General features: G+C 39.8%; 4 protein-coding genes across 20 annotated transcripts; 2 read left to right on the top strand and 2 right to left on the bottom strand.

The window, feature by feature from the left end:
- Positions 1–21,172: 21,172 nt before the first annotated feature.
- LOC111165705 (protein FAM163A) lies at positions 21,173–30,102 on the top strand. 2 transcript variants are annotated; one of them, XM_022556591.3, is made up of 4 exons: positions 21,173–21,351; positions 25,040–25,060; positions 26,089–26,203; positions 26,810–30,102. In XM_022556591.3, the coding sequence occupies exons 3-4, from the start codon at positions 26,111–26,113 to the stop codon at positions 27,218–27,220; spliced, it is 504 nt and encodes a 167-aa protein (XP_022412299.1). In that variant the 5' UTR covers positions 21,173–21,351; positions 25,040–25,060; positions 26,089–26,110; the 3' UTR covers positions 27,221–30,102. The 2 variants fall into 2 exon arrangements, with proteins under 2 accessions (XP_022412299.1, XP_089766729.1); XM_089910603.1 differs by having other exon boundaries at positions 25,040–26,203.
- Positions 30,103–45,423: 15,321 nt separating this feature from the next.
- LOC111165729 (torsin-1A-interacting protein 2-like) lies at positions 45,424–88,330 on the bottom strand. 5 transcript variants are annotated; one of them, XM_022556633.2, is made up of 5 exons: positions 87,851–88,330; positions 56,467–56,645; positions 53,891–54,406; positions 51,596–51,697; positions 45,424–50,775 (listed from the first exon to the last, which is right to left on the bottom strand). In XM_022556633.2, the coding sequence occupies exons 2-5, from the start codon at positions 56,498–56,500 to the stop codon at positions 50,015–50,017; spliced, it is 1,413 nt and encodes a 470-aa protein (XP_022412341.1). In that variant the 5' UTR covers positions 56,501–56,645; positions 87,851–88,330; the 3' UTR covers positions 45,424–50,014. The 5 variants fall into 5 exon arrangements, with proteins under 5 accessions (XP_022412341.1, XP_022412343.1, XP_089766710.1 ...); XM_022556635.2 differs by lacking the exon at positions 87,851–88,330 and adding an exon at positions 83,239–83,330; XM_089910584.1 differs by lacking the exon at positions 87,851–88,330 and adding an exon at positions 76,080–76,159.
- LOC111165730 (torsin-1A-interacting protein 2) lies at positions 69,114–71,542 on the bottom strand. The gene has a single exon (XM_022556636.3). The coding sequence runs from the start codon at positions 71,041–71,043 to the stop codon at positions 70,648–70,650; it is 396 nt and encodes a 131-aa protein (XP_022412344.1). The 5' UTR covers positions 71,044–71,542; the 3' UTR covers positions 69,114–70,647.
- Positions 87,162–138,940, top strand: TOR1AIP1 (torsin 1A interacting protein 1). 12 transcript variants are annotated; one of them, XM_089910543.1, is made up of 14 exons: positions 87,162–88,010; positions 89,718–89,792; positions 95,670–95,729; positions 96,636–96,680; positions 97,003–97,026; positions 121,029–121,070; positions 122,135–122,221; positions 124,730–124,786; positions 126,905–126,946; positions 127,478–127,546; positions 128,387–128,404; positions 133,580–133,624; positions 133,982–134,038; positions 136,414–138,940. In XM_089910543.1, exons 1-14 carry the CDS (start codon positions 87,533–87,535, stop codon positions 137,199–137,201), a joined length of 1,887 nt encoding a protein of 628 aa, XP_089766669.1. In that variant the 5' UTR covers positions 87,162–87,532; the 3' UTR covers positions 137,202–138,940. The 12 variants fall into 12 exon arrangements, with proteins under 12 accessions (XP_089766669.1, XP_022412336.1, XP_022412338.1 ...); XM_022556624.3 differs by having other exon boundaries at positions 87,163–88,010; positions 128,384–128,404; XM_022556628.3 differs by lacking the exon at positions 122,135–122,221 and having other exon boundaries at positions 128,384–128,404.
- Positions 138,941–144,179: the final 5,239 nt, after the last annotated feature.

Raw genomic sequence — 144,179 nt, 5'->3', positions numbered from 1 at the left:
TGAGAACACAGACTTGAAAACAATTAAGAGCCCTGTCCAGGGTCACACAACGAATAAATGGCACATACTGGATTTCACCCCAAGATATCTGACTGGCAGGATTCACAAATAGACCAATCTGGTTTGGAATGAAGACTCATTTCAAATGGTGGTGAAAAGGAGGACGAGGATTACATTTTGCAGGGCTGAAGAGCCAAGTTTGTGTTTATGCAGTGGACAATGGTGAGTCCCAGAATGTGTTAGAGGAGGGAAGGAACATGACCAAAAAATGATTTAGGAAGGTGAATGTAGGCAGCACACAAAAAAGTTGGAAAGAAGAGATTAGTAGGAAAGGGACAAACTATTTGATTTCTTTATTTTTTAAAAAATTTATTGAAGTATAGTTGATTTACAATGTGTTAATTTCTGCTGTTCAGCAAAGTGACTCAGTTACACACATATATATTCTTTTTCACATTCTTTTCCATTATGGTTTATCACAGGATATTGAATATAGTTCCCTGTGCTATACAGTAAGACCTTGTTGTTTATCCATCCTATATATAATACTTTGCATCTGCTAATCCCAAACTCCCAATCCTTCCCTCCCCCGTTCCCTCCCCCTTGGCAACCACAAGTCTGTTCTGTATGTCTGTGAGTCTGTTTATGTTTCGTAGATATGTTCCTTTGTGGAGTATTTTAGATTCCACATATAAGTGATATCATACGGTATTTGTCTTTCTCTTTCTGACTTACTTTGCTTAGTATGATAATCTGTAGGTCCATCCATGTTGCTGCAAATGGGGACAAACTATTTGAAATGTGACCCTCAACGCAGATGGTGGCAGTAGGCATAGAAAGGAAGAGACAGATTAAATGCAGGAGACAAGTAAAGGATGTCAGAGATAGTACCAAGGCTCCAAGCCTTGGGATGGAAGGAATAACAACAACAGAGGTAGGAAGTATTATTAATAACAGCTGACTTTTTTTTGGAGAAGCTGTAATGTCCTAGCCACTGCAAAATTAAGAGCTTTTTGTGAATCTTTTCATTAAGTCCTCCTATTGGCCCTGTAACATAGCTAAAATTATCATCCCCATTTTAGAGATTTTAGAGGTAGAAAATTGAGACCCAAAGTGATTACATGATTTGCTTAAGATTACAAAGCTCGTAAGCTATGGACCAGTATTTCAACCCAAGTCTGGCTCACAGTCTCTAGAATCCACATTCTTAACCCAGCACTCAACAGCACTTTCAACCCACCTGCAGATATAAGCTGGGATAAAGGGAGAGTTGGTTTGGTGAGCTAGGCAAACCTGGCCTCTGTAGCTGCTGTCACCCCTAAGAGACCAAGCTCACCCTTCCACTGACCTGGGTAGATGGCAGTCAGTTCTCATGGAAATTGGGATTTCTGTTTAAGATATTTGCTAAAGAAAAGGTGTACTGTAGACTGGGGGTGGGGGGTGTGAGGGGAGAAGGCAACTTCAGTTCAGGTTCTGGACAGACTTGGGAAGATAATGGCCTTTGGAACATCAGAGAATAAGGAGAGGATGGAGCTAGAGATTATCGTACTAAGTGAAGTAAGTCAGAAAGAGAAAGACAAATACCGTATGATATCACTTACATGTGGAATCTAAAATATTGCACAAATGAACCTTTCTACAAAACAGAAACAGACTCGTGGACATGGAGAACAGACTTGTGGTTGCCAAAGGGGAGAGGACGAGGGGGAGGGATGTACTGGGAGTTTGGGGTTGGTAGATGCAAACTATTATATATAGGATGGATAAACAACAAGGTCCTAATGTATATCACAGGGAACTATATTCAATATCCTGTGATAAACCATAATGGAAAAGAATATAAAGAAGAATCTATATATGTGTATAACTGAGTCACTTTGCTGTGCAGCAGAGATTGGCACAGCATTGTAAATCAACTATACTTCAATAATAAAAAAAAGAAAAAAAGAATAAGGAGAGAGAAGAGATCAGTGGAAGAAAGTTGTGGGATAGAGGAGGAAAATTCCCCAAAGCCCAAAACATTCTTTTAAGTAAAGGACTTTGTATGGGCAGCCAGGCAGGGAGAAAAGAGCAAAAACAAAAGGAAATGAATTCATTTCCACCAGTTATTTTATCTGGGTTTCTCCAGCAATATTCCCTTTTAGGCCACTGCACCCAAAGTCTGACAGCCTAGCAAAGCTTCCCTAATGCCCAGCTCAGAATTATCCACCGTAGATGTCTTTGTCCCAGACAGAGGATTTTGCTCTTAAACTCAGATCATATAAACATCCAAAAGAAAGGAAAGACCCAAGGAAGTTAACATCATAGGACTCTCATATTGGAAGTAGCCCTTAGACCCAGGCAAGAGAGGCCTCTGCCCTGGGTCTCCTTGGCCACGCCCCTGCTCTGTGAGGACAAGTCTGTGGGGTCAAAAGCACGTGTCTGTGCCTTCTCTTTTAAACCATTCCTTTCCCCTGTCCAAACAGCCCTGAGCTGCTTCCAGGACCTGTTCAGACCTCTGTCTGTCCTTCCACGGGTACGCATACATCTGTGCAGGGTGGCCAAGAGGCAATTCTTTGGGGACAGTGAATGGAGTCTGGACTTTTAGGCTGGAGTGTCCACAGTCTGTGCACATGAGGTCCCTCATGGGTACAGGAGCAAGTCTGCAGTGGAAAGAGGAGGGGGGTGAGCTGCAGGCTAACAACTGGGCCAGCTATCCCCATGCTGCCTCATTTCAGCATGGAGCTCCAAGTAGTCTTGGCATTCTAAAATTGAAACTGGATGTCCAGGTGTCCAAGTATATTTATCAAGGCAGGAGGGTAGAACACTTTTTATCTTACAGGTGCTAGCTTGATTTTTAACTTTGAGATATTTAGACATACGGTCTGTGGCCTCCATTTGTCACCTTGCCCTGGGCCCCACAGATGTTAGGAGGAAGAACTTGGATAAAAGCAACCGTAAAAGTCATCTGCTTCAATCACCCAGCCAAGCTTGGGATCCCATTAAATGCTTAAACACCTCCAGTTATGATTGGCGTTGGTCTCACTGCCCCGAGTCACTAGACTACTCTGTCTCAGCAGCTTCTCACTTCTAAAAAGTGCTCCTTTCTTTTGAGTGAAAGTCCATCTTCCTGTTCCGGAAATAACATTTAGTAGTACTAACTGAAGGCTTACTCTGCCAAGTAATAGGGTGCTGAGGTCAATGAGCTTTGGTGTCACATAGACCAGGATCCAAGTCCTGACTCTGCCGCTTACTAGATGTGTGCTTCGGGCAAGTTTCTTAATCTCTCTCACGTTCAGTTCCTTCATTTGTGAAATGGAAATAATAATTCCCACTTCAAAGGATCGTCATGGTTAATAAATATCTATGATCGACACTATTCATTCCTTTTTTTAAGGTAAAATTGACGTATAACATTATATTAGTTTCAGGTGTACAACATAATGATTCCATGTCTGTATACATTGTGAAATGATCACCACAATAAGTCTGGTTAACATCCGTTACCACACATAGCTAGTGGGAACCTGCTGTACAGCTCAGGGGGCTCAGCTCGGTGCTCTCTGGTGGCCTAGATGGGTGGGATGGGGGAAGGTGGGAGGGAAGTCCAAGAGGGAGGGGATATATGTATACATATAGCTGATTCACTTCGTTGTACAGCAGAAACTAACACAACATTGTAAAGCAACTATACCCCAATTAAAAAATCCACTCTCTCTTAGCAACTTTTGAATATGCAATACAGTATTATTAACTGGTAGTCACCATGCTGTATGTTACATCCCCACAACTTATTTATTTTGTAACTGGAAGTATGTACCTTTTAACCACCTTTCCTCATTTCTCCCACCCCCCAACCCCCTGCCACTGGCAACCACCAGTCTGTTCAGTATCCAGCCTTGGTATCTTAATAGAAGGTCCAGTCCCAGTGAGGAGGGACATAGTTAGTGCCAATAAATAGTGGCTTGCTTGTTATTGTTGCCTAGGTGCTCTTACACTTTTCCTCATGGGTAAGAAATTGGCATTCGACCTAGAAGGCCAGAGAAGCAGTCTGCAACACCACTTACTAGTTGTGTGACCTTAGATGAGTCACCTGTTCTCTCTGAGCCTCATTTACCTCATCAACGAAATGGAGTTGATGATGACTCCATCACCTCACAGAGCTCTTATATTAAAAAGCTCCTACCCAGTCATTTTTCAGTTTTTCATTCTGTAAACATGCATGAAAGGTCTACTCTGTATTAGGTGCTGAAATAGGAAAGTGTGCCCCAGCTGCTGCCCTCAAGGGCCCTACACTCTAGTGAATGAGACAAAGAGATAATAATAATTTTTTAAAAAAGAATACAGTGTGATAAATGCTGGCAGCCTGATGGAGGGGACAGTTGGGTCTGTCTCGGCAAGGTTTCATGGAGGAAGTTGCGCTTGAAAGAGGTGGAGGCAGTGGGGAGGGGAATATTATGAAAAAGAAAGCATGGAGTCACATCATTTAATGGAGCAGAAATACAGCACAAAAATAAGTCTTTCTTTTATGAGACAGGTCTTCAGATATTTGACAAAAGTTATCATAGCCTCTCCTCCCATCCTTTCTCCAACATCTTCTCTTACACAAGCTCAACAAGCCCAGTTTCTTCAACCATTGTTCACTTGATTGGCTGTGAACGTGGTCCATTCCCTATATGCTCCAATGGCAGGGAATACTTAAAGGTCTACATATATCACATAATCACCATAACCAGTTTATTAGCTATAGAACAATTAAAACCTTATTTTAAAGCCATTTATACTTTCCAAAATTCCAGGAGTCTGTAAGCTACACTACAAATCAGGAGGTTCATCATCTATTCACATAGTGGTATATGGATGGACATAGAAAAAGCATGTGTGTGAAGAGAGTATAAGGCATATAGAAAAGAGGAAAAGAATGTGTACACGCTCATGCAGAGATTATGTGGACTGCTGGCTTAATGCTATTAGGAGACAATGAAAACCTCAGTTCTAGATGGTGTCTTATTAAATCTCAAGGGATCTTGGTGGAATAGGTCAGAGACTAGGTCAGGTGTCATTTTTAAACTCTCTTAGGCTCAAAGGTCTCAGAATTGGCTTTGATGGAACTGGGTGCTTTTCCATGATTGTAACTTAAAAGGAAAAGCAAAATGAACAGAAGGAAAGTTCCCCTGGAAGGAAACAACAGCCCAGCCACAGGAGCTGGAGGCCCTGCTGCTGTCTTAAATATCACACTGGGCATCGGGCAGATGACAGAGCCCCACCACAAGCTAGGTGGCTCTTGTTGGCCCCAGGCTGTCTGACTTAACATGGGTGTTCATTCTCACTGTTGAATATGGGGCATTATTTGTGTAAATGAAGTCCCCTTTAAAGCCCCATCTCTGGGTGAAAAGAGCCTGGTCCTTGAAGGATAGCTGGAGGGGTACACTGGCACCAGTCCTGTCCGTTTCATTCACGGTGGCCACAGCCAGCATCTCTCAAGGTAGCAGGAGGCCATTGCGGGACAAGATCTACCTAGGAAACTAGCTGTCCTTGCTCACACTCTCAGCCATCTTCTGCTTCTGCCTACCCCATTGGTAGTACTGTAACTGCCTGCTCAGCCTGTCAGTTCGGGGCCTTGTCCTTGCTGTGGCCTACTAGGGAATTAAAGGAGGGAAGACACCTGGTTTCCATCATGAAAGAATTAGAGCCTTGGGCAGTGGTTCTCACACTTCACTGTAAAAGGAAATACTTGAAATGAGGGTGACTATCCTGGTTTATGCCAGTTGTCCCAGCATAGTTATTAATAGTGCCCCCTTTTACTCAGAAGCGTTCCAGTTTGGGCCATAAATTGAACAATCACCCTACTTAAATTCAGATAACCAGACCTCACCCGCAGAGAGTCTGGTTTACTAGGTCTAGGGGTTACCAGGAATCTGGATTTTAAACTAGCATACTCAGTGTTTCTGTCGCATGCTTTAAGAAATTCTCATAGTGAGGTAAAAGTGAGTAGAAACAGAAAGAAACTATAAAAACAGCCAGAAGACAATTAACAAAATGGCAACAAGTACATATTTATCAATAATTACTTTAAATGTAAATGGACTAAATTCTCCACTCAAAAGACATGGAATGGCTGAATAATTTTTTAAAAACAAGACTCATCTATATGCTACCTCACTTTAGATGTGAGGACACACACAGACTTAAAGTGAAGGAATGGAAAAAGATATTCCATGCAACTGGGAAACCAAAGAAAGCTGCAGTAGCTATACTTATATCAGACAAAATAGACTTTAAAACAAGACTATAATAAGAGACAAGGGCATTTATGACAGACATAATGATGTAGGGTCAATCCAACAGGTTGGTATAACATTTGTAAATATTTATACACCCAACATAGGAATAACTGTTATATAAAGCAGGTATTAACTGACCTAAAGGGAGAAATAGACAGCAATACAATAGGAGCCGGGGACTTTAATACCCCGACTTACATCAATGGATAGATCATCCAGACAGAAAATCAATACGAAAACATCAGCTTTAAACAACATGTTAGAACAGTTGGGACTTAACAGATGAACTTTCCACCCAAAAGCAATAGAATACACATTCTTCTCAAGTGCACATGGAACATTTTCCAAGATAGGTCATGTTAGACTACAAAACAAGTCTTAATAAATTTAAGATGATTGAAATCATATCAAGCATATTTTCCTACCACAATGGTATGAAATGAGAGATTAATTACAGAAGTAAAACTGGAAAACTCATAAACATATGGCATTTAGACAGCATGCTACTGAACAACCAATGGGTCAAAGAAGAAACCAAAAGATAAATTAAAAAATTACCTTGACACAAATGAAAATGTAAATGTAACATACCCAAATTTGTGGGATGCAGCAAAAGCAGTTCTAAGAGGGAAGTTTATAGCAATAAATGCCTACCTCAAGAAACAAGAAAAGTCTCAAACAGTGAAGGCTTACACCTCAAGGACCTAAAAAAAGGAACAAATAAAGCCTAAAGTTAGTAGAAGGGGGGAAATAACAAAGATTAGAGCAGAAATAAATGAAACAGTGACTAAAGAGGTAATAGAAAAGATCAATGAAACTGAGAGTTGGTTCTTTGAAAGAAATCAAGAAAATTGACAAACCTTTAGCTAGATTCACAAAGAAAAAAAGAGAGAGGACTCAAATAAAATCAGAAATGAAAGAGGAGATGTTACAACTGATACCACAGAAATACAAAGGATTGTAAGAGACCACTGTGAAATTATATGCCAACAAATTGGATGACCTAGAAGAAATGGATAAATTCCTAGAAACATACAACCTACCAAGACTGAATCATGATGAAATAGAAAATCTGAACAGACTAATTGCTAGTAAGAAGATTGAACCAGTAATCAAAAACCTCCAAACAAACAAAAGCCCAGACCAGACAGCTTCATTGGTGAATTCTTCCAGTCAAAGAAGAATTGGTACCAATCCTCTTCAAACTCTTCCAAAAAAAAAAAAAGAGGAAGGAACTCTCCCATACTCATTTTATGAGGCCATCATTACCCGTATACCCAAACCAGACAAGAATGCCACGAGAAAAAAAATTACAGGCCCTATCCCTAATGAATATAGATGTCCTCAACAAAATATTGACAGACTGAATTCAACATTTAAAGGATTTAATTAAAGTACATTAAAAGGATTATACACCATGATCAAGTGGGATTTCAGAGATGCAAGGATAGTTCCAACATCTGCAAATCAGTCAATTAAGGATTAACAAAATTAAGGATAAAAATCATATGATCACGATCTCAATAGGTGCAGAACATCTGACAGTCTTCACCATCCATTTATGATTTAAAACTCTCAACAAAGCAAGTACAGAGGGCACATACCTGAACATAATAAAAGGCCATATATGGCAAGCCCACAGCTAACATCATACTCAACGGTGTAAAGTTGAGATCCTTTCCTCTAAGATCAGGAACAAGATAAGAATGCCCATTCTTGCCACTTTTATTCAACATAGTATTGGAAGTCCTAGCCAGAGCAATTTGGTAAGAAAAAGAAATATAAGGCATCCAAATTGGAAGGGAAGAAGTAAAGCTCTCACTGTCTGCAGATGACATGATATTATATATAGAAAACCCTAAAGATTCCATCAATAAAAAAAAAACTGTTAGAACTAATACATGAATTCAGTAAAGTTGTAGGAGGCAAAATCAATACACAAAAATCTGTTGTGCTTCTGTACACTAATAACAAACTATCCGAAAGAGATATGAAGAAAACAATCTCATTTATAATTGCTTCAAAAAGAATAAAATACTTAGAAATAAATTTAACCAAGGAGGTGAAAGACCTGTATATTAAAAACTACAAGACATTAATGAAAAAATTGAAGACACAAATAAATGGAAAGATATTTCATGCTCATAGAATGGAAGAATTAATATTGTTAATATGTCCATACTACCCAAAGTAATCTACAGATTCAGTGCAATCCCTATCAAAATTCCAGCAGCATTTTTCACAGAAATAGAACAATCTTAAAATTTATATGGGGGCTTCCCTGGTGGTGCAGTGGTTGAGAGTCCGCCTGCCGATGCAGAGGACACGGGTTCGTGCCCTGGTCCGGGAAGATCCCACGTGCCGCGGAGTGGCTGGGCCCGTGAGCCATGGCCACTGAGCCTGCACGTCCGGAGCCTGTGCTCTGCAACGGGAGAGGCCACAACAGTGAGAGGCCCGTGTACCGCAAAAAAAAAAAAAAAAAAAATCCTCCTGATCCCCCTGGGTCAGAGACCCAGGTGCAGGCTGTGCCTTGGCCTAGGCTGGGGCTTATGTTGGCTGGTCCCAGAGGGGCTACTTACTAGGAACATTTTGAGAAACTGTTTATCATTTATGTTTCCTACCAAATCCCTATCTTCTTTGTGTCTTTCTGTTTAGGAAGTTCATAAATGCTAATCTCTCTCTTTTCAACTTTACCTAAATTGGCATCCTCCCATCTCTGAGAATTACTGGCAATTCCTACCGATCATTTTTCTTTGGACAAGTCATCCTCCTTTATGATGATAACCCTTGAAAGAACAGGAAAAGTTGCCTGTGGGCTCAGTCTCTTCAAGGTGTCTTATTTAAAGAAACTCAAATCCAATATGCAAAACATATGTGGAAAGCAATTTAAACCTTTATTGAAGATTTTGGGGAAGTCCCAATGGGATAAATTTCATTCATAATATACAAAAAAACTTAAAAAGTCTCTTTCCCATTTCCATCTCTCCCAATATCTCACGCACACAACAGCCACCTCGAGTCTACTCCTCCCTGCAGTCTCTCCAGAATGTTTTTCAAGTACCTTTCATGCCAGCTCTTGAACTTCTCCTTTTCTCCTTTCATTGTCTAAGTGTATTCAGGTCAGGTCATATCAGTTCAAACAGCATGGTATCTCCCAACTTATCTTTTATTCTCCCCAGTCCAGGACATGAGCTGGTAGGCAGAGTTTAGCAGAAAGCAGAGGATATAAACATTATATGTTTCCCTATTACACAATATGTTTTCCTATTGCACCAAAAAGTGTAAAGTTGCTTTTTTAACCTGTTTTTTGAGAAAGCATGGCTTATCTGGATCAGCCTAATAGTGGAGGCTTCCCTGATGGGTAATCTGGCCACATGCAGTTTTCACCCAGTTCAGCCCTCAGGGGCCAGTGGATGAAATGGGACTCCTGTCTCCATCTTCGCTTCTGGGGGGCAGTTGGAAGCTCAATTTAGAATCAGCACAAGCCTCCCCACCGCATCTACAGGGTGCAAAGTGAGAGATTCAGCTGGAAGAGCCATCACAGGCCCCTCCCATGGCCAGAGAAATTAGAGCATGTAATTCAGAGAGAATTACGATTCATGGAGATACAACTACTGTTGGCTTAGTTTTGCTCCCTCTGGACGACAATATGTTGATAAGTCAAGTAGGTCAGTTTTTAGAAAAGTTTAACTTGGAACTTCATGAAGACACCCAAGGGATTAGTTGAGAATTAGCAAACCCAGGATGTGGAATAGGAACCATATATATTGTGGGATGCAGTTGACTTGAGTGTGTGTGTGTGCGTCAACTATTAAGAATAGGAGGCATATTTGGATGTGAATTTCCCATTCTGCTCACTAAGCCCATGGGGTTCTGCCAGGAGCTCTCCCGTGGTTTTCGTGGAGTCCCGCGCCCACCTGCACAAGTAGCAAAAGGTCTGCTGCCTGCATCACTTCATCACCTGCAAATGGACTTTTGAGAGTCCTCCTCAGGGCCCTCTTGCCCATTTTAGAATGTTTTCATTGAAGTGACTAAGGATCTTGAATAAATCCTGCTGCAATTGTTAAGGCCCCCAAACCCTGTAGCTGCCTCGTCACACCCTCATCCTGCCCTCAGCCTGGTTCCATCAGACCCGACTGGCAGGATGAATGGACCAGGTCTCTGGGCTGGAGGACAGGAGAGGAGGCAGCTCAGTAGTGCTTCCCACACCTCCCTGTACCACATGGGTTGACAGTTTTCCAATCTTCCTGCTACATTTGTTTGTGTCCTGTGAGATTTGCCTTAGATTTGGTCTAAATTTTCCTTGGTCTACTTTTATCCCATTACTTCAAATCCTGTCCCCTTGGAGCACATTGAGCAAGCCTCTCCCTTCCTGCTACTCTGAGTTAGATGACTCTAGGGTCCTGTGACCAGTCCCTCACAGGCTAGCTCCCTCTGGCCCACTCATTAGCCTAATGCCTTGCCCTTCCTTATCTCCATCTGGCCTCAGAAATCAAACTCTCTGTCCCTTCAGTGGCCTGGGTTCTCTTATTCGTATCTCTTCCAGTCTCCTGACATCTTGCCAGCAAGGAGAAACAAACCCCATAGATGCTTCTGCCTTTCCTAACAAGCCCGTTCAGTAGTCATCAGGCTGGAGGCCTGCTGCCTGGGGATCTTGGAACACCTTCCAAACAATAGTAGAGATCAAATGGAGAGAAATCCAAGCGTGTGGTGCAGAGCAATGCACCTTGTGGAAAGGAAAAGTGAACCCCTTCCCAACACACAGGCCATGGTGCCCCTGAGCCTCCTGCAAATGGTCAGGTCAGGAAATAGAACGTGGAGTCAGAACTGGGGTGGAACAGAGATGGGACCCATGGCACAGGGCACATATTCCCTGCAGAGCTAGAACTATGCTAGTCATGGAAGAATGGTGTGCGCAGGGTGGCCCAGCTCTTCCCAAAATAGCTGTGTGACCTTGGCCAAGCCACTTGGCCTTTCTGAACTTTTTGCTTTCTGTGAAATAAGAGAAATCAAAAAACTGCCATGCCTGAACATCAAACAAGATGAACATAAGAAAACTATCAGCAGTAATGAACGTTGTTTTGAAAGGCCAAAACGGAAAGAGAGCCAAGTCCAAGGTGAACAAAGCCCTTGATACTTTTACTGGCTTCTGCACCTGTCTTTCTGAAGCAGAGAGAACAGATCCATGATCAGGAACCCTGACCCCAAGAGCTGCAGGGACAAGTATCATCTGCAGAAAATAGCCCACACCCATCTAAAATGACACATAATTAAGTCCCTCCGGGCCCTCTAGACTATAAGCACAGTGGGAGTTGGCAGGCAGAGAGCTCAGGGAAGGCTGAGAGGTGGGGCAGGTGGGGCTGGAGGTGCCGTGAGATGCTCTGTGGCAGGGGCGGTGGGCAGTGGGCAGTGGGGATGAGCCGGGGGAGTGGCGAGGAAGACCTCCCACAAACCTGGCATGTGTCTATTCACTAGTCTCTTTGTTTGACAAGCATGTATTGAGCATCTACTACATTCTAGGGCTGGGGATTCGCTGGCAGACACAAAGCAGCGTGCTTACTGGGTTTTAGATCAAAGTCACACCCCCTCCCCAGCCTGAGGGGCCCATAGCCAGGTTCTTAGGCTCTGAAGGTTTGAGGGCTCCTACACACATGCACCCACTGTTCTTCCATGATCGGCATGGTTTTTATTGGGGGACCACACAGGGCAGCCCATCTTTGGGACACCCTTGTCAGGGAGGAGGTGAGCTCAGCCTCACCTCTGACAGAGGCATCAAGGACACAGGCAGCACCTCTGGGGTGACGCTGGGCTTTGAGGAGCAGGGCTGTCTCCTCTTTGCTGTTTCTCTGCAGCAGATACTCGCTGATAACTCCGAGCACTGGATGAGCAGCTCTTCCTGCCCCAGGGAGTTTGCAGGCTCACGCACTGTGTTAGCCTGATGGGGACTGCAGAGTCACCCCCAGGCCTTCCATCTGGGGGTCCTGGGACCGGAGGACGGACTGTGCCCACTACTGTTTACTAGTCTCCCAACCTGTGAGCTCCTTGAGAGCGCTCTGCCTGTTCATCTTTGTGTCCCTGGAGCAGAGCTCAACGCCAGGCACTTACTTAGTGCTCAGTAAATAGCAGATAAAGAGTAAGTGAGGGGAATAGCACAGTTTCCACGAGTATCATGCTGAGACAACAAGGTCCCAGCCAGAACGCTAGTCACGGTCATGATCAGGGGCCTTAGGGACACATTTAATCTGAGAGCTAGGTCTAGGCTAGAACAAAAGAGGCATGACCATCTATTTTCACATGCAATACCTCAGGCATAACTCATATATCAGCTGGGATCATGTGTTCTAAGGATCTAGATCGGACTTGCTCTAACCTCTGTTCCAGGGCTCATAGGAAGCCAGAATCTGTCCCAAGGGCCATCGTTCTCACGGTGACCTCTGGCTCTAAACTGCACACACCGAATTAGTTCCTGTGTCATCTGCGTTCCACGGATATGCACCCAGGTCTGAGCTCAGTGCCTTCACTGGATTGCCACAAACAAGAAAAATATCCCTCACATTTGTGAGTTACCAACAGTTTGCGAAGACAATACAAAAAACTTAGAGACCTCCCAAATCTTAAAAGGCTTTCTCTCAAACTAACTGCTGGGGTTTTATCTGGCCAAGAGGCTCAGCAGGGTCCCCCAGTCTGGGCCATTCTTTCTGGCTCCTCTCTCTTCCTCACGCTGCCCTCCCTGCTCTTCCTGCCACCCTACACCCCAATAAATTCTTCTCACTCTCTTACACCGAGTGGTCCAGCTCTTACCAGGGTCTACTCCCCAAACTTGGCATAGCCAATTCATCAAGGGATGAATGAGCACAAAGGGCCATCTCTCCTGTTAGCAGCACAGAGGACTTCAGGGACCCTGAGTCCTTGGAACAACACCCACCCTCCTTATAAGGCTGCAGCATTTTAAATAACCACACCCTTTCCCATAATCCTCACCCCGTAAGGGAAGATATATCATTTACCTTCATTTTGTAGATGAACCTCAAGGAGATCATTCATTGTCCAAAATCGCCCAAGCAATGAGCGTAGAAAACAGAATTTAAACCAAAATCTTGGGACTCTTAGCCTTGTGCTCTTTCCACTACATGCAGCAGGTGAGACCAGAATGGAAGGCTGTGTGTTGGGACAGCACTCTGCATGCAAAGCAGCTTCCCCACTTGACCTGCCATCCCACTGTCTAGAATGTGCAGAACACCAGGCATTGGGAATGGGGCTTTATGAAGACACAAGATTCCAAGTCTGTGCCCTCAAATGGTCAGGAATTTAAGAAGAAAGCAAAATACAGCCACTTGACACCAGTGTGTCAACAATACAGTTACCTGAGAACAAATAGGAAGGTCAAATAGAAATGCGCAGCATTAAGTCAATCATGGAAGGCCTCCTGGGGGTGGTGAGAGACCCCTTCTTTCTTTTTTGAGTTGGACCTCAGACATAGAAGGTTAAGTTAATTATACTCCTCAGTGTTACTTCTCAGATAGTCCACATTATTTATCATCATTGGTCTTGGCAAGGCCCCTCTCCTCTATTATTTATTTTTTTCTCTTTTATTCTTATTCCTGTTCTCATTTTCCTCCTCCCACAGTCAGCCATTCTAGCATATTTAATGTGTATACATTTTGGGGTATGTGTTTTCGGCTTTGTTTTGTTTATCGAGGTATAATTGACATATAACAGTGTATTAATTTCAGGTGTACCACATAGTGGTTCCGTATTTGTATACATTGCAAAATGATCGTCACAGTAAGTCTAGTTATCATCCGTCACCACACGTAGTTGCCAAAAAATGTTTCTCTTGTGATGATAACTTTTCAGATCTACTCTCGCAGCAACTTTCAAATATACAACAGAGTATTGTTAACTATAGTCGCCATGCTGTACATTACTTCTCCATGACTTACTTATTTTATAACTGGAAGTTTGCATCTTTTGACCCCCTTCGCCCATTTCTCCCACCTCCACTCCCACCCCCACCCCTACCTCTGGCAACCACCAACCTGTTCTCTGTATCTATGCACTTGGGGGGTTTTTGTCTTTGTTGTTTTTGTTTTGGTATGTGTTCTTGAAAATGTAAATTGTTGGTCTGCGTGCCTGTATTTTAAATTTATATAAGCAGTATTATACATCTTTATACATCTAATTCTGGGGTTTTTTTTTTTCACTTAGCCTTCTGCTAAGATTTATACTTGTTGCTCTGTGTTACTGTGGTCCACTTGGTCCATGGCTTTCAGCAGTTGCATTATCCTCTGAGGTGTGCCTCTACCTGACTTTACCCCTCCACTCTCTAGTGATGATCACTGAGCCTGCTTCTAATTCCCTGCCACCATAAAACACAGTGATGAACGTCTCCACACATGGCCCCTTATGAATATATTGAGAAATTTGGGGGATACAGACCCAGGAGCAGAGTTGCTGCTTCATGGGGTCTGAACTTAATGTGACCAAGTAGTGCCAGGTCTCTCCCTCAACAGTTGTCGTAACTACACTCCACCAGCAGTGCCCTTAAATTCCCACATCTGCTCCAACACGTGACATTATCCAGCATCCTAATTTTTGCCAGTCTACCAGTGTAGAGTCATAGCTCACTGTGGTTTCAATTTGCGTTTCCCAGATTACTAATGAGTTTGGGCATCTCTTCATTTTCTTGTTAGCTTTTTGGATTACCTTTTTTATAAACCACCTGTCTATTACCCATTATTATATTGAGGGTCTCTTTTTTTCCCTTGATGATTTGCAGAGGTTCCTTGTATCTCTTAGGCCTCTTCTCAAACAGCACGGGCCTCTCTTTGCTGCTGTAGTACCTCATCTGGAGCAAAGGAACCGATCTGACCACCAACTCTTCCCACCCTCATCCCCGGGGTCAGGGCTTGGTGATGGCCATAGGTACAGTCAGAGTGAAAAGAGCCCCTTCCTCTGATTCCCTCTGCCAGCCATGCCTGAGCATTGATGTCCGACGAGACAGGGAACAAGGAAAAAAACTGTTCCTCTTCTCCGGGGCTGCTAACCTGCTGTGTCAATTTCATGAGTTAATAAATGACTGGAGAAGGCTTAATTGCATCGGAAGAAATTGAGATCAGCCGGTGCTTAGGCCCCACTCAATTAACTTGTGCTCCTAAGGGGGCCAAGCAGGGTGCAGGGGGTAGCCAATCGTTAATTACATGTGCTAGGGCCAGCTACAGCAGGCGTTCTGCCACTGTTGGTCCAGGCAGTGAGGGAGGTGACCCTGCCTCTGGGTGCTGAAGTCACTGAGGGCAGGGGCCCTTCAGAGAGAACATAGACCCCTGGTCTTATGGGGAATGGGAAACCCATTTCCAACACATTCTATCAGGGTGGATTTTAATGCTCCCCCAGCCCCATTCTTCCCCTAGAAGAATGGCCTTAAGGTTCCGCATCCTGACCTCTTTATTGGCTCCAACCCACCCAGACACACCATGTACTTTTGGTTCTCCTTGCACTCCCTTCCTCCTCCTTCTGGCCTGCTTGGCCCGAGGACACAGAATCCAGAGCCAGCCTTGTTATGGGCAGCAGAGGATGCCACAAACTCTGCAGGGTCACCCGCCTCCCCTGCTGCCTCCAGCCTGAAATCCTCCCAAAGACCTTCATTCCTGCATCATTTCCCGAAAGGGCCAGATAGTAAGACTCAAACCTGTTAAAGACACAGATTCTGGGCCCCTCCCCTGGAGATGCTGCTTCAGTAGGTCTGGAGTCTCTGCTTTAACATGTGGCTCAGGTGATTGTTACCATCAAGCCAATTTGAGAAACCCTATTTCAGGGGACACCTTAGCTCCTGGGGAGACAAGTGCAGATGTTCTAGGAGGAGAGACAGCATCCTAATGGCAAGGCCCTGGACTGGGGCCAGGAGGCTTTGCTCCCAGCACCTCTCCAGCTCCATCTCTATCTTGCTGTGTGTGGTTAAGCAAGTCACTTGTCCTCTCTGAACTTGGTTTCTTCATCTAGAAAAGTAAAGATATTGGGCCAGATCTCTTAGAGTCCTTCTATTTCCACAGACCATTTTTGTGTAAGTAACTGGTTTGTTAAACAAGCATATTGCCTGGTTTATGCTCAAAAAGCAACTTTGATTTTTTTTTCTTCTAGTATCCCTTTATTTTTTAATTTTAATTTTTTTTAGTATACCCCTCCATTTATTTAGTAACCTTTAAAAGTCTTTATAGGCTCGGTGCTTTGTGACCGCCTGGAGGGGTGGGATAGGGAGCGTGGGAGGGAGGGAGACGCAAGAAGGAAGAGATATGGGAACATATGTGTATGTATAACTGATTCACTTTGTTATAAAGCAGAAACTAGCACACCATTGTAAAGCAATTATACCCCAATAAAGGTGTTAAAAAAAAAAGTCTTTATAAAAATAAAATTTTATAGATTTCTACATAAAGTCTCTGTATAGCTTGTGTTATGTATATACCTAGGACCTAATAATTTTATCATCATTTTATATGTCTTTAAAATTACATTTTCTTACTGTTTTTTGCTAGTGAAAAATGATAATAAGATGACTTAGAATATTTCTTCTTTTTCTGTTATTGGAATGCTTTGTGTAAGATAGAATGATTTCTTTATTAAATGTTTGGTAGGTGTTTCTGGTGAAGCCCTCTGGGCCTAGGTGTTTTCTTTTCTCTTTTTCTTCTTTTTTGAAAGTCAATTTTTGATGATTTGATTCTTCACATTATGTTTCAAGTAATTTACTTCTTGAGGAGGTGTTAGTAGGTTACATTATTCCATAAATGCATTCATTTCATCTGTATTTTTAGATTATTGGCATAAGGTTGTTTTTAATACCCTTTAGTTTCCTTATGTTTGCAGCATATGTGGTAATATCCATTTTCATTTCTCCTAGTCTGTAGTTGTGTTTTCCCTCACTTTTATTGATCAGAATTTCACTGAAGGTCTATCACTTTATTTTTTAAAATTTTTTATTGACATATAGTTGATTTACAATGTTGTGTTAGCTTCTGCTGTACACCAAAGTTATACATACACACATATCCACTCTTTTTTTTAAAAAATAAATTTATTTATTTTGGCTGCGTTGGGTTTTGTTGCTGGGTGCGGGCTTTCTCTAGTTGCGGCGAGCGGGGGCTACTCTACATTGCGGTGCGCGGGCTTCTCATTGCGGTGGCTTCTCTTGTTGTAGAGCATGGGCTCTAGGCATGTGGGCTTCAGTAGTTGTGGCACACGGGCGCAGTTGCTCCACGGCATGTGGGATCTTCCCGGACCGGGGCTCAAACCTGTGTCCCCTGCATTGGCAGGCGGATTCTTAACCACTGTGCCACCAGGGAAGTCCTGTCCACTCTTTTTTAGATTCTTTTCCCATATAGGTCATTACAGAGTATGGAGGAAAGTTCCCTGTGCTATACAGTAGGTCCTTATTAGTTACCTATTTTATATATAGTAATGTGTATATGTCAATCCCAAATCTCCCAATTTATCCTCTCCCCCATCCCCTGGTGACCATAAGTTTGTTTTCTACATTTGTGACTCTACTTCTGTTTTATAAATAAGTTCATTTGTACCATTTTTTTTAAGATTCCACATATAAGTGATATCATATGATATTTGTCTTTCTATGTCTGACTGACTTCACTCAATATGACAATCTCTATGTTCATCCATGTTGCTGCAAATGGCATTATTTTGTTCTTTTTTATGGCTGAGTAATATTCCATTGTATGTATGTACCACATCTTCTTTATCCATTCCTGTGTTGATGGACATTTAGGTTGCTTCCATGACCTGGCTATTGTAAATAGTGCTGCAGTGAATATTGGGGTGCATGTATCTTTTTGAATTATGGTTTTCTCCAGGTATATGCCCAGGAGTGGGATTGCTGGGTCATATGGTAGTTCTGTTTTTAATGTTTTAAGGAACCTCCATACTGTTCTCCATAGTGGCTGTACCAATTTACATTCTACCAACAGTGTAGGAGGGTTTCCTTTTCTCAGCACCATCTCCAGCATTTATTGTTTGTAAATTTTTTGATGATGGCTATTCTGACCGGTGTGAGGTGATATCTCATTGTAGTTTTGATTTGCATTTCTCTAATAATTAGTGATGTTGAGCATCTTATCATGTGCTTTTTGGCCATCTGTATGTCTTCTTTGGAGAAATGTCTATTTAGATCTTCCACCCATTTTTTTATTGGGTTTTTTTTAATATATATTGAGCTGCATGAGCTGTTTGTATATTTTGGAGATTAATCCCTTGTTGGTCAATTCATTTGCAAATATTTTCTCCCATTCTGTGGGTTGTCTTTTCATTTTGTTTATGTTTTGCTTTGCTGTGCAAAAGCTTTTACTTAGGTCCCATTTGTTTATTTTTGTTTTTATTTTCATTACTGTAGGAGGTGGATCAAAAAAGATCTTTCTGCACTTTATGTCAAAGAGTGTTCTGCCTATGTTTTCCTCTAAGAGTTTTATAGTAGCCAGCCTTACATTTAGATCTTTAATCCGTTTTGAGTTTATTTTTGTGTATGGTGTTAGGGAGTGTTTTAATTTCATTCTTTTACATGTAGCTGTCCAGTTTTCCCAGCACCACTTATTGAAGAGACTGTTTTTTCTCCACTGTATAGTCTTGACTCCTTTGTCATAGATTAGATGACCATAGGTGCATGGGTTTATCTCTGGACTTTCTATCCTGTTCCATTGATCTATATTTCTGTTTTTGTGCAAGTACCATACTGTTTTGATTACTGTAGCTTTGTAGTATAGTCTGAAGTCAGGGCGCCTGATTCCTCCAGCTCCATTTTTCTTCCTCAAGATTGCTTTGGCTGTTTGGGGTCTTTCATGTTTCCATACAAATTGTAAAATTTTTTGTTCTAATTCTGTGAAAAATGCTATTGGTAATTTGATAGGGATTGCATTCAATCTGTAGATTGCTTGGGTAGTATAGTCATTTTCACAATATTGGTTCTTCCAATCAAGGACATGGTATATCTCTCCATGTGTTTTTGTCATCTTTTATTTCTTTCATCAGTATCCTACAGTTTTCTAAGTACAGGTCTTTTGTCTCCTTAGGTAGGTTTATTCCTAGGTACTTTATTCTTTTTGAGGCAATGGTAAATGGGATTGTTTCCTTAATTTCTCTTTCTGATCTTTTGTTGTTAGTGTATAGGAATGCGAGAGATTTCTGTGTATTAATTTTGTATCCTGCAACTTTACCGAATTTATTGATGAGCTCTAGTAGTTTTCTGCTAGCATTTTTAGAATTTTCTATGTATAGTATCATGTCATTTGCAGTCAGTGACAGTTTTACTTCTTCTTTTCCAGTTAGGATTCCTTTTATTTCTTTTTCTTCTCTGATTGCCATGGCTAGGGCTTCCAAAACTATGTTGAATAAAAGTGGCGAGGGTGGACATCCTTGTCTTGTTCCTGATCTTAGAGGAAATGCTTTCAGTTTTTCACCATTGAGAATGATGTTTGCTGTGGGTTTGTCATATATGGCCTTTATTATGTTGAGATATGTTCCCTCTATGCCCACTTTCTGGAGAGTTTTTATCATAAATGGGTGTTGAATTTTGTCGAAAGCTTTTTCTGAATCTATTGAGATGATCATATGGTTTTTATTCTTCAATTTGTTAATGTGGTGTATCACATTGATTGATTTACATATATTGAAGAATCCTTGCATCCCTGGAATAAATCCCACTTGATCATGATGTATGATCGAAGTATCCCTTTACTTTAAAATGTATTTAGTGAGAGAAATCTGCCCCTGCCCCTAGATTAAAACTTGTGCCAGCCGCATTGCTTTTTAAAAAATTTATTTATTTTTGGCTGCATTGGGTCTTCGTTGCTGCATGTGGGCTTTCTCTAGTTGCGGCGAGCAGGGACTACTCTTCGTTGCAGTGTGTGGGCTTCTCATTGCGGTGGCTTCTTTGTTGCAGAGCACGGGCTCTAGGCACACAGGCTTCAGTAGTTGTGGCTCATGGGCTCAGTAGTTATGGCTCACGGGCTCAGTAGTTGTGGCTCGCGGGCTGTAGAGCACAGGTTCAGTAGTTGTGGTGCCAGTCCTTGAGGCATGAAAATGTCTGTCCTTTGACCTCCAGCTTCTGGCTGAGGCAGAGAACCTGGAAGTGGTTGGCCCTGTCCTTGTGGAAGGTGGCTCAGTGCATCCCGTTAATGGTTGAGTTCCCTCCCCAGTACAAATACACCCAGTGGGGCACGTCCTTCTCAGGACAGTGAGCAGGGGCCCGGCGTCACCACCAGGGGGTGTCCTTCCCTCCTCCACCCCACCCTCACCCCTTTCTCAGTGTAAGGCCTAGACGCTCCATGTTGAGTGGGTAAAGAATTTTGGCTTGAAGGGACCCCCTCAGTAATTAGACTACACTGGGTTCCTCAATAGGGTCTCACCTCCCCCTCCTCCATCAGCACATCGGCGTGAACTTACCCATCCAACTGTCTGGTTGGTGGGTTGGCCTGAGGAAGTCGGGATATTGGAGTAAGAGAAAGGAGTGATCAGCTCTGGGCACTGGGAATACGGACAGGCCCAGGAAAGAATGGGGAAGGAGATGGGAAAGAGGTGTGTGGGGCCAGAGAGAGGGGGATCGGCCATGCAGCCAACAAGGACACGTCCGCCAGGGAACAGGTCAGCATTCTCCAGTGGAGTATGAAAGAGGCAGCTGGACCCCCTTCCGCCATTGAGCCTTGCTTCCCAGAGCAGGGAGAGGCTCTTGTCTTGATGGTGCATTGGGCAAGCGTTCCGGACAGCGACACTGAGGGAGGGAAACAAGGACGGGATACGATGTGGCCTTAGAGGCCTGACCTCAGGTTCTTAGGCTCAGGGACCTCAGACCAAGGCAGCCGTGGAGGTCAGGAAACAAACCCCCTTGGGGATGTCCACTCCAGAGTCTTGGGGTCACAACCAGGTGCCAGCGTGTGCCCGTCTGTCCTCTCAGCCTCCCTTTCCAGCTCTCACTGACCTTCCCCTCTCTTCTCTGTCAGGGACTGACACCCTTGGCCATGACGTGCCCCCAGCTGCTGTCTGCTCAGGCACAGCCTGCGTGACTGGGCCGTCGCTGCTCCAGCTGTTTCACGTAAGTGTGAGGCACAGGAGAAGGTGCCCGGATGCTGGGTAGAGAGAGGTGTTGGTGGAGAGGGAGCTCCTGAAAGTCCTGGTCACAGAGGGCGGGCCCCGGGGGTCTGCAGTTGGCAACAGGTTTGTCCTTGTTGGCTGTCTTCAGCCCCTGAGTTAGTCGCTACTGGATCCATTCTGTCCAGAGCTCCTAGGCCCTGTGAGGGAACGTAGGGACCTTGTTCTCAAGGCCTCAGGAAATTAATCAGGCAACTGGTGTGACAGAAACTCCACAGCACTGGCCCTTGGGTCCTGACTCAGACACTTGCTATTGTATGACTTTAGGCAAATCGTATAAAGGTCTGGCTTTCCCTCCTGTGAGTGGCGTTTTTGTATGGTTCAAAGGAGGTGTGTTAGTTACCTTTCGCTGTATAACAAACTACCACAATTTAGCAGCTTGCAAGAACACACGTCGATTATCTCACAGTTTCTGTGAGTTAGGAATCCAAGCATCGCCAGCTGGTTCACCGTTTCAGGGTTGGTCATGAGGTTGCATTCAAGGTGTCCACTGGGATTACAGTTTAATCTGAAAGCTCAACTGGGGAGGGATTCACTTCCACTCTCACTTAAGTGGTCGTTCGGTTCCTTTTGGGCCATTGGATTGATAGCTTTAACACCCTGCTGTCCATTGGACTGAGGGCCAGAGGCCATCCTCAGTTCCTTGCTACAACATGGGCCTCACCAGAATCCAACTTGCTGCATCAAAACCAGCCAGGGCGAGAGAATCCAACTTGCTGCATCAAAACCAGCCAGGGCGAGAGCTGGCTCACAAGAGGGAAGTCAGAATCTTTGAGAATCTACTCACAGAGTGACATCCCGTCCCCTTTGCTGTATTCTGTTAGTTAGAGGCAGGTCACAGGTGGCACCCGTCCTCAAGGGGAGGGGAGTACACAAGGCATGACTGCCAGGGGAGAGGCTCATTTGGGGCCATCTTAGAACCTGCCCATCATAAATGGGGACAGAAATGGAAACACGTTGTAAACTGTACAGTGAATGCTGTTTAGATTCAGGGAGTTATTGTGATCATCTGCATCTAGTTGCAAAGAGAAAATAAGCACCCCTGAAACCATAGAGAGCCACTGGGTGTGGGAATTTAAATGCTAAGTTGCACCAACAGGACTGGGCCCTCTGGGAAGCTGGCTGGGACCTGGCTAGTTGACCACATGCACTTCACATGTGCCTTCTTGATTTTTTATGACTGTCAGGCCAGACTTAAGCGATCACAGAATGTCTGGGCCTTCCTTCTCCCCACAAATAGCCATGTTTGAAGGATATCTTAGAGGCTACAAGGGGCCCTCACATACATGAATCTTTTTCCTGAGTTTTTTTGGTAATCTCTCTTTTACCGTGAGAAAGAAGGTCAGTTTCCAAGATGGGATGTCCGCTAAGCGGCACAGTTGGGCCCTGAATGGGCCTTCAGCCCTGTGGCTCTGCCTGCACTTCAGTGCTCCCCATTTCCAGACCACTTCTGCTGTGCAGTCTTCATGGTACTGAAAGAGGGAGGCCAGGCATGGAAGGCAAAGGAGGGAGGGCACTGTTCTTGTATGGCTTCATAATTCCCCGTTCTCTAAAACAGCCTGGACACATCCCAGGGGACTAGGCCAAGACTTTCAGTAGAGTGGACCACTGCTGCCTCCTCCAACTTCAGGTCATAGGCCTCTCTGTCTCCTGAGCAGCCCTCAGGGGTGAGCATGCAGGGGGAAGCAGGGGAGGGTGGAGTGGTGTGGCTGTGATGGTGTGTAAGTCCTCCCAAGGCTGAGGTTCACCTGCCCGCCCCCAGCAAATACCCCAGTGAACCCTGAAGCATGGCTCACCGTGCATTTGGGCAAAGTCAAATTGGTCTTGAACAAGGATGCTCTGGTCTGCATATCAGATGTGAGCGGAGAGATACAACTTGCTGCCCTCTGGTGGCAGATCCTAGTCATTACTGCCAGGCCTGTGAAAGAAACGCTGTATGGTGAGATGATTACCAAACTTTTAAGTACCCGCTATGCTGCAGGAGGATAGGCTACAGTATAAGATGCAACTCCTGATCCCAGAGGACTCATAATTTAGCACAGGAGTCAAGATGTTCCCACATGAAAGTTGACAAGCATCATACCAAGACAGGATTTGAAAAGTGGCACCTGGAAAGGCGTTACAGAAGAATTCCAGCCGGAGAGAGTGCATCACCATGAGGCAGTCAGGGAAGGCTTCTCAGAGCCTTGAAGGATGGGCAGAATTTAAATAGATGGAGACAGTGAGAGCATGCTCTCCCCTACCGAAACCCTTCAGGAACCCCCACTGTCTTAAAGAGAGTTAAATCCTAATTCCTTGCCTGCCTTACAGCCTCTCCAGCTTCATTCCTACCCCCAGCCTTCCCACATTCCTTACAGTTCCCAGAGCCTCTGTGTTCTTTCACTCTCCTGGACCGTGCATTCCGTCCTCTCCACCTGGTCTACTGGACAAGCCCCCATTCAGCCTTTAGGAGTCAGCTCAAATATAACATGTTCCATGGAACTTTTCCCCAAGTGGTTAGCTGCCCCCTCCTCTGTGTGCCCACAGCCCCTGGTCTGTGCATCTCTGGTTCATAAGGTATATTAAGTGTCTTTTCATCACTTGGCTATAAACTTCTTAAGAACTGAGACTACCTGATGGGCAGAGGATTCATGCAGGGGGGACAGTGGGCGGTGAGGAAGAAAAGATAATTGGTGGTGAGCATGCAGGGAAGTGGGAGAGGGCAAAGCCTCTGAAGCTCAGTCTAAAAGTCTGCGCCCAGATAAATGTGTCCTGCAGGCAGTGTGGTGCCACAAAGTCTCCAGAGGAAGAGGGGTGCAGGGGCATGACGAAGGGCTAACTGTGGGTGATGTGAAGGGTACTCAGAGACAAAACCAGCGAGATCTGTTAGGAAACCTTTGCACCAGTGCAGGTATGCGGTGCAGAGTCATAATTGGTGTGAAGAACAGAAGACTGGAAGAAACCAAAGAAGAATTTGAGGATTTGAAAGTCTGGGCATCTAGGGGAACACGCCACAGCTTTGTCAAACTCTAATATGCAAATAATCACCCGGGACCTTGTTAAAACGCAGGTTCTGACTCATTAGGCCTGTGGTGGGGCCTGAGATGCAGGTGCTGCCAGGCTGTGGTCCACAGACCGCCCTGTGAGCACTTTGAGTGATTTAGAAGCGGAGCCAGGTGCACACAGGGCTCCAGGAGCACAATGGTGAGGAGCAGATGGTGTCTGGGTGAAGACAGGTGCCCCTTCCCCAGGTGAGCACAGCAGGGCGCCCGGCTTCCTGAGCAGCTGGCGTTCCAGCCCTCACTTACCCTTCGAGTAACCAACAGCCTGCAAAACCCTTTGTGGCAGCCCTGGTGGAACCACTAACAGAGGGGTTGGAGACGGGGAGCCCACTTGGAGAGAGGGCGATGACAGCCTGTCATGATTGGGTTCGAGGTGCCAGTGTGGGCATCTGAGGGACAAGTCTGTCCACTAAGCAGTTGGAGACACAGCTGGAGCTGCAGATTTGGGACCTCTAGGCCTGTTGATGATAGAGCCCATGGTGAGAGAGCAGGGTGAGGTGAGGTGGAGCTCAGGGATTAATCTAACCCTTGGGGCCTTTTTCAGGCTAACACTCTTCTAACAACATCTCCGTCCCTTTCATTGTCTTGCAGGTCACCGTTCCCTTTATGAACGTAAGTGCTTACGGTCATTCTGTCCTCAAGATGCCAAGTCTCCTCACACGTTCCTGCTCCGTTGACACAGCCCACCTTGGTCCCCGTGTGCCTTGGGGGTCGGGAATCCCCGTTCAGTGGCCTGAAAGGGGATTCGGCCCTCAGACAGCCTCATGTCCGGAGCGCGCCTCCACCTGTTAGCCCCCATTAGCAGGACCCGTCTGGCCAGCCTCGCCCCAACCTTCCAGGGGCCAGAATGTGCCTGCCGTCTCCCTCTGAGCTCGCTTTGCCCTTGTTTTCCCCAAGAATTGGAAAGAGAGGAGATACGCCCCTCAAATGAGTTAGAGCCAGGGTGGAACTTCTGAGATTCAGACCCTGTCCCCTCCACCTGGGTCAAGGGCTCAGGGACCGTCAGCTCTTGTGCCCCAGAGGGCAGTGGTTAAGAGCATGGCCACCGGGGTGAACCAGGCTGGGTGGACTCCCAGCCACATCAGTCAAAGCCCCAGTTCATCGTGAGTGAAATAAGGATAATCAAGAACTATCTCAAAAGGTTATTTTTTTTTCAAAAGGTTATTTTGAGGGTTAACTGAGATAACCAGGGGAGTACTTATTAACACAGTGCCTCACACAGACTAAGGCCTCAGTGAACAGAAGTTTTTATTCTCTGTGTCTTGGCCCCGTGGGGTAGGGGAAGGGGTGAGGGTTAAGCCTGATGTGAACAGAGGGGAGAGGGGAGAGGAGAGGGAGAAGAGAATTAAAGCAGAAAGACAGCAAGAACCTTTGAAACTGGATGGAAACAGGGAGCAGAATCACACCTTCAGTTAGCTCTGTGCCGCCTCTCTTCCCTTCCGCAGCTATAAGCCCCCCAGGTTAGGCTGGCCCAGGCCACAGCTACACTCTGTCTTCAGGAAGCCCCTGGTGTTCCAGTGCCCAGGGCCCTCCCTGCTCTCGGGTCCCCCATGCCTTCAGCTGAGAAAGTTCCAGGAGGGCTCCCGGCCCCATGCCCAGGAGGGCAGCTGCCCCTCACCTCTCCGCACACATCTTTGCAGAGTTTGATGGGGCGTCGGGCGGATGACAGCGGGAACGGTTGTGATCACTGGCGGAATCCTAGCTACGGTCATTCTCCTCTGCATCATTGCCGTCCTGTGCTACTGTAGGCTCCAGGTCAGTCCCCTGGGCCTGTGGCCAGAGGCCACCAGCAAACCACGTCCCCAACATGGGGGCAGAACCTGGAGGCCCACTGCGGGTGGGACAAGGCCCAAAGCCGTGGAATGTGGGAGGCGTAAGTCAAGGGGGCTGGGAGTTGGGGGGCTGTCAGAAGGGAGCTATGTTCCCCTCACGCCCTGCACACTTCGGGCACCCAAGAGAGTGAGCTGGGAAAATACCGGGTCACTGTGTTGTGTCTCCCGCGCGTCTGAGATTTCTGGAGTGCTGGGAAGGGCACCATGTGGGGAGACTCTGAAAGCAGCTCTCCGCACCCCAGCCTGTGCTTAGTAGGATCTGTATGTCCCTCCCTCTCTGCCTCCCCGCTCTCTCAGCCTCCACCTGAAGTCAATGCACTAGGAAGTAGGGGGAGGAAGAGGGAAGGAACTGGTCTTGCAGGGCTGGGAGGACATCGCTGTGGACCGTGGGCCTCTGGTGTTGAGTTTTCTCTCCGGGGCCAACCAAGCGCCTGGCGTGGGGTCCTCAGCGGAGCAGGGCCGTGGGCACCTGTGCCCAGCCAGAGAGGGGCATTCAGCCCTCAGGCAGCCCTCCCCACTCTCCCCTCAGTATTACTGCTGCAAGAGGAGCAGAGCCGAGGATGCACGCGAGGAGGAGGAGGAGGATCATGACCTGCCCGCGCACCGCAGAGGCCCCACCTGCAATGCCTGCAGCTCCCAGGCCCTGGACGGCCGAGGCGGCCTGGCGCCTCCCACCAGAGAGCCCTGCGGCCAGCCGTGCGGGGTGGCGGCCAGCCACTGCACTGCCTGCTCCCTATACAGCTCTCCCTTTTACATACGGACGGCTGACATGCTGCCCAACGGGGGCGGAGGCGAGAGGCTCTCCTTTGCTCCCACATACTACAAGGAGGGGGGACCCCCATCCCTCCAACTGGCAGCGCCCCAGAGTTACCCGGTGACGTGGCCAGGCTCTGGCCGTGAGGCCTTCACCAATCCAAGGGCTATTAGTACAGACGTGTAACCCCTTCCACCCCTGCCATGCATCAGCGCTGCTGCCCCAGCAGGAGCAATGGGGACAGCGGACGACACCCCCCAGCACGGCCCACAAGGACGGTCTCAGTTTTCCTGGCTTTCCTTTTCCCACAGTGGAGGGCTCACCCGGATTCAGGCTATTGACGGCATTAAGAACCAGGGCAGGGCCTGGCCCCGCGGTCCACAGGTGGCGGCCTGACAGGTCGTGTTGGCAGCTTAGACAGTTTCTCTGTTGGGACTGTCCTGTGGCCAGTGCCAGCACTGCCACCACCCTCTCACTTCCCTCAGTCCCCTGGCTTTGCCGGACCAGGGGAAAGCTGAGCAAAGGCTCTGGGGGTCTCCGGAGTCCTTGGGGGATGGAAGGAGAAAGGGGGGTGTGTAGGGCAAAGGGAGAGGCCAGAGCTGAGGCATTGGCAGAACTCAAGAAGGGAGAGGAAGGGGTTAAAGGGACTCTTCAGGACCTGCTTGCTGAAATGAATCCAAGAGCTAGTTCACAATCTAGTTTTGCACTTCGCCTGTTCTAGAGACTGCATTCCCTGTAGCTGTGCCAACACGGATATTGCTTCCTGAACACGTCACATCTGCATCTGCCTCTGTCTTCACAGAACACGTCGACTGGACTTTAAAGGCTGTGGCATAAGGTTATTTGTGAGGAATGCACCCAAAATGGATGTCTAGCCTTGTCCCCCACAAATCCTCTTTCTCTGCCTTGGGAACCAGCTGCCCTGGCTGGAGAACCTTTTGCAAGTTTTGTTACTAGAGTTTGAGTAGCTTAGCAAAGGAAAGCCTGCTGATGGTCTTGGGGCCCCGGTCCGCCATGCTGAGCACTGTGCGTGGATGCAGCCCTGCGAGGACGTGTGCATTCCCAGGTGTGTGCACATGGGCCTGTCACCAACAGTGCACACCAGGACTTTGCCACCTGTAGGAGCTGCAGGGCGGAAGGGTCTCTGATGTACCAACTAGAAACAAAAATCCGACTCCAGACAGCAGGAGCGAAAGGTGATCAAGGTGGCGGCCAATCCCCACGGCAGCCAGCTGGCTGGTACAGGAAGAGCCTGTGGAGTCTCCCCTGGGATAATGCTGCCGCGTGGAAGCCACGGAAGCCCCTCCAGAGACCTGGTGTTCTCCCTAGGCATCCAGCCACGAGGCCACAGAGCAGGACCCCTTCGTTTCACCACGGATGGCAGCCCTCGCTCTGAGGATGGGAGGGATTTGACTTAGCAATCAGGTTCCATGCTGGCTGCCCTCCCTCCGCTGACCCACCCCCCAGTCACAGGACAGGGGCCTGTTTATTGCTGTGTCACTCTAGCCCCAGTCCAACTCCCAGTTGTAACTCAGCTGTGGCCTTACGTGGCTTGAGTGAATGCATCTGATGAGTTTCCCAGTTGCCTCTGCAGTGAGGGGTGGCTGTCCCCCCACCTCCTAAGGGCATTAGGATGCTGCAGAGCGTGGGGCAGGGAGGGAGCTGGCCCCTCTGCTGAAATCTTGATTTTTGCATTTGCGACAGGGAGGGTGAAGCTGGGGAAGGGGAAGAGAATTCGCCGCACCTTTTGCATCACTCTGGGCACTTGTCACCTTGCATCTCAACCTGTAATCGAGGATCACAGGGTTGAGAATCAGAGGAGCTCTAGGACCAGTCTCTTGTCTCCTCTGAGATTCCATTTACTCCAGGGAAATGAGACTTGCGCAGGTGGACTCTGAGGACCCTTTAATGCTCCATGAAGCCAGCACTCCCTGAAAAGTTCTGCCAGCCAGACCACTCTTTCTTGCCGCAGTCCTGGCAGGCGCTGGATGCACTTGCCAACTGCCTGATCCTGTGTGCAGGGATGTGTGTTAATGCATGAAAGACCACAGTAAAACACAGGGTTCGCAGGCAAAACCATTTGAATCGTCAGTGGAAAGCAGACATGTTTGACTGTCCTACTGAGTGACCTCAAATGATAACATTTCTCTGCTACCAGGAGACAGCTCTAGGTGGGGTAATGAGCTCTGTTTCAGAGGCGGGAGGGACCAGCTGAGGACGACAGCTTTTCATGCCCATCCCATTGCCAGCCCTTACTGGGCTAAGCACGCCCCCTTGACGCTAGCTGCTGGGCCTGGGCATCCTCGCCGCTTCCTGACGACCAGCCCCAGTGCCTTGCTTGCCGCCCTGGGATTCCACGGTCACACAACCACAGCAGGGGCTGCCCCTCCTCACCCAGAAGTTCCAGTACCACCCGCCTTGGGAGAAATCAAGACCCAGTCAACTCTCACCTGCTTCTTGGCCCTGATCTGTTGGGGTCCCTGAGTGAAAAGCATCTCATGCAATCCCGTCTCCTCCTAGAGCTTTCCCAGCCTAAATCAACCCACATATCAAAATCTGAGTTTGGGGCATTGGAGAGATGGTGGCCGCGGCCCTCGCCACACAGCCGCACGCTGCTCAGGGCACAGGCTCAAGGTTGCCTGCCCGCCTCCCTGCAGCCACAAGGGCCTTGCCTGAGGAAGAGGAAGCTCACCCCACTCAACCACACTGTACTTTTTAGCTGCCGAGTCTGTGCTCTGGGACACTATGTGGACACTTTTCAAACTGCACCCTAAACAGGAAGAGGAGAGGCAGGGGACACCCTGCTCTCTCCGCCTTTTCACTCCACCCCCACTTCACTGCTCCTGCTACAGATTTCTTGCCCTGCATCTTTGATAACTTGGAGTCACAGCTAAGTGAATGTCAAAATAAAGGAGGAATTGGACATAGAAATCCCACAGGGTCCTCCATTCTTTACCTGGGGAAGGGGCAGCTGGGCATGGATTTAAGAGTGAAAGACCCTTCTCATCGCCCAGAATGTCCTTTTTCAACACTGAGATCTACCAGCTTCCTCTCCCTTCCTGCTTCCCTCTGCCATGTCCACCCCGACACCGTGTCCTCTACCTGACACCCCCATCCCTTTCCTTGCCTCAGTCGGAGCTCTCATCCAGGAAGGATGTGTCATTTGTTGGGAAAGGGGATTGAAGGGTAGCCACGGCTGTCCCTGAGGCGGAAGGAGCTCAGTCAATGATGCGGAGCCCTGGGGAGCAACCTGCCTCCACTCCACCCTCACTGTCCAGGCCCCTGGGGTCCTACCTGTAATTCGGGTCAAGGTCCCCTCTCTAAAGTCGGAGGAGGCCTCTGGGTGTCTCAGGGTGCCCAGCACACAGCACCGTCCAGCCCCTCGTCTCCCAGCCACAGCTGGTTGTGCTGAGCACCACAGGAATCAGGGAGGGAAGAGCTGCTGGGTCACAAAGCCTCCTCTTTCCCTGTGACCTAACATCCCAGCAATCTAGTCCTGGTGGTCAGAGGGTGGATTTTTGTGTTAGACTTCACTTTGAACTCTGGTTCCACCACTTACCATGTGACTTTAGGAAACTTTTTGGACCTCTCTGTGTCTCAGTTGCCTCATCTGTACAATTGGGCTCACGATGCCTACCTTATTCCATTGCTGTGAAAATTACGTGAGCCTGGCGCACACGGTAGCCATTGTCGTTAGTAGGATTTGGTGGGGACTCAAGTCTGAGCTGTGGAGGCAGCTGGGATTGCTCAGGCATCAGGGTGGAAGCCTCCTGGGGGCTCTTTTTCATCTCTCCCCCAAGCCTTCCAGAACCTCTCCTCCCTCGCCACTTCTCCCTGCCAGGACCACCTCTCTGCCCATTACTGCCTCTCCCTTCATTTGGAAACTCCCTCATAACTGCTTGTGACTCTGAGAGACCAAGGGTCCTATCAACCTAGGACTGAATTTTGGCCTCACATTTGCCCCAGTAAATTGTACGAACGAGGGAGAGAATATTCATACGTACAACAGCTCAGCTCTCAGCTTGGCGCTGTGCATATTGCACTGGTTTCCAAGTTCAAGGCTTGGGTTTGAAAGTCAGGTCAGAAGGGGTCCAGAGGACATCCAACTCCTCCTCTTGAGCCTGGACTCCCCAGATTGTCCATCCGTGGCCCTGCTGAGCCTCACTCAGAACTTGCTAGACATTCTGGCTGCTCTGCTCCCAGTTGTTAGTGGGGAGGTGAGAGCGGGAGAAAGAGCAGGAGGGAGGGAGTCCCAGTGTCTGGCTGGGAGGAATGGGAATGTGCTTCTGTAGGACACCATCTGCATCTTTACAGAGTTAGGAAACCAGAGGAGAACTGGACCTGCCTCTCCCAGTGCTCGCGCTATGGGACCCACCTTCACTCGGCCCTGAATCCCACCCACCACCCCCCGCCTGGATCCATAGAGAACAAAGAGACATGACGGCTGAGCGCTACACTCTAACCCACAGGCCACAGGGGACTCCATTTCCCTGGCTAACCACTGTATCATCACTTCCATCCCTCCTATCTGCGGGTGTAAACTTCCTAAGAAATAAAATCAAAGTCCTCTTTCTCTATTCAGTTTACGAAAGGCCAAGGTGACTCTGCAACCCTTCTGTGTTGCTATTCGTCTGTTTTTGTCACAATACTTAAAGTGTGACTTTAGGCAAGTTTTCTATATAATTCTAAGTTATTTGGGGAAATGTATCCACAGACTTGTTTCCACTTCAAGATGGGCTAAGGCAGCTGGTGCTAGGAAACTGAGATCTGGGAAGTAAGACTCTGGGGCCTAATTCTGCTAGTTCTGTGAAGAGGATGCAACCATTCCCGTGGCCCCCTCCACAGGCGCCCTTAGAGAGGGACGGCCAGCCGGAACCAGACAGCCACCAAGCATCGCCCACCGACCTCCTGCCCTGTCTGCCTTCACATCCCTTGTCTGTGTCTTGCTGTGGGCGGGAAAGGGCTTCATCGGGCCAGATCATACTGCCTCTGCCTTTCCCCCTTTCCCCTTTGCTTAAGGGGTTTACAGGGTACTTTTTAGATGGGAGGAAAGAGAACCTGTAAGTATAATGTTGACACTTTGATCCTGAGTTTTGTTCTGGATCTAACTACACAGCTCAAGGTTAAACTCACAAAGTCTTCTGAACTCTTCTTGAACATAGGGCCCAACCAAAGGGAGAGGCCATCTCCAGACAACCCACTGTTACCCACAATAACAGTGTAGCTGAGGAGGCCAGGACTCAACCCCCAGGGGGGGTTCTCTCGAACTCTTCCTCAGGCAAGACTCCTGAGCAGGGCAGGGTCCTGGGTGAGGGTGGGAGGAGGGTGGAGGATGGCACCTCCCCCTTCTAATCTCTAAAAGGCAAGATCATCAAAAGCAATCACACACAGGCTCTGAAAAATCTCAACGTTCTCCCAATCTGTGAAAGCACTGTCCAACAAAAAAATTCAAATACATTCAGGAATAACAGACTTATCATGAATATTCTTAAGGATAATATTTTCTGCCTTTTAACTCATTTGTTGGGCAGCCGTGAACTCTTCCTGAAGCTTAGGAGACGAACATTCACCCTGCCCTAATCAAGGCGGAAGTCCCCCTTTCTCAAGCAAACTGCCCCCCACAGTCCCAGGCGAGCCTGCTTCCCCAGGATGTCCTTTTCCAAGGGTGGCTGGTCTCTTGGGGACAATCTGCCCAGGCCTCCAGGGAAGTACTTGGCTCCCAACTTCTTCTCCATCCTGTCATCCCCCCCACCTCCTTCCTACACACACACTACCATCACCACCACTACCCCCAGCAAGGAACCACAGCCACAGCCAGGAGTTGGCAGGTAGATGAGGCAGCCTTCTCCCTGAGCTCACTGGCTCCCAGGCCTGCCCCACCCAGTGGGCAGGACAGTTCCAGTCTTCATAGGGGTGAACATCCAGAAGCCGGGTGGCTGGGTCGCATTGGGCATCTGAGATCACCTTCCCCTCCAAGTCTCAACAGAAGATGACACAGCTCATCCAGCGCCGGCCATGGGCGCCTGAGGCCTTGGAGGCACACAGGGCTCCTGTGCTGGCCTGCCTGCAGGTACAGGCCAGATCCCACATCCACGCCAACCCATCCCAACATCTGCATATCCTCCTGGGCTGCGTTTTCCCTTGGGCCAGAGGTTTTCTCTCTACCCATTGGGAATTCCATCCTTGTTTCTATCAAAAGATCATTCCCTGAGAAGATCTGTGTTCCGGGTCTAATCAAACATCCTGAAATTATAGCAGAGGCCTGACCCTCCTCACAACATCCTCTGAATTCTTTCTCCAAACATATAGGGCCCAACCAAAGGAATCCAGCATGGTCAGAAGACCCCAAAGCCCAGGCCCCTGCATAGACACCGAGGGTCTCACCAGACCCTCACCCTCCTCTTGCCTCCTTCCCACCATATGTGGCCCCGGTACCCCCATCTGAGGAGGAGCCCTGAGCTGGTGACAACAAATGAGCAGGAACCCAAAAAAGAAAATTTAAGAATTGAGAATTTCCAATGAGGTCAAAAAGTGGTAATATAAAAGGTTGGACATCGGAAGGATACATAAAAAACAAATACAAATGGCTTCCTATTGGGAGGGAGTGGGGAATCAATAAGATGAAGGTAGAAACAAAGCTTTTCAGTGTATGCCTGGTTATATTATTTTGACTTTGTAACTCTACATTTTGAAAAGTTTTTTCGTCTGTTAAATTATACCAGACTGTGCCTGAGAATAAGCGAGTACCTTCCCGGCAGTCACGTGCAGGTACACACCCAGCTGTGAGCAGAGCCCTTGGGGGGAAGCCTGCTGAGGCCCGTGCTCAGAAGCCTAACTGAAGAGAGGCTGAGTCTCCTAAGATGCTGCCGCATTTGGATCCTCCCGGCCCTGGGGCTGGGTCACAGCTTCTGCCTGGGGACCCTCCACAGACAAAGAGGCTTCTGTGCTGCAAGTAGGGAGCAGTCTTCTCCCCACAAGGCCAGCAGGCAGAAGGCTAGAGGGAGAAACAGTGTCAGCCAGCATAGGTTCCTATCAGATAATTATTTTTTGAATGTTTTTTTGTTGTGGTAAAATATCTGTAACATAAAAAGTTACAATTTTAACCATTTCGAGGTGTATGATTCAGTGGCATTGGTTCAGCAGTGGACTGATTTATTTATTTGAGATACAATTGACATATGACATTGTATTAATTTTAGGTGTGCAACATAATTTAATATCTGTATATAATGCAAGAGGATCACCACAATAAGTTGAAAGGCCATTAGCACATATAGGTACACATTTGCAGTTGTTTTTTGATGAGACTTTTAAGATCTATTCTCTTAGCAACTATCCCATATACAATATATATATTTTTAAATACAGTATTGTTAACTATAGTCACCATGCTGTACATTACATCTCCAGGACTTTTTATCTTATAACTGCAAGTTTTACTTTTTTAAATTTGGTAACAACTTAAGTTCAAACACATTCTAAAGCTACTTTTTTACCCTCACCGCCCCGCCATGCTATGTTTTTGTTGTCACAGTAGGTTCTTTTAATACTGTGCTTCTCCAGTTCACTTGCTAGCTTTCTCCAGTAGAGAAGGCAGTAGCCAAGGGCTCAGGATCTAGGCTCTGGTCTCAGTTTTGCACTAATAACCACATGGCCTTAGATGGTCACTTAGTCCCTCAGTTTCCCCATCTGTAAAATGAGGGATTTAGACTATACAGCTATTCCAATCATTTCATTTTGGTATTTTACGCCACCTTTTTTTAGAAGCTTCTAGGCAATGAAACTCAAAGCCAAAGTGTAAGGAGCCTATTGGTTATCTAAGTCCAATCAAATGATGTCAGAACATTTCAGTAAAGACAAAACAACCTGGTTGTCAGAAACCTGACTCGTTTATAACTTTCAGGAACTGATGTGTTGCAGAAAGTTATAAATGAAGTTCAGGGGCCAGAAACCATCATTCCCTTGGTGACCCAAGTGGTTCCCTCTGCAGCCGTGTCCACAGCTTTGAGCCGTGTGACCCAATTCTAAGGGTGAACCAAAGTGCTCCCAAGCTGAGCTAGGCAGGAAGGCCAAAGGGCACAAACTGTAGAAAACAGCCATGAGAGAGAAGGACTAACATAGGCAAAACTGTTCATTCAACTAACATTTGCTGGGGATGCAACACTAGGTAACAAACATTGTGCTAGGAGCTGGAGAAATATAACTGAAAAGTACCACCCCTGCCCTCAAGAGGTTTATACGCCAGGGTGGAAAATTAACACATATTTCACAGGTAAAATACTAAACCCTCCAGGTCTTCACTTGCCCTGGACTAAAACAGAGACTGGAGACTCAAAGGGTAGAAGATGGAGCTCATTATCCTCATGGTCAAAGACAGGAAGGGGCAGTGTTCAGCGGCTGCCAGATGTGGCACCATTACTTTAGGAAGTTGATACCAGCCTCAGCACTTCTTTCCTGCCAGACATTGTCCTCATGTTAGAAAGAGCGAAGTTGCTAAGTCAGCTCAGGCTGACAAATGACCATAGATAGGTGCCTCAAACAACAAACATTTATTTCTCAAAGTTCTGGAGGCTGGGAAGTCAAGATCTAGGTATTTTCAAATATGACGTCTGGTGAGGGCCAACTTCCCAGTTCATAGATGGCCATCTTCTCACTGTGTCCTCATATGGTGGAAGGGACGAGAGAGCTCTCTGGGGCCTCTTTTATAAGGGCGCTATCCTATTCATGAGGGCTCCACCCTCATGACCTAATCACTGCCCCCCCAAAGACCCCACCTTCTAATACCATCACGTGTGGGGTAGGATGTCAGTACATAAATCTTGGGGAGACACAGCATTCAATCCATTGCAGATGGGTCTCAGGTCACTGAGACAAGAAACCATTGATCAAGGCAATTTGTAGACAACGAAGAGAGACTGAAATTCAAGCAGAGACAGGTACAGACATGCAGAGGATGTGCTAGGTTAAAGGCCTTGAGGAGGTGAAGATACATAATGTGGTGAATTAAAGAGACACAAGAAGAAAGAAGATAGACTCTAAGACTCGATCCCAGCTGTCAGGATCACAGAGTCCTAGGGCTAGAAGACAGTCAGAGGTCACATAGTCAACCCCACCTCAATGCACTGTCAACGCAAATAATCATCGATAACCAATCTAAAAATAGAGGGGAGTTTTACTCAAGCCAAACTGAGATATAGCCCTGGAGACAGCCTCTCAGTAGCTCTGAGGAATTCCTCCAGAAAGCATGGTTTTCAGCACAGTTTTATATCTTATCAGAACGAAGAACAACAAACATGACAGGGGTACATTCCTTCAAGTTTTCCAAAAAAGACAGATTAGCAAATACACAGTGAGTCAGTATGGCCTTGGCGCCTGGGAAGGGAGCCTTATCATCAAAGGAGTGCTAGCATTGATGTCCCAGGAAGGGAGGCATTTATCTTTATCTTCACAACGGACATTCTTTACTTCTGCACAGTGCACCCTCTTCTTTAATGGTTAGGGCAGATGTACAATGTATGTGTGATGGGCCACAGACAGACTGTCCTAGTTGGCATAAAGTTCAAGCCAGATCGCGTACAAGCTGGAATGACTTCCGCATCCCTCAATATGAGAAAATTTCTTCCATCAGCCATTAGAAACCATCTGACAGGGGAAAAAAGTGTCCTGTTTTGAGGGATAACCAGACAACTTTGGAGTCTAAGGTGATCGTTACAGAGCAAAGCCAGCCCTGGCAGAGCATGACCCGATGGTGCTTGGCAACTATGATTGAGTCAATCACAGGTAAATGTTGAAGGGCAAGAGCTTGAATTTGTCTTCTCATTCTCAGAAAACTTAAGCCCCTGCTGCTTCTCTACCAAGGGGAAGAAAAGGACTGAGCTACAGAAAATATCTAGCTGGGAGGTACTTACAAATAAAAAGGGAGTCATAACTCCCTCTTGAGTGTCAGCTTCTTAGACACTGGAGCCACAAGTACCAAACTAGGAAAACCAGGAGTGGCTCCAGGAAGGGCAAGAAGGAAATGGAGGATCCAGGACTTGCTACAGCTTTGTGGTTCTACAAGAAAGTATGTTTACAGCTTCTGGGCCAAATGGAACAGGGCTTGGTCATGCATGCGTTTGTGTCTGTTCCCCACGTGGCTGACAGAGCCAAAGCCCTGTCATTTCATCGCCTCAGCAATGGTGGTGGCCAGGTCACAGCCAGCCCTCAGCAGCTTTGAGGAGGAGGGGAGTGTGGAATTTGGTAGACCTCGGCAGGGCAGTCGTGATGGGGATGATCAAACCAGGCAGGCACGGCTCAGCAAGCCTCCCTTCCCCCACAGGTTATCCGCAGCTCACCTGATGAATGGAACCAGCGCTCACTCCACTTTTCAATATTTTAAGAATGTTAAACTAGAGCAAATTTTTTTTTTTTTTTTTTGCGGTACGCGGGCCTTTCACTGTTGTGGCCTCTCCCGTTGCGGAGCACAGGCTCCGGAAGCGCAGGCTCAGCGGCCATGACTCACGAGCCTAGCCGCTCTGTGGCATGTGGGATCTTCCCGGACCGGGGCACGAACCTGTGTCCCCTGCATCGGCAGGCGGACTCTCAACCACTGCGCCACCAGGGAAGCCCGAACTAGAGCAAATTTTAAATTACAATGCCTAGTTGTGTTTTTTCCCACAGGGGCATTTCTACTCCTCCCATAGACATCTGCTCTAAACTTTAGACAGAACATGGGATCCCAGGACCACTGGGAATTAGAAAACAGAGTGAAAATGGTAAGCAAAAGTCATTTACTCATTTTTCCCAAGTATATCTGTGAACTCAACAAACTGTCTATTTTTGCTTTTTAATATAGTGTGTTTTTGCTATATGACTATGAAAATTCCTGACAGCTGATGCTACCAGGTGGGGTTGGTGTATGGAGAGTTATTTAAAACACTAAACAACATAAATCTAGAAGTTTAAATCCTTCCTCTGCAAAAGGCCATCCATGGACTTGAACAAGCCAACCCACTAGTCTTTATTTAGTGTTCTGTGTGCTGTAAACTTAGGCTCAATGCTGCCCACCAGGATGTAGGGAACCAGGATGTAGGGAACCAGGATGTAGGGAGGGTCAAATTATGGGGACTGAGTGCTGTCTGGACCATACCTGTGCATGCTCTGCACCCAGTTTGCTCTCCCCGTTAGATCATATCTCTTCAAGACCTTTCTGAAGGGCAGCTGTCACCTTCCCACTGGGCCTGATAGGGTCACCCCCTCAGGGGAACACTTGCATTTTCTTTCTGTGTTTTGTGTTTGGGTGCTGTCAGATGAAACCCTGTCAGGGAATAACCAGCCCCAAAACACAACTGGGAAGATAGTCTGCTGCAATGAATGATTTGCAGGCTCTGGTGGGGTCGATCATCTCTAATGCAGGGCTGGTGACCCCTCCTGTAGCCTCTTGAAACCACGATGCTATTAAGCCCCCAAATATCAATCTCCTTCTTTCAGACTTTGGACAGCATGTTGTTTGTGGGTATGTGACTGTCAGCAAGAAGGACATTCTGCCAAATATAAATTCTTGGTCATACTTCCCACAGATAGAAGAGGCAAGATCCTATTCAAGATTACCAACTTTTGGGGTGGAAGAAAATATTCTCCCAAACCAGGTGAAAGTATTTTCCCGTCGCGGAGCACAGGCTCCAGACGCGCAGGCTCAGCGGCCATGACTCACGGGCCCAGCCGCTCCGCGGCATGTGGGATCTCCCCGGACCGGGGCACGAACCCGTGTCCCCCACATCGGCAGGCGAACCCACAACCACTGCGCCACCAGGGAAGCCCCAGGTGAAAGTTTTGATTTTTCCTAAGTCATTGAGATAGCCAATGTTCTGTTCAGTTCTCGGCACACGGTGGGCACTTGGGAAATATTCACTGAACTGAAGGTAGCCTCACGCCTAAGATTACAGAAAGCAAAGTCAGGTGAGGAGAAAGAGCATTACAGGATGGTGGGGGGTACTAGGAGAAGACTTAAAGACCACCAATAGCCTTGGTAAGAGGGCATTTACAGCCTTAGGCCAGGACCAAATATTCTCATAGAACTTCTGTTATTCATCATTATTTGCAAAATAATCAGAATTCCGTGGGAGAGGGGCTTCCTTTCACAGAGAACCATGATAGTTAGCGAGCAGCACAGGCAGTACTGTTTTCTGTGAAGATCCTCAGTGAACTGAGTGATTCCAAAGATGAATAAACTCTCCCACTATTGGGGATTGGGTGGGGAGGGACGGAGGGATCACTCTTATCTTATATTTGAGTGTGAATAAAATGGATGCTTTTATAGTGCAAAAGCTAAGAACTTCAGCGTACGGTAGGTTTTTAGATTTGAGAAGCACATTTTCTAGCCTCTTCTAGCTACGGTGTAATCAAAAAAACAAGACAACCCAAACTAAGCAGTTCATTTGCTTCTTGGATATGCAGAGTAAATGTCAGGAAGATGCCAATTTCCCACCAGATCATTAAAAATTGTAATACAATCCCCATGAAAAACTCTAATCTTTTTTAGACGAGGTGATTTTAAAGTTCATTTGAAAAAATAAGTAATAATGGTAGGAACTTTGTAAAAATAAATAAATGAACCACCACCAGTATTAAAGCTCCAATAATTAAAACTGTGGTGTTTATGCCTAATGACCAGCTCAATGGATCAGAAAAGAAAATTCAGAAACAGGCACAAACACATATGGGAACTAAGTTTGTGACAAAGTGACAGTTCAGATCAGTGGGGGAAAGATAGATTCTCAGTAAATGATGTTTGAACAGCTACAGTAATTCAGTGAAGTAGGTCACTCAGACTTTTTGTTAAATGTGAATATTCACTTTCAAATATGTAAACGAAGTCTATAATGTAACTCAAAGTTAAAATCACCATATGTGATAGGTTTGAAAAATCTATCATTTAATTTAATAAACAGTTATCATTGTAAGAGTAAAATACTGAATCAGTTATGTTTGTGAAAGTTGTTAATTGTATGTAAAAAATATGAACTTGAAAACACTTAGGGAAATAAATTGACAGTTGATATGAATATCAAGAAAGATACATTTAGGAGAATAACATTACATTCTTTTTGAGATAAACACCACTTATTAAAATGTAAATAATAGTAAGGAGATGTTGGTCAAAACTTTCAGCTGTAGGTTCTGGAAATCTAAGGTACAGCATGGTGACGGCAGCTAATACTGTATTGTATACTTGAAATTTGCTAAGAGAGTAAATCTCGTGTTCTCACCACAAAAAAGGGTAACTATATAAGTTGATGAATATGTTAACGACTGTGGTGATCATTTCACAACATATGTATATCAAATCATCATGTTGTACACCTGAAATATATATTAGTTTATTTGCCAATTATACCTCAATAAACCTGGAAAAATGTAAATAATTCAAAGCAGATAAGAGATTAGATATCATAATTTTAATCTTCCTATGATTATTTGGGGTGCTATTAGTTAACAAAATAATCTTTAAACACTGTATTTAATTTTTAAGTATGTAATAGGGAAGAACCTTCGTATTCTATTACAGGTTAATCACTAAAGGAATGTTGCCTATAAGCTTAAATTATACATAATGGCCCATCTCTGGGAACCCTGCCTCCCAGGTAATGAGCATTAAGCTAAAATGCTTCGCAGGAATCATCCTGACCAGGCCCACCTGTGAATGACTGCAGGAGGAAAGAAATTATCACATCCTCCCAGAGGCTGATGGGAACCAGGAAATGCTTGACTCTGCTCCCTCCCCTTTTAGTACAAAAGAAGCCTGAATTCTAACTCAGGCAGGATGGTCCTTTGTGATACGGGTTCGCCATCTTCTTGGCCTGCTGGCTTTCGGCATAAAGTTGCTATTCTTTGCCCCATCAACTCGTCTCTCGACTTACTGGCCTGTCGTGCGGTGAGCAGTACAAGCTTGGACTCAGTAACAGGTATTTATTTCCATTTAGGTCATGAGTCTTTTTTTTTTAGTCTTATTAGGAATTTTTCAAATCTTGTACAGATGCATTGAAAATAAGATGTCAGGGCTTCCCTGGTGGCGCAGTGGTTGAGAGTCCGCCTGCCGATGCAGGGGACATGGGTTCGTGGCCCGGTCCGGGATGATCCCACATGCCGCAGAGCGGCTGGGCCCGTGAGTCATGGCCGCTGAGCCTGCGCGTCCGGAGCCTGTGCTCCACAACGGGAGAGGCCACAGCAGTGAGAGGCCCGCGTACCGCAAAAAAAAATAACAGAAAAAAAAAAAAAAAAGATGTCAACTTTGCCACCTCAAACTATCATGGGGAGGAAATAATTCCAAAATTATGTATAAGAACACCTATGAATCAGATATAATAAAGAACAGAGTGTATGAAGAAAAGAAGTACAATATAAATGCTAACAACTCTTATTAAATAATATTCATTATTATTTAATAAAACAAAGGGACATTTAGTCATATGAAAAGAACACTAATGGTTTTGACAGCATGCTGAACTGACGATGAATTCATCTGTGCTTCTGCTTTTCTTGCTTTCTGAGAAATTTCTGAGAATTCCTGATCACTCAGAAAGCAATATGGTGAAAATCTGATTGAAGAAATATACACCTTATCTATGCTGTTTCTTTTGTAATTGGAATAGCTAACCACTTGGTAATCATGCCCCAGACTTTCACCACTAAATAATAACCATTGAACTGATGGCTCTTGTAAAAGGTACTTTCCTTCTTTGTTTAAATTTGCTAATTCAGGCATTAAGTTTAAAGACAACTCTATAGGAAGAAAGACTATTACCTCGAGTTCACTTGTAGTGATTATTTGGGGTGATATTTTTTAATTAAAACAAGGGGGAGAATCATATTTCTTCCTATACCTACCAAGAGTATAACGTAAAAAATGGCACCAGCTCTTGTGTTGTGGCTCCTGTTTATTCTGACTGCTGCTGTATACTTAAATTTTCAAATCAAATGCGGTCGCTGAAGTTTTTTTGTTACTTTTTCGTTAGTTTCCCGTAAGCATACTGACATTCTTCTAAAAGCCATTCATCTAGATTTTACCTGGAGAATATTCTACATACAGCTTACTTTCTCAGTGAAACTCATAAACAAATGGATGAAAAATTGATAAAATGTTGTGCAATATCATTGACAATGGACCAACATGGTGATTTAGTAACCAGAAGCATATGTTTGCACTGTTCAGTAATGTGTCTGACAAGTAATTATAGCCCCACATCATGTGATGAAATTACTGGCTATAATCAGAAAGACAGTGGGGCATATTCAAATTATCTTTCTCCAGCCAAACTACATGGCATATAAGAAATTATGAAACTAACTTATAGCATACTTACAGGAGGCATTCAAACAAGATGTTTTTTTAAAAAGCTGCTTGAAACAAAAGAATTACTGAATTTTTGTGGATAACAGTACTAATTTTGCAGGGCTTGCCTAGCAGCCATCTTGCTTATATAACCAAACTGGTGTGCCTCACATGGGGCACACCAGAGCCTCTGCCTGATTGGATGCAGGCCCAGGAAGCCTATGGCTTTAGCCCCACTCGGCACTTTGTTTGTACCGTTTCTGACCCTTAAAGGTGCATCTCTTGGCTTTGTGTTATTTTTGTTTTTTAACTTTATTGAAGTATAGTTGATTTACAATGTTGTGTTAATTTCTGCTATACAGCAAATTGATTCAGTTATACATATATACATTCTTCTTCATATTCTTTTCCATTATGGTCTATCACAGGATATTAAATATAGTTCCCTGTGCTATACAATAGGACCTTGTTGTTTATCCATCCTATATATAATAGTTTGCATCTGCTAATCCCAAACTCCCAATCCTTCCCTCCTTCACCCCCTTGGCCACCACAAGTCTGTTCTTTATGCCTGTGAGTCTGTTTCTGTTTTGTAGATAGGTTCATTTGTGTCATATTTTAGATTCCACATGTAAGTGATATCATATGGTATTTGTCTTTCTGACTTTCTTCACTTAGTATGATAATCTCTAGGTCCATCCATGTTACTGCAGATGGCATTATTTCATTCTTTTTTATGGTTGAGTAATACTCCATTGTATATACATACCACATCTTCTTTACCCATTCATCTGTCAATGGACATTTAGGTTGTTTCCATGCCTTAGCTATTGTCAGTAGTGCTGCTATGATCATAGGGGTGCATGTATCTTTTCAAATTAGAATTTTGTCTGGGTATATGCCCAGGAGTGGGATTGTAAGATCATATGGTAATTCTATTTTTAGTTTTCTGAGGATGCTCCGTACTGTTTTCCATAGTGGCTGCACCAACTTAGATTCCCACCAACAGTATAGGAGGTTCCCTTTTTCCACACCCTCTCCAGCATTTGTTGTCGACTTTTTTTTTTTTTTTTTGTGGTACGCGGGCGTCTCACCGTTGCGGCCCCTCCCGCTGCGGAGCACAGGCTCCGGACGCGCAGGCCCAGCTGCCATGGCTCACGGGCCCAGCCACTCCGCGGCATGTGGGATCCTCCCGGACCGGGGCACGAACCCGTGTCCGCTGCATTGGCAGGCGGACTCTCAACCACTGCGCCACCAGGGAAGCCCTGTTGCGACTTTTAATGACGGCCATTCTGACTGGTGTGAGGTGGTACCTCATTGTAGTTTTGATTTGCATTTCTCTAATGATTAGTGATGATGATGGCTCTGTGGTTTTCAATTTCCCTTGAATTTATTCTATGATTGTTACATGTTTGGAGTTACAAAAAGATGTTAAAATGGCATCTTAGGTAATATAATAATAAAAGGCATTACAGAGTTGACGGTTCATCTTAAGTACTGGTTTGTATATTAGAAAATTAGGGATCCTAAAAAGTGTCAGGCTACAGGTCAAAAAAGACGATTTGTGTCTCATTTGTACTGTTTGTGTGTATGAGGGCCTCCGGAGGGCCTAAATTCATGTATCATGTGGGTGGATTCTTCAGTAAAGTGTGCCCTGCCCATATATGAAACAGGATCTCCTTAAGTAGCTAAGGACTTCACTCAGTAGCTAAGATCATTCCCTAGTTTAGCTTGATGAAGCTACTTTGTTAAAGAAAAAAATATCCAATGACGCATGTTAAAAATGGTAAGGCAGACTTGATTCAGGACCCTCATTATAGGTATAGGGACCACAGCAGTGGGATGTCACAGTGGGGAGAGAGATTGGGTTCAACTCCAAATACAGCTTGGGCAAGGAGGAATTTATAACCAAGGAGCAGGGATGGAAAACAACTAAGAGGAAACACCAAGGAAACGGGGGTTCTGGCTAAACTGACCTATCAGGCCAGAGTGATCAGACATCACCTAGGGGATGGAAGATGGAAGATGAGGAGCCAGGTAGGATATTGAGGGTGTGGGGTTCTAGTTAAATTGACTTAGCAGGATTCTTGCTAAAACTGTGTTTTCCAAAGAAGTACACAGATAGGCCTAGAAAAATATTCAGGAGCCTGACTAAAGTTTGGTCAAGCAAAGAATCATTGTCAGCTTCTGCATCAAACGTTCCATGACCCAGACTGCAACTTCAGACTTGACATCATTTTTATCGTATACTATTTAAAATTACAATTCCTACAGTAACTAAATAACTCATAGCACCTCTCTTCCTTATTAAGCAGTTTTCACAGTATTGAGGCTTAAGTCTGTTCCTACGTACTTGGAGAAGTATCTTAACATCCTCTAGTAGTGAGTTTATGAATTAAAAAATCACGTTGCTGAAAACCCTATGTTCTTTGCCTTCAGGCTCATCTTGTCCTTTGACTTTAGCCCATTCCACTGAAAGCTCTTATTTAAGACATGCTGACTCCCAAGAGTTCCTATTTTTCTAAACTGCAGGAATAAATCAGATTTTCAAAACTGAATTCAGATTTGGTGGAAAATTGTTCAATAAAATGTCGATAGGTCTGTTGTTTTTAGTGGGGTACAAACAGTGGGGACAGAAAGCTGGGAGAAGGGTGGGTGAGGGGCTGAGATGGGTATTCAGGTGCTTCTGTGCTCTAACTCTGGTTTGACAACATTTTACAGCAGAAATTCTTAACACACTGTCCTCTCCCACCCCCGACACACAACTGAAAGATGTCCACTCTTAAGATTAACACATTCTCAATCAGGACACCTAGGTTAGGAGCAATTCCCAGAGCTCTACTTACAAGCCCTCCCTCTCTCCTACTGAAGAAAACCTCGTTAAGTAGAAATAGCACACGAAGAATGCTAAATGAGGCCTGCAACTGATGGCCTGGTGCCTCCTGACACTCACAGGATTCTTTAGCTCTTGAACTTATTACCAAAGGAGGGCAGTTTCCTTTCCTATCATTAATGACCATATGCCCATTTCTATAAACTTGCTATTTGGGGAACTATAATCAAGAATGAGTCAACGGAGAAAAATTAAGGAGATTTATTTTTCGTAAAACCGCACAACTAACTTGAATAAGGCACATTCTTCAACATCTATAAGAAACAAATGCAAACACAATCATGGTTACATAAGGAAGAAGGGGGATGCCAAGAATTTTGACATTAATACTGGCAAAGCCTGTTTCTTTTTGTTAGGTTAAAAAAAAAAAAAAAAAGCAAATTGCAGTCGTTTGAAAGTTAATGTGCCGTTTCTTTTATGACAGGGATGGCAAACATTTAAATCTCCTGTAATCCGCTCAACCAGAAGCAGCTGCCTGGAGCTTTGGGCTGAGAAGGCTGAGGCTAGTGTGGGCACAGGGAGAAGGAAGGCTGGAACTGCCGCGGGCCTTCACATCTTCTTGCCAGCTCTACCCTACCTACTGAGCCCACTGCTTCCCAAGTCCAAAAACATTCTTTCTGGTTCAGGTAACTGCTCTTAGCCAAGGGCAAAGTTAGTTTCTGAAGCCTCAATGAGGAAAAGTGGGAGATCATTTCCCAGTATAGGAACCAATCTATGGATTTTTAAAGACATCAAAACAAGCTGAAGTAAACACAGCATATAATCCTGGAAGGAAAGGCATTGAAAACTGAATTATTTATATCTTTACCAATTATTTACAGATTAGGGCATACTGGTTGTGTTCTCAGGCCCTCTGGATAAGGCTAGTGCTCTTAACTAGTTTGTATATTTTTAAAAACAGATCGAGAAGCACTGCCATATACAGAACTGATAGGGCCGTGTAGTAGTTGGAAGTGAGTTTCAGTAGCCCAGTCTCAGTCTGAATGAGGCAAATTTAGGCCCACATCATCAGCTACTTTACAACCTAATACCTAAAACTTAACATAATAGGAATAAGGCATATTTTAAAGTCATCTGGAAAAACTGTTTTACACAGATATCTTTAGTCCTCTCTAGAATTGGTAACGCCTTCTTTGCAAATGTATTATTCATAGCAGGTATTTCCCACGTGACTCATAAGCCTCAGTATTTCATAATCTCATAGATACCCTTAGAAATATTTAAAATAATCACTTCATCATATTTCTATGGATTATGATAGTGATTCATAATCATTAATATTCACAATACATATATAAAGACAAACATCAACATTCCCATTGAACAAGTGATAGTGTTAAAGGTACTTTAACTTTTGAAAAAAACAAAGACAAGAGAAAACAGAACCACTAACTTTTCAACAAATTTCAAAATGAAATATATTATGCTCAGATTGGTGGACAAAATATTAGAATAAAGATTAATATTTAACCATACATTCAACATGAAAAGCAGACTAAAAACTGCTTTTATAAAATGACATATTGAGGGCTTTACAAAGATGTCTTGGTTTATTTTTATAATTGTTATATTTTATTTTCAGATGATAAAAGAAAAAAGGTATCATGTTCCTATTTGAAAGTACTTCTCTACCAATAAACTGTGTATGGATATAAGCTTTATTCTCAATAAATGGTAATCAGCTATAATGATTATATCTTCTGCTTAACATTAGTTTTTGAAGTACTAGACACCTGACTGTGCTGCACAGAAACTGGTCAGATGTATGCAAATATAGTCCTGGAGAAGATCATCTTGCTGAATTAGTATCACTTTTACACGCTGAATTTGTTATATTTTATCATCAATGCTCCTTATGTTTCCTGTATAAAACAAACAAAAACTGTGAAAGGGTCAAAACCACCTCAGCTGCTAACACTGTTCAACTGTATCATTACCTGGAGGATGGTGGGTCACAGGCCTGCTGAACCTTACCACATAAGCTTGGCAGCTTTCAAGTGAAATATATTTAAATTACTTTATTGATTTAAAAATTAGAAGTAGAAACAACAGCATTGCTTGGGAGCTAACTGGGAAACCTAAAATTTACCCCACAGGGGAAAAAACTCAAGTCGAGAGACAGTTTATAATTCTACCAGTTGGTTCTAGAACTCTGGTATCACTCAAGAAGTGATTTATATTAATATATAACATAATTAGAGTTGTTCTATGATAATAATTAAATGGTGATGTTTGGGTATCATATAAAATGCCCACAAGTCATTGTTCTAAGTCAAACAAGCAAACTATTATAGTAATGAAAGATGAACTACTAGACACACAAAAGAAAATTTAGAAACTTGAAAAATGTAAAAAAATAGGTACAATTGAATAGAAATTAACCTAAGGGTACATCAGATAATAGATTTTATTTGTACATTTAAAAAATATAAAGTTTTATGCTCTAAGAATAATCATTTTATTCATGAGGACACAGAGCTAATATACTGCTTCTTTTAAAAATGATTTTTGAAATAGTGGACAGAAAACTGACAACAGTTTCAGTTGATTGCACTTATACATGGAAGGAGACACGTTTTTTTATCAAAGGCTGAACAGTAAAAAAAAAAAAATTGTGACATTTGGAAATATTTTCTAAATTATACTGAAAGGAAATGATGAAAAACCATATTCAACTGAATGACGAAACCATCTTTGTCTCAGCTGTGATCTGAGTCACTGACAGATTAGATATGCACACTTCATACTGGTTCTTTATAAATCTGAGGTAGCACAGGTCAGCAGGCACCAGTTCTACAAGGCACCAATGGTTTTGTGTGATGTAATGCTAGCATCTGAGATCCAGAAATATCAAAAAATATTGAATATGGCATATAGATTTTTCTTCAATTTCCACTGATTTTAAATTGGATTGATATTATATTCACTATGCTTTAACTTTTTGTTCAGGAAGGTCTCTCCTCAAATCTAGCGGAAGAGTCCTTCACAAAGTCCCAAATGAAAACAGTTCCTTTAGGTATGGCCTTACGCTCAATTGAGCACAATGTCAGGTCTTGGTCAGAACAGATCTGTTTTTCCTGTGACAAACACTTTCAAATAGATTCTTCCCCCCATGTCTTTATGCTCTGTTTAGGCATCAACAAAGACCCCTATATCTTCTTACTGTTTCCGAAAATCCTTCCATAATTTAGTCACATGACTTCAGAGGCCAAAACCTAACTGAAATATTCCAGGTTCATGGTGATAGTTCCTAGGTATGCCATGTAATGGGACAAATCCTTCATTAGGTCAAGATCATTTTACTAAAGTTCTGCCTTCGGGGTGGAGATGCAAATCAACAATCACTGTCTCCATAAACATCTTTCTCAAGCTTTCTTACAATCACAGAACATGGTCCAACAATTAATACTAGCTGTTAAAACCTCTTAGAATCTATCTACCATTTCCACTTCCTCTCACTAAGTATAGCATCTCTTGCATTTTTCTAATTGTTAACCTAATCATACTTCTAACTAGCTGGTCAAGAAATGAACTGCATTAGATAAATGTTCCATCACTGTATAATAAGTAAACAGTATGGTAAAGTTATGCTAATGTACCTATATAAAAATCTACGATTCAACTGGTTATTATAATCTGTTCTTCTTAAAGCACTCAAACTCTCATTGTAGACAATTGTAAAATTCCATTCAGGGGAGACAGAAATGATAACAGAGATTAACCAAAAGCATAGAAATATGCTAGTAAATACTAGTTTATACATTCTGCTATTCATCTGTAAGTCTTCATTCTTCATAAATAGCATGTCTCTTGATAAACCTGTATTTTATTTTCAACCTACTCATGAGTTTTAATATTTTCATTTTTTTCCTATCTTCCAAGATGCTTTTTCACTTAATCAGTGATTTTCAAACTTCATTATTAGTGGAACTCTTTATTCCAATTAAATCCAATTAAATCTTACGGAGGAGCCCAATATATAAAATGGGAAAAAGAAGAACTTCTTTGATACAAAGGGGAGGGGTGCCAGTAGACAGCCTGAAAACCACTGCTCTAAATCATTCAAGAAAATTGAAGCGAAGACACAGCCAATTGGAATTTCTTCATTTGCAGTGATTATAAACAATTCCCCCATTGTTTTCAATTTTTAAGAACATTTCTTGAGCACAGCTGCTTTTCCCTCAGAGCTCATTAACGGAACAAAAACACAGTGCCTTACATATAGTATTTAGGTAAATAAGTATTTGAATTCTTATTTCCTTTTTCATACTATTCAAAAGTGCAAAAAAGCATAAGATGTAATCCCACAACTAGGTTATTAAAATGAATTTTAAAAATATTTAACATGTGATAGAAATTTTTTTAAAATTTTTCAGTTTTATAATTGTAATTGCTTTAATCTGAGTCCAAACACTATCCAAAAGGCTCCTTAGAGCCTCAAGAAAACAAAAATCACTCTGTAGTTACTGAGAAGATTATCTTCCCATGTAATGATTCTGTTGCTCTACTTTTGGATTGAAGAACATTCCTCAGTTATATATATCTGATTTGCTTGAAAGGCAAGGAAAAAAAGTCAGGTCAACTTTTAGCTTTGTCAAGCTTAGATTAGAAAGATTTTACAAAAAGTAAAAAATGAAAATTTCTTTTCTCAAATAAGCTCATTTGTGCTTTCCAGGCTATTTCCTCACATTCGTCAACCTCCTTCCATATAAATGGAAGGCTTTTAAACTGACTTTTTAATAAACCCATGCTGAACATAACCAACTCTGTGCTTAGCTTATAGAAAGCAGCCCTGTTCTTCTATGCTCCTCACTGGCTGGACAGGCAGCACCAGGTGGGAAATACGGCTCCACAGTCCACTCAGTTTGTCTGAATCCATGTGGCTGAAGGAGCTGGGAGTGCCAGAGTTGGTAAACCTCGCCCAAAGTAAATCTCGCACTTTCTCTTCAGTTTCCCTTGGGCTGACACTTGCTTCTAATGTTTCCTCCTCCAGTAGGATGGTCAGGACCAGGGCCACATCTTTAAAGGCAGCGTTCTCATGGTCACAATACTTGTAGAAGATCAAGGTGGAGCCTGCAGGAAGGGATTCAAAGCGGTGGACCACAGCAGCCTTCCCGCCCTTCTCAAATCCAGAGCTCAGCTCCTTGTCAACTGACTCCTTGACCTTATCACTGTCCTGAAAGGTTTTTCCAGCTCCATCAATCTGAATGGCAGAGACTTTCTGGGCAGACGTGTAGGCATTCGCAACGTGGTGGCTGAGGCACTTCAGGGTCTCTCTTCCCTCTCGAGCTGCTGTAAATATGATGGTGGCTGGCTCAGTGGGGTGTGAAGCATTGAGGTGCTTCTGGAGAAACTTACGTCCTCTCTGCCACAGAAAGGAACTCTGGCCTGGATATTTATCCTTCAAATGGCTGAAATGAACCAAGAAGGCCTCCAAAGCTGGATTTTTGGGCACTTGCTGGGCCGGAGAGGAATAATAGCTATTAACAGAACTTAGCAAAACAAGAATCAGAAACAGGAGGCCAAGACAGATGGGGCCTATCAGAGAAAGAGAAAATAAAAGACAAAATTAGAGAGAATGTGAGTCAGAAGTAAAGCCTGTGGTAAACTGAAAAAAGGCAGATACGCTGTCAGATTTTACTGGCCTGTGGTGAGTTTCTTTTGCCTAAGTCCTTTAAACTTTCAGCTGTTGAAATCTACTGGAAATACTTTTTCTTTAATTTCTTAAGAAGAAATTTGAAGATAATGACATCTTTGTTAAAAGGTAAAATCTAAGTTTATATATTTTTTGATATAGCTACTGATGTGATTTAGAAATGAACTATCAGTATATTCTTCTACTGTCTCAAAAGTATCTACTACCTACCTGTAGATAGGCCATTTTTTCCTAAACAGTCAAAATGTAAAAATGCCATTTGAGAAGTTAATACTTTCTTTTTCATTGAAAAGACAGCTTTAACAGGGAACTATATTCATATATCTTACAATAGCCTATAATGGAAAATAATCTGAAAAAAATATACATATATAACTGAATCACTTTGCTGTCTACCTGAAACTAACACAATACTGTAAATCAACTTTACTTCAATTAAAAAAAAAAACAGTTTTAGTTTCTTGTTTATGAAAAGCCCTTCCTCAGGTGGGAATTCCCATTTTGTTAAGGATGGCAAAATATTGGCTGCCACCGCTAAGGGAAAAATCCCCAGAACTCTATTGCTCTATTCTAATATTACTATCAAACATTAAAAAAAATATTAAAACAATGTTAAAACTATTTAAATCTGCTAGTTTTCTAGGTACTTCTCTGAGGATTTCTGAATGTGAATCACTACAGTAAGACCAGTTTTGTTCTTACCATAGCTCAGAAAACCCTTTTTATTAATCTTTCTTATGGTATCCTGTGCATTCTCCTTGTTTCCTTCCAATTTTTGTGTTTCTTGTTGATGTCTCTCAACCTCTGGGGGGGAAAAAAAAAGGAACATTATTTTTAGACAGTACACTAATGAGAGTGTGTATACCTTTATACCTCTTACCGAAGCAAAGAATTACCTGATAGGATTTCCATACTTTATAAAATTTTGTTTTATACAAAGCTAACTTCCTGTCTTTTCCTTAAGGCTCACCATTACCTTTATTCTACTTAGAATAAAATGAAATGCTGTGAAATTCACTTAAGGATACTGTTGCTACAGCCACAATTCTTCACTGGCTCTTACATCAAGGACAAAGAAACAAGCATCCTAATATTGCAGCCAAACGTATCTAACATGTGATTTAAGAAGGGATTTAAGAAATAATGTACACAAGACTCAACATCACAGGGCAATGATGCTCTAATTCCAGTGTTCACATCTCAAAAGGCTCCTGAAGACCCCCCTAATATACAAATAACAAAGACATTAAGTTTAGAGACAGGAGAGATTACTGTACAGTAATAGCTTACCTTTGCAAAATAGCTTACAAAAGCAAGCTTGAAACTTAGTGAATGAGGTATACAAAGCAAGGAATACAAGGTTAAGAAAATTTATGAACTATATAAAAATGTAGGTGTGGGGTGAGACACCAATCATAAAATGTGTGGGTGAAAAGGAGGGCAGTATTTTGTAGACCCTGAGCTAAGTCACTCTAGAGTCTAGATGTGTGCTTGACCCCAGCCAGGTACCTCATATAACAATGAAAGCTGACTATTGCCCATAACCCTTACTGGAGAAATAACTCAAATAGCATACACTATTAACATAAAGAAATAGAGTCATCTTCACCTATAAACGATAGTTCATTTAGTCATATCACACCAAAACACGGGTTTTTAAAATATCATGTCACAGAATTTAAGGACTGAAAGGATCTTTAATGATCACCTACTGTAGCCCCCTACTTTACCTATTGTGACAAAAGGTGCAGGGATGTTAAGGGCTTTGCCCAAGGTCACATAAAGAGATATGGCCAAGCTGAGATTAGAATGAGGTTCCTCATTTCCTAGATTAGCTCATTCCATTATATTATGTTGCTTCCCACACATAAACTGCATTTTTAAAACAGTATTTTCTTCCTCTACTCAGTGAACCTGCACACCGGTGAAATTCTGATGGCAGATAATGGTCCATACAAATCATATCCATTCATTCATTTAACAGATATTCATAAAGTCACTTCTCTGTGCCAAGTGCCACAGAAACACAATAAATGAGAGAGACATAGCCCTTGCCTTCCCTGAAGTTACAGACTATTCTAATATTAACTAATGAAACATATATTTGAGCTCAGACATTGACTTATGGTGAAACATGGAATTCTAGCCCTTAGTCAAGTCCCTGATGAACAGAATGTCTTATATTTCTTTGCTCTGGCAAATAGGCATTTCAGACTGAGCTTTCAGAGTACTTATAAAATACAAATCCACACAGTCCAAATCCATAAAATCACAGAAGGTAAAAAAAAGCTGGAAGAGACCAGCTGGATAGCATCTTGTCCTACTTCTTCAGTCTGCAAATAGGAAACTGAAGTACCAGGAAGTTGACAGATTTGCCTAAGTTCACCCAAGTTAGGAAGTGGTAGGGCCACAACTAGAATCCACATCTCTTGGGTTCCAGTGTAAAGACTTTGCACATTCCAACTATTATCTTTGTAAGGAATGATACGATGCTGTTCTCCTTAATATACAAGTGGGGAAAATCAGGTATAGAAAAATTAATTTGCTTAAAGTCCTATAAAACTGAAAGATGACCGAGTTAAGGGTCCTATACCACTGATGTTGGTTTTTAAATATATCTATCTCTTGATTTATTTAGCATTTAGTTTTCCCCAAAGTAAAAGATTTTAAAAAGTGAAAGTGAAGATATGCTCATTAGAAATAAAGAAAAAGCCAGAGGTAAATTTTTTAAAAGTCATGCCTTAAAAAAAAACATACTGGATTAATACAGACAGCAAATAAATAAAAACTGTTAAAAAATGCAGCTTATGTGTGGGAAGCAACTTAATGTAGTGGAATGAGCTAGTTTAGGAGACGAGAAACCTCATTCTAATCTCAAGTCAGTTATATCTCTTTATGTGACTTTGGGCAAGGTGCAAAGGCCTTAATCCTATGAAGGAAAGAGAAGTTCTCTGAAAAGAACAGTACAAAACAGGACAAGCTCAGGGGTTCTCTCACCTGGTGCCAGCAGTCGCTTCCTCAGTGTGTCCTGGCTCTCCAGCCCTGCACTGGAATGCCCAGGACTCTGGGTATCCTGAGGGTCAAGGACAGGTGGCTCCTGCAAAGCTCCGGGTCTGTCGCTCACATGCTCAGGGAGGGCTGCAGAGCTGCTCACTAAGTGTGCGTCTGTTCTTCCCACCTTGTCACTTGGAGAACAGTTGGGTTCTGGATCCAAGAGGTCTTCACCCAGACTTTCTGAAGGGAGCGGATGCCCTTGTTCTCCACCCTGGAAACTCTGGCCGTTCTCACCTTCTGTATCCTTTGGATATTTCCTATCATCTGTTTCATCTGGACTTTCTGATTGATCATCTGTATCTGTACTTCCTGGACCAACTGATTCTACCTCTTGGTGGTCTTTGTTAAGACCAGAGGCAGGGTTTGGGGTCTGAGCTTCTTCAGTGGTACTTGCTGTCACTGTAGTCTCCTGTGCCTGACAATTTATTGATGGATCATTTTCCAAATCCTTTTGAGGGTCTATTGAGATAAAAATTTATAATTTTTATTTAAAAAATTTCCCTATATTTTTGTATTTTAACAAGGTCCCTGATTAATAAAAATATTTATATAGATTTTTATGGCTTATGAGGCACTCTTCCTAAACATTATTTCTCTTGATTCTCACTAAAGGTGACTGATTAAACAAATTCACTATCATGTTAATCTAACAAATAATATGAATGTAAAACTATTTTGAATGAGAAACCAATTTTTGGTAGTATTAAATACATCCTCTTCCCTAATGAAATAACAGACCTAGGCAATGATCATCAATAGCAACTAAAACCATTATGCAAAAGGATAATGAGGAATTTTATGAACGAGATGAATGAGACTGACAACTGCTGAACCCACTGATCAATCTTAACACCACAAAAAGAAGGAAAACCAGACATTACTATAACCTCCCGAATTCAATGCAATAGGAAGTACACCATACCACTTATGCAGTATTCTTGCCAAACTGAATCTGGATCTGATCAAGCTTCTAGAGCTAACTACCAGTTTCCAAGAAACACAGGGATAGAGGGATACATTAAATTATGCCTCAGCAAATGTAATCATGCAAAACCCACAATGAGGGAAATTCTAAGGGAATTCTAGAATTCCCTTATTCTGTGTCCCTAATAAGGGACATATTCCCTTATGTCCCTAATTCTAAGGGACAAAAGACTTTGTTTATTTAATAACAGCAGGAAATAAAAATAAATGGCAAGAAAAAAAAAGGAGTAACCTATTGATTAAGAGGTACTTGAATACATCAACAATGTGTGGACCACACTGTTTAGATTCACTGTCCTGCAAACCAGTTGTTAAAGAAATATTTATGAATAATCAGAAAACTTTGAACACCAGATATTTGATGAGACTCAGGAATTATTGTTCATCTTCTATTTATGATAAAGGTATTGTGATAGTGTTTTTCCAAAGAAATCCTTATCATTTAGAGGTAAGTGTTCAAGTATTTATGGCTAAAATTATGTGACACCTAGAATCTGCTTCAACTCAATGATATGGGGGTAAGGAGAAGTAAGGGAGTGTAAATGAAACCACATTAGCCATATGTTGACAGCAGATGAAGCTGTTTGATGGGTACATGAGATTCATTTCCTCTCTCTACTTTTATATATGTTTGAAATTTTCCATAATAAAGCTTAAAAAAAAAAGAGCAACCAAAAAGATGTATCAATCAAATGCAGTATGTGGCCCAAATGTAAAGAAAAAAGAATTTAAAAACCCAACAGTGAAGAAAAAAAAATTATGAGACAATGGGGGAAATGTGAATACTGGCTGTATATATGATGACAGCGTGGAATAACTATTAATTTATTTTTTAGGTGTGATAATGCTATTTTGGTTCTTTTTTTTATTTTTTAAATCTATCTTTAAGAGATGTAAACTAAAGTATTGACAAATAAAATGATATAATGTCTTGGGTTTGCATTTAAATATTCCAAGGCAGGCAACAAGAGTACCATTATGTAGGTAAAAGTTGAAGTTAGATTTTGAGTACATGGGACTTCATTATACTGTTCTACTTTCATATATTTAAAAATATCCTTAATAAAATATTTAAATATACCCTTCTCTTCTGAAAAACCTACTTCATATTTTGCCTATTTTATATCATATATATATATAGACACATACACGTAAGTAGGATGAAGAATTTAAATTTCATCTTTCCTTATAATTGAAAGATCCCCCTCTAAATATATAGCATATAGCTTACTTGATTTTTAAAAATGTAACTCTAAAGATCTGTCTACCATCTTTTTTTAAGATGCATTGTACTTTTTCCAATACTATAGGTTCCTACTATGGGAGTCTCTAAAATATAACTCTTTTTCATAATTAGGGTCTGGTATTATGGTAAAATTCAGTAAATATCAAAGAGTAAGAATCATAACAAATTAAGCAATTAAGTTAATTTCTTTTTTACTTCCAAACTTCAGTTTTAGTCACCAGAGACTTTCTCTCTAGCACAGCCCTAGTTTCCTACAGCACAAACCTAGTGTTGTACAAACTAGTCTTACCCTCTGGAGGATCCCTAAGTCCTCTGTCAGTCATGTTTGCGTTTTATCTCTTCAGACTTTGGGATACTTTTTGTTAGTGTCTGGTTTTCCTTGTGCAGATGTCTTGTTTTCTTCTTGTCCCAAGTCCCAACAGGCTCATGCTTCCCGTGGACCCAGGAAACAAGGCATATATACAGTGACTAAAATAAAATGAAAAAAATTAAATGACTTTTTTATTCACACATGGGAGAAGTGCCAATTTCAGCTTTATTTACTAAATCTGTCTAGTTTGAGTAATATTTCCTCTCTGAAACTTTTCTAGTGAAGAGAAAGTGTTTTCTGGCTTTCATGAGGATCATATTCCAAATCCTAGACTACAAACTGAAGAAAAGCTTCAGATTATTAACCTTGTATAGATGCCATAGCCTTCTAATACATTCCAATGTGTCTGGAAGGATGTAAAAAGTAAGACCAAGTGACCAGAATCTTGAAGAGAACATCTTTGAAACTGAAATGAAAAGTAATTCTAAGAGTAAAAATTGAAATGAAAAGTAATTCTAAGAGTAAAAATTTAAGTCACTGTTGAGTTAATCACTGCAGATTTCCTTTATGTCTTCAATTTCTGTCCCATATAAATTTCTCAGAGTTTGCCTATCAGAAGCTTTCACTTATCATTAACAAGTAACAATGCACACGGGCTACCTACAAACTAAGATGGCTGTCTTGGTGTTAGGAAGAGGAAATACACATTTTGTGTTTAGTCACTGCCTTCTTAGTGGTTTTCACACAGTATTCTTTTGTAAAATATGGAGACAGGTATCTCTTTATACAATGCCCTTCTATACAGTGCTCAAAGAAGACTAAATATAAATGATTATGATCTTAAGACATTATGTTTACTCTATAGTCTTTAATTAAATGTTTCTGTAAAAAAAAACAAAAACAAAACAAAAAATAAATGATTATGAGCTGTATATAAAAGGAATAGAAATCAGAGGCAATTTATAAGCAATAAAAACTTAATCATGTCATTTTATAGTTAAATCTTATTTTTTTGTCAAAAACCATACCACTCAAAGTTACTTAACCTTCACTATCTATAAAAATGATTAAGGATTGCTATGATGACTAAATATAAAAATATATGTGAAAGAGCTTTGTAAAGTGCTACATTTTTTGGATAGCCTAGTTGAGAAGTTAGCCAACTAGCCTTTTTTGTGTCCTTCTCACAACACTCTTTTATAAAATCTAATTTTACAAGTTAAAAAATTTAATCCCAAATGCCTAGCACAGATCTTAGTATACAGCAAGAACCCCATATTTTAATTTAAAAGAATATGAATAAGTGAATGAATGCTTGAATGTACGAATAGAGTGGTGTCAACTATAAACTGAATGTGAAGGGAGGGGTTAAAAACAGGCCTCCTTTCTGCTGGTGTGAACACTTAGAAACAAGTCTCAGATTTGGAGGGTTCCTTGTCACCCTTTTATCTGCTTCAGACTCCTGGGACTGGGCTTATAGATCTCCTTTTCATTACCATCATATGTTGCAATGAGGGTTACCTCCTATCCTATTTTGTGATAGAAAATAAAAAGTCCCCAATCCTTTAAAAATAAAGTCCAGTTACAAAAATTTTAGAAAGTGAAGATGCTATTCACAATAACTGTAAGGTACCTCATGATAAAAACTAAAAGGTACCTAGTAATAAATCTAACAACACATATGCAAGAATTTTAGAGTAGGGTGAAGTTTATGGTATGTAAATTATACCTCAATAAACTGTTTTAAGAAAAGAACTTTTAGGGAGAAAAGTATAAAACTTTACTGAAGGACATAAAAAGGACCTAAATAGAGAAATACATATAGACAGTAAGACTCAAAGCCATTTAATGCCACTTCTTTCCAAATTAATCTATAAATTCATTGCAATTTGAAACAAAATCTTGAGACAATTTTTTTATTGTTATATGTTTCTTATGGAATGAACAAGTTGACCCTAAAATTCACAAAGAGCAGTAAAGGATTAAGAAGAGTCAAGATAATTCTGAAGAAAGAAAAAAGAATTTTGAAGAAGGGGGGATATTTTTACCAGATATATCAAGACGTTAAAAACAATAGGGCATTGGTGTAAGAAAAGACAGATTACACAGAATAGAGAGACAAGAAATATATGCATACATAAATAACGGAAATTGAGTGACAAAAGAAAAAGAATGGATTAGTGAATAAATAGTTTTGGGACAAATGACTTTTCAAATGGGAAAAAAATTAGATTTCTACCTCCACAAAAATCAATTGCAGATAAGAGACCTAAATGTAAAGAGCAAAACTTTGACAGTTTTGGATGAAAGCATGGAATACCTTTATAATCTCAAGGTTTTCTTGATCAAGATATAAAATATGCAAACCATAAGGGGAACTCTGACAAATGTGATGACGTTAAAAATGTTAATCTCTAGACAAATCATCAAAATCATGGTTAAAAGATAAATTCACTGACTATAAAGATATCAGCAACACATATAATCATTAAGAGATTAATATCTAGAATACATAAAGACTACTGCAAATCAGTAAGAGACAAATAATGCTATTTTAAAAGCAGTGGGCAAAAGAGATGAACAAGCAGTTAAATAAAGAGGACATCTAAAAGTCTACTGAATTGGTAAGAAACTTAGTCAAGGAAATGCAAAATGAATTAATGATGAGATGCCATTTCACAACCACCAGATGGGCAAAAATTTTTAAATCAGGCAATACCAAGTGTTGATGAGGATTTGGAGATACAGAGATCTTTACTGGCAATGAAGTAAACTGTTACAGCTTTGGAGAGCAATATGGCAATACCTAGTTAAGACACACACACATTCTATAAATCGGCAATTCTTTTAGACATATACCTCAGAGAAACTTTTCCTCAAGTGCCCAATGATGTTTGTAGCAGCATTGTTTAAAATGAGGAAAAATGAGAAAATCTTAAATGTCCATAAATAAGGAAGTGGAATTTTTAAAATGTAGTATATTCTTTTTTTTTTTTTTTTTTGTGGTACGCGGGCCTCTCACTGTTGTGGCCTCTCCCATTGTGGAGCACAGGCTCTGGACGCGCAGGCTCAGCGGCCATGGCTCACAGGCCCAGCCGCTCCGCGGCATGTGGGATCTTCCCAGACCGGGGCACGAACCCGTGTCCCCTGCATCGGCAGGTGGACTCTCAACCACTGCGCCACCAGGGAAGCCCATTGTAGTATATTCTTAAAACATAATATTGTATATAAAGTAATGAGTTAGATATCAAAAATTTATAAAGGTACAATATTAAAGCATTTATATAAAATTTAATAAACACAATAATATATAGAGTGATTCAAAAATAATTGAACAACAAGCAACTATATGCTAATAAAATGGACAACCTGGAAAAAATGGACAATTTCTTAGAAATGCACAACCTTCCAAGACTGAACCAGGAAGAAATAGAAAATATGAACAGACCAATCACAAGCACTGAAATTGAAACTGTGATTAAAAATCTTCTAACAAACAAAAGCCCAGGACCAGATGGCTTCATAGGAGAATTCTATCAAACATTTAGAGAAGAGCTAACAATCTATCCTTCTCAAACTCTTCCAAAATATAGCAGAGGGAGGAACACTCCCAAACTCATTCTATGAGGCCACCATCACCCTGATACCAAAACCAGACAAAGATGTCACAAAGAAAGAAAACTACAGGCCAATATCACTAATGAACACAGATGCAAAAATCCTCAACAAAATACTAGCAAACAGAATCCAACAGCACATTAAAAGAATCATACACCATGATCAGGTGGGGTTTATCCCAGGAATGCAAGGATTCTTCAATATACACAAATCAATCAATGTGATACACCATATTAACCAATTGAAGGAGAAAAACAATATGATCATCTCAATTGATGCAGAGAAAGCTTTCAACAAAATTCAACACCCATTTATGATAAAAACCCTCCAGAAAGTAGGCATAGAGGGAACTTTCCTCAACATAATAAAGGCCATATATGACAAACCCACAGCCAACATCGTCCTCAATGGTGAAAAACTGAAAGCATTTCCACTAAGATCAGGAACAAGACAAGGTTGCCCACTCTCACCACTACTATTCAACATAGTTTTGGAAGTTTTAGCCACAGCAATCAGAGAATAAAAAGAAATAAAAGGAATCCAAATTGGAAAAGAAGTAAAACTGTCACTGTTTGCAGATGACATACTATACATAGAGAATCCTAAAGATGCTACCAGAAAACTACTAGAGCTAATCAATGAATTTGGTAAAGTAGCAGAATACAAAATACACAGAAATCTCTGGCATTCCTATATACTAATGATGAAAAATCTGAAAGTGAAATTAAGAAAACACTCCCATTTACCACTGCAACAAAAAGAATAAAATATCTAGGAATAAACCTACCCAAGGAGACAAAAGACCTGAATGCAGAAACTTATAAGACACTGATGAAAGAAATTAAAGATGATACAAACAGATGGAGAGATATACCATGTTCTTGGATTGGAAGAATCAACATTGTGAAAATGACTCTACTACCCAAAGCAATCTATAGATTCAATGCAATCCCTATCAAACGACCACTGGCATTTTTCACAGAACTAGAACAAAAAATTTCACAATTTGTATGGAAACACAGAAGACCCCGAATAGCCAAAGCAATCTTGAGAAAGAAAAACGGAGCTGGAGGAATCAGGCTCCCCGACTTCAGACTATACTACAAAGCTACAGTAATCAAGACAGTATGGTACTGGCACAAAAACAGAAAGATAGATCAATGGAACAGGATAGAAAGCCCAGAGATAAACCCATGCACATATGGTCACCTTACCTTTGATAAAAGAGGCAAGAATATACAGTGGAGAAAAGACAGCCTCTTCAATAAGTGGTGCTGGGAAAACTGGACAGCTACATGTAAAAGAATGAAATTAGAACATCCCTAACACCACACACAAAACTAAACTCAAAATGGATTAAAGACTTAAATGTAAGGCCAGACACTATCAAACTCTTAGAGGAAAACACAGGCAGAACACTCTGACATAAATCACACAAGATCCTTTTTGACCCACCTCCTAGAGAAATGGAAATAAAAACAAAAATAAACAAATGGGACCTAATGAAACTTCAAAGCTTTTGCACAGCAAAGGAAACCATAAACAAGACCAAAAGACAACCCTCAGAATGCAAGAAAATATTTGCAAATGAAACAACTGACAAAGGATTAATTTCCAAAATTTACAAGCAGCTCACGCAGCTCAATATCAAAAAAACAAACAGCCCAATCCAAAAACGGGCAGAAGATCTAAATAGACATTTCTCCAAAGGAGATATACAGATTGCCAACAAACACATGAAAGAATGCTCAACATCATTAATCATTAGAGAAATGCAAATCAAAACTACAATGAGATTTCATCTCACACCAGTCAGAATGGCCATCATCAAAAAATCTAGGAACAATAAATGCTGGAGAGGGTGTGGAGAAAAGGGAACCCTCTTGCCCTGTTGGTGGGAATGTAAATTGATACAGCCACTATGGAGAACAGTATGGAGGTTCCTTAAACTAAAAATAGAACTACCATATAACACAGCAACCCCACTACTGGGCATATACCCTGAGAAAACCATAATTCAAAAAGAGTCATGTACCAAAATGTTCATTGCAGCTCTATTTACAATAGCCAGGACATGGAAGCAACCTAAGTGTCCATCAACAGATGAATGGATAAAGAAGATGTGGCACATATATACAATAGAATATTACTCAGCCATAAAAAGAAACAAAATTGAATTATTTGTAGTGAGGTGGATGGACCTAGAGTCTGTCATACAGAGTGAAGTCAGAAAGAGAAAAACAAATACCATATGCTAACACATATATATGGAATCTAAAAATAAAAAATGTTCATGAAGAACCTAGGGGCAAGACGGGAATAAAGACACAGACCTACTAGAGAATGGACTTGAGGATACGGGGAGAGGGAATGGTAAGCTGGGACAAAGTGAGAGAGTGGCATGGACGTATATACACTACCAAACGTAAAACAGATAGCTAGTGGGAAGCAGCCGCATAGCACAGGGAGATCAGCTCAGTGCTTTGTGACCACCTAGAGGGGTGGGACAGGGAGGGTGGGAGGGAGGGAGATGCAAGAGGGAAGAGATGTGGGGATATATGTATATGTATAACTGATTCACTTTGTTATAAGGCAGAAACTAACACACCATTGTAAAGCAATTATACTCCAATAAAGATGTTAAAACAAATTGAATGAATGAAAAAAAAATGAACCAACTACTGATACATACCATAACATGGATGAATCTAAAAAGTGTGATGAGCGAAAAAAGCCACACACAAGATTATATGCTAAATGATTCCATTTATTTGAAGTTCTAGAATTGCCAGTGGTCTGCAGTGATGGAAAACAGATCAGAGGTTCCTAGGGGAAGGACTACTGACTGGAAAAGGGCATGAGAAAACCTTCTGGAGTAATGAAAGTGCTTCATATTTTTATTGAGGTAGTGTTTGTCATCAAACTTAAAATCTGTACATTTTATTGCATGTAGAATATCCTCAAAAAACTTTTTTTCAAATAACAACTGAATGCTTTAAAAAACGTATTACTTGGAAACGGGGTTGTGGTCAATAAGCAGTCTGCAAGAAAATCATGAGAGATATTTCAATAATCTTACAAATGTTCAATATACACCTTTCTTGTCACAAGACACACATCATTCCTATAGCCCATTTCACTCAGACACTTTGTAACATTGTTGTTCATAGCGAAAACGTAGTCCCTCGAGGCTACAAGGAAGAAGTGGTACAAACACAGAGGTTCTTGACACATCCTCACAAAAAGTCACATGGTGGGGTATCTGGGAGATCTGGAGGCCACTGTTCCAGAGGCAGGTCAATCTTTTCAACAGTGTCCAATCAATACCAGGAAATGTATACATTAGGAATCTCTGGACTGTGTAATAGAAGTGAGGCAGAGCCTCATGCTGATGGAAAATGGGCATGTTGGAGACTTTCTGCAGCTGTAGGAAAAACCACTCCATAAGAATGTCCAAAAAAAATACCTTTGATGGTATCTTTTGCAAAAAGGAACTCATGAAGTGAATCCCTTTCAAGTTCAATTGTGAAATGTTGGTTTTCAGTGCCCCATTTATGGAGGTTATGGTTCATTTTTCCACTTAAAGAAAACTTAGCCTTATCACTGGTATTTATCTCCATTTCCCTGTGACCCTGAAATCTGCACCAAAACTTACTGTTTTGCTTTAACTGTCTCCATGAGGGCGTGAACCAGGTTAAAGTAGTAAGGTTGCATTCTCCATAACTGGAGAAAATCAACAGATAGTAGGCTGAGGGATGCCTACTATTTCGATATCCTGAGACCTCCCTGAAGAGGGACACAGATTTGCCTCAGTGCCTCTTCTTCTGTTGTGGCTGCCCTGTGCTCTGTCTTTAAGATGCACCTTTTCTGCTCCATCTCAATGTACCAGTGGTAATGTTTTGACAGCCTGGTAGGTGTTCATTGTCTGGTATATGGAATGACCTTTGCACTGCAGTAATACAACCAAGTTAGCAGACTCCAACACATAAAATTAAATGTTGTAAGGTTATCTCTACAGATTGATGCATAATACATGTTTATATATGAATGTTACTGAGTAATAAAATTTTGAAAGTGTTCAACTCTTTTATTGCTCTGTACATTGTTTAAATAAACACATGAACAGAAAGGATATATGCTTGCTTCTATGGAGGAAAGGACAGGAATAGGATGAGAACAAGAATCGGTTTCAACTGTACCTGTAAAGCCTCTAAAAAAAAGAAAAAAAAGGTATATGTGGCAAAATGTTAGTGTATTTTATCTATTTTTTCAAATTGAAGTATAGTTGATTTACAGTTGTGTTAATTTCTGTACAGCAAAGTGATTTGTTATACATATATATATATACATTCTTTTTTATATTCTTTTCCATTATAGTTTATCACAGGATACTGAATATAGTCCCCTGTATTATACAGTAGGACCTTGTTGTTTATCCATTCTGTATATAATAGTTTGCATCTGCTAACCCCAAACTTCCACTCCATCCCTACCTCCACCTTCCCTCCCCCTTGGCAACCACAAGTCTGTTCTCTATGTCTGTGAGTCTCTGTTTCGTACATAAGTTCATTTGTGTCATATTTTAGATTCCACATATAAGTGATGTTATATGGTATTTGTCTTTTTTTTTCTGACTTACTTCACTTAGTATGATAATCTCTAGTTCCATCCATGTTGCTGCAAATGGCATTATTTCATTCTTTTTTATGGCTGAGCAGTATTCTATTGTATATAGGTACACCTTCTTTATCCACCTGTCAATGGACATTTAGGTTGTTTCCATGTCGTGGCTATTGTGAACAGTGCTGCTATGAACTTAGGGGTGCATGTATCTTTTTGTTTTTGCAATGCCATGCACCTTGCAGGATCTTAGTTCCCCGACCAGGGATTGAACCTGGGCCCTCGGCAGTGAAAGCACGGAGTCCTAACCACTGGACCGCCAGGGAATTCCCTATCTTTTTGAATTATAGTCTTGTCTGGGTATATGCCCTGGGGTGGGATTGCTGGACCATATGGTAATTCTTTTTTGGTTTTCTGTTGAACCTCCATACTGTTTTCCATAGTGGCTGCACAAACTTACGTTCCCACCAACAATGTAGGAGGGTTCCCTTTTCTTCACACCCTCTCCAGCATTTGTTAAAATTTGTACACTTTTTAATGATGGCCATTCTGACTGGTGTAAGGTGGTGCCTCATTGTAGCTTTGATTTGCATTTGTCGAATAATTCGTGATGTTGAGCAGCTTTTCATGTGCTTCTTGGCCATCTACATGTCTTCTTTGGAGAAATGCCTATTTAGGTCTTCTGCCCATTTTTCAATTGAGTTTTTTGTTGTTGTTGAGTTGTATGAGCTGTTTGTATATTCTGCAAATTAAGCCCTTGTCAGTCGCATCATTTGCAAATATTTTCTCCCAGTCTGTAGGTTGTCTTTTCGTTTTGTTTATGGTTTCTTTTGCTGTGCAAAAGCTTGTAGATTTAATTAGGTCCTATTTGTTTATTTTTGTTTTAATTTCTATTGCCTTGGGAGACTGACCTAAGAAAACACTGGTATGATTTATGTCAGAATGTTTTGCTTATGTTCTCTTCTAGGAGTTTTATGGTGTCATGTCTTATGTTTAAGGCTTTAAGCCATTTTGAGTTTATTTTTCTGTATGGTATGAGGGTGTGTCCTAACTTCATTGATTTACATGCAGCTGTCCAACTTTTCCAACACCACTTGCTGAAGAGACTGTCTTTTTCCCATTGTATATTCTTGCCTCCTTTGTTGAAGATTGACCATAGGTGTGTGGGTTTATTTCTGGGCTCTCTATTCTGTTCCATTGATCCATATATGTTTTTGTGCCAATGCCATGCCATTTTGATTACTGTAGCTCTGTAGCATCATCTGAAGTCTGGGAGGCTTATGCCTTCTGCTTTTCCCTTTTTCCTCAGGATTGCTTTGGCAATTCTGGGTCTTTTATGGTTCCACATAAATTGTAGGATTATTTGTTCTATTTCTGTGAAAAATGTCATGGGTAATTTGGTAGGGATCGCATTAAATCTGTAGATTGCTTTGGGTAGTATGGCCATGTTAACAATATTAATTTTTCCAATCCAAGAGCATGGGATATCTTTCCTAAGTTAATGTATTTTAGACCTGGATACATAGGTGAATGTTATTTCCTGCACTTTTCTATATGATTGATGTTAATATATTTTTTAAATGAGTAATCAAATAAAATATATTAGCTTCTGTGAGGAAAAGTAAGAATCAAAAGAAAAGGCCTGTGGTATGATGAATTGGGAGATTGGGTTGACATATATACACTAATATGTATAAAATGGATAACTAATAAGAACCTGCTGTATAAAAAAATAAATAAAATAAAATTCAAAAGAAAAAAAAAAAAGGAAAGGCCTGTAATGGTAACTCTGAGCCCACACACAATGAACTTATGTTACAGAGGCACACTTCAACCACAGCCTCCTATACATTTTGTCATATCCAGCTGAGAAGAGATAGGACAAAGAAAAGCTACCCATGAGAACAAAATCAGAGCTGGGAGAGCAGTAGGACCTCACCCAACCTACTCTATCCTGGAAACCTCAATCTTATGATGTATGGACTATTAATATTCCTTCTATTTTACAGATAAGGAAACTGAGATATAGAGATGTTAAGAATCTTACCCAAGAACACACAACTAGTAAAAAATATATATATGTATCATAAACATACTATAAGGCATCCTGATTCTACATTTGAATTGTGACTCTAGCACATATGACCTGGGTAAATTTGCACATATTCTTCAACTCTTCTCAAATTGCTTATTTTGGTGTTGTGAAAGTCTCAAGTGATGTAATAAATCATGTAGCAACTACATCTGCCACAATTATGATTATAAATGGGCCTAAAAAATGTGACAATGATTTGCCTTGGGTCATTCATCCCACCAGGCCTCTTAATCTTTACATCTAAGACCATTTGACATACATAATTACACGATCGACCTCAGTCCCAAGATTAATCTTGTCCTTCACCAGGAAGGATTTAAGAAGTTTTTAACAATTCAGCATCAAGTTCTAACAATTTGGCTTTAATCCCTGTTCTAAGACTCTACCTTATCCCTAGTTCTAACTTCTGCCTCATTCTCTTATACCCTTCCTAGTCCTAAAGATGTACTACATGCCATATGATTGACATATGTTATCACATTTAAACCTCACAACAGTATGAGGTAGGTATTATTACATAACCTATTTCACAGATGAAGAAACTGGATACAGAAAGGTTAAAATGCCCAAGGTCATTTAATAGTGCCAGAATCAGAAGACAAACCTAGGTCAGCTGGCTCCAAAGCTATTATTTTTCCTCTATAACAAGTAGTTTTCAAGCTGTGTTCCCAAGCTTCCATGGAGACTCAAGGGCTGCCAGAGGAGACTGAAGAGATAGAAGGGGTATGGCTCAACTCACTTTTACAGATATCTGTATTCTGCTGATTGCCACATACACTTTGGATGTCATGGAATTCTTTCTTGCGTGCCTGTCTGCCTGGGCTACCTTCTCCTACAACTTAGAGATGAATCTTAACTTAGTCACGCACAACTCAAGACAGACTCTGCTTTAGTAGGTACTTTCCAGTTGCCCCAGCACAGTTTCCATTAAACTTCCACTCCTAGGTCTGCATTAAAATAACAGAGTAGTTCTAGAAGTCTAGAAATGGCCACCATTACGTGTAAGTAATTATCAACTCTCCTACAGTACGGAAGTATACATTAATACGGCTCATATAATCCAAAACAGTGGATCAATTGTCATGAGAATTTTAAGAATACACTTATACTTTAAAATTCATTATTCATAACTATGAAGTAGAGTATTTTAGAATAATCTGCAATATTTTAAGCCAAGTAAAGTCATACTTAAAAAGACCGAAGCTGAAAAGCTACAAAGTTTTCTAAATTTTCTCCCTTGCTCAATTTTATGAACTCTACCCCATGATGTTAGTTCTGAGAGCTGACCATATATCAGGTATGTGATGATAATCATGTATGAAGGCAAAGTACCCTTCTTAATGTAATATTAAAATTAGCATTTTTGATTCCTTTCTCTTGCCTATATACTCACATACCTTATAATGACAACACACAGAACTGTTTTTGAGGAGGGCTACAATAGAGCCCTCCTCACAGTTGAGAAAAATGGCTGAGTTATAACCTGAAATATCAGCAGTGACCTTCACTCTGATGTGAAACCTCTTTATATGTGACCGGCAAAGTACAATAACTATCACTACCTTACAGTATTATGAGTACTCAGTTCCTATTCTTTTTTTTTGTGTGTGTGATACGCGGGCCTCTCACTGTTGTGGCCTCTCCCGTTGCAGAGCACAGGCTCCGGACGCGCAGGCCCAGCGGCCATGGCTCACGGGCCCAGCCGCTCCGCGGCATGTGGGATCTTCCCGGACCGGGCCACGAACCCGTGTCCCCTGCATTGGCAGGCGGACTCTCAACCACTGCGCCACCAGGGAAGCCCTCAGTTCCTATTCTTTTAAGCCAGATAACTAAATACCCTGGATATGCTGCTATGGTATTTCTCAAAGTATAGTTCATAGAGTACCTGCGTAAGAATCTCCTGAGGCACTATTTGTAAAATGTAGCTACCTGGGCCCCACAAGCAATCTAAGGAATAAAAATTTCTGTAAGATCGGAAAATTTGCATTTCTGACAAGCTCACCCAGGCACTGATTTGAAAACCAATTGTATAAATCCATTTAATATGTCCTTACTATTTAAGAATGAGATTGGTTAAAACAAAAACAAAGACCCTTTCTCTATTTTGCCGATATTTAAAATTGCACATATGTAGTGCTTTTTGGTATGTGTCTGAAAAAGTTTAGGACAATAATATTGATCATAACACCACACTCAAAAGCAATACCTCAAAGTAAATTTTCACTTTTTAGAAAAAGCTTTAGGATAGTGTAGTTCTTAACCAATGGTAAATGATAAACTAATTAGTCTTCACTCAATTTAGCAGTCCACACAGTTTATTCAGCAATAGAACAGAAGAGAACTTCCATCATGACAGACATAAGGCAGATACAGGGCAGATCTCTGGGGTACATTCTTTAAGCAGACTAACAAGTGACTTTTTAACATGTGGCAGGCATGATTTGTTGCATACAAACAGCCATTCATTCCTTACTTCTTCCTTCCTAAAAGAGCCCTGATTTTATTAGGGGAGACAATGTGTCCTACCCAGGCAGTGCAACTCCATTCCCCTCTGCCAGGTTTCCCAGGCTCCTTTGTGAATCAAGGATGTAAGAAAAAATCTGTGAGGGACTTTTGAGAAAGATCTTCTTCCCAAATAAAAGACACAGACTTGAAAGGAGAAAGCTTTTTGCTCCTTACTTCCAGCCTTTGATTGGGATTGAAATGTCTGGAGCAGCAACAAGCTACATTGTACTCGGTGAGAACTATGAGGACAAAAAGCCAATATGCTAAAGATCCCAGAGGGGAAAGATAGCAAGAACCTGGGGCCTTGAGAACATTGTTGAGTTGCTACACAAGCACTGGATTATCTAGAATCTTAAGTGGAATTTTTAAATTGTTCAGTGGCCTCTGAGACGTTTTCAATGCTTTTTCTAAGTTTCTTAACCTGAACTCTAGTTTCATGATTCTTATGAACAAGTGAAGGCCAGAATGAGGCCAGTGTCAGGTAAGACCTTCTTAGTTCTAAGAAAAATGCTTCCCCTAAACTGTTCATAATATATATGCAGTCAAGCTGGGTAACTCCTTTCGTCACCTATCTCCTAGGACAGGTACTTTTCTATTGCCAGGGGAGGACATTCTAAGTTCAGTCACCACAAAGACAGGATAGTCCTTGCTTATGTAGAGCCAAGGAGGTGTAGACAGAGGCATTTCTGCATGTTTTTATTGTCACCTATATAGGTGCTGCCTGACTGAATGTGATTCCTCTGACAGTGACCAGTTATGGATAACGTCATAGCCACACTGAGGATGAGCTAAATAGAGCCAATGATGAATAAATGGTTATATATGAATAAATTTTATATATATATATAATTATCACTGATTAATATTTAAGAGGTGGAATTTAGAACAATATAGTTTATTATTAAAATGTCTAGTTGTTTTACTGGAATAATCTAGAATTCAGCTACAAGGATGCTTTCCCAGAAAAGTTTTCACTAGAATATAATGAAAGTACACACAGTATGGGGCTTCTCCTCCAGGACTACCATGTCATAATAACGTCAATAATTAGGCTGTGGAGATTTTTAGGAGTAAGCTAATTCCAAAACATAGGAAATATGGATTAGTCAGGTTCTAGATGAACAATCTGGCTTGGAATACTGATTAAATTCATGCTGAAGAAGAGATGCACAGACCCTGGAAGCAGATCCAACAACAATTTAAGCAGTTTCCCAGAGTAGTGACAGTCTGGATCAGATATAGAAAGGAGTCATTTTTCCATCTTCCTTGGGCTACTAGTACAAAACCCTCTAGAGTCTCCATGATTTTGACTGTTTCAGAAGTTATTTGCTTTGGCCAAGTTTTTTGTTCAAGGTTTTATCTGTTCTGGTCAGGATTAACTGTAATGCAGGGTTAAAACCAGCAACTCTAGAGTCATGTATCCTTTTTCTAACCAGTGGAGGACCCAGAAGAAATGGGTGGCAAGCTTTTTCAAAGGTCCACCTGGTAAGATTTTGGGGAGCCCACTCAAGTGGGAAAGACCAAGGAAGAACAAGGCTTCTATTAGCAGGATTATCAGGATAACACTCAGGGCAATAATCAGCTCTGTTAATACGGTCTAAGAATACTTGGTAACATTCATTCTCAACCAGTTCAGTTTGGTACAACCAATGGCCTAGTTCTAAACTAGGGAACCATTGCTGTCCACAGTCAGGGCAATGTGAATTATCTGAGAACATTGGGACCTAGAGACACAACACAGAAAGCAATGTAACTGTAAGAGGCAACAATGATAAAGAGAGACACCCAAACAACCAGTCCTATTACAGGTTTGGTTTAGCACTTTCTCAGTCCAACCACCATTACTTGGAGAGGGTAAAATGTGGCTTGCACCTCCGTGCAATTCTTCAAGATTTCGTTGTCTATTTTTCACTCACTTGCAACCCAGTCTCTGAACTCAGGGACTGATCCAGTCTATGTTATCAGTCACTTACTAGCAGCACAGATCTCAGAATAGCTCCTTTAAATCCCAGCTTCTCAAGAAAAGATAGGGTTCTAGTCTAAGTTAATTATTTTTTCTTGTGTGTTATCAGCTGGTGGTATCATGCAGAGGCATCTGGCTTACTCTGCTTTGCTGGTAAGTTATTATGTCTGCTTGGTGAAACAGAGGAGCTGACAGGTCCAATGGGTCTTTGGTGGGCGCTGGCACTCTTGCCGTTGTAATACACGTACCCAAGTCTTAAGGCCTTGGCACTTTATAGCGATGTAGAGGGGTCAGGAAAACCTGGCAGAGTCCTCTTGAGCGTGGATCCAATGAAGTCTTTCTTGGGAGGACCTTAATCAGGACCCAGTCACAGGGAAGTAGCTGCTGTTGAGTTGGTTGAAGGGTCTGGGAATGCTTCACATACCTGTAAATAATAAAACTTCAGACGACTCATGTGGGCTTTGAGTTGCTCACAATATTATTAGAAACATGCATTTGGATGAGAATTGTCTCATGGGTTTCCCCATAACAACTTCATATGGGTTCAAACCAATTTATCTGTTGGGAGTTATTCTTATGCTTGATTGGGCAACAGGGAGGATTTTGGTTCATTTAAGGTTTGTATTAGCTTAATTTTTTTTTAGGACTATATATTTCTTTTTCCTACTCCTTTGGAACTTTGGGAATAATAAGGTCTGTATAATCATGGTTAATGTGGTAAAACTTTGAGATTTCTTGTCTCTCTTCTGTGAAATGGGTGCCGTATATATAGTTCTCCCATAATGGGTGGGATAACATTAACAATGGTGACAGCCTTCTAAAACAGACTTCAATCCATGCAGGGAAAAGCTTACAAAATTATTAGATAATATTCTTAATAACTAACCATAGGAAGTTGGATGAAATCCTTTTGAAGGCTGAAAAAGAAAACACAAGGGACATGTCTCATTGTCCACATCTGTCTTTATAGGCTCATATGCATTTTAAGTTTAAGAAGGCAATTAAGGCACGGTCCTGAGCTATTCTTGGAAAATATATAGTAAATCAGTTGGAATTTACAGATGCTTTCATCATCTTTGTACTCCTTCATGACACTGAATGTAACAAGTAAACAAGGTAGGGTAGAGCAGGATGCATGGAACAACTAGACAGGCACCTAGGAAGTGCCACAGCTCACCAGAGCACAATATATAGTCTGCCTTTCTCCAGTGTTCTTTTGTGAATTCTGAGGCCTGATCCTGTGAGAGCACTAAGGGACGCTGGGGAAGATGTGAGTGTTAAAACTGTATAAAGATATAGCCTGGGGCTTCCCTGGTGGCGCAGTGGTTGAGTCCGCCTGCCGATGCAGGGGACATGGGTTTGTGCCCCAGTCCGCGAAGATCCCACATGCCGCGGAGCGGCTGGGCCCGTGAGCCATGGCCGCTGAGCCTGCGCGTCCGGAGCCTGTGCTCCACAACAGAGAGGCCACAACGATGAGAGGCCCACGTACCACAAAAAAAAAAAGATATAGCCTGAAAAGCAGAGGGAGTTATAACCCTTAGCTGTGATCAGCCAAAGCATTTTCCTTACAGACTATCAATAGCAGCTGTGACTCTCAGATTTTAAAATGGCAACTTTAAAAGACAACTGAAGAGCAGCCTCTGCCAGTGCTGCAACCTGGGGTCAATAGTCTGATGGGAGCCCCGGATGGGGTGGGATAGAATCAGTGTAGATACACTGATTTTTTTTTGAGGTTAGGTGACAAAGTATGCATGAAGATTACCAACTCAGCTCCTCAGGCAGAGTGAACAGAAAGTAGGGTTCCTGACCTTTGTGGTGACAACATAGAGTATAACAGATTTCCCTGAGGGTCTACTGTCAAGAGCCACTACAGTAAAAGTTTCAGTTGTTGAACTGGGAAATCTTGGATGTCTAGTACATGAAACAAATAGATGATGAATAAAACCCACATGATTGTGGGGTTTATCACAGAAGTTAGTAGTAAAGTTATATGACTAAGTCTGACATTGAAAAGGTATAGAATTTTGGGTTTTTAGAAAGAAAAGGGTAAATTCAATTAAAACCACAACAAGATACTGTATTTCACATCCACCAGACTGGCAAAAATTAACAAGTTTGACAATGTGGGCTCTATATACTCTAGGCAAGACTACCCTCCCCTCAAACTCCACATCTCTGTTGGCTAAAGCTCCATTCCCTAAGCTCCAAATGCTCAGAATGAAGGATGGCCTTCCCCCAACCTTCATTTCTCCATCTTCAAGAGTTAAGCAAGACTAGAGCTCCAAGTATTCCTGAATCAAGAGCAATCTAGTGTTCCATATGTTCCGGACAAGACCACCCCTCCCCTCATCCTCCAAACCACAACGGGCAAGAGGGGAGTCAAAACAGGGCTCCAAAGCACTAAATGCTCAGAATAAGATCACCTATTACCAGCCTCCTAACTCTTTCCTTCCTGAAAATACTCCTGGCAAGATTCTCGAACTACCCCCCCCCCACCCTCACAAGCTTCACTACCATTATCTGCCTGAAAGTCTGAGGACCAACCAATCTCATCACACCTGTACCTCTTTTTATGTCAATCACCACATGGAGCCCAGAGCTTCCTGGTTATACTTCATCCTCTTATAGTCTCTAATCCCCATATGGCTCTGACAGCAGTAAGATAATATCCCCTTCTCTTCTTTACTTTTTTTCCCCATAAAACATGTACCATTTTGATATTAAATATTTTAGCTATTTGTCTCTACTAAAACCTAAACTCCAAGAGTAGGGTGTTTTGTTTTTATTTACTGCTGTACATACCCAATAAACATTTCTTGAATGAATAAATAATGAGACTATAGAGTAATTTGAATCCTTATACCCTAACACTAGGAGCATAAATTAGTATAACCACTTTTGGAATTAATTTGGCATTATCAAGTAAAGCTGAGGATGTGCATTTCCTGTAACTCAGTAATTACCTGAGAGTAGTCTCAGGTAACTACCCTAGACGAAATTACACATTTATTTAAAAACATGAATAAAAATATTCATGGTAGTTCTTTGTATAACAGCAAAATAACAACCAAAATGCCCAAGACAGTAGAATGGATTAAAAAAATTGAGATAGTCCCACACAGACATAGATGAAACTCAAGAATATTGAGCTGAAATATAAAGAGCAAGTAGCGGAAGAATACACACATACTCACTCTCTTATATAGTTTCCATTTACATAAAGTTTCAATATATTGCTTAGGAATAAATGCAATAAAGCTAAAAAGAAAAGGATAAGTACAAGGATAACTATTACCTTTGATGGGATAGGGAAGGGAATGGGATTGAGAAAGGCATACAGAGTATTTCAAAGATAACTGTAAACGTTTTTTCTTTGAATGGTTGGAGGTACAAGAATGCATCATAAATCATAATAGTTTACATAATCTCTATTCAATATTTTATTTTTTTCTACTTCTGTCTTCATTTTTACTTTTTTTAACTTTTAATTTTTATTGGAGTACAGGTGATTTACGATGTTGTGTTAGTTTCAGGTGTACAGCAAAGTGGATCAGTTATACATCTACATATATCCACTCTTTTTTAGATTCATTTCCTAAATAGATCATTACAGAGTACTGAATAGAGTTAGTTCCCTGTGCTATACAGTAGGTTCTTATTAGTTATCTATTTTATATATAGTAGTGTGTATACATTAATCCCAATCTCTATTCAATATTTTATAATTAAAAAAAGAAAAGAGTGGAAAATAGCAGTGGGCTAGAAAAAGAGAATAGGCAAAACCAACTTTCACCCTGCGGACAAGAAGACCAGGAGCAGTTACTCTACTCAGAGGCAAAGTGGGTGACTGAGGAAAACAGGAGTCCTACAGAAAGACATAGATCTTTGTTTTTCTCATAATATTGGAAGCAACTATCTCTTCATGGAAATAAAGTAACAGAAAATATATTATAAATCAACTATACTTCAATTTAAAAAAATCTCTATGGAAAGAAAAAAGAAATAAGGTAAAAGAGGCCTACCTAATGTTAATTAATGGAATTAATTTTTCCATTAGGCTACCTAATGGAAAAGAACTTCACTTGGCCAGATATTCAACAGAAAAACTCCATCTCTGAAATAATACTTTTTTTTTGGCCGCGCATGGAGCATATGGGGATCTTAGTTCCCAACCAAGGATTGAACCTGCGCCCCCTACAGTGGAATTGCAGTCAACCACTGGACCACCAGGGAAGTCCCCAAGATAATAATAATAATAATAGCTAATACTTATTGAGCGTCACTATCTGTTCTAATACATGTAATACATTTTACATCTATTAACTCATGTAATTCTTAAAATAATCCACTCTATAGTTAAAGAAACAGAGAGGTTGAGCAACTTGCCCAGAGTCACACAGGTCTTTGTAGAGAAATCAGTATTTGAATTCAAGAAGATTGGTTCCAGAGCCTGTACTCTTAACCACTATAAGACACTGCCTTTCTGAAGCAGTGACTGTTGAGTTTTAGAAAACCCTTTCATAAGCTATTTGCAAAGCTACAGGATACTCTTCAATTGTGTGTATTATATTAAAGTGGGGGTGGGAGAAACTCTCTCCCATAATTTTCCACTTTCACACAAAAAAATCCAGGATACATTTCAGGGAGTCCTAAATCCCCTGAAATTACATATAAAATTTTTTATGTACACATGTGCATTTTTTTCTGGAAAGGGAGTACAGCTGATCCTTGAACAACGTGGGGGTTAGGGGTACCAACCTTCAAGTAATCAAAAATCTGCATGTAACTTACAGTCAGCCCTTCGTATATGCAGTTCCTTTGTAGCCATTGTTCTGCATCCTCGGATTCAATCAACCACAGACAGCGTAGTACTGAAATATTTATTGTTGAAAAAAATCTGCACGTAAGTGGACCCACACAATTCAAACTGTGTTGTTCAAAGGTCAACTGTACACACTTTTAGATTCCCGAAGGAATGGTTCAGAACCATTGAGCATGAATGGTTCCTAATCATTTTACCATCAAAGGCAATTTTTATTCCTGGCACCCCCCTCCGCAGATCTCAATGTGGAAGGATCCCTGAACAACTACCATTCTTGTAATAACTTCGTTTTCTCATTTTATTAATTAGACATGTAGATCTGCCAATCAGAACTTCTAATAAAAACAAGAAAAAAACTAGTGTTAATAGCCCTGATTTAGAAATTTTCAATATTTTAAATTACAGATAATATTCAAAATGCCTATAACATAAAGTCAGAGAGATTTCGGCTACTCTGGATTTGTTTCCTTCCTCAACTCCATTAGCTTAAGTCAAAAGTGGTTGATCTGAGGTAAATGTATGATTACCACTAGGCTGGTAGAAATGCAAAAAATACCTTGGGAACCACCATTACTCAACTGATTATTGTTTAAGTTACTGAGGAAACCGCCACGTACTAGGCCCAATGCCAAATACTATACATACAGAGAGAAAAATCTTACAGAGCTTCCAGATGTCCAGGGAATCCAGGTTGGAACCCATGCTTTAGGTAAAGGCTAAGAGCTTTTCGATAGATATAAAAAGACTGCCTGTAGAGATCACAGGAAATTCAGGAAGGCCCACAGAAGTTGGAATGTCCTTATCTTCAAGCAAACCTTGCAGCCAACAACAGTGGGCAAAAAACAAATTTAAAGGGCTTCCCTACCACATAAATGCTATACAGTCATCTTTCAGTATCAGTGGGGGATTCATTCCAGGACCACCCACAGATATCAAAATGCAAGGACCAGAGGCACACTCAAGTCCCTTACATAAAATGGCGTAGTATCTGCATATAACCCATGCACATCCTGCTGTATACTTTAAATCATCTCAAGATTACTTATAATACCTAATGTAATGTAAATGCTATGTAAATAGCTGCCAGAGCACAGCAAGTTCAAGTTTTGCTTTTTGGAACTTTCTGAATTTTTTTTCACAAATATTTTCTATCAGATTTTTTTTTTTTTTTTTTTGCTGCGTTGCGTGGCTTGTGGGATCTTAGTTCCCCAACCAGAAATTGCCCCTGGGCCTTGGCAGTGAAAGTGGCAAGTCCTAAGCACTGCACCAACAGGGAACTTCCCAGATCAGACTTTTTGTGTATGAGAACTAAAGTAAATTTAAGTTTCATCCTGTAGATTTATTAGAGGAAAATTTAGAAAATAAGCACTTTAACATCAAAACAGAAAATGCAGTTCTATTCAAACCAGTGAAATTTACACTACTAATGATGGCAGCTTAATACATATTAAATAATTATCATCTCTAAATATTGAGTCTGTATCATTCTCCGCTATTTCCTGAATTGATGTTAGTAAGCTAGCTCAAATCTGCCTCTGATAAACAAAAATTCTCTTGTTCTTTTTATTTATTTATTTAGAATATTTATTTATTTGGTTGCAATGGGTCTTAGTTGTGACAGCTGGGCTCCTTAGTTGTGGCATGCATGTGGTATCTGGTTCCCTGACCAGGGATCGAACCTGGGCCCCCTGCATTGGGAGCTTGGAGTCCTATCCACTGCATCAGCAGGGAAGTCCCTCTTGTTCTTTTTAGTGATAGGATAATATAAGTTTCAGATTGAGTCAGGACTGGGATGACTTCTCCAGGCAAATATATCACTTAAACTTCAGCCTCAGCCAAGTCCTCATGTGATATATAAAATCAAAAGAACAGACACATAGAAAAAATATAAATGCTCTAAATTTTCTTGCATTTCCATTTTAAATATTTTCTCCCATGGAATAATTTATTCTAACACTACTCAATAATCAAAACTATTTTTTGTATGAGACAGCTTCTCTGATAAGTTTCACACACGAAGTGAAATCTCAAGAGCTTCATATTTCATTAACTAGTTCTGAATTTAGATGTTGGGAGATTAAGGAGTATGAAAAAAAAGAATCACTCTTCTTTTTAAATTCACATAATCTAAAATAATTCTTTGCTTAAAATATATTATGAAAATACATGCTCCTGAAAAAAGTTTTCAGCCTGTTTTGTGAGGAACTACTTTTAATTTGGCAGTCTTGAGATCACAGAGAGAAGGCACAATCTCCAACACTGTTGAGCACACACACTGTTCCCTCTTACGAAAATAGATAAGCCAAACAAAAAATATGATCTTGAGTCACCCAGGAGTTGAGAAACAGGGAAGTCCAGGGGATAGGACTCCGAGCTCTCACTGTCGAGGACCTGGGTTCAATCCCTGGTTGGGGAAGTAAGATCCCACAAGCCTTGCGGCGAAGCCAAAAATAAAAATAACAAAAAAAAAAAGGAACTGACAAACATAACAGGTGTGTGTGTGCCTTGCTGGCATTCCATAAAGGGGAACAACTGGTTTAAAAATTTACTGGTGCACTTCAATCTACTTTGCCCTAATGGACAGAAGTCCATGGTTCAAATTCTATCTACAGTCTCAATTTAAAACACCAGCAACCAAACCTTTAAAGTTAATATGCAGTTTTCAACAGTGAGACCTAGTGCTAAGGTTAGGTATTTATATACTTGTACCAGCTATTTGTGTCTGTGAAAACTAAGTATCTAAGTCTTGCTCACGCCTCTGCACCATATCCATTGTCATAATATGCCAGGATTATTATTTTCAAGATTTCCCACTCATTTCCCAGTGTTTTCACTAAATAGTACTTATTCCATATTTTTGAAGGGGAGGTTGAGAAAGTACTAAAAACTAGAAACAAAAAGCACTCCACTTACTTTCTTAGGGAACTGTTTCTTATATAGGGACTGGATGTCTGGAGCAGTTCAGATATAAATTTTTTCTGAGGATAGAGAAAAAATTTCCTTTCCTTCTTACCCTTCTTACTCCCTCGATTTGCATTTCACATTTAGGCTGACCCACGCAGAGGCAAAAAGCAACACACAAAGATCAAAGGGTTTGCTACGATTTCCAACAGTGGGTGGCATAACTGATTCCCAGTTTTAGCTCAACTCCTCTAATCATCTTTAATATCTACAGGAAGCCAGCACGTTGTTATTAAACGTTTTATTTTGAACGAATTTTAAACTTGTAGAAAAGTTGCAAAAATAGTGCAGAGAGTACCTTATACCCTTTACCCAGTTTCTCCTAAAGTCAACATCTCATAAAATACAGTTACAAAACCAAGAAATTAACACAAGTCAATTAACTAAACTACAGACTGCTCGAATTGTACCAGTTTCTCCACTAATGTCCCTTTTCTGTTCCATAGTCCAATATGGGATCCACCACTGCATTTAGTTGTCAATTCTCCTGAGTCTCCAATCCGTGACAGTTTCTGTCTCTAATTATCTCTTGTGACTTTTCCTGGTCTTTGTGACCTTTACACTTTTGAAAAGTACTAGCCAGTTATTTTGTAGAATGTCCCTCAATTTGTTTGTAGAAAGATAAAGAGTTTATGCATTTTTGGCAAGAATAACACCACAGAAATGATGTTGAGTCCTTCTAAGTGCATCATATCACTGGGGTCATGATGTCTGTATGTCTTATTACTGGTGATGTTAACCTCAATCAGTTGGTTAACACAGTATCTCCACTGTCAAGTTACTATTTTTCCTTTGTAGCTAATAATTATATTGGGGAGATATTTTGAGACTATGCAAATACCCTGATTTTCCTCAAAATTTCACCTACCAGTATTATAGGTAGATTTTATCTGCAATAATTACTACGCGGCTGTTTGTCTAATAGTGATTTTGTTTCCTTTTTACCATGTTTACTCATTGGAATTCTTCTCTAAGAAAGAGCTGTCCCTTCTTGAATTCTATTTATTTATCAACTGTGTCAGTATGGACTCATGGCCACTTACTTTACTTTATTCTATGGGTTAAAATCCAGTACTACCATTACTCATTTTATTACTCAGGTTGTTCCAACTTTGGCCATCAAGCTCCTTCAAGTTCCTCCTGTGTCCTTTCAACAAGCTCCCAAACCTTTTTGAGCATTTACTTAATTTCAAGCACCACAAGATGTTCCAGGCTCACCTTGTATTTTCCCTGACTCAGACCTGGAATCAAGTACGTCTCAAAAAAAAAAAAAAAAAAAAAAAAATCCTACTTCCTTTTATCAGAGGATAGTGTTTAAAAACAAGAGCTGGGTGCTCATTGCTACTGGGGTTTCACCATCGGGTCAACAATTTGGACAACCCCCACTATTATTTGTTTCCTTACTAAACTCATTAGCTGGAAATCATTAGCATCACCTGGGAATCTATTAGAAATGCAAGCTCTTGCGCCCCACCCCAGACCTACCAGACTAGAATCTTTGAGGGTCTGGTGCAGGAATTTGTTTTAACAGGCTCACCAGATGATTCTGATGCTCGCTATAAAATTTAAGAAACATGAAACACTGCTTTAATGAAGAAGAGTTAGCTTTCCATCACTATAAACCCTATGTTTACTCTATCTATCCCTAATAAAAAAAAAGGGAAAATTTACCCTTTTTGTCTTTTGGAAAATTTACTCTTAATAACTTGTGCATAAATTATATTTTTACTGCCACAACTAATAAAACTATAGGTGAATGCCTCATCTGTTAAGGCACTGAACACTTCCCTACTCTTGTTTTCCTACAAAATTTTTTTTACATGTGGTGGTCACGGTAGTTATAAAGTACAAATATTGTTACTCTTATACAAAGAAGTTTAAGTCAGCCTGCAGGACCATCTCCTGCCTACATATATGATTCAACATCCATATAGTGAATCTATATGAAATCCTTGCAGCACAGTCCTCTAAAGTCAGACTGCCTAGGCCTGAATGACTGCTCCAGCACCTGACTTGGTGAACTCTGCCCTATTTCCCTGGTTCTCTTAACCACAAAATGGAATAACTACCCAGATGAAAGAAGCATTATGAGGGTTAAAGTGATAATGTGCAGCACTTACCACTATGGGGGCACAAAAGAAGTCTCAGGATGTGTTTATTATTATTTGAACTGTTAAGTAAAAGTGCAACTAGACGTTTTATTTTTCGGAATGGGGAAAGCAAGTGGACACTGTGCTAAAGGAAAGTTCTGCTGTTTCTTCACTAGTAGATCAAAATAAAGGCAGAACCAGAGAGCTCTATTTATATAATTAAAACAAAACCCTCAGAAGTTTACAAATTAATGTTTTAAATTTGCCTTTTGGCAAAAATGTTATTATATTTACATTATGTACACCCATGATCAAGAGCTAAAGAAGAGTATATAAAAATAAAAACAATTTGATTTGTTCAGGTAGTGGAATTATTGGTGAATTTTCTTCCTTTCTATTTTGATTATGAAAACCATGTGCCACTTCCTTTAATATTAGTAAAGAAGAAAGTAGTCCAATTAGTAATAACTGTTTCCACTTATTGAGTCCTTAAACCCATTTAATATTCCAAATAACCCTATGACTCTCCACTTTAAAGATGAGGTAATGGGCTCAGAGAGATAAAGCAACCTGCCCAAGCCACAAATTGACAGAACAGGAATTCAAACTTAGCTCTGACTCCGAAGTCTACGCTCATAACCAATGTTGGAGACATCTTTCTTTATTCACAAATGCTTGATTTGCTGTGCAAAACTTACGATAAAGTATAATCACTATATTGACTTATCTCTTGTGGGACACAGTAGTCATTATAAAATATAGACTATTAACGAAATTTTAACACAATTAAAATTCTAAATGAAAAATGAAAAACAGCATAAAGCAGACAAGGTTTCTCTCAGCAAACTTTCCTTCAGGAAATTCAAGTGGCACTTCAGAGAAATGTGGATTTCCACGGTATACAGTTTAAAATTACCGCCTACGCAAAAATAAATTACATACAAGACGCTATACATTATTTAAATACCCAATAATCCTCAAATAATTAGCTAAATTCTTGTTACTTTATTTGTTACTTATAGAAGCTCGCAGGCTAGTATTATCTCTACACTAGGAAGAAAAACAAGTGAAGTAGAGCTTAACTGAGTCACTTATGGTTACGATAAACCAGCAGTAAAACTGGTAATCAAGTTCTGGGCTCTGCATTCAGCATAAGCATTACTCAGGAGAGACTCCCAAAGTTTTCACAGCAAATGTCAGTTTTAAAACTGTTCTAATCCACACAAAGGCTTCCAGGAACATTTTTAGTTCCTCTACCAGTAAGTTCCTTTTTATATTAGATTATTTCCCACTGACCATTTATATAGTAATCCTGTGCTTGAAAAACAAAACTGATAAATACGGATAACAGCCACAGCCCTAATTCTTAACAAACACAGACAAGGAAAGGATCTCTCATATAGATCCAAAATAAAATATTTTAAAACCTAAAGACAGGTAAAATTGAAACAGTGTGTTGAATCAGATTAACTGATTTCTGTAACTGTGTATAAAGTCGAACAATTAAGCACTACTGATTAAGTAGAGAGTAAACTTTTTTGAAGGAAGGAAAAAGGGGTAAACTTTCTCGGGTATGAAATACAATTGGGAATACATATATAATACGTAATTAACTGGTAATTGCAGGGTCTTACTAAAACTTCGCTCTTTTTAGTACCATTAAGGCTAAAAGGCAGGGGTGGCAAGTGAGGGATGGCGGGGCGGGGGCGGGGGAACACGGACACTATCTTATAAAGATTAAAAAGACGAATGATGGGATCCTGTTAAGCATGAAGGTAAAGGGAGTAATCAACACCTGCACTGGTAGATTTCCCGTTTACATTTGAACCTTATAGGAATTCTGCTTCTCGTCTCAAAGTCCAAACCAAACATTTATTCCCACCTTATTCTGTTTAATGTTTATATGATTCTGCTTCTCTTTTTTCACTCCAAAACAAAAATATACCTCCAACCTGCTCCGTTTAAGGTTTCTGCGGTAAGGAGGTGGGGGTGGGGAAGGACCGTTTCTGAAAGATATTTAAAAAGGTATCAGATCAAATATTAAAACATGGAAAAGTTGTATACAAATTTTACTTACAAATTCTAGCGGGGTTTTAAATCGTCGACTGTCAATGTCAGGAGAGCCCTTAGAGTGTTCTTTCTGCTCCACAACGCTGAGCTGCACCCCTCGGACGCGGCGGAACAGAACGTCGTCCCGTCCCTGCCCACGTGACCGCGACCTCCGCGGGGAGGGTAGGCGCCCGCGGAATGCTGGGACTGGTAGGCGCCGGCCCCTCCTCCCCGCAGGCGGCCAGCTGCCAAGCTGGAGGCTGGAGGTGCGGTGAGTGCAGCGGCAGAACCGCAAGCCTCCCCGCGTTCTCGGGCTGCTACCAGACCCGGAGGCAGGCATCCTTGCAAGACCCTGGAGGACCCTAAACCCTCATAAAGACCTAAAGTTCAAAGGCTCGAGGAACTAATGGAACCAACACAGTGAGAGGTACTAGCCAATGATACTGGCAAGCACCAGTCAGACTTGACTTAGAAGCCGGCCTCTACCATTACGAGGTGCATGTCCTCAAACGAGTTGCTTAATCTAAGCCCGAGTTTGCTCTTGTCAAATGCAGACAACGCTACATACATAGTACCTCATAAGGTGGTTGTGAGTAAATGAGCTAATGTACATAAGTGTCTACTAAACGACATTAGTAAATGATGAATAAAAAATAGCTATTGTCTTAATCTATTAATTTTATAAAAATGAAAATTGAGAGATGGCAAGCAATTTACGCAAGAACACATATTTGGTTAAGGGCAAAGTCAAGTAAGTCTAAAAGTCCTGTTCCTGACCTGCACCAATTCAATACAACATAGAAGAAATCTACTCACATAAATCTCACTTCCCCTTTCCTGATTTTTCCCCATAACACTCCTGACCAACACACTATTGTACTTATTTTGATTTTTATCTGACTCCCATAGAATATAAAAGCCTAGAAGGCAGGGAGGGTTGTCTTCTGGTCTCTTTTACTGCTGTATCCCCAGCACCTACAACAGGGTTTGCCTAGTACATAGCACTAGCTCAGTAATTTACTGGATTACTGATTCTTCATGTAACTGATTTTTTGGTGTCTTCACCTCTCAACCATCCTTTTTTTGGCAGAAGACATGGGATTTGGGAACATTCTTAGATGCTGTTTAATTGACTGCAATTTCTAATTCAACAAAGAAAGTGGAAGACATATTCTAATCACTTCATTTCTAGACATTTTCATTTGTATTAACCGTCTTTAAAGTATTTTTTCTATCACTTGTGAGAATGGGGAATAAATGCAGCTAGCTACTGTCTTTACTTCCTCTTAATATTTCAATCTTTTCCTTATTAAAAATAACAATGTTTCCTCTTTCTACTAAGATATAATCCCAAAGTTATTTCTCTGATCTAAAGTGTGGATATTATGCACAATTAATTGATAAATGCTTTCTCAGTAAACAACAGGATTTCTGCTTACCCTAAACAAAAAACTCATGTACAAAAATTATCTTATTGGGGCTTCCCTGGTGGCGCAGTTGTTGAGAGTCCGCCTGCCGATGCAGGGGACACGGGTTTGTGCCCCGGTCCAGGAGGATCCCACATGCCACGGAGCGGCTGGGCCCGTGAGCCATGGCCGCTGAGCCTGCGCATCCGGAGCCTGTGCTCCGCAACGGGAGAGGCCACAACAGTGAGAGGCCCGCGTACCGCAAAAAAAAAAAAAAGCTGCTTTATTTAGAAATCCATTGTCAAGAACATTAGATTTCTAGACTTAGGCCTAATCGCTAGGTCCTTAAATTGCCAGTCATTTAACCTGAATTATAATTTTTTGTATATCTGTCTTCCCTAGTATATGGCAAATTCCCTCAGGGTAAAGAACACTCTCATTAATTTAATTCATATATTTATTAAGCATCTATTCTGTTTAATAAATACATGAATTAAATTGATGAGTATATTCTTTGTTGTAATCATTTCTTCTCTTGTTCTCTTTTGATTCACTGAATTCCTCTACATATCTCAAACTCCCAAAGTAATTGTTTAACATCTGGAGCTCATGCTTCCTCTCTTGGTATTGGCAGCCCAGCAATTCCCTTATAATATTAGCTATGAGTCTGTCTCTGTCTCACCTCTTTTGGGCCACCCTTGTAGTTTGGAAAACATCTACAGCAGAATATCTGGTTTGACAAGGGTTTACCTTTACCTCTCAGTTAGTGATGAAAGTTGGTATTTGTAAAGTTGCTAAGGCGTGGGAGGCACGTATGGCAGGCCTAGGATTATGTATCCTTATTACCTAGATAAAGAGGGAAAATCCTAAGCAAATATATGTGTTAACGCTAAATTAAAGTTGCCGTTCCTCTGATTTTACTTCAAGCGTCTCATGATCTGTTTCTTTGAAAACCATTCCTAAACTCTTACAAGCATTTTTAATTCCAAAATAACACATGTACTGAATATTCAATAATATATAGAACCTCCTGTCCTCTCTTTTTTAATATGTCCCCCCAAACTAAGTTTTACAATCTGTAACCAAGTTTCCATATAGTCACCTGTCCTGGTAACTTTTAAAGAGGCTCTTAATATATGCATTACTGTTCATAATATGAACTTTGTATATTAATACTATAAAGTTTTATATTCTTTAATAATTTCATCTATTACAGAACTTTTACTATTATATGTTAATAATGAGTAATATAGTAGGTACCTCATAAAGCATTAGTTAAATAAAAGCCAGGTATTAACCAAGTATAAACACTTCTCAGCATTTTGTCAGAAAAGACTAAGTCCCACGAATCTTGCAAATATACTATCTAACTCAGGCTGACGAGGGAGAACATGCTTTTAATTTTCCCTTAAGACAAAAGATTTTTTTAAAAAGTAGCATCTCCCATGTTGCTATTCCTTCAGTTTCTTTGGCTATATTGTATACAGTAAAAACAAAAGCTCAACTAAATGAATCTCCTAACAGGCAAAACCCTAGGTGATTCTCTAAAGCATGTAATTCCTCGTCTGTGGCCAAATTTTTGGACCATTAGTGAAAACACTGAACACCTTAAGATTTCATTAAATTGAAATCTGTGCCCAGTATGGACAAATGAGTTGCTCAAAAACATTCTAAAGTGATTTTAAATACATGAAAGAATAAACAAATACCTTCAAATTTTTCAGGCTCGTTCATTATAATTGCTATCCAAATTGCAACTTTTTAAATCTAGTCACTAAAATCAATTATAGAAAGCCATCCGAGAAGTGTGTGTATATTTGAAGGCAAGATTAATCTTTTTTCAATAATTGTTCAGACTTTATACTAAATTAACATTCCCTCAGTGTGTCTAAGTTTGGTTAGATATTTGCAGATTATCCACATCTGCAAATACGATACACATAGGCTTTTATCATGCTTTCTTATTCAGTAAACTAAACGCAGGAAAACCCTGTATCAAATGCAGTATATCAAGTCATGCCCAGAATCAAAGTAAAAATAATGGATCACAAGGGAAAATTACAGTGCCGTCATTAAAGTATTTGTTCATTTCTCACTGTCCATAACACAGCACTAGCAAGCTTTCTTAACAGTGCTGCTGGACTAGAGCTTTTATACGAAACCAGGAATAAGACTGCTTGCTATGCGCACATTTTGCAAATGTTAATCCACCCCAGTATGCCTGTAGATCCGATTTCGTACACTCAACGAGGGACTTAAAACTTAAAAAGTGGTTAAATGCCTTCCCAAGGACCTTGAAACTAAAATTTTCTCCAAGATGACACCTGCAAAAGTATCTTTCTTATCAACCCCTGCTAAGAAACACTCGGAAAGGTACGGCGGAGGCAGCAGTCGATCAGAGGCTGCGGGAAAACTGCGCAACAGCCTGGGGGTGAGGACCGAAACTTCCCCTCCACTCCGCCTTTCCCAGGTTCTCGGTACTGGGGGACTGGCCGGACGTCTCCTGCGTGCCGGCAACAGTTGCCAGGAGCAGCGGGCTGAGTACCGGCACTCTGCCCAACCAGTGGTCTCTTCTCCGTCGTCCCCTCCTTCCCTCCCTGAAGGCCGAGGACAGCGACGTCCTCCTCCCTCTTCTCCTCCTCTTTGGTGCCTTCAGCCAGGAGGCGGGGGTGACCCGCGGCAGCTGACCCAGCACAGGCACTGCCTCTCCCACAGCCCTCAGAACACACGATGGGCCCAGAGGCGGGTTTGCAGCACAGCAGCGACGACGCAGGCGGCAGCCCCAGCGACTCTCAACTGCCTCCCTGACCGTCGACACCACTGCCGAACACCCGAAAAACCATCGCCACCAACGGCGGGAGACTCTACAGGCCCTCCAAAACACCTTCTCGATCAACTCAAGCTACGTCAACAACTATGGCAGGCGAGGGGTGGCGGGCGGAGCCGGAGAGGGAAGGATGGGGGCTGTACGTCACGCCCAGGGCTCCGCTACGGGAGGCGAGGCCCCGGCTCGCCCCTCAAAATGGCGGCGGCAGTGACGCGCCTGCGTATGGTACTCCTACGCCGTCGCGCCACGGCCGGCGGGAAGTGAGGTTCTCAGAAGAGCCGCCCGAAGTGTACGGCGACTTCGAGCCCCGGGCGGCCAAAGAAAAGGCCCCGGTGGGAAGACAAATTCCGCTAGAAGAGTTCCGGCCCGATTCGGCGAAAGAGGAAGTGAGAGAACGCTCCTATTACCTTCGGTCTCGGCAGCGGAGGCAGCCGCGACTCCAGGAAGCCGAGATGAAGACGCGAAGGGCTACTCGCCTCCTGCAGCAGCAGCACTCACAGTCGCCTCCGCTGCAGCCGTCTCCGGTTACGACCCGGAGAGGATTACGGGACTCCCATTTATCCGAAGGTGAGGCCGACAGAGGTAACAGTCTCAGCCCCGAGCCAGGGAGGGAGTGCCGCGAGCGTGCGCGCGCAGAGGGCGTGTGCGCCTCGGCCGGGCGTGTGCCTTTCTGGACCTCACCCCCTCGGGGCTCCTCCGCCCGGATGGGCGTGCGACCCGACGCCCGGTCCGCCCCGACCGCTGGCGGGAAAGCGGCAGGGGCGGGGGCACTGGAAGGGAAGGCAGTCGTGCGGCGCTACTTGAGCAGAGCCGTGGAGCCGCGTGCATCCTTGGGCATCAATTTAGGGGTGTCAGGATTGCCTCTTTTCTGCAGGCTTGCACGTTGGGACGGCGAGTTAGGCGGCAGGCGGGACACTGAATCACTCCGGGCTGGGTTTCATATCGGTTCTCTTTGTCCTGCGGATGTTTCTACCAAAGCCACTTCCATTTCCTCCTTTAACTCTCAGAGGCCAGAAGTCCCTAGCTGAGAATTTTGGTTCTCATCTAACCTTCCAGTCTTTCTCCATCACTACCTAGGTGGGGAGAGAGGGAGGGGAATTTTGTGAGTGGCCGTTTTGAGGACAAGTGTAGTTGATGAATTGATTTGAGGGCCCACCCAAATACTTACACCGAAATAGGGTAAGGCAGTTATCCTGAACTTGAAGCTTCCCAGTGCCTGATAAACTTGAGCTGATCGCTCTTTCTAGAGTGTGGTGGTCTCTGGCAAAAATTCGCATGTTGGGGACCGTCAATGGTTAAGTAGTAGCCAGACAAAGCAAGACTTTTAATTAGTTGTCGTCTGAATGGGCCGCAAGGATACTGACAAGGTGATTGTATAGTTTTAGGAAAGTCACAGATGAATCAACTCCCTTAATCCGTCCTCTCCCACCCTGCTCCCTCTCCCCCATCTAACACTGAGTCACAGATGAAGTTTCATGTTGGCTCCCCGTAGGGCACCTATGAGGTAAAATTAGGGGATTTGAATCATAATGGAATTACATAGTTAGTGATAGACCTTTGATGGATATGATGAAGAGGAGGTGGATTTTCAGTTTAGAGCAGAGTAATAGGCTGCACATTTACAAGCTAACACGTGAAGTGCTGCCACATTGGAAGATGTGTTGATTTTGGAAACTATGTTAAAGATAATGTAAATTAGTATTGGGAGTAGCAATTCAAGACAGTTTAACCCATATACATGTTAGTTTTATCTCTCTTAAGATTGTCAACTTCTGAAGACAAAGACCCTACATATATATTTATGTATTTGAAGGACCACATTATACTTCCGTGCTTATGTTCATTCTGTATCTCCAATATCTGGAAGAATGCTTTAGAAGGCAAAAAATATATATGTTAAATTGTATTGACTCTCCCACACAGGCTGGTGCAGTTGTATAAGCTAATTTTTTTTTTTAACACATAAAGGATATACTTCTATTTTAGTAAATCTATAAGGATCTACACGTTTTTCATTCTTCTGCTTTAGCCCATCTTTTAAATTTTCTAAAGTAATGTAATTTTGTTGTAAAGCATCATTGGTGAATAGTTTATTTTTATATTGTCTTAAAGAGTAGTTCTGGCTAGTTAAATTCCTAAGTTTTGGTAAACCTAATAACACATTTCTGAAGGGATGAATTACTTGCATTTCTGTTTATATATTGCTGTTAGTATACATAATCTCTACTCATTTCACATATTCTGAATTTTAGAATTGTCATATCTTTTCTTTAGAGGATGAACCACCTTCACAAACTGTTTTAAGCCCAACTGTCTCAAAGAATACTATCAGGAGAACACAGACTCCAGGTAAGAAGAGTGAGTTTATTGTTTTCCTTACGTGGCTGCTTTTTTTATGTATAGATGGTAGCCTGGTCTATCAAGGGTCGCAGATCATACCTCATTCAGGGTTCAGTGAATCTTCTTTATAGGTTGTTTATTGAATTAAGCAATAGTAGGATTTGTCAAGAAAAGACAGGGCACATACTTGAGTACCTACTAAATACCATATACTTGGTGTATGTTAATTCATTCACATAACTATGCAGGATAGATGTACCCATTTTTTGGTGAGAAAACTGGAGCTCAGAGTAGCTAACTTTTCTCTAAGATTACTTGCTTGTAACTGAGCCAAATTCAAACCCAGGTTTGTCTTCTCCAAAGCCCTTTCATTTGCCCCAAGTACCTCACTGTCACTGTCCCGTGTAATAATTACTACTCAGTAAAGCTTGTTAAGTGTTGAATGAATGAATATGTCACACTACTTTCCATTTGAAACGGATTAAGGGCTTCCCTGGTGGCGCAGTGGTTAAGAATCCTCCTGCCAACGCAGGGACACAGGTTCGAGCCCTGGTCCGGGAAGATCCCACATGCCGTGGAACAACTAAGCCCGTGCGCCACAACTACTGAGCCTGCGCTCTAGAGCCCGTGAGCCACAGCTACTGAAGCCCGCGCACCTAGAGCTGGTGCTCCACAACAAGAGAAGCCACCGCAGTGAGAAGTCCGCACACCGCAACAGCGAGTAGCCCAGCTCGGCGCAACTAGAGAAAGCCCGCACGCAGCAATGAAGACCCAATGCAGCCAAAAATAAATAAATAAAATAAAATGGATTAAATGGTCTGCATTGTAAAATCATGACACAATATGGTCGATCTCAGTTTGATAATATATTTCATCAAATCTAAGATCTCATCAGTTGTAAGATATACTGTCATTGTTTTATGTACCACCTAGGAGGAAGAAATGCTGCCAATTAAACTGTAATATGCCTTAGATTTTATGATACATCCCACTTTCAGAGATGTTAAAGTGTAAAAATATTTGCATCTTAGTATCAATGTAACATGACAATAGGGTACATTTGATAGTCTACTTAATGTTTTAAAACCTGTTTAAACTCTTTTCAAAAGCAAGGGAAAGGATTAAGTTGTCATTAACACATAACATCCTTTGGTTTTTAGTTCCATTTATTTTCAGTTTGCTTTTTTTGATATTAGGAAAGTCCACAGCAATAAATGATTGTAGCTATTGAAACTGATCATCTCTGGCTTTTTATTTTTAAACGCAAATCCTGACTTCTTTCCTTACCCATTGCTTCTAATAAGATTATTCCTTATAATTTAAACTGTTCTGTTCTCAGTTTAGAATGAATAAATATCTGGTTCAAGTTCAGTTCCAAATAACACACCCTTTATGCTTAATTCCTTGACTAGCCTATGGTACTGTATTAAGATTATAAATTACTTTAGAAAAATGCTTTGAGTGATAGGTGCTATAAACAGATTTTCCAGGCCATTTGTTTTTAAGATTTATTTATTTATTTTTGGCTGTGTTGGGTCTTAATTGCTGTGTGTGGGCTTTCTCTAGTTGTGGTGAGCAGGGGCTACCCTTCGTTGCAGTGTGTGGGCTTCTTATTGCGGTGGCTTCTCTTGTTGCAGAGCACGGGCTCTAGGCACACAGACTTCAGTAGTTGTGGCACTCAGGCTCAGTAGTTGTGGCTTGTGGGCTCTGGAGCACAGGCTCAGAAGTTGTGGCACATGGGCTTAGTTGCTCTGTGGCATGTGGGATCTTCCAGGACCAGGGCTCGAACCCGTGTCCCCTGCATTGGCAGGCAGATTCTTTTTTTTTTTTTTTGCGGTACGTGGGCCTCTCACTGTTGTGGCCTCTCCCGTTGAGGAGCACAGGCTTCGGACGCGCAGGCTCAGCGGCCATGGCTCACGGGCCCAGCCGCTCCGCGGCACATGGGATCCTCCCGGACCGGGGCACGAACCCGTGTCCCCTGCATCGGCAGGCAGACTCTCAACCACTGCGCCACCAGGGAAGCCCCGGGCAGATTCTTAAACACTCTGCCACCAGGGAAGCCCCGGGCAGATTCTTAACCACTCTGCCACCAGGGAAGTCCTTCTAGGCATGTGGAAAAACCATATCCTTGAAATTTTATTTATGGGAGATTTAATTTCATGTCCCTTATACCGGGAGAAACAAAAATCTCTCATTTTTAAAATCTACAGTAAATTTCTAAAAATTATGGAGTTAAGTAAATTGATGTAATGAAGACTGTTGAGCACCAGCCTATAGACCATTATAAAATAGAATGTCTCATACAGTCTTTTGGAGTTCACATTAGGCCTGTATTTAAGGACTGCTGTTGAGGTACATGGCTGCATAATATTGTGGAAAGAGCACTGGACCTTGGTTGAATTAGCTACTCACCTTGAACCTCAGGCCTTTATCTGTATGACTTACCCAGCCTAACTCACAAGGCCACTGCAAAAATGATATAGTACTTGCCAAGTCAGTTTGTACACAGTAAAACATACAGATATAAGGTGGGGTTTTTTTCCTCACAGCACTTTACAGGAGATGTGAAGTTCATAAAATTTTGCTTAAGCATTTCTTTTTTCTCAAGAAGCTTATGCTATAGTTGGTAATGGAAAAGACAAAACATTTCCCAGTATAGATGATAGATCGATGGAACTCATGCATAGATTACCTGGAATATATCGATATCATACTGTGCTACAATATAACTAGAAATAAGGATATGTGCATCTTTGGGAGACTTGAGATACTCGGGGTTCTCTTACTCTAAAAGGTGCTTTTAAAAATTATGCATCTAGCACTTGGCATGCTCCTGTATCATTCCTCTTAATAAAAGGAGAAAGAGTTTAGGGAAGTCATTAAATGAATGGTTATAAAGTCTTTCTAGCAGAGGAATTATTTAAACAGGAGTCAACTTTGATGGAAAACTGCTTTAAGTGCAAGTTTAAGGTAGGCCCTTCCTTGTTTGAGGGAATGTAAATGGGTGCAGTCACTATGGAAAACAGTTTGGAAGTTCCTTAAAAAAACTAAAAATAGAGTTGCCGTATGATCCTGCAATCCCACTCCTGGGCATATATCCAGAGAAAACTCTAATTCGAAAAGATACGTGCACCCGTATGTTTATAGCAGCACTGCTTACAGTAGCTAAGACATGGACGCAACCTAAATGTCCATCAACAGCTGAATGGATAAAGAAGTGGTGTGTGTGTATGTATATGTGTACACACACACACACACACACACACACACACAATGGAATACTACTCAGCCATTAAAAAGAATGAAATAATGCCATTTGCAGCAACATGGAAGGACCTAGAGATTATCATACTAAGTGAAGTCAGACAGAGAAAGACAAATATTATATGATATCACTTATATGTGGAATCTAAAATATGATACAAATGAACTTATTTACAAAAAAGGAACAGATTGACAGACTTAGAAAACAAATTTATGGTTACCAAAGGAGCAAGGGGGGTGGAGGAAGGATAAATTAGGAGTTTGGGATTGGCAGATACAAACTATTATATATAAAATAGATAAACAATAAAGTCCTACTGTATAGCACAGGGAACTATATTCAGTATCCTATAAGAAACCATAATGGAAAAGAATATGAAAAAGAATATATATATATAACTGAATCACTTTGCTATACACCAGAAACGTAATACAACATTGTAAATCGACTATACATCAATTAAAAAAGGAAAAAGATAGTCCCTTCCTTCTTGTAGAATCATAGACTTTCAGTTTAACTTTGGTATTCAAAATTGTGCCATAATTGTGTATAGGGCCAGTGGTGTGGTCTGAGAGAACTTTATCCAAAAATGTCCTTGAAACTAATGACCTAAAGCAAGGGGCCACTTTCTAAAACAACCTAGTAAAGACAACTACATCATTTGTCATCCTGTTTTTGAAGTTGTGAAAAAATGTTGATTGTATTAGTTTAGAATAGGGATATGGTTTAAACTCTGCTTAATGTTTGAAGTTTCAGAATTGCATTATTTTCATGTTGAAATAGCCATTAGGTTGTTCAGTCAGTTCAGTCCACATATATCTGTATGACTTCTTCTATGGCCAGGTTCATTCCTTTCATGAAACTAATTTCATAATCTAAAAATACAGTAGGAAAATTTCATTTACTTTTCCTAAAGTTAAATATTTTTAACAGTTATGGTTTCTGGCTAAATAATTATAGTTAAATATTTTTAATACCTTCTATTTTGTCATGAACATTTGATTCTTTGGCTCCTGTAGTTACAGCATTCATTCATTCTCCAGATATTATTGAGCACCTACTTTATACCAGTCCCCTTTCTAGAGCCTGGGGGTGCAGTGGTGAGCAAAAGCAGCAGACAAAGGAAGGAGATTGCTACTAAAGAAGGGTACTTGTTATTTTATTCTCTAATACCTCTCTGGGCTACTCTGTCTCCTTCAAGTATTTCAAGTATCTTACATAGGGCTATATATATGGTAGAGCATACAAGAAAAGCTCAAATGAAAAGATGGGGACTGAAATAGTAATTGATGTCTATAGAGTAAGTTAAGTTTTAGGTTTTAATTAAACCTGAAAAGGATGGGAATACAGAGGAGAAAAAGAGGAAGGTAGTTGTAATAATAAGAGTAACAGACATGTACAAGATTTCTTTTTAAAGCTGCTTATATAAGTTCTAAATACCTGATATGTGAAATTCTAACAACTGATAATATTTCATAGACTCTTAGAACTGGAAGATTTAGGGAAGTCATCTACTCAGAGTTTCTATCAGTGTAGGTGTCCCTCTGTTAACATGTATCTGTGCATTGTTGGTCATCTGCAGTGATGTGGAAATCACTCCCTCACTCTCCATTCTGTTTTGGAGACAACACTTAATTTGGTTGTTTTTTGTTTTACTATTGAACTAAAAGCTACTTTGCTGCAACTTTCTCTTGATCTTAGTTCTGTGTTTTTGAGCTACACAAAGTTAATTTAATTGTTTCTCTACATCTCTGTCTTGAAGATGTACAAAATCACGCTCAGTAAGTATTTTTAGAACAAATGAATGGGTGTCCCTTCAAGATTTCTCTTCTTGATACTGTAAAGGGGAAATTGGATTAGGTCAGTTTTGTGAAAACAAACGTAGGCAGCCAGTGTAATGGCAGGGGTCAGGGATAGCTGGTTCAGAATGTGGTTTTTGCACTTCTCATACAGAGCCAAACATACTGCTTTTTTATAGAAACAAATGAAACAGAGCATAATATAACCCAAATTTAGATGTAGATTGCATTTTATTTTATGTTGTGTGAGGCTGTTTGAGGAAACACACCTTGGATTTCTAGGCTAACATTAATATTTTATTTAATGGGATTGTCTTCCTCATTAACCCTATGCCATTGAACCATAGACAGTCTGAAACCTGGCTAACATTAACATTGTTTTAAAAATTGGAGTTTGCATTTCCTGAACACACACAAGGTTAAATAATTGGAGGGAGTGTATTAAGTCTCAGGAAGTTAACCCTCAAATTAAAATATGACATAAATAATCCACAATTAGGGTATGCCACAAATGGGGTAGATAATTGAGTTGGTGCTATGGTACAGATTTTGGTTCTTAATTGAGAAATTTAGAAGAGTGTTATTTGATATTCCTTTCTTGTTATACAAATATGGTCTGGTGAGAAAAACTGCAAAATTTTCCGTCAAGTCCATAAATTTTTTATAGCAGGAAACTTTTCTCTAGTTCACTATTGTATTCCCATACTTAGCAAAATGGAGAGCTCAGAAAAAACTTGGCTGACTAAATAGATGATTGTATAATAAATCTAATATGTTTGACATTTTATGTATTTTTTTTAATGTTTTCTCTTCCTGTATTAGTGGTGAGTAAAGATCCTGTAATCGGCCTGTGTAGACCCCCTCTAAGAAGCTCAAGATTTGGTAAGAGACTGTTTTGTCTGTTGGTTCAACTTTCTTATATTTTTAAATAGGGTACTACATGTATTCATATGGTTCAAAATTCAAAAGTTTCTAGAAATATACAATGAAAAGTCTCCCTGCCCCTTCTGACCTTTGCCCACCTAGTTTCCTCATCAGAGGCAACTAATGTTGTCAGTTTCTTAGGTATTTTTCCAGAGGTATTTTATGGAGATATAGGGAAATTCATGTATAAATGATATTTTCCTCTCTTTTTTTAACCCAAATTTTAGCCCAATAAATACTCCTTTCTGTACTGTCTTATTGTTTATTTATTTTTACTTAAAATATATTGAGACGTCTTTCTATACAAGTGTATAAAGGACTTCCTCATTCTTTTTAAGAGGTTGTTTCTTATATGTTGCTATGATTCTTTTTGTTAGCAAAATGGTTTTAAATTAGGGTCAGGGACTTTTTATTCTTCCCAGTATAATGCTAATAAAAAATTCAAGACTGAGGCTTTGTGGCTCAGGGCTATAAATTTTCCCTGCCTTAATTACATTTCTTTTTGACTAAAACCTTAAAAGAGTATTGCCCTTAAATTGATTTCATGACTATGAAAGAAAGCTAGTAATGTCATTCCAAGAGGTCTACTTCTACTTAATTTTTAGAGTTTACAGACCCATAAGGGTGCTTTATCGTGGGAACTAAAAAGGAAGCTTATTTATCTTCACATGAGGTTTCTACTCCTCAATCATTCCCTTTAAAAAAGAATTCGGTTGATTTTTTTTTTTTTTGATAGATGGCTGTCCTTTGAAGTGTTATAAATGATAAAAATCTGTTAAGGTTTTGATGATGAACCTGTGGTAAAGAACCATATGATGCATTTCCTTTTCAACTCTCATCATTTTCTTGCTATCTCTCTTGCAGATTCGTCATATAAAACAAATGGAAATACTAAAATGAGTGAATTAGGTTTGTTTATCTCTAATTCTTGTAGGTTCTCTTTGAGGTGTCTAATTATCAGTAGAATACAGGAGTGCATTCATTTGGTCACTGGCTTGAGAATATTACTTTGTTCATTATCTCAGCTTGAGGGGCAGTGTCCTTATGACCATAAACTTTCTTAATCACCTAGGTTTTTATTCTCTCTAAAATTATGTCTTTTGTTATATTATTGTTTAAATTCATGTAAGAAAATATAAGAACATATATTTTAGTTTTTACTAGCAGTCAAGTTCACACTATTGGGAGAAAAGGGTATCAATTTACCAATTAAGGTTTTTCCTTGATTTAGAAAGTGAATTTGAGCTTTTTCAAGGTAAGTTCAGTGTTCTTTGCCATGTTTGTTGAAGTGGTTTATATTCTTTTCAGTGCTTGCCTTGGTGTAAGACATGAGCTACCAAGATCTGTGGCTTTAAGTGAATTTACATTGATTGTGGTTGGACTTAGGTTACAGTTCTTTTCTAAATTTGGAGATGAGTCAAAAGGAGGGAAGCTTCATTTTTCTGTATAAATAGTTGCAGCTTGTTTTAAATTTCTTTCACTTAAGCTCAAGCTAATTTTTTTTAGAGACTTCAGCATTTATAGTGTCTGGGTACTGAAAATGATCCTTGTAGCATGCAACTTATCATGTGTACTTTCACCCACCAGTTTCTCAAATGCTCTATTTAAAAACTTAGAAAAAAATTTTTTTAAGTCACAGAATCTTAATTAGAAGAGAACTTGGAGCTGAAATAATCTAGCCTTTTATGTTCTTTGTATGCTAGATTTAGAAATCATTTCTGTAAGTACTTTATAATAAAAACTAACTTTAAAAAAGTGCTTTCCAGCTTAAAGGGAATTTCTGTGAGATCAATATAGGGAATGACACCCTCTTTTTTTTTTTTAATAGTAATGCTCGTACATCTTGGAGTATATAAAATGGCTATTCATGGAGCTTGAGCACTAGTGATACTTCCAAACTATTCTTTATTCTCTTTTTCTTGCAGCCCCACTCTGTTCTCCAAAACATGATTGGCACTGAATAGTCTTAAAAGGTACCTTTCTTGAAGGTATCTATAGCAGGGGTCCACAAACTACAGCCTCTGAGTAAAATTTGACCTGCAATCTTGTTTTTGTACAGCCTGTGAGCTAAGAAAAGATTTTTACGTTTTATACTCACACACACACACGTGTGTGTGTGTGTGTGTGTGTGTGTGTATGTATGACAGAGACCATATGTGGCTAGAGAAGCCTAAAATATTTACTATTTGGCCCTTGATGGAGAAAGTTTGCCAACCCCTGATTTTATCAGTGGCAGAAATAAACACAGCATATCACCCAAATTAGCATTTGTTTGTTCTAAGTAAATTCAGAGAGTTCCATACTTGTCTGGACATAGATTTATTGCAACATTCCATACTAGGTTTTCCTGACAACACAAAGGACATGAGACACAGTGACTCTCCTGTATTCTATCTAGTCTTCTCTTTGAGAAGGCATGATAGTCTCACTTCTGAATCTTCATGTCTTTGTCCCACACAACACAAGTGAAGTTTATATTTCCTTGAGTACCCTTCACTACTCACACGAACACATTCCATAAGTCTCTAGGAATAGGAAAGTCTGTAGTAGAAATATACCTGGGACTTTGTGTTTTTCTTAAAAACGATGACCAGGAAAAAGAAAGTGAACAGAAAGTGATACAGTTAGTGGATGGTCTCCACCCACCAGAGAAAGTGGTTGTAAGTGGTCTACGTTTACAGCAGACATAAAGACCTGGGACTTCTGAAAGTACCTTTTCCTAATTGGTTGAAGTTGTTAGAAAAGTGACATCTCCTTAATAGCACATTTAATTATTGCCATTTGTCTAAAAGCCACAGCTTTTATAATTTAATAACTTTTTTTGATTAAGGGTATTATTGCTCCAAATGGGATTTTAATTTCTTAAAGTTTCTGCATGAGTGTAGGGAAGAGTAATACCTTTTTAAAAAAAATTTTTTTTAAATGCTCTAACCTTCCACATGTAGCAGCCAAGAACTTTAAAATAAAGGAAGCTGAATGACAAAAGAGGGAAATGAAATTAAAAGCTATGTAGTCGTAGATACTGCTGATTCACCATGAGATTGTATTTGAGATTGTATCTGAATATTTATCTGTACATTTTCTGCAGCTTGGGTTAAAAAACTGAAAATTGTCTTAAGTATTAAAATAGTGGTATATATATATGGTAGCCTAGAGAAGTTCCCTACTCTGGAAGAGGTCAGGAAGGTTTTATGGAGATGGCATTTGAATTGAATTTTGAAGGATGAATAGCAGGCAAAATGGGGAAGGAGAATTACAAATATCGCCAATACTTGTAATTGTTTTGTAATAGAATGTCACTCTTTTACTTTTAGAGTTCAGGCAACATGAGAAACTCCTTTACAGTAGAGGCAACACTCACATTAACTGTGGCTCTTTAAGATATTTTATGTTAAATAATTTTCAGAATGACATTCTAAATCGGTAGACTTGGGTTTCTAGAGTTTCATTTTCTAGAGTGAGAAACATGTTTAAAAATGTATATACAGTCAAGACGAAAGCCTATTACAGTGATGATTACTTGTCAAATGTACAAGAGTTATTATTTAAGCTAATTCACAAAATATTACTGGATTGTAAGGCACAAAATAATACCGTTTTTTGTTCTTAGTGATGTTATCAAGATAGCCTAGCTTGACAAGTTATTGTTTATGTCTTGTATAGTGCTGATAAATATTTACTGTTAGGAACATGGAATTCTAAAGAAAGGATTTTTAGACACAGATTAAAAGTCTTTAAAGTGTTCAAAAATAAATTAAATACTTCAAATATGATAATAACATATTAGAAGTATTAAAAGTAAATGGGGAACTCTGTTATATAAGCTGGTTAAAAAATAATTCTTAAATCCTCCCCCATGCTAATTAGAACACTAACATAAACAGAAAAAAAGGAGATTGAATTTTAGGCAACCTGGTATATGGACTGATTATTAGTTAATTGGCTCTAGACAGATTGACCTGGAACTTCAAAAGTATTATGGAAATAAATTGTATCAGGATGAAAAAGGATGATTAAGGATGAAAAAGGATGAAAAAGGATGATTAAGGATGATTAAGGATACAATAAATTGTATCAGGATGAAAAAGGATGAAAAGGGTGAAAAAGGATGATTAAGGATGAAAAAGGATGATTACTGTATAATTTATTTTTTCTGATAGTTGGGTGAATGAATATAAATCTTCAACATACTTTTCTTTCCATTAACGCAGATTCAAAAATCAGTTCAGCCTTACAGAAAGTTTGCTACACCAAATAAATTTTAAACTATATAAAACATAATGCCCTAATATAATTGTAACTTTAGCCCAGCTGCTGTATTACATGACTTACACTTAGGTGTTGTTGGAACCTCTCATTTTAGGAGGAATTCACATCTCAGCCTTTTCCCATCATTCATTCATTTATTCAAAAAATTATTGAGGAAGGGACTTCCCTGGTGGTGGTGCAGTTGTTAAAACTCTGCTTGCCAGTGCAGGGGACATGGGTTCAAGCCCTGGTCCGGGAAGATCCCACATGCTGCCGAGCAACTAAGCCCATGTGCCGTAACTACTGAGCCCATTTGCTACAACTACTGAAGCTCGCGCACCTACAGCCCATGCTCCGCAAGAGAAGCCACCACGATGAGAAGCCTGCGCACTGCAATGAAGAGTAGCCCCCACTCGCTGCAACTAGAGAAAGCCTGCACGCAGCAACGAAAACCCCATGCAGCCATAAATAAATAAATAAATAAATAAAATTATTGAGGAAGACGTTTTGGTTCCACGTGTAAGGAGCTTGGAAGTCACCACTTCAGCCTAATAACAAGTCAAAAACTGACAACTGAAAAATCAAGAACTCTTAGATCCATAACAGAGGAGATGACACAGGTAAAACCAGAGAGAAATAGAGAAACAGAGAATAGAGAAATGGAGAAATGGAGAAACAGAGAAATATAGGAAGTCATGGCTTACTGGAGCCAAGATTCACAAGCAGAAGCCTCTGCAGGAGGTAGTGCTGGGTAGGAAAATCTGAGGTGCAGTTGGTGAATTGTTGGAGGCTCAGTGTGGACAAGTCTGAAGAGTTAAAAATTCCAGGAGGACCCAGTCAAAGGTGGGCCCCTACTGTATTGTGAAATTTACCTCCAGAAGCTCAGCCAGGCTCCCATAATGAATATCAGCAAAAAATCCCCTCATACTTATGCAAGGTAAAGGGAGAAAGGAAACATTTTGAAATATGCAAGGGCATTCTGTTCTTCTTAACAAGGCAAGCCCTCAAGGAAATCTAGTTAACTGGAACCTAACCTACTCTATTATTATTAAAGCCCGACTGACCTGAAGGAAGGGAAATACGCAATGCCAGACCACTCTGAACATCCTGTCACACCTAAAAGGGAAGGGAAAAAAGGTGAGGAACTGTTTTGAAGTTCATGGTCCAGAGGCATAAGCTTAACCAAAAACAGAGACCTAGAGCTATAGAATACTTCCCCTTCCCCAACACCTGACCACCACCTTACTAAAGATCTATTTACAGCAGTTCTTTTTACCCAGTACAGCATGTCCAGCTATCAAGAAAAAAATTACAAAACATGCCAAAATGCAAAAAACACAATTTGAAAAGATACAGCAACATCAACCAGACGTGGCAGGGATGTTAGAATTATCAGACCAGGAATTTAAAACAACTACGACTAATATGCTAAGGGCTCTAATGGATAAAGTAGACACCATGCAAGAACAGAAAAACAGTGTCAGCCAAGAGATAGAAATCCTAAGAAAGAATCAAAAAGAAATGTTACAGATAAAAAAGCACTGTAACAGAAATGAAGAATGCTTTTGGTGGGCTTATTGGACTGGACACGGCTAAGGAAAGAATCTCTACAAGATATATCAACAGAATCCTCAAAGAAATTATAATTATGTGACATGATGTGTTAGTAAGTACTATGATGATAATCATATTGCAATATATAAATGTATCAAATCAACACATTGTACACCTTACCCATAACACAATGTTAAGTATCAGTTATATCTCAATTAAAAAAAATAGAATCCTTAAAACCAAAAATCAAAGAGAACAGTGACTGAGTAATAGCAGAATATCCTAGACTGTGCGACAGCTACAAAAGGTGTAATAATGCATGCATAATGTGAATAATAGAAGGAGAAGAAAGGAACAGAAGAAATGTTTGAAATAATAATGACTGAGAATTTCCCAAATTAATGTCAAACACTAAATTCAGATCCAGGAAGCTCACAAACACCAAGCAGGATTAATGCCAAAAAATAAAAATACACTTAGGCATATCCTTTTTAAACCACAGAATGTCAGAAATAAAGAAAAAAATCCCAAAAGAAGTCAGAGGAAGACAGCACATGACCTGTAAAGGAATAAAGGTCAGAATTACATCTAACATCTCCTCAGAAATCATGCAAGCAAGAGATTGGAGTGAAAGATTTAAAGTGTTCAAAGAAAAAAACCCACCAACCTGGAATACTGTACCTTGCAAAACTATCCTTCAGAGGTGAAGCCTCTACCCGAGCTAACTAAGAAAAAAAGAAAAGGAAAGAAGAAAAAAAAAAAAAGGGAGGAAAAAAAGTGGGACACAAATGACTGATGTCAGGAATAAAAGAGGGGACACTACAGATCCCATGGAAATTAAAAGAATAGCACAGGAATATTATGAACAACTCTGTGCCACAGATTTGATAACCTAGACGAAATGAACTGATCCCTCGGAAGACATAATCTGCTAAAACTCACTCAAGAAGAAATAGGTGATCCAAATAGACCTATATCTCTTAAGTTAATTGAATCAATAATTAATAACCTTCCAAAACAGAAAGCACCAGGCCCAGATGAGTTTCCTAGTGAATTCTATCCAACATTTAAGGAAGAAATTATACCAATTCTCTACAATCTCTTGGAGTATAGAAGCAGAGGAATTACTTCCTAACTCATTCTGTGAGGCCAGCATTATGCTAATACCTAAACCAGACGAAAACATCCTGAGAAAAAACTATAGACCAATGTCAGAAACACAGCAGAGTGAAGCATCTACCTCTGTCTCTCCCCTTCACTGTACAACCAGTGAAATATCCACAACTTAACAAAGGTGCCTCTGCCCAAAACAACAGGATGCTGGAGAATTCCACACAGCTGTACATCTAAAGCTGGGTGAATTTTAACACTTAGTGGAAGTGGAACTGAGGGAACAGTAGAGATGGGGCCTGCAATTTGAGTCCCTTAATGGGACAGCAGAGCCCACAGCTTCAGAGAACGCAGTAACTGCAAGAAAGGCTACATGCATGACTTGAGCCAACTGACTGCACCAGCACCCATGGCCACAAGTAACTGGTGGGTAGCAGCAGTGGGGCCTAGGACCCCATCACAACAGCTGCTGAGGTGCCCACATCCACAGCCCCCTCCACCTCCTATTCACAGTGGCAGAGCCTGCAAACCTTACAACGGACAAGGTAGAGTTGCCTGCATGACTCCAGCTCCCTCTGCCCCCTCCGTCCTCTCCCCTTCCCCCGATGGTGGGAAGTGACCTCTAAATAGAAATCTAGAAATGATACAAGTAGAAGAGGAAAGAAAAATAAGATGTTTTAAAAATGAGGAAATCCTATGAGAGAAGTCCAACTCTTTTAAGAAGGGCAACGTTAGGATAATGGGTATCCCAGAAGGAGAAGGGAGCAGAGAGGTTATTTAAAGAAATAATAGCTGGGCTTCCCTGGTTGCGCAGTGGTTGAGAGTCTGCCTGCCGATGCAGGGGACACGGGTTAGTGTCCCGGTCTGGGAAGATCCCACATGCCACGGAGCGGCGGGGCCCGTGAGCCATGGCCGCTGAGCCTGTGTGTCCGGAGCCTATGCTCTGCAACAGGAGAGGCCACAGCAGTGAGAGGCCCGCGTACTGAAAAAAATAGTAATAATAATAATAGCTGAGAATTTCCCAAACCTAGGGAAGGAGCTGCGCATACAAACCCATGAAGAGAACACCTAATTACCTCTATGCAAAAAGACCCTCCTCCAAGACATAATATTAAAATTGTCAAAATTCAATAGCAGTATTCTAAAGGCAGCCAGGGAAAAAATAATGGTGACCTACATACAAAGGAACCCCCCATTAGGCTATCAGTGGATTTCTCAGCAGAAACCCTACAGGCCAGGAGTAGAATGACATTCTCAAAATACTGAAAGATAAGAACTGTCACACAAGAAGACTCTATCCAGCAAAGTTAGCATTCACATATAAAGGAGAAAAAGACTTTCCCAGACAAAAGCTGAAGGAGTTCATCAACACTAAACCTGCCTTGCAAGCTCTATTGAAAGGGGCTCTTCAACCAGAAACAAAGTGGCCAAAATATACGAAACTTTGAGCAAGGTGATAAATAGAACTAGAAAATTGCAATGGTCTGTCAGATTTTTTAAACCCTCTATTATCACATAAAGGTTAAAGGGAGAGAAAAAGCAGAATAATATAACTATCTCACCTTGATAACAAACTCACAACATAAAAAGGAATAACTTAAGACAACAAAAACATAAAAGGGGAAAAGGACAGAACTTGTATAGGTAAATGAAGATATCAGTAGAAAAAGGACTATTTTAACTAAGGTGTTTTATACAAACCTCAGGGTAAACACAAACATTAACATAGAGCAGAGACACACAACATAACGAGAAGAGCCTGAGGAAAATATCTTAGAAAACCACCAAACCAAAATAGCAGACAGGGGACTTCCCTGGTGGTCCAGTGGTTAAGACTTCACCTTCCAGTGCAGGGGGTGCGGGTCCAATCCCTGATTGGGGAGCTAAGATCCACGTGCCTCATGGCCAAAAAACCAAAACATGAAACAGAAGCAATATTGTAACAAATTCAGTAAAGACTTGAAAAAAATGGTCCACATCTAAAAAGAAAAAAAAAAAAAGCCAGTCAGAAGCACTAGGAGAAACAAGGTATAGATCAACTAGAAAAAAAAAGATATGATGGCAGTACTATGTCCTTATCTATCAATAATCACCCTAAATATAAATGGATTGCACTCACCAATCAAAAGACACAGCGTGGCTGGATGGATTGAGAAACAACTATATGTTTCCTCTAGAAGACATAGCTCTAAAGACAAACATAGGCTAAAAGTAAAAGGATGGAAGATGTTACATCAAGCAACTAGCAGCCAAAAGAAAGCTGGTATAGCCATACTCATATCAGAAAAAGTAGACTCCAAGGCAAAAAAGGTAACAACAGACAAAAATGAACAGTATGTAATAATAAAGGAGACAATTTATCAAGAAGACATAACAGTGACAATTTATCAAGAAGACGTAACAGTGATAACATAACAGACAGATCATTCAGACAAAGTCAACAAGGAAACACTGGCCTTAAATGAAACATTAGACCAGATGGAGTTGATAGATTTTTAAAGAACGTTCCATCCAAACACAGCAGAATATACATTCTTCTCAAGTGAACGTGGAACTTTCTCAAGGATAGACGATATGTTGGGACACAAAACAAGTTTCCGTAAATTTAAGAAGATTGAAGTCATATGCCATCTTCTCTTACCACAATGGAATGAAACTAGAAATCAACTTACAAGAAGAAAACTAGAAAACTTACAAATATATGGAAACTGAACAACTATTGGATCAATGAAATTGAAGGAGAAATAAAAAATTACTTGAAAACAAATGTAAATGAAAATACAATATACCAAAATCTATGGGATGGAATAAAAGAGGGAAGTTTTTTTTGTTTTTTTTCTTTACATCTTTATTGGAGTACAATTGCTTCACAATGGCTTGTCCCTCTCCGCTTCACAACAAAGTGAATCAGCCACACACATACATATGCTCCCACATCTGTTCCCTCCTGCGTCTCCCTCCCCCCCACCCTTCATATCCCACCCCTCTTGGTGGTCACAAAGCACCGAGCTGATCTCCCTGTGCTATGCGGCCGCTTCCCACTAGCTATCTATTTTACGTTTGGTAGTGTATATATGTCCATGCCACTCTCTTGCTTTCTCACAGCTTACCCTTCCCCCTCCCCATATCATCACGTCCATTCTCTAGTAGGTCTGTGTCTTTATTCCTGTCTTACCCCTAGGTTCTTCATGTCATTTTTTTTCTTAAATTCCATATATATGTGTTAGCATATGGTATTTGTCTTTCTCTTTCTGACTTACTTCACTCTGTATGACAGACTCTTGGTCCATCCACCTCATTACAAATAGCTCAAATTCGTTTCTTTTTATGGCTGAGTAATATTCCATTGTATATATGTGCCACATCTTCTTTATCCATTCATCCGATGATGGGCACTTAGGTTGTTTCCATCTCTGGGCAATTGTAAACAGAGCTGCAATGAACATTTTGGTACATGACTCTTTTTGAATTATGGTTTTCTCAGGGTATATGCCCAGTAGTGGGATTGCTGGGTCATATGGTAGTTCTATTTGTAGTTTTTTAAGGAACCTCCATACAGTTCTCCATAGTGGCTGTACCAATTCACATTCCCACCAGCAGTGCAAGAGTGTTCGCTTTTCTCCACACCCTCTCCAGCATTTATTGTTTCTAGATTTTTTGATGATGGCCATTCTGACTGGTGTGAGATGATATCTCGTAGTTTTGATTTGCATTTCTCTAATGATTAATGATGTTGAGCGTTCTTTCATGTGTTTGTTGGCAATCTGTATATCTTCTTTGGAGAAATGTCTATTTAGGTCTTCTGCCCATTTTGGGATTGGGTTGTTTGTTTTTTTCTTATTGAGCTACGTGAGCTGCTTATAAATTTTAGAGATTAATCCTTTGTCAGTTGCTTCATTTGCAAATATTTTCTCCCATTCTGAGGGTTGTCTTTTGGTCTTGTTTATGATTTCCTTTGCTGTGCAAAAGCTTTGAAGTTTCATTAGGTCCCATTTGTTTATTTTTGTTTTTATTTCCATTCCCCTGGGAGGTGGGTCAAAAAGGACCTTGCTGTGATTTATGTCATAGAGTGTTCTGCCTATGTTTTCCTCTAAGAGTTTGATAGTTTCTGGCCTTACATTTAGGTCTTTAATCCATTTTGAGCTTATTTTTGTGTATGGTGTTAGGGAGTGATGTAATCTCATACTTTTACATGTACCTGTCAAGTTTTCCCAACACCACTTATTGAAGAGGCTGTCCTTGTTCCACTGCACATTCCTGCCTCCTTTATCAAAGATAAGGTGACCATATGTGTGTGGGTTTATCTCTGGGCTTTCTATCCTGTTCCATTGATCTATCTTTCTGTTTTTGTGCCAGTACCATACTGTCTTGATTACTGTAGCTCTGTAGTATAGTCTGAAGTCAGGGAGCCTGATTCCTCCAGCTTCGTTTTTCGTTCTCAAGATTGCTTTGGCTATTCGGGGTCTTTTGAGTTTCCATACAAACTGTGACATTTTTTGTTCTAGTTCTGTGAAAAATGCCAGTGGTAGTTTGATAGGGATTGCATTGAATCTGTAGATTGCTTTGGTTAGTAGGGTCATTTTCACAATGTTGATTTTTCCAATCCAAGAACATGGTATATCTCTCCATCTGTTTGTATCATCTTTAATTTCTTTCATCAGTGTCTTATAGTTTTCTGCATACAGGTCTTTTGTCTCCTTAGGTAGGTTTATTCCAAGATATTTTATTCTTTTTGTTGCAATGGTAAATGGGAGTGTTTTCTTGATTTCACCTTCATATTTTTCACCATTAGTGTATAGGAATGCCAGAGATTTCTCTGCATTAATTTTGTATCCTGCTACTTTACCAAATTCATTGATTAGCTCTAGTAGTTTTCTAGTAGCATCTTTAGGATTCTCTGTGTATAGTGTCATGTCATCTGCAAACAGTGACAGTTTTACTTCTTCTTTTCCAATTTGGATTCCTTTTATTTCCTTTTCTTCTCTGATTGCTGTGGCTAAAACTTCCAAAACTATGTTGAATAAGAGTGGTGAGAGTGGGCAACCTTGTCTTCTTCCTGATCTTAGTGGAAATGCTTTCAGTTTTTCACCATTGAGGTTGATGTTGGCTGTGGGTTTGTCATATATGGCCTTTATTATGTTGAGGAAATTTCCCCCTATGCCTACGTGGTGGAGGATTTTTATCATAAATGGATTTTGAATTTTGTCAAAAGCTTTCTCTGCGTCAATTGAGATGATCATATGGTTTTTCTCCTTCAATTTGTTAATATGGTGTATCACGTTGATTGATTTGCGTATATTGAAGAATCCTTGCTTTCCTGGAATAAACCCCACTTGATCATGGTGTATGATCCTTTTAATGTGCTGTTGGATTCTGTTTGCTAGTATTTTGTTGAGGATTTTTGCATCTATGTTCATCAGTGATATTGGCCTGTAGTTTTCTTTTTTTGTGACATTTTTGTCTGGTTTTGGTATCAGGGTGATGGTGGCCTTGTAGAATGACTTTGGGAGTGTTCCTCCCTCTGCTATATTTTGGAAGAGTTTGAGAAGGGTAGATGTTAGCTCTTCTCTAAATGTTTGGTAGAATTCGCCTGAGAAGCCATCTGGTCCTGGGCTTTTGTTTGTTGGAAGATTGTTAATCAGTTTCAATTTCAGTGCTTGTGATTGATCTGTTCATATTTTCTATTTCTTCCTGATTCAATCTTGGCAGGTTGTGCATTTCTAAGAATTTGTCCATTTCTTCCAGGTTGTCCATTTTATTGGCATAGAGTTGCTTGTAGTAATCTCTCATGATCTTTTGTATTTCTGAAGTGTCAGTTGTTACTTCTCCTTTTTCATTTCTAATGAAATGAAAAGATTTGAGTATTCTCCCTTTTTTTCTTGATAAGTCTGGCTAATGGTTTATCAATTTTGTTTATCTTCTCAAAGAACCAGCTTTTAGTTGTATTGATCTTTGCTATTGTTTTCTTCATTTCTTTTCATTTATTTCTCATATGATCTTTATGCGTTCTTTCCTTCTGCTAACTTTGGGGATTTTTTGTTCTTTCTGTAATTGCTTTAGGTGTAAGGTTAGGTTATTTGAGATGTTTCTTGTTTCTTGACGTAGGATTGTATTGCTATAAACTTCCCTCTTAAAACTGCTTTTGCTGCATCCCATAGGTTTTCGGTCATCGTGTCTCCATTGTCATTTGTTTCTAGGTATTTTTTTATTTCCTCTTTGATTTCTTCAGTCATCACTTTGTTATTAAGTAGTGTATTGTTTAGCCTCCATGTGTTTGTATTTTTTACAGATCTTTTCCTGTAATTGATATCTAGTCTCATAGCGTTGTGGTCGGAAAAGATACTTGATACAATTTCAATTTTCTTAAATTTACCAAGGCTTGATTTGTGACCCAAGATACGATCTATCCTGGAGAATGTTCCATGAGCACTTGAGAAAAATGTGTATTCTGTTTTTTTTGGATGGAATGTCCTATAAATATCAATTAAGTCCATCTTGTTTAATGTATCATTTAAAGCTTGTGTTTCCTTATTTATTTTCATTTTGGATGATCTGTCCTTTGGTGAAAGTGGGGTGTTAAAGTCCCCTACTATGAATGTGTTACTGTCGATTTCCCCTTTTATGGCTGTTAGTATTTGCCTTATGTATTGAGGTGCTCCTATGTTAGGTGCATAAATATTACAATTGTTACATCTTCTTCTTGGATCGATCCCTTGATCATTATGTAGTGTCCTTCTTTGTCTCTTGTAATAGTCTTTATTTTAAAGTCTATTTTGTCTGATATGAGAATTGCTACTCCAGCTGTCTTTTGGTTTCCATTTGCATGGAATATCTTTTTCCATCCCCTTACTTTCAGCCTGTATGTGTCTCTAGGTGTGAAGTGGGTCTCTTGTAGACAGCATATATATGGGTCTTGTTTTGGTATCCATTCAGCCAATCTGTGTCTTTTGGTGGGAGCATTTAGTCCATTTACATTTAAGGTAATTATTGATATGTATGTTCCTATTCCCATTTTCTTAATTGTTTTTGGTTCATTATTGTAGGTCTTTTCCTTCTCTTGTGTTTCTTGCGTAGAGAAGTTCCTTTAGCAGTTGTTGTAAAGCTGGTTTGGTGGTGCTGAACTCTCTCAGCTTTTGCTTGTCTGTAAAGGTTTTAATTTCTCCATCAAATCTGAGTGAGATCCTTGCTGGGTAGAGTAATCTTGATTGCAGATTTTTCTCCTTCATCACTTTAAATATGTCCTGCCAGTCCCTTGTGGCTTGCAGAGTTTCTGCTGAAAGATCAGCTGTTAACCTTATGGGGATTCCCTTATGTGTTATTTGTTGTTTTTCCCTTGCTGCTTTTAATATGTTTTCTTTGTATTTAATTTTTGACAGTTTGATTAATATGTGTCTTGGCGTATTTCTCCTTGGATTTATCCTGTATGGGACTCTCTGTGCTTCCTGGACTTGATTAACTATTTCCTTTCCCATATTAGGGAAGTTTTCAACTATAATCTCTTCAAATATTTTCTTAGTCCCTTTCTTTTTCTCTTCTTCTTCTGGAACCCCTATAATTCGAATGTTGGTGCGTTTAATGTTGTCCCAGAGGTCTCTGAGACTGTCCTCAGTTCTTTTCATTCTTTTTTCCTTATTTTGCTCTGCAGTAGTTATTTCCACTATTTTATCTTCCAGGTCACTTATCTGTCCTTCTGCCTCAGTTATTCTGCTATTGATCCCTTCTAGAGTATTTTTAATTTCATTTATTGTGTTGTTCATTGTTTCTTGTTTCATCTTTAGTTCTTCTAGGTCCTTGTTAAATGTTTCTTGCATTTTTTCTATTCTATTTCCAAGATTTTGGATCTTTACTATCATTATTCTGAATTCTTTTTCAAGTAGACTGCCTATTTCCTCTTCATTTGTTAGGTCTGGTGGGTTTTTATCTTGCTCCTTCATCTGCTGTGTGTTTTTCTGTCTTCTCATTTTGCTTATCTTACTGCGTTTGGGGTCTCCTTTTTGCAGGCTGCAGGTTCGTAGTTCCCGTTGTTTTTGGTGTCTGTCCGCAGTGGCTAAAGTTGGTTCATTGGGTTGTGTAGGCTTCCTGGTGGAGGGGACTAGTGCCTGTGTTCTGGTGGATGAGGCTGGATCTTGTCTTTCTGGTGGGCAGGTCCACGTCTGGTGGTGTGTTTTGGGGTGTCTGTGGACTTATTATGATTTTAGGCACCCTCTCTGCTTATGGGTGGGATTGTTTTCCTGTCTTGCTAGTTGTTTGGCATAGGTTGTCCAGTACTGTAGCTTGCTGGTCGTTGAGTGAAGCTGGGTGCTGGTGTTGAGATGGAGATCTCTGGGAGATTTTCACCGTTTGATATTATGTGGAGCTGGGAGGTCTCTTGTGTACCAGTGTCCTGAAGTTAACTCTCCCACCTCAGAGGCACAGCACTGACTGCTGGCTGCAGCACCAAGAGCCTTTCATCCACACAGCTCAAAATAAAAGGGAGAAAAAGAAAGAAAGAAAGAAAGAAAGAAAGGAAAGAAAGAAGTGAGGGAGGGAGGGAGGGAAGGATAGAAAGAAAGAAAGAAAGGAAGGAAGAAAGGGAAGGAAGGAAGGAAAGAAAGAAAGAAAGAAGGAAAGAAAGAAAAGAAAGAAGATAAAGTAAGATAAAAAATAAAGTTATTAAAATATAAAATAATCATTAAGAAAAAAAACGGACGGATAGAACCCTAGGACAAATGGTGGAAGCAAAGCTATACAGACAAAATCTCACACAGAAGCATACACATACACACTCACAAAAAGAGGAAAAGGGGAGAAAATCATAAATCTTGCTGTCAAAGTCCACCTCCTCAATTTGGGATGATTCGTTTCTATTCAGGTGTTCCACAGATGCAGGGTACATCAAGTTGATTGTGGAGCTTTAATCTGATGCTTCTGAGGCTGCTGGGAGAGATTTCCCTTTCTCTTCTTTGTTCTCACAGCTCCCGGGGCTCAGCTTTGGATTTGGCCCCGCCTCTGCGTGTAGGTTGCGGGAGGGCGTCTGTTCTTCGCTCAGACAGGACGGGGTTAAAGGAGCAGCTGCTTCGGGGACTCTGGCTTAGTCAGGCTGGTGGGAGGGAGGGTTACGGAGTGCGGGGCGAGCCTACGGCAGCAGAGGCCAGCGTGACGTTGCACCAGCCAGAGGCACGCCATGCATTCTCCCGGGGAGTTCTCCCTGGATCCCAGGACCCTGGCACTTGCGGGCTGCACAGGCTCCCCGGAAGCAGGGTGTGGATAGTGACCTGTGCTCGCACACAGGCTTCTTGGTGGCGGCAGCAGCAGCCTTAGCGTCTCATGCCCATCTCTGGGGTCCGCGCTTTTAGCCGCGGCTCACGCCTGTCTCTGGAACTCCTTTAAGCAGCGCTCTTAATCCCCTCTCCTCGTGCACCAGGAAACAAAGAGGGAAGAAAAAGTCTCTTGCCTCTTCGGTAGGTCCAGACTTTTCCCCGGACTCCCTCCCGGCTAGCCGTGGTGCACTAACCCTCTGCAGGCTGTGTTCACGCCGCCAACCCCAGTCCTCTCGCTGCCCTCCGACCTCTCCCTGAAGCCGGAGCCTGAGCTCCCAGCCCCGCCCGCCCCGGCGGGTGAGCAGGCAAGCCTCTCGGGCAGGTGAGTGCCGGTCGGCACCGATCCTCTGTGTGGGAATCTCTCCGCTTTGCCCTCCGTACCCCTGTTGCTGTGCTCTCCTCCGCGGCTCCGAAGCTTCCCCCTCCGCCATCCGCTCCACCACCTGGAGTCTCCACCCGTGAAGGGGCTTCCTAGTGTGTGGAAACCTTTCCTCCTTTACAGCTCCCTCCCACTGGTGCAGGTCCTGTCCCTATCCTTTTGTCTCCGTTTATTCTTTTTTTTTTGCCCTACCCAGGTACGTGGGGATTTTCTTGCCTTTTGGGAGGTCTGAGGTCTTCTGCCAGCGTTCAGTAGATGTTCTGTAGGAGTTGTTCCCCGTGTAGTTGTATTTCTGGTGTATCTGTGGGGAGGAAGGTGATCTCCGCGTCTTACTCTTCCGCCATCTTCCCCTCGTCCTGTCATTTTTTTTCTTTTTTTTAAATTATTTTTATTGGAATATAGTTGATTTACAGTGTTGTGTTAGATTCAGGTTTACAGCAAATTGAATCTGTTATACACATATCCACTTTTTTTTTTTAAGTTTCTTTTCCCGTATGGGTCATTACAGAGTACATCCATGTCTTTTTTTTTTTTAATTAATTTTTATTGGAGTATGGTTGCTTTACAAGGAGGGAAGTTTGTATCAATAAGGTCTACCTCAAGAAAAAGGAAAAATCTTAAACAATCTTACCTTACACCTAAAGAAACTAGAAAAAGTAGAACAAACGAACCCCAAAGTTAGTATTATTAAGGAAAAAGTAAAGATAAGAGCAGAAATAAATAAGAAACTGAAAAGACAGTAGAAAAGATCAATGAAACTAAGAGCTAGTTCTTTGGAAAGATAAAGAAAATTGACAAATTGTTAGCTAGATTCACTAAGGAGAAAAGCAACAAGGCTCTGATAAATAAAATTAGAAACAAAAGAGAGAAAAAAACTGATACCACAAAAATTCAAAGGATTATAAGAGAGTATTTTTAACAGCTATACACCAACAAATTGCACAGCCTAGAAGAAACGGACAATATCTTAGAATCATACAACCTTCCAAGACTGAATCAGGAAGAAATAGAAAATCTGAATAGACTGATCACTTGTACAGAGATTGAAACAGTAATCAGACAACTCCCAAAAAACAAAAGTCCAGGGCCACATGGCTTCACAGGCAAATTCTACCAAACATTCAATGAAGATTTAATACCTATCTTTCTCAAACTGTTCCATAAAACTGAAAAGAAGGGAATACTTCCTATCTCACTTTAACACATTATTGACCAGAGATGCCACAGGAGTTAGTTTCTGCAGAAATCCCCTGGTCAATAATGTGTTAAGAGGCCAATGTCACCATGATACCAAAACCAGAGGATGATAACAACAAAAAATTACAGTCCAGTATCTCTGATGAACATAAATGCAAAAATCCTGAACAAAATATTAGCAAACTGAATTCAACAACATATTGAAAAGATCCTACACCATGATCAAGTGGGAGTTATTCCATTCAAGGATGGTTCAACATTATAAAATCAATCATTGTGATACACCACCTTAATAAAATGAAGGACAAAAGCCATAAGATCATCTCAGTAGATGCAGAGAAAGCATTTAACAAATTCAATACTGATTTATGATAAAAATTCTAAAGTTGGAATAGTAGGGACACACCTCAACATAATAAAAGCCATATATGATAAACCCACGACAACATGATACTCCATGGTGAAAAATTGAAAGCTATCCCTCTAAGATCAGGAATAAAACAAGAATGTGCACTCTTACCACTCCTATTCAATATAGTATTGGAAGTCCTAGCCAGAGCAATTAGATAAGAAAAAAGAAATTAAATGCGTCCAAATTGGGAAGGAAGAAGTAGAAATAATAAATGAATACAGTAAAGTTGCAGGATATAAAATCAATATCTAAAAATCTGGGGATTTCTCTGGTGATGCAGTGGTTAAGAATCTGCCTGCCAATGCAGGTGACACGGGTTTGAGCTGTGGTCCAAGAGCATCCCACATGCTGCAGAGTGACTAAGAAAACAATGTGCATAGCACAGGGAGATCAGCTCAGTGCTTTGTGACTACCTAGGTGGGTGGGATAGGGAGGGTGGGAGGGAGACACAAGAGGTAGTAGATATGGAGATATATGTATAGCTGATTCACTTTGTCATAAAGCAGAAACTAACACACCATTGTAAAGCAATTATACTCCAATAAGAATGTTAAAAAGAAAGAAAGCAATGTCACTTACGATTACAATAAAAATAATATACGTGGAAGTAAATTTAATCATGGAGGTAAAAGACATGTACAGTGAAAAATACAAGACACTGTTGAATTGAAGAAGACACAAATAAATGGCAAGATATTCTATGCTCATGGATTGGAAGAATTAACATTGTCAAAATGTACTTATTACCTAAAGCAAACTACAGATTCAGTGCAATCCCTATCAAAATCCCAAAAACATTTTTCACAGAAAAGAACAAAAAATTTTAAAACTTATGTAGAACCACAAAAGTCCCCAAGTAGACAAAGCTGTCCTGAGAAAAAAGAACAAAGCTGGAGGTATCACACTCCCTGATTCCAAACTATACTACAAAGACATAGAAACAGCATGGTTGCTATGGCAGGAAAACATACATAGATCAATGGAACACAATTGAGAACCCAGAAATAAGCCCACACACATATGGATAATTAATTTATGACAAAGGAGCAATGAACATAAAATGGGAAAAGGATAGTCTCTTCAATTAATGGTATTGGGAAAACTAGACAGCCAAATGCAGAAAAATGAAACTAGATCAAACCATACACAAAAACTAACTCAAAATGGACTAAATATTTGAATATAAGATGAAAGCGTACACTTCTAGAAGAAGCAGAGACAATATACTCTGTGACATCAGTCTTTGCAGTATCTTCCTAGATACATCTCCTCATGCAGGGGAAACACAAGCAAAATTTAACAAGTGAGATTATATCAAGCTAAAAAGCTTCTGCAGCAAAGGAAACCATCAATAGAATGAAAAGACAACCTACTGAATGGGAGAAAGTATTTGCAAATGACATATCAAATATGGGGTTAATATCCAAAATATATGAAGAACTCATACAACTCAAAAACAAAAAACCCCAAACAACCTGATTAAAAATTGGGCATAGGGGCTTCTCTGGTGGCGCAGTGGTTGAGGGTCCGCCTACCGATGCAGGGGACACAGGTTCGTGCCCCAGTCTGGGAAGATCCCACATGCCGCGGAGCGGCTGGGCCCGTGAGCCATGGCCGCTGAGCCTGTGCATCCGGAGCCTGTGCTCCGCAACGGGAGAGGCCACAACAGTGAGAGGCCCACATACCGCAAAAAAAAAAAAACAAAAACCATTGTGCATAGGAGCTGAATAGACACTTCTCCTAAGAAGACATACAGATGGCTAACTGGCACATGAAAAAATGTTCAACATCACTGATTATTAGGGAAATGCAAATCAAAACTACAGTGAGATATCACCTCACACCTGTTAGAATTCTCAAAAAGGCAAGAAATAACAAGTGTTGGCAAGGATATGGAGAAAAGGGACACCCTCATACACTGTTGTTAGGAATGTAAGTTGGTACAGTCTCTATGGAAGACTATTTAGAGATTCCTCAGAAAGTTAAGAATAGAACTACCATATGATCCAGCTATCCTACTTCTCGGCATTTATCCAAAGAATATGAAGATACTAATCTGAAGAGATAACTGCACCACCACCCTCCCCCATAATCATCACAGCATTATTTACAGTAGCCAAGGTACAGAAACAACCCAAGTGCCCATCAACAGATGAATGGATAAAGATGTGGTATATGTATAAAATGGAATACTACCCAGCCATAAAAAAAGATGAAATTTTGCTATTTGTGACAGTGTGGATGGACCTTGAGGGCATTATGCTAAGTGAGCTAAGTCAGACAGAGGAAGACATACATATGATTTCATTCATATGGGGAATGTAAAAAAACTAATAAACATTTAAAAATAAATGAACATACCAAACAAAAACAAACATGTAGATAGAACAAAGTAGTGGTTATCTGAGGGGAAGGGGCAGTGGGGAAGGGAAAATGGGTAGAGGGGATCAACTGCGTGATGGATGGAAAATAAGGTTTTTTTAAATAAATTTATTTGTTTATTATCTATGTTTGGCTGCATTGGGTCTTCGTTGCTGTGCACGAGCTTTCTCTAGTTGCAGCAAGTGGGGGCTACTCTTCGTTGTGGTGCATGGGCTTCAGTACTTGTGGCACACAGGCTCAGTAGTTGTGGCTCACGGGCTCTAGAGCACAGGCTCAGTAGTTGTGGCACACGGGCTTAGTTGCTCCACTGCATGTGGGATCTTCCCGGAGCAGGGATCGAACCCGTGTCCCCTGCATTGGCAGGCGGGTTCTTAACCACTGCGCCACCAGGGAAGTCCCAGAAAATAAGTCTGTGGTTGTGAGCACATTGTAGGGTATGTAGAAGTAGAAATAAAATGCTGTACACATGAAACTTAACAGATCAATGTTACTTAAATTTTTTTAAAGATGTTTAAAAAATACTTCTCATGAACACAGATGCAAAAACCTTCAACAAAATGTTAGTAAATCAAAATTTTAAAAGTACGAAAAGAATTAATACACTACAACCAAATAGGATTTATCTCAGGTGTGCAAGGCTGGTTTAACATTTGAAAATCAATTCATATAATCCAACACATCAACAGACTAAGGAAAAATCATATGATCATATCAATAGATGCAGAAAACAACATTTGATAGAGTCCAACACCCATTCATTATAAAAATCCTCAGTTAGGAATAGAGATAAACTTTGTCAACTTGATAAAGACTGTCTACAGAAACTACAGCTAACATGTGTAATAATGGTAAGAAACTGGAAGCTTTTGTACTAACATCAGGTACAAGACAAGGATGTCCTTGCTCACCAGTTTTCAATATTGTGCTCTAAGTTCTAGCTAATGCAATAAGACAAAGGAAATAAAAGGTATACAGATTGGGAAGGAAGAAATGAAACTGTCTTTATTCACAGATGACATGATTGTCTATGTAGAAAATCCAAGAGAATGGACAAAAAAACCTTGTGGAACTTATGCAGTTATGCAAAGTTGTAGGATACAAGGTTAATATACAAAAGTCAAGCACTGTCTTATATACCAGTAGTGAACAAGAGATACTTGAAAATAAAAACACAATATAATTACCATTAGCACACCCCAACATGTAATACTTAGATATAAATCTAACAAAACATGTACAAGGTCTATATGAAAAAAACTACAAAACTTTGATGAATGAAATCAAAGAACTGCTGAATAAATGGGGAGATATTCCATGTTTACGGATAGGAGGATTCAGTATTGTCAAGGTGTCATTTCTTCCCAACTTAATCTGTAGATTCAGTGCAACACCAATCAAAATCCCAGCAAGTTAATTCATAGATATCAACAAATTAGTCCTAAAGTTTGTATGGAGAAACAAAAGACCTGGAATAGCTAACACAATATTGGAAGAATAAAGTAGGACAGTACTTAGCCTCAAGCTAAACTAAACCTAAAGCTACAGTAATTGAGACAATGTGGTATTGTCAAAAGAATAGACAAGTAGATCATTGGAACAGAATAAAGAGCCCGTAAGTAGACCCACATATAGTCAACTGATCTTTGACAAAGGAGCAAAGGCAGTACAATGGAACAAAGAGTCTTTTCAACAAATGGTACTGGGACAACTGGACATTCACATGCAAAAAAAAAAAAAATCTGAACACAGACCTTAACACCTTTCACAAAAATTAAGTCAAAATAGATCATAGACCTAAATGTAAACACAAAACTATAAAACTCCTAGAAGATTACATAGGAGAAAAATCTAGATGACCTTGGGTATGGTAATGCCTTTTTAGGTATAAACCAAAGGCATTATCCATGAAAGAAATAATTGATAAGCCGAACTTTGTTAGAATTATAACTTCTGCTCAGCAAAAGACAATGTCAAGGGAATGAGAAGGCAAGCCACAGATTGTGAGCAAATATTTGCAAATGACTTATTTGAGAAAGGACTATTATCCAAAATAGACAAAGAACTCTTAAAACTCAACAATAAGAAAACAACTTGATTTAAAAATGGGTTGAAGTCCGTAATAGACACCTCACCAAAGAAGATATACAGGTGGCAAATAAACGTTTGAAAAGTTGCTCTACATTTTATGTCATCAGGGAAATGCAATTGAAAACGAGATACCACTACATACTTACATTAACAATACCAAATGCTTATGTGGATGTGAAGCAACAGGAAATCCTATTCATTGCTGTTGGGAACATAAGATGGTCCAACCACTTTGAAGTTAGTTTTACAGTTTCTTACAAAACTAAACATACTCTTACCATGCAGTCCAGCAATCACACTCCTTGATATTTACCCAAAAGGGTTGAAAACTTATGTCCACACACAAACCTACACACACATATGGCAGCTTTATTCATAATTGCCAAAACTTGGAAACAACCAAGATGTCCTTCCATAGGTGAGTGGATAAATAAACATCCAGACAATGGGATATTATTGTGTTAAGAGCTATCAAGCCATGAAGAGACATGGAGGAACCTTAAGTGAATCTTACTAAGTGAAAGAAGCCAATCTGTAGAGGCTATATACTGTATGATTACAATTATATGATATCCTGGAAAAGGCAAAACTCTTGAGACAATAAAAAGATCAGTGATTGCCAGGGGTTTGGGGTGGGGGTGGGAGATGGGGGAGCAATGAATATAGGTAGAGCGCAGAAGATTTCTAGGACAGTGAAAATATTCTGATATCATACTAGTGGATGTCATTATACATTTGTCTAAACCCATAGAAGGTACAACATCAAGATTGAGCTGTTATGTAAATTATGGTCTTTGGGTGATTACGATGTGTCTGTATAGGTTCATCAGTTGTGACAAATGTATCACTCTGATAGGAATGTTGGTAATGGGGAAGACTATGCATGTCTGGGCACAGGAAGTATATGGGAAATCTCTCTCCCCCTCAGTTTCATGAATCTTAAACTGCTTTTAAAAATGAATTTTAAAAATGAATTTAAAAATAAATTTAAACAAATTACTGAGTGCTTACTATGTGCCGTTATGAACAAAACTGATGCAGTGGTAGAAGGGTAGTAGACTAGGAATCAGAAGAGTCTGTATTCAAGTCCTTTTTTGTCACTTGTTAGTCCTGACACCCTTAGACAAGTCACTTAGTATCTTTGAGCCTTACCTATGATAGTATTCCCTTATGACATTATGGGAATCAGATAACAGACATGAAGTTTTTTGAAAACTAACTAGCAACATGAAAATATTAAGGACGTACTATTATTAAAATAACTAAGACATGACCATTGACTCTTAAGAAAAATTTTTTTTTGCATGCTATGTGAATAGTTGTATAAATGAATAAAGCAAAACAGCTGTCCAAAAAAGAAATACTGTTACAGTTATGCACTTAGAAAACAAAACTTCAAAAAGGGAATAATACCTTTTTATGTGAATGGAAATATTAACAAATTTTAAGGGAATAGCACTAAGACAAGTTTGACTTTCCATTTTTCTGCTTGGAGGAAAAAGATAAACTGAAAAGACAGTCTTTCTAAGGAAAGAGTAGCATAGTATTACTAGCAATTTTCTCAGGGTTAATTTTTTTTATAGCAGAAATGTTGGCAAATACTGATTTGCACTTGCCACTATTAAGAGTAGTTTGACTAGTATTATACCATCTAATTAAACTGATTTTTAAAAAGTATTTCCAAATTCACCATATAATGTTTTGGTAGTTGCCTTCTACAGTACAGTTTTTTTTTTCTTTTGTAAAGCAAATGGGGGTTAAAATCAATAGAAGAAAATCTGAAAGCAAACACAAGTTTTCAGCTTTGTGGAACATACTACTTCTCATATGATCATTCAGCAGTATTTTAGCCCAATTGTGCAATGCTTGCATTTGGGTATACCTTCCTTTATTAAAAAAAAAAAATCACAGAATTCCCTGGCGGTCCAGTGGTTAGGACTCTGCGCTTCCACTGCCAAGGGTCTGGGTTCAATCCCTGGTCAGGGAACTAAGATACCATAAGCTGCAGGGCACAGGCAAAAATACAAAAATAAAAGTCAGAATAGCCTATGTAAAAATACTGCATTTGTTTGACACATTTTGCTCGTTTATCTTTGTCCAGATTCTCTGGCTCTTAGAAATAGTGGTGTATGTGGACCTGCTGGAACTAGGAGAGTTTCTTTACCTTTCTTACCTTTCTCTTTGGATGCACTGATTCATTAAAGAACTGGTTTTTCAACTCTACTGGTGTGGTTGGCTTTTCAAAAGAGTATAGGGAATGTAGCAGATATGAGAATAAGAATACAGTAAACCTATAGGGACTGTATTTATCAACATAGAGTTTCATGTTTTCTGCAAACAAAGGTTACATTTTATAATACAAACAGACCTCTGGGTGAAGGAACAGTAAACTCTTTCTGATTCTAGTTTGTAGCAGACTTATTCCTGAAATAATGTAAAGGGAATTAATTGATTCTTTTTTTTATAATTTAACAAAAAAAGTTTAATTGGTGTGATGTAATGTTCACTTCCCTAAATTAAATGCTCTTATTTATTCCTGAGCTCTGGCTTATGATGTTACATACAGCATGTATGCTTCTCTCTTCTAGAAGCCACCAGTGTCCAACAGAAGGTCAATTTCTCAGAAGAAGGTATTTTCTCTTAAAATATCATGCAATATATTCTAAATCTTTTTGTTGTTAAGATTAGAAGCAATTTTGCTAAGTGCTTAAGAGAGAGAGCAGAAAATAGTGTCTTTTTGGAAAAAAAAATTCATGATTATCTGAACTGTTAAATGGAAGGTAAAATAGGATAGAATGATAGCCTTTCTGTGCATTTTTTTTTTTTTTTTTTTTTTTTTTTTTTTTGGTACGAGGGCCTCTCACTGTTGTGGCCTCTCCTGTTGCGGAGCACAGGCTCCGGACCCGCAGGCTCAGCGACTCATGGCTCACAGGCCCAGCCGTTCCTCGGTATGTGGGATCTTCCCGGACCGGGGCACGAACCCGTGTTCCCTGCATTGGCAGGCGGACTCTCAACCACTGCGCCACCAGGGAAGCCCCCTTCCTGTGCATTTTAAGCATCTTTTGTCTGTTTGAGTTAATTTAAGCAAAGCTAATATTTTCTGTTTCTGGCATGTGCTGGCCTTTGATTGTGGTATTCAAATAATCAGTTTTCAAATTCTCATAACCAGTCTATGTTTGAATAGTACGGTAAAATTTAGTCCATTTTTAAGTTCACCATAATCTGAGATTAGTCACCTGCATACTGAAATGTTTGTGTACGGGTGTATGTATCCACACACCCTGTTTGCAAACACACACGCATATATGCAAACACATATGCATGCATATACTAATCTTGTCTGAATTTATACACTAACTATATGTACTTTTCCTCCCCATAAGTTAAAACTTTTCTTCTATTTAATGTTCATTTGTTTACTTTTCAACTCTACATTAAAGCCTCAGAATATAATCTTATTGAATATTCGTTTCGGATATAATTATTTACCTCAGAGAAAATAAAATAAATGAGCTCAATTTTAGCTTATTTAGACCTTTGTGACTCAGGATAGTAAGCATAATAAACAGCAATTCTATATCCGATTATTTAAAAGGCTTCATTTTAATGTTGAATTACTTGTTTTTATTTTTTAATCCAGATCTTTAGAGCCTTAGAATAAAGACTATACTAGTATATTTTTATTTCTTTTTAGGGGAAATGGAGGAAAATGATCAAGACAGCTCTGACAGTGATGTTACGGTTGTTAAGGTCAGATCCGAGGATTCTGTTGAGTCCGGAGGTAACATTGCTTTATGTACATATGACTCTTATCTTAGGAGCTGTATTTTTAGTTAAAGTATAAAGGTATTCTGTGAATTTGCTTTTTTAAAAAGTATTTTAAAGTATTTATTAAAACTACTTTTTAAAAAGTTGTGTGCTTTTAAACATTTTTTAAAATTACTGATTCCATGTATACATCTGATTAGTAATGTAATATCTAAACAAACAAATCACTTTTACCTTGCTTTGTTGTTTATGGAACATAAGATATTTTTGTGCTCAAAAGAAGAGTTATTTGTGATTTTTAAAAAAATTTAATAGAGGGACTTCCCTGGTGGCGCAGTGGTTAAGAATCTGCCTGCCAATGCAGGGGACACTGGTTTGAGCCCTGCTCCGGGAAGATCCCACGTGCCGCGGAGCAACTAAGCCCGCGAGCCACAACTACTGAGCCCACATGCCACAACTACTGAAGCCCGCGCACCTAGAGCCCATGCTCTGCAACAAGAGAAGCCACTGCAGTGAGAAACCTGTGCACCACAACAAAGAGTAGCCCCCGCTCGCTGCAACTAGAGAAAGCCCGCGTGCAGCAACGAAAACCCAATGCAACCAAAAATAAATAATTAAAAATTAAATTAAAAATTAAAAAAAAATGTTTATAGAGAAACTGATCACACTGGCATTGACTCACTATACTATCAGGAGTATTAGTTAGCTTTTAGGAAGTTTTAATAAACTTAGATTACTCCTTTTATCTCTGAATTGTTCAAATTCACATCCAGTTAGCAATAACAATTTCTGATTGTTCCTGTGAATTGATGTTTAAGTTTATTCAAGGAAAGAACTGACTGAAGAGAAAAAAAATACCAACTTGAGACTTATGAGGGTGCTGATTAAATTTGTAAACAGTGGAAATAATAAATAATTTTGTATTTTAGTTCCATTATAGAATAAGTCTCTACTTACCCCTCACCACCTTTTGAGAATTTCTGTAATTCCTATGTTTTACTAAATCATTCCATTTTAAAAATAAGCTCAGAAGCTGGTTTATGGGCATTTATTCTACATATTTCCCACCCTTCCTCATTTTTCCCCATTCTTTCTTTTTTTTTTTTTAATATTTATTTATTTATTTGGTTATGCCAGGTCTCAGTTGTGGTACACAGGATCTTTATTGCCGCATGTGGGATCTTTAGTTGCAGCATGCGGGATCTAGTTCCCTGATCAGGGATCGAGCCCGGGCCCCCTGCATTGGGAGCTCAGAGTCTTAACCACTGGACCACCAGGGAAGTCCCTCACCATTCTTTCTTGATACAGAAATCCCAAAGGAGATATGCAACACTGTAGCCTGGTGGTTAAGATCTTGGGCTCTGGAGTTTCACTGGGTTTCACTCTTCCACTACTAGGTTTGTGTCCTCAGGCAATTGCTTAACTTCTCTGTTCCTCAGTTCCCTCATCTGGGTTGTTGTGAGGTTTAATTACTTAGAGAGTACCTAGCACATAGTAAACATTCAAATTGAGTGCTGTTGTTAGTTTTCATATATGCATACATACAGCTCTAAAAATTAGAGACTAATTAAGTCATGAATCATATAGCCAGTAGCTTGATGCCATTGCTACCAGTGTGGCTCTTTCATGCTACATAAACCCCAGGCTCTGTGATCCCTTTGAATTCTAATAAATTCTTATTGAAGCATGCATACCCCATACAGAAGAAAACTCTAGCTAAAGAACAAAGATGTGAGGCATATTCAGAAGAATACTGATCTTTCTAGATTGTCTTCTTGGCCAGTTATTACCGAAGAGGTACTAGAAGGTCCACTAGAGTGCAGGAGGAAAATATTAGAATTTAGTGTATATACATCTTTTATTTCATCCATTTAAAATGTCTATTTTAGTTTGTTTTATAATATATACAACACATTAGTTAATATATTATTTTAGTAATGCTTGTATATAATATTAAAAATATATTTTGGAGATAGATGCTCAAAATTTTTTTAGTTAGAGGAGTACACCAACAAAAATACTTAACCACCACCTGGTTGTGTCAAATGCTTTTGCCTCCAAGATAGCAGTCTGACTGCTTTTAGACATACTTTGTTATAAATTCCACTTTTAAATGAAAAAAAATTAAGATTTTTAAGAAGGGAAGGCTAAAATACATAACATATCGACCACTTGCAAGAAAAATTTAAGACAAAATGGATAGTAATGATTTCCAGAAGATCCATTATTGTAAACTTTCAAGATTTTCCCCAGCTCAAAGGTTTCATTATCTTCTTTACCTCATGCCATGCTCTATATCTTTTTTTCTCTTTAAAAAGAAAAGACAGATAATTAATTTTTTAGACATAACTTGACCCTTTAGAAACTATTTTTTAAAATAAATTATACATTCAAGTGTTGAATTCCCTGGGGTTTATCTGAATATTTTTGCTCTTTTGATTACTCATCATTCTCTGGTTAAATGTGCACTTAGAAAGTTAAATATGCTTTATAGTATACTATATTTCTTTTTTGTTTTTAGACCAAACCACCAGATCATCAAGTCAATATCCAGAATCATTTTGGCAGTCATCACAAAGTAAGTAAAACCATGATTTTTACTCTTAAAAGTCTACCTGTGGGTGTGGTCAAATGCTATTCTTATTTTTGAAGATCTTCTTTTGCAGTTTAATGTAAAATGTTGAAAAAGAGGTATAGTGAATGCTAAAAAAAACCCTCATCTTGCATCTTGAATTTGCTTCTTGAGTTAATCACCTCTGTACCCAACCTTGATTTTGAATTTAAAAAAACCAAAAAACTACTGCCTTCTTTGATTTGTTGAATGTACTCGTTTGCAATATAAATTTGTTGATTGTTTTAGTTTAATTAACTAATGTAGTTGTTTGAACCTACTTATATGGTATGATTTAAACTGTGTTGCGAAAGTTTGGAAGGATGAATAAATAAGTGGTAAATCAGGTAAAGTAAAAAGTTAATGGTAAGTTAGTTGGTGTGTATATAAGTCTTACAGCCCGGCTTACAACTTTGAAAATTTTCATAATAAAATATTGAGAAAATGTAACACACATGAAAAGAATGGGAAGTAATATGCTAAAATGCTAACAGTGTTTTTTCAGGATGGTAGAATTGTTGTTGACATTTTTCGTTTACTTTTTTCCTATGTTTTGCAGATTATCTACAGTGGACATGTATCTCTTAGGTTAAGCAGAAACTACACTGTGTTTTCTTTTTCCATTTTTAAATCAAGTCCCAGAATTCAAATTAATTATTAGTCAACCAAAAATATCCTGGAATGTAAAATCTTCAAGAAATTTTTTTCCTTCCACAATACCATTTTAAAAATATGAGACTATTTTTAAAGAAAAAGTCTTTGGAAATCTGTTTTTTAATCACCGTGTTCATAGAATTCCACTTTATATACGTGTATATATATATTTTTTTTTAGTTTTTAGTAGGTTCTGGGTTTGGAATTAAAACTGAGACAAAACAAAAGCAGGTGAAACAAAAATCAGTCATTTATGGAAAATTACTCTCTGGATTATCTTATATGTTTGCCCTTTGCTATTCTAAATCTTTGATCTTTGGAAGCTCTGAAATGTGTGTCCCTATATTAATTATGCTATACTTACGCAATGGTATACTTTTCAGTTATGGAAAATGAGTTGTTTGTATACAATTAGGTATATATTTCCTTGAATCGAAAATGCCATTGCTTTTATGTATTACTGAGAAAGAAAACCATCCAGTTAAACTGTGTCGTATCACTGATTCTAAGATGCAGCCCTAAAGCAAAGGTGTTTTTAAAAAATTACTTCACATAGTCAATGAAAGACAATACAAAAAAGTGTGTCTAGTTTTTTAAAAAGTTCTTTGTTAGTGTAGACTGAAAACAAATCTGGAATATACATCTATCTGTCTTATTCACCACGGTTTTCCTACAATGTTTTGCACGTAATAGGCACTTAATAGATATTAATGAATTTTTAGGTTATGCATTTCTAGAATGTTACAGCCAGCACATACTGCATTTTTAGTCAGAAAATAAGTTGGACATAAATTTATATTGGTACTTGTATCAGTAGCTAGAAGTAACTTGTTTCTTCAGGACAGATTTGCAAATTTACCATGTTATAATTGTTTGTAATAACATTTTCTAATTATCCCATTGTATCATTTTGTAGCTGTCCTTAAATACCATCCCAAAACATGAAGTAGCATCTTGCACTGCATAACTACTTTGCAGTGTTCACAAATTTGCTTATATAGTATATACCGTTATATATGAACTGCCTGGGTTTATATCTCAGTCCTACTACCTTTTACTTATGTAATCTTGGGGAAAATTATCAATTTCAGTTTACTTATTTGTAAAATATGAATAATAGTATCTACCACATAAAGTGTGAGAGTTGATAAAATTATACTTGGTACCTGGTAAGCATTCAGTACATTTAGCTTTTATTTTGATGGCGTTGCTCTTAAAGCTGGCTTCTTATTATCCAATTCCTGAACATTTTGAAGTTTAGAAAAGGGAAAATACATATATATTGTATATGTTTGGGACTGATGAAAGAAAGGTTTGATTTTTTTTGTTTTTGGTGTCAGTAGTAAACAAGTAAAATGTTTATGCAACATCTTCATTGTTTTTATTTCCGTTCTTTATTTTCTATGACCTTATCTCTGTTTTCTGTTTCAGGTCGAGACTTCACAGCTTATGATAAGCAACCATTAGCGCTAAGTAAGTGGTTGGTTGTCTGTTCTTTTATCAATCAACCCAGTCTTGCTAGCCAACAAAAATTTGAATAGAATTCAAAGTCATTTTACCCTCTTTGCCTTTTAATCCACCACAAATTGATACTATATGTAATATTGGTACTCTGTGATGTAGAAATGTGTTTAGGACTACTTTACTGAAAATAATTTATTTACAAAAGTAAATGGTTAACCTTTTTCTTCTTAATTAATACCAAAGTGTTAATGAAGTTCAAGTGTTAATAAATGCAGTCATAGACCATAGCAAAGGACTTGTACGTAGTTTTGTCTATTAGGGGATTATGTATTTATTTGCTGCCTTTTTTGCTGTGGGAAGTAACTCATCCTCACTGATGTGATCCTTTGACATTATCTTTTACTTTTGAACCTATTGCTTTGGTTGTTTTCCTCGCCAAATTTGTTTTGCCTTTCTGATAAATTTACCTTATAACACTGAGGTATAGTATACATTTTCAAAGTATGTGAAATGATATCTTGATATATATATTTGTCTCAGGCTCGGGATATCAAAAAAATCCTCAGGAATGGGTTGAACAAACCACAAAAATAAGGACTAGGATGCAAAGTAAGTTGATAAATCTCTACCTGTTATTGAAGAAATTTTTAAATTACTACCTGTTATTGAAGTAATTTTAAGTTTATTTGCTGTTTTTTTGACTATTTAACATATAAAACTGTTTAGTTCATCAGATAAGCATTTGGGTTGCTTGTGATCTCATTAATAAAGGACATTTATGATTGCTAGTTTAGTTATTTCCATCTACTTGGACTGGCAGGAGATGGACTGGGTGTAGAGTGTAGAATCATGGTGTGAGAAAACCAGTGGATGATAGGTCTGTACTTGACAAATTGTCAGTTCTGTCTAGCAGCAGTACAATCTGCACATGAAAATGAAATTCTAATCTTTTGATAGTACCTGTTTTTATTTTTAACAGTTGTTTACCGTTGTATAAATAACCACTTACAGCAGCTTTGCATACCCATTATTTTAAGTTATAAATGCTGAAATCCTCAAATTGTATTTTCATGTTTGGGTTTAGGATGGATTAAATGTCATAGAATTTAAGAAATATTTAAGAAATAAATAGGTGCGATAAAACATACTTTGAATTCAGTGTCTATCATAATTTCTATAGCAGTGTGTCCACATTAAACCTTGACTGTATAAAAAAATCCATGCCATGCCTTAAGTGATCTTTAACCTCTATCCCTTCCTTATTCCTGTAGCCACAGTAGGTCTTGAGGTCATCAGGTGTCCCTTACTTTTATTTAGATAATATAAAAATCCCCATCATATAGCTCTTGCTCACGAAATAACTAACTGTAATTGGACAAGATAACCTCTGTGGCTTTGTTTTTCTATCAGTAAAGTAGTAATGGTTGCAATTCATTTTTTCCCCAGCAGTGAAGTATTACCGTACACGTAAGTGAGTTCTTCAGCTGTCTAAAACTGAAATAACTTTTTGCCCTCGCCTTATTGTTGGCTGTTACTTTTTTTTGGCCATGCTTCGCAGCTTGTGGGATCTTAGTTCCCCAACCAGGGATCGAACCAGGACCCTCAGCAGTGAGAGCGCAGAGTCCTAACCACTGGACCGCCAGGGAATTCCCTGGCTGTCATTTCTTATTGCTGTATATACTTGCTATTAGAAGACCATTTCCTCTTAAAATTTGTTCTTCTTGACCTATTATAGTTAGGAAACCAAATATTAATTCAGCTTTTTAAGATTATGGTTATAACCAATATCAAAAATTAAAACATTCTGAAGATCTAAGAATTACTCTTGGAAGCAAAACTGCACGAGTTTAAGTGTATATACTATGAAAAGCTCAGAGTTTTATGATGTTATTAGTTCTTAACTATATATTCTGGGTAACTAATAGCAGATAAATTACTTCCAGAAAAGTGAAGTGTAGTACATATTGTTGTCAAAAAATGTTTGCATTGTCCTCTGTTAAGGCACTGTACAAATGCAATGCAGAAGGGAAAATAATTATATTGAAGGTCTAGCTGGAATGTAGAAATAGATCTTTATGGTTGCTAAATTGATAGCTCATTTATAGTATTTTCTCCGTATTCCTATTTTGTCTTAAGTTTGTATATTTGTTATGGCTTAAATAGTTGTATACTGCTTGATAGCCATCTACCATATATACAGAACTTCCAGAGTTAAAGAGAAACTATATAGCAGAAATTTGCACATTCGGGTGCAGGTAACAAAATTTTTTAGATTTTTGACCACAGAAGGACTTTAAGATAAGAAGAAAGAATTTTCAATCAGAGTAGACGATTGCAGAAAGAAAGAATTTTCAGTCAGAGTAGAAGATTGCAGTGATTTCCAAACAGCCTTATAGATTTCTCTTCAATCTAACATCATTTGAAAAAAACTTTTCCTTGGCATTCCAAGTTTCATATCTTATTGTCTTAACTATACACTTCTGCCTGCTTCAGTGAGAAAAAAAAAATCATTTTTAGATTCAGGTGTTCAAGAACCTGGATTTCAGATCATTATCACCCTATGTTAGTACCAGTTCTCTGGGTAGACAGGTCCCAGTTCAGGTTTCTGCCTGTATCCAGATCTTTGGAGAAAGATAGAACCACTGTCTATACTTTTGCTGTGTCCCAGATGATAAAACAGTGAGGCCTCTGAGTCTGTGCTTCATTAATATACATGCTTTGGAACCTGTCTCTAAAAGTGGTGTAGAGAAAAGAGGAGAGTTTGGAGTTAGAGCTATTGGGTTCCAGTCCCAGATCTTCTACTGACTAATTGAGTCATCTTGGTAAAGTCTCTTAAACTTTGTGAACCTCAATTTCCTTAACTTTAAAGTTGGGACAATAGTGCCTATAACTAGGTTATCCTAATGAGCTTATTATATATGTGAACACAATTTTTTAAGTCTAAATGTACCACATAAATAGTTAATGCTTATTTATTGTTAACAATATATTGTGTAATAATCAGTAGTAATAGCTATGAAAGATTCATGCCCTCTGCTTTTGACTTCATAGAGTGATTGATTGTTACCATACTCTTCATACTAGAAAAACTCTGAGCTTTATCTTTTTAAAAAGATCTTTTTTAACGGAATTTTTATTACTGTCTCTAAAAATATTTTTAATGAGCATAAAGCTTACCTTTTAGACAGTGTGTTGCCTCAGCAGTATATATACCCTACTAAGTTTGAGTTCTTCAAATTATATAAATGTTTCATATGGTATATAATAACTGTTACTTACCTATTCTATATCATTAAAATCGTCATAGAAGAGCACTTAACATTTTTATGTATTGTCTCATTTGATCTTTGCAACCATGGATTAAAGTATTCAAGATAAACATTATCTTGATGGATTTATTTTCTAAATTGTTTCGCATACTCTTTAACTGTAGGTTAAACTATTGAAGTATGATTGACATACATTCATTTTGGTTTTTAAAATATTTTGTTAAAGTATAGTTGATTTACAATGTTGTGTTAATTTCTGCTGTATGGCAAAGCGATTCAGTTATTCATATATATATTACTTTTCATATTCTTTTCCATTATGGGTTGTCACAGCATATTGAATATAGTTCCCTGTGCTATACAATAGGACCTTGTTGTTTATCCATCCTATATATAATAGTTTGCATCTGCTAATCCCAAACTCCCAGTCCATTCCTCCCCTACCCCCACCTTCTTGGCAACCACAAGTGTGTTCTCTGTGTCTGTGAGTCTGTTTCTGTTTCATAGATATGTTCGTTTATGTCATATTTTAGAATCCACATATGAGTGATGTCATATGGTATTTGTCTTTCTCTGACTTACTTCGCTTAGTATGATAATCTCTAGGTCCATCTGTGTTGCTGCAAATGGCATTATTTCATCCTCTTTTATGGTTAATATTCCATTGATTATATATATACCACATCTTCTTTATCAATTCATCTGTGATTGACATGCATTTAATGTATACAACTTACGTATTTACTGTATACAACTTGATGAGTTTAGAGATAAGTGTATACCTGTGAAACCATCACCATAGTCTATGCCGTGAACATGATACATCACCTCCAAAAGTTTTCTCCCACCCTCTTTATTTATTATTATGTGTGTGATAAGAACACTTAAGATCTACCCTCGTAGCAAATTTTTAATATATAGGACAATAAATATAGGTACTATGCTCTACAGTAGATTTCTAGGATTTTTTCATCTCATTTAACTGAAACTGTGTACCCTTTGACTGATATCTCCTGATTTCACCCTTCCCCAGGCCGTGGAAACCACCTGTTTCTATGAATTTGACTAGGTTCCTCACATAAATGATATTATGAAGCATTTGCATATCTGTATCTGACTTATTTCATTAGGATAATGTTCTCCATGTTGTCCAGAGTGGCAAGATTTCCTTCTTTTTTAAAGCTGAATAATAATTCCATTGTGTGTGTATGTGTGTGTATACATGTATATGTATAAATACATCACATTTTCTTTATCCATTAATTTGTCAATGGACATTTAGTTTGCTTCCCTGTTTCGGCTATTGTGAATATTACTGCAATGAACATGGGTGTGCAGATATCTCTCCAAGGTCGTAATTTCTGTTCCTTTGCATATATATCCAAAAGTGGGATTGCCGGATCATATGGTAGTCCATTTTTAACCTTTTGGGGAACCTCCATAATTCTTTTCCATAGTGACTGCACCAATTTATATTCCCACCAACAGTGTACAGGGATTCTCTTTCCTCCACATCCTCTCCACATACCTTGCACTTTTGTTTTTTCGATAACAGCCACAATACCTTTGATAATGTGAGGTGATTTCTCATTGTGATTTTGATCACATAAGTCATGTGCTTTTTAAGTTTGATGTAATCCCATGGTCTATTTTTACTTTTGTTGTCCGTGCTTTTGTTGTTATATCCAAGAAATCATTGTCAAGGCCAACTTCAAGAAGCTTTTTCCCCATGTTTCTTCTGGGAGTTTTATTGTTTCAATTCCTAATTTAAGTCTTTAATCCATTTTGAGTCGATTTTTGTGTATGGTATAAGGGTCCAATTTCATTCTTTGTATGTGGATATCCAGTTTCCCCAGTACCATTTACTGAAGAGACTATCCTTTCGCTATTGTGTAGTCTTGACACCCTTGTTGAGGATCAGTTGACTATATCTTCATGGGTTTATTTCTGACTTTCTATTCTCTTCCATTGGTCTATATGTCTGTATTTATGGCAGTATCATAATGTTTTGATTATTCTAGCTTTGTGATATATTTTGAAATCAGAAAGTGTGATGCCTCCAGTTTTGTTCTTCTTACTCAAAGTTGTTTTGGCCTTTCAAATTTGGGGTCTTTCGTGGTTCCATATGAATTTTAGGATTGTTTTCTGTTTCTGTAAAAAATGCCATTGGAATTTTGATACAGATTGCACTGAACCTGTAGATTGCTTTCGGTAGTATGGACATTTTAAGAATATTAATTCTCCATTCCATGACCATGGGATGTCTTTCCATTTACTTATGTCTGCTTTAATTCCTTTCATCAGTGTTTTAGAGGTTTCAGTGTGTAATGCTTTTACCTCCTTGGTTAATCTCATTCCTAAATATTTTATTCTTTTGATGCTATTGTAAATGGGGGTTTTTCTTAATTTTGTTTGTGTTAATTTTGTTTTCTTAATTTTATGTTCTTATGAGTTATATGAATGTTACATATGTTTCATAATAACTGTTATTTAGCTATTCTCCATTATTAATATCATCATGCACTTCACAGCATTTTCATATATTATATCATTTGATCTTTGCAACCATGGAACGAGGTATTTAAGATAAACATTATCTGATGGAAATTTTTTTTTTTTTTAGTAAGACAGTTTTAACTTTGGTTACCTAACTTTGAAGCTTCTAAATGATGCTATTTCCTAGACTAACCTAGTAATTGCAAAACAATATGCCTTTAGAGTTAAGGTTGATGTCATTTTGTTTCATTTGAGGTTTTTTGTCATATGACCAGAAATAAGGCTATTTCTGTAAAAATATATATAAAATAAATAAATTAGCAATGCTAATTTTATTCCTCCAGTTTAGTCCAGTGTTTCTCAAATGAAAACTGTTGATAAATACTAGGAAGATCACTTATACACATAAAGTTATAAAACTCCAGGCAAGTGCTAGATGACAGTATTGGTAATGTAGATCATACAAATGAGTAACTCAGCCCCTTCGCTTCCTGAACCCTGTCGTTCCATTTCCTCTCTCTTAGATGGCTATGCCAAGGAGGACGGAGAGGAAAAGGAAAGAGCTTTTCATTTGTTTTCTAAAGTATGATGGAAATAGAGATTTGATGGAGTTGTGGGAAAATTATTTTTGAAATCTGTTGTTTAACCACAAAGCTAAAACAATTACTTGTCTATTACCAGAAATGGTGAAAAGTTTTTCAGTGTAATTTCTAAAATATTACTGATATTTGAAATGGTCAGAAGCACCAGAGGACGTATTTGAATCAGTTTGAGGTAGAAATTAGTGAAGATTAAGATTGAGTTTTACCTTAAAACCCCTTATCCAGAGAGCTCAGTAATCCATAATCATATTTTGTCCTTCTTTCCCTCTTTACAGCATCATCACCAGGCAATCGTTCGATATATGGCAGTTTTTCAGATGGTATTATTTGTTTCCTTTTATTATAGTTGTGCTTATTTTCTTTGTCCTCTTAACTTTGTCCCAGAAGTTTCACCACTCCCCTTAAATAATTTGGGTCAAGTTCTTCAAGGCTTTCTCACAAAACTAATGTGTTAAGAGTATGCTTTGTACTCGACCATTACATTAATTATGAAAGAAATCAATCTTGTGTCTCAAGCAGCTGTCAATCTAATAGACACTTGAATCTTCTGCTTTTTCTTCTGTTTCTGACAGATCTCTGCCTTATTTTCTCTTGGTGAAATTTGTATTCTCTTTTTCTGTTGGAAATACTGAAATTATGAAACATAAATTGATAGTCTTTATTACTTCTATCATTAGATGACGGTGTTCAGAAATCAGAGCTTGGAAACCAATCTCCATCAACCTCCAGCCAACGTAAGTTTGTCTATTCAGCTTTCAATAAATGAGTCTCTAAAATTGGTGAACATAATGATTTTTTAATTTTTTTTGACACCAAAGAACTTCATGCTATTTGAAGAATTATATTTTAAGTACTTCAAAAGAAAAAGTATATATTTTACCAGCAGTAAAAGTCTTTAAGGACAAACTCTGTGAAAAAACATCTGGCTTTCCCCTTTACTTTATTATCCATAAGACCAAAAGTGAAAGTTAACAAGTAAAGCAACTAATACTGTTAACCAAGTGAACCTTGTTGTCAAAAGAAAGATGCACATAGCATGACATAATGGGAATACCATAGTTTTTTAGAGTTCACAGACCTGAATTTGAATTGGTTTGGACCACTTACCTTCTGTATAGCCTTGGGGCAAGTTTCTTTAGTTCTCTAAGCCTTTTTATTATCTTGAAAGAGTACTAAGAAAATAACAGTGATTCTCAGATTCTTTGGTCTCAATACCACTTTCCACTAGCAAAATTAATAAGAACCCCAGAGACCTTTTTAAAAAAGGGACTTAAAAATATATATATGAGTTATACCTGTCCATATTTACCTAGAGATTAAAATTGTAAAAAAAATTTTTTAATGTCTATTAGTTATTTTTAAATAATTTAGTAAGGAGAGTGGTAGATTGCTTTGTATTTTCTCTGATCTCTAATGCCTGGCTTAATAAAATGGAGCTGGAGTTTCATTCTGCTTCTGTATTCAAACTGTTACAATATATTGGCGATTTTGGGGGGGTTAATTTATTTATTAATTTATTTTTGGCTGCATTGGGTCTTCTTTGCTGCGCACAGGCTTTCTCTAGTTGCGGTGAGCGGGAGCTACTCTTCATTGCAGTGCACAGGCTTCTCATTGCGGTGGCTTCTCTTTGTTGCAGAGAACGGGCTCTGGGTGCACAGGCTTCAGTAGTTGTGGCTCACGGGCTCTAGAGCGCAGTCTCAGTAGTTGTGGCGCACGGGCTTAGTTGCTCTGTGGCGTGTGGGATCTTCCCAGACCAGGGATTGAACCCGCGTCCCCTGCATTGGCAGGCGGATTCTTAACCGCTGAGCCACCAGGGAAGTCCCAGTCAGTTGTTTTCTTGAAAACAACAGGCTCACATTGTTTGTTTTCCAGAAAAAGTGTCCCAAATATGAAAGTCTGACTAACCAGTTTGTCACTTGTCTTTTCAAGTAAAAATTCTATGAAAAAAGCACTATTTCAGCTCACAACTCAGTTGCACAAAGTTCTTTTCTTTGAGACAGCCATATACTGTTCTATGTAGCAGAAGTGCTTTATGTATATGTCCCATTTCTTCACATAGAATGTTAAGATTTCTACTCAAGGTTGAGTTCTAATAAGATAAATTTTTTTAAATGCTTCATGAAGGATGTCCTTAAGTGAAACCGATAACCTGGAATACATGGCGATGAAGAATACAAAGACAGTCCTAGTTTGGTGCTACTGCCCTGTGATTCATCTAAAGCATCAGTTATTTTTCCTACCATGGCTTTTTACACCATCAGTGCAGATGTCAATATGGTGGAAAAAGGCAAATAAGATCTTAGTGTCGGGAGAATAGTTTTAACCTCAAGGACCCCCTTGAAGAGATCTTGAGATACCCCACCAGTCACACTTTGAGAGCTGTTGCTCTAGAGGGTCCATGGTACAATTATTAGTCTAAAGCAGTCAATAAATAGAAAGTGTAAAAATACTGTTGCTGTCATATTAAATTATTAAATGATGTATATGAGAAAGTGCTTAAACTGAAAAGCACTAGGTAAATGTAAATTCATATCATCATTGCCAGTAATAATTAGGAATGAGTTGCAAACTAAGTTTTACCAGTGTTAACTTGCATACAGCAAAAGATAGGCATCAGTGCAATTAAAGGGACAGCTAGCTATTATATGGAAGATTTCACTTATAATGCATCCTTTTCTTTATTCCTTTATACACATAAACATTCCACCTTGGATAATAATCCATGTTAGTTTCTAAATTTAAAACTATTTTGTAAAGTGTCTTTTAATATTGTTTACCTCCCAAATATTAGCAGTAGTAATAATAGTTTTGCTTTATAAATTGTATTCTTTCTGACTTGCACACGCCATTACATATACTTAAATTCTACTTTTTCCTCTAAGTCTCTTTATCATTTTGACATTGAAGAGACATGTGCATACTCATACAAGTAACTTAAAACACATGTGCTAAATTATTTCTTTAAGAAAGTAAATTATCAGCTCCCTTCTTTAAATTCCTTCCTCTCTTATCTAATGTTTATAAAGATTAATATTGGCTTTAAAAGTCACTTGATCTTGAATCTAAGAAAATAATATTTGTGTCTATCATTTCTTTTTTTCCTGAGCAGAAGTGACTGGACAACCCCAAAGTGCATCTTTTGTCAAGGTGAACTGGTGGTGGCCCCTTGTTCTGATAGCTGCTCTTCTCATTGGGTGTTTTTTGTACACTCGTACTCCTGAAGCAGAAACCACTGCTGTTCAAGAGTTCCAGAACCAGATGAAACAACTTATGAATAAGTACCAAGGTCAAGATGAGAAGCTGTGGAAAAGGAGCCTAACATTCCTGGAAAAACATCTTAATAGCTCCCACCCTCGGCCTCAGCCTGCTATCTTGCTGCTCACTGCTGCCCGAGATGCTGAAGAAGCACTCAAGTGTCTGAGTGAACAAATTGCCGATGCCTATTCTTCCTTCCAAAGTGTTCCTGCAATCCGGATTGATGGGACGGGCAAAGCAACTCAAGACAGTGATGTTGTCAAACGAGAGGTAGATGAGGAACTGAGCAACGGATTCCGAAATGGCCAGAATGCAGCTGTGGTCCACCGCTTTGAGTCACTGCCTGCAGGCTCTACTTTGATCTTCTATAAGTATTGTGATCATGAAAATGCAGCCTTCAAAGATGTAGCCTTAGTCCTAACTGTCTTGTTAGAGGAGGAGACACTTGGAACCAGTCTAGGCCTAAAGGAAATTGAAGAAAAAGTGAGGGATTTCCTCAAAGTCAAGTTCACCAACTCTGATACACCCAACTCCTACAAACATATGGACCCAGACAAATTGAGTGGGCTCTGGAGCCGTATTTCTCACTTAGTCCTGCCAGTACAACCTGAAAATGACCTGAAAAGGGGCATCTGCTTATAAGAGGAGACAGAAGAGAAAATCATGTCTCAAGTTCTGAGAATTTTTCAAACTTTCTAACCATAGACAGGATCCAGAGCTCTTTTTGAAAGAACTGGTTTCTTTTTAAAGGAGGTTAAGTTCTTAGGTAAACGTGGAATATGTAAATCGTTTATTCAACCTAATTATCTGTTTTTTGAGAGAATCGTGTCCTTGTTTCCATTGAGGTCTGTGTTAATGATATCTGAGGACTGTAAATTATATGCAGTCCCATAGAGGATCTGCTTAGATTCTGGGTTGAATCATTATTGCTATGGTATGACCAGTGGGAGGGATTAGGCTCCTTCCTATGAATCCACCCAATTTTTTAACTTAGATTTTTTTCACAGTTTGTCGAGTTATTAGTAAGACAGCTCCCTGAACATAACTGTGGGTTTTCCCTTTTGTCCTCTTCTACATCGTTTAGATGTGAATTCCGTAGTCAGCTTCTGCTTATAGGAACAAAAATAATGAAAGGCCATCCGAGTGTGTGTTTGGGATTTTTGGTTTTTGTTTTTTTCCTTTGATTTTGGAGGGCAAGGAGAAGGAGACATGGGAAAAGTTGTGGAATGGGGAGAGAAAGGGGGGAAAACGTCTTCAAGGTGAAATGTTAAAATAAGCCACTGAGGGAATTCCCTGGCGGTCCAGTGGTTAGGACTCCACACTTTCAGTGCCGAGGGCCCAGGTTTGATCCCTGGTCAGGGAACTAAGATCCTGCAAGCCATCCCACATGGCCAAAAAGAAAGCCACTGAGGCTTAGGGTTAGTCAAACATAGTTATATGAACTGCATTCTCAGTGAATTCTGTTGGGACTTGTTTTTCACATGTCCTTTTTTTTCCTTTCAGAAATTTTTATTCCTCCCCGAGATTTTGAGGCATGTATATGATGAGGTACTATTAGTATATTTGTTCACTTGGCTCTTAAGAATGGGTAAGTTCAGAGCCATTTATTTTGGTCATATCCTGAAAGTTTTGTTAAGAAATACAATTTCAGGAGTTGGTAAACCATTTGTTAACCAGCTCTCCTGGGCTGTTGAAGAAGGATTTGATTTTCTGCATGTCTACTTGTTGCATTCTGAGTCCTTTAATGACACTTTTGTAACAAGAATAAAGATTTACAATGCACGTGATAAATTCTACTAAGAGTGCCTCAAGCGAAAAAGAAAGTGAAGTTTACCATATATGAAGAATGTTAGAATGTACTACTGTACACTACTGTTTTAACTTAGCATCACTAACAGCTTTCTCATCCGTCAACTGCTTTGGTTTTCTTAGAAGCTTAAAATTCTGGATCCACTTTATTTTTTTATTGTCTACAAACCTTTAAATGAAAATATTGTTTTTAGAATACTAGAGCCTGTCAATGGCTTCATCATTTACCTTTTAAGGATCCCATGACTGGTGGTAGAGTACAGTCTCGTTTCTTCCCAATAGGACTACCAGTATTCATAAATTTATACCCCTTATTGTAATTTGTTCCTGACTGTCAGAAGTCAAATATTCTGATTTATAGAGGATTCTAAAACAAGAGTTTTTGAAAAGACTTATTTTATACCTATATATATTATATGGAGAAACATGTTTTTTTAAATGTTTCATTGACCAAAATAATTTTAAAGTAATTAATATTACTTATATCAGGAAAAATAATTGTAGCAGCTGATCTGTAAATGACTTTAAAAGCTATTTTAGTAATTTAAATAAATTTACTTTCTTGGTTTGTACTCTTGTGTGTCATAAGCTTAATGATTCATATACCTTTAAAAGAAATTATTCCTAGAGTTTTCTTTACACTTGAACAATTTTAGTGACTTCTGCTAGGAGAAACAAAGGCCAAACAAAGAATTGCAGCCATTCACAAGTACACTGGTAGGAAATATAATCACTGTGATTTTCTGTTTCATCCAGGGATTTTGAATTATCACTAAAATGGAATTAGTTTAGGTATTCCCCACTTGGCAAAAGAATCCACACCATGTTTCTCAAATTTTTCATTCTCACCTCTCTAAAGAACCTTTTTATATTTTTGTTTTCTAATCATCTACCCCCATGAAATTTTAATACTGCATATATACTGTATATCTGTTTATGGACTGCATATTTTTATGCTTTATATACCTGAAGAATAAGATTTTTTTGCCCCCATTGAAAGTGCATGCTCATGGACATCTGTATTTTATATCATTGATGCCTAAAACATTTTGTTTTGTTCATGTTACCATAATCCGTTTGGAGGGGAAAATTTAATAAATCATCGGCTTGAAAATAGGAACTTGGGCCTCTAGAAATTAGGCACATTGTGACTTTGGGTGACAACACTGGCCCAGGGAAAACCACAGTGCAAAACTGACCTTACAAATTTCTAAAAAACTTAATCTGCTTCCCTTCTCTTAATGACTTACTTCTATTACTCTTAAGGAGGTTTTCTAAACCTCCAGTCCTCAATGATAGGAAATAAACCTGATTTTCATTCTACGAAGAGAAGTGAAACTTAGAAAGGGTTCGCATGGTTAATACCTACACTAAAGATATAAAGCCCGATTTGCCCGTGACCTTAGGTCTTCTGAAAGCAGACTTTGTGTTGTCAATATGAGGACGCATTTCTCATTGATTGCAAAAAAAAAACAGTGGACTATTCTTCTACATTGTCCTTTTCAAGGCCACAGAGTCAAATCTTATGGTATGAAGATTCTACTGGCGTTAGCCACCTGGGATGAAGGTGCGAGTCCTGGGTCTGGGAAACCAAACTAAGTCTTCCACTGATGGCCATTGACTTGGAAAAAGAGGAAAGTCCTGCCTTAAACCTATCTTTGGCCTGGATTCAGAGAAGTCCTGGTGGGCTTGCAGGTTCTTCTGGATGGTAGGGGAAATATAGCCCATCACCTGAGTATGAACAGGGAGAAACCTCTTGCAATTTACAAATTAAAATCTTGTCTTTTGCACACTCTTGGACTCCTCTGGAATATTTTTCATATCTTGCCTTCTCCTTTTTCCCAGCCTCACACTCTGCTAATTCTTATTTGTTCTGAATGCTTTATTTTTTTTCAGACAGAACTTTACTGAACCTAACCTAATTCCCTACCCTGAAATACTGGTGCAGGTGCCTCTTCTTTACACACTTGTTCATCCTGTATTACCCCTGTCACAGCACTAAGCACACAACCATATGCCTCTTTTTTTAAAAAATTTTATTAGTATAGTTGATTTACAGTGTTGTGTTAATTTCTGCTGTACAGCAAAGTGATTCAGTTATACATATATATATTCTTTTTCATGTTATTTTCCATTTTGGTTTATTACAAGCTATTAAATATAGTTCCCTGTGCTGTACAGTAAGGCCTTGTTGTTTATCCATCCTACATAAAATAGTTTGCATCTGCTAATCCCAAACTCCCACTCCATCCCTCCCCTCCCCCCCCACCTTGGCAACCACAAATCTGTTCTCTTTGTATGTTTCTGTTTCATAGATAGGTTCATTTGTGTCACATTTTAGATTCCACATGTAAGTGATATCATATGATATTTGTATTTCTGACTTACTTCACTTAGTATGATAATCCTAGGTCCATCCATGTTGCTACAAATGACATTATTTCGTTCTTTTTTATGGCTGAGTAATATTCCACTGTAAATAGTGCTACTGTGAACGTAGGGTTGCATGTGTCTTTTCGAATTTGAGTTTTGTCTGAGTATATGCCCAGGAGTGGGATTGCTGGATCACCATATGCCTCTTGAGAGCAGGAGAGCGTGATCAATCTACGTACAGTGGTAGTCACATAAAGTGCTCAAGTATTTGTTAAATAAAAATTGCAAGCCCTGTGTGGTTAGCAAAAATAGGTAAGTTGCATCTTTCTCAGTGTTTTGCTTTTTTTCTGTTATTACTGAGCCTTTTTTTCTAAATCTTTTTTATATAAACTATTTCAACCTGGATTCAGTAGGGCTATGAATAATTTCAGGAAAGAGGGGACCAGTCTCAGAAGGGAAACCTGGCCCTTTTCTGGTGGAAGCAAGGATCATTAGTGAGAGGTCCCCAAGGGGAAGGTGAATGTTAAGAAAGAAAACTGGGAGGCCTTAAGGTCTTTCCACAGTAAGATTAGGAATTTGAGTTTTCTTAAAAGAGCTAGGAAGTTTCCTTACATCTTTTCATGTTGCCTAAGAGGGTAATTATAGTCCAGATAAGAGATGGCTATGGATGTGGAGAGAAGATGGATAAGAAAAATATTCGAGACGTAGAAATGACAAGGTTTGGTAATCGAATGTAATGCTATAGAGAAAATACCTCATAGAGGACTCTTCAAAGCGCTGTACTACTAAAAATACCTCCTCAATCTATTTAGCTCATCTATCTTCTCTCCCCAAATACTAAGCACACAGTGATAAACTAAATTCTTATCTCTGAATGTCTTTCTGTTGACTTTTAGCAGTTTGAAGTAGAGACTCACATATTTAGTCAGGAATTATTTGATTGTAAATAAAAACCCTGTCTAATCAGCAAAAGAGGAAAGGAAGGGTGAGGTGGGTATTGTAAGAATATACATCTGAGACTCCAAGACAGGAAAGTATGGGGACTGTGAGGACTGCTCTGGACGGAGACCTCACAGCCATTTCCTCTGCCTCTCTACTTCTGGCTTGCTATGCCTCAGCAACTTCCCCTTGTGTCTTTTTTTTTTTTTTGGCTGCGTTGGGTCTTCATTGCTGCGAGCAGGTTTTCTCTAGTTGCGGCGAGCGGGGGCTACTCTTTGTTGTGGTGCGTGGGCTTCTCATTGCTGTGGCTTCTCTTGTTGCGGAGCACAGGCTCTAGGTGCGTGGGCTTCAGTAGTTGTGGCACGCGGGCTCTAGAGCGCAGGCTCGGTAGTTGTGGCGCATGGGCTTAGTTGCTCCATGGCACGTAGGATCTTCCCAGGTGAGGGCTCAAACCCACATCCCCTGCATTGGCAGGCAGATTCTTAACCACTGCACCACCAGGGAAGTCCCTTGCTTCTGTTTTATGTCCTGGTTTTTTGGCCACAAGGCATGTGGGATCCTAGCTCCCCAGCCAGGGATCGAAACCGCACCTCCTGCTTTGGAAGGCAAAGTCCTAACCACTGGACCACCAGGGAAATCCCTTTCTTCCCACTTTTAGAGAGCACCATTCTTAGGCTAAACTCAAGAAGAGAAACTGCTCCGTTCTATATAGCCCATAAGAGAATATTTACTCATAGTAGTTATGTGCATTTCTTGATGAGCAATTTTTTTAATCTACTCTCAATTTCGTAGTTTAAATGGACTTTCTCCTACTTTGTATACCATGAAGATGGAAAAGATCTATATCGAGACCTTTGAATATGTATTAAGTTGTCCCTCACCATTTTCTAGTTTTTGTTACTATTTATTGAGTGCTTATTAATGCCCCAAACACTGTTTCAACTTCTTTACATGTATTAACTGATTTAATTCTCACAATAATCCTGTGAGGTGGTAATATTATCCCAACTTTATAGACAGGAAGCTGAAGCACAGAAAGATAAAATGACACCCAAGAATACCCAAGTAAAAAGTGGTGAAGCAGAGATTTGAACCCAGGCTGTCTGTGTTTAAAACAACTGTTCTTACCACTATGTAGAGAGTCTCTAGAACCCCATATATGATGTTTCTCCCCAATCTATTCAGGCTCTATACAGGTTGGAGTATTTTTCCAACATTGTAGAATTTTTTTTTCAATTCAACTGTAGTTGATTTACAATATTGTGTTCATTTCAGGTGTACAGTGAAGTGATTCAGATATATATAGATGTATAAGTATATATATATTCTTTTTCAGATTCTCTTCCACTATAAGTTATTACAAGATATTGAATATAGTTCCCTGTGCTTTACAGTTTTTTGTTCCTTGTTTTTTGTCTCTTTCATATATAATGGTGTATATCCCATACTCCTAATTTATCCCTCCTCCCCTCCTTTCCCCCTTGGTAACCCTAAGTTTGTTTTCTCTGTCTGTGAATCTGTTTCTGTTGTGTAAATAAGGTTTTAGATTATTTTTTAGATTCCACATATAAATGATATCACATGATATTTGTCTTTTTCTGTCTGACTTACTTCACTTAGTGTGATAATCTCTAGGTCCATCCATGTTGCATGAAAGGAAATTTCATACTTTTTTATGGCTAATATCCTATTATTATATATAGGATATATATATACCTTATACTATATATATTATATATAGTATAGTATATATAATATTTACATTATATAAATATATATATAGGATAGGATATATATCCTATATATAGGATATATATATAATTATATATAGGATATATATATATAGTATATGTGTATATATACCACATCTTTTTTATCCATTCATCTGCTGATGGACGTTTGGGTTGTTTCCATGTCTTAGCTATTGTAAATAGTGCTGCTATGAACATTGGGGTGTATGTATCTTTTCAGATTAGAGTTTTTGTCTTTTCCGGATATATGCCCAGGAGTGGTGGGATTGCTGGATCATACTGTAGCTCTATTTTTAGTTTTTTAAGGAACCTCCATATTGTTCTCCATAGTGGCTGCACCAATTTACATTCCCACCAGCAGTGCAAGAGGGTTTCCTTTCCTCCACACCCTCTCCAGCATTTGTTGTTTGTAGATTTTCTGATGCCCATCCTGACTGGTGTGAGGCGATACCTCATTGTAGTTTTGATTTGCATTTCTCTAATAATGAGTGATGTTGAGCATCTTTTCGTGCCTGTTGCCATCTGTATGTCTTCTTTGGAGAAATGTCTATTTAGGTCTTCTGATTTTTTGATTGGGTTGGTTTCTTGATATCGAGTTGTATGTCGACTTTGTAGGTTCTTATTTGTGATTTTCCTTTAAGCCATTTTCTTTCCTTCTTGCTCAGCTTTGTGGAATTCAATATCGCACACACCCAGGGTCTAAAGAATTTTGAGTGGAGTGAGACACACACCTGTTGACTCATATTTG

This window comes from Delphinapterus leucas, chromosome 1 (assembly GCF_059928025.1).
Source record: "Delphinapterus leucas isolate spDelLeu-1000000601 "Yukka" chromosome 1, BTC_Dleu_Yukka2, whole genome shotgun sequence".
Taxonomy (NCBI): domain Eukaryota; kingdom Metazoa; phylum Chordata; class Mammalia; order Artiodactyla; family Monodontidae; genus Delphinapterus; species Delphinapterus leucas.
Note: the sequence above shows the minus strand (reverse complement) of the source record. Positions and strands in the feature narration are given on the sequence as shown.

Bases quoted from the DNA above. Each gene is read 5' to 3' on its own strand.
- LOC111165729 (XM_022556633.2), bottom strand. From the start codon at position 56,500: ATGACTGACAGAGGACTTAGGGATCCTCCAGAGG. The intron at 54,407-56,466 runs GTAAGACTAGTT...TTATCTCAATAG, and splicing joins ACTTAGGGATCCTCCAGAGG to ACCCTCAAAAGGATTTGGAA. The intron at 51,698-53,890 runs GTGAGAGAACCC...TTTCCCCCCCAG, and splicing joins GAAGCGACTGCTGGCACCAG to AGGTTGAGAGACATCAACAA.
- TOR1AIP1 (XM_022556624.3), top strand. From the start codon at position 87,533: ATGGCAGGCGAGGGGTGGCGGGCGGAGCCGGAGAGGGAAGGATGGGGG. The intron at 97,027-121,028 runs GTAAGTTCAGTG...TCTCTCTTCTAG, and splicing joins TGAATTTGAGCTTTTTCAAG to AAGCCACCAGTGTCCAACAG. The intron at 128,405-133,579 runs GTAAGTGAGTTC...CCCTCTTTACAG, and splicing joins AGTGAAGTATTACCGTACAC to CATCATCACCAGGCAATCGT.
- LOC111165705 (XM_022556591.3), top strand. From the start codon at position 26,111: ATGACAGCGGGAACGGTTGTGATCACTGGCGGAATCCTAGCTACGGTC. The intron at 26,204-26,809 runs GTCAGTCCCCTG...CTCTCCCCTCAG, and splicing joins TGTGCTACTGTAGGCTCCAG to TATTACTGCTGCAAGAGGAG.
- LOC111165730 (XM_022556636.3), bottom strand. From the start codon at position 71,043: ATGTTCTCAGATAATTCACATTGCCCTGACTGTGGACAGCAATGGTTC.